A 144,179-nucleotide genomic window follows, 5' to 3' on the forward strand; every position below is an offset into this window, starting at 1 on the left:
AAGCTAAGAGGCTTATGTTCATATATTTTATATCCTTGTAGCTTTTTTTCAACAGTCATTTCATATCAGCATTATGCCAATGTTCCTTTTGCTCATATAGAGCTATCACTCTCCACTTAAAAGACTTTACCGTTCCTTTTAGGTCATGTTGAATCTCAGCTTCTCTGAAGAACTTTTCCTAGTTTCCATAATCTTGCCCCCCTGATGTGTTTATCGTTATGTAATTTAGCAAATATTGAAGTCTAGTGCTTTTTCACCTTATTGTATGCGTTTAAGTGCTACCTTCCATCTAGTCTGCACCTGACAAATTAAACTAAAATCTGAGTGTGTAACCCAAGTATCAGTATTATTTAGAGCACTCCAGTTGATACCAATATGCAGGGAAGTGTTAGAACCAAAGTTGTCCTAAAGCAGTGGTTCTCAGATTTTAGCATATGAAAGAATCATGGGGGGTGGGGTGAGGTTGATAAAACAGATTCTAGGTTCAACCTCTAACATTTCAGATTTGGTAGAAATCTAGATGTGTGAAACTCAACAACTTGAATTAAATAGTTGCATAATTGCTAGTTCCCCAGTCCACAAATCACTATGTAAATAACAGATGCACACATATTCAGTGAGCAATCATGTCACTCCTATGAAGGCCTGTCAGTGATTGGTAACAGTACATCTATTATCCAGTTCTCTCAGGCGTAGCAAAGCTGTAGTTGTACTGCCTTCTCATCTCTGAGTAATAAATCCACATGAAATTTTACAAAAATGGATGACGGAAAGACAAAATTGGCCAAGAAAGATGAAAGTGCAGCAAAGAAATAAAAAGTAGTGATGCTGAAATTGAAATTCAAATCTAATGTCAATGAAGTTATAGAAGAAATAGCTGACTGTAGGAAAGTTCACACTGACAGCATTATATATGCGGTGAGAGGAACTTAGTAAAGGGGAACTTATCAATAGAAATAAGGAATATAATAGTGATGAAAATAATGGCAATATCCCAGAGAAGACAACACTGGCAAAAAAACTTCATCTTATAGGAAATCAAGATCTTTCATGGCACTGGATATGCAAAAGATGAAATGTTGGGAGCTAATTCAAACTTAGAAGGCATTATGACAATTTACAAAGGCATAGAAGAGATGCTTACCTCAAATCATAAGTTATCTGATGAGAAGAAGGGAAGCAGTACTTAAATTACTTTTGATACTTTTTACAAAGAAATAAAACATTAATTCTCAATGTTTTTAATATTTTAAAATATAGTGTACTAAAACATAATTTTGTTTTAAAATTTTCTATATATTTATAATCTACAGTAAGAGAGTTTTAAATGTTTTGACAAAATATAATTCTCCCATTGGTCATTAAGACTGTTTTACATGGTTTCAGTTTGCATGGTTATTTTTATGGTCCCTCACTACTGTATAAGGTGAGAATTGCCTAGCATTAAATAACTGCTATCAAAGAAAATCTTTATCCTTTGTAAAGGGAGTTGACTGTATTCATGACCGTCATTAATCTCTACCAGTAGGAAGAGGATAGAAGGGGTTTACTTTCTTATCAGAGCCATCCTATTTTCATTTTATGAGTAATGTTTTGAATTCCTGACATAATTCCATCAGCAAAGAAGTAACCACAACTTTGCCATTTATTAGTGGAAACGATTATTTAGGTGAAATACTTCAAGCCCAAAGAAACTAGAAAACAATATAACAAATATCCATTTTAAATACTAACATTGTGCCATATATGTTTTATATAATTACACTTTAAGAAATGAAACATTACAGATAGATTGTAGTTGAAGCTTCATCTCTCCTTCTATCTTCTTAGCCAGAGGTAATCATGACCCTGAATTTGGTGTGCATCAGGATAGGAGAAATGTTTATGATAATAGGATATTTTGAAAGAAGCGTTAGTTCCAGAATGAGACAGGTTGTGTTTATTTCCAGGACCAACCACTGGAGATGAGCCATTTAACTTCTCTGAGCCTCAGTTTTCTCATGGATAAAAAGGGAATAATCCTACTTGTCTCACAAAGTTGAGTAAAGATGAAAAATAATTGATACAAAGCTTTTCACACTTAGGAAGCTCTCAGTATGTAGTAGATACCAGTTTTACTATTGTTGTTATTTTGTCTGCTGTCCGCTCAGGAGAGTTCAATATGGAGAGACAGCTACAATGTTTTCTGACATTGGATTGTCCTTTCTCTTGAGCTAATCCACAGCTCTTCCTTTGAACAAGTGGTCATTCCTCACTTTTACCTCATCTTTCGGTTTTTGAAAGCAACTGTGGTTAAGTGGCTCATTGCAGTCTCAAAAGCAGTCCTGCCTGAAGCTGACAGTAGCCCTACAGCAAATAATAATATATAGTGAAGTTCCGGGGTGGGAGTGCATTAAAGACAAAATGATTCTGTATATTCATTGGAGGTTGGAACCCTTGTCGTGTTGTATACGTGTCAAGCAATTTACCATCTGCGGCATCACGCCCCCTGCCTTCAAAGTTGTGGGATATTTTGCCAAGTGCGTTTGTGTGGCATCAAATATTATTTGTTCTCTTTTTGTCACAACCTATAGAATGGTTTAAACAAAACTGAAAAGGGCATCCCAAAGCACGGCTGGCACTGGACAATTTTTTCAGCACCAACACAGCTAGAGGAGCATTTCAAAAATTTCCCTTTTGGGCTTCCCTGGTGGCACAGTGGTTGAGAGTCCGCCTGCCGATGCAGGGGACACAGGTTCGTGTCCCGGTCCGGGAAGATCTCACATGCCGTGGAGCGGCTGGGCCCGTGAGCCATGGCCGCTAAGCCTGCGCGTCCGGAGCCTGTGCTCCGCAACGGGAGAGATCACATCAGTGAGGCTCACGTACTGCAAAAAAAAAAAAAAAAAAAAAAAAAAAAATCCCTCTTGCGAAAGCAGGCCTCCTTGGTTTCCTCCTACAGACTTCATTGGCAGTCTGGACCCATTCCAACTAATCAATAAATAAAGCCCAGTTAAGTCACATTTATTTCTAGAAGGAAATAGCAATCAGTGCATTACCGTGGAAGCTCAGCCCTGTCCATCAGCTGAATCAGTAAACAACGAAGGCTGGGGCTTTGAGACTCCATTCTGAAGGGAAAGTGCTGCCTCAAAGGCAGGGAAATAAACCAGATCACTCAGATTTATATGTTACACTACTCTATTATCTGGAAAATAAGATCAACCCTGCATTTCACTTAAAATGTATAGGCACCTCCTTCTTTGATGTACTGTCTTTTACCGAGACTTTGTTGTTGTTGTTTTTCATCTTCTAATGATTTTTATAGCAATTAGTAACTTGAAAGGAAAACATTTGATAATTGCCTACTATTTCAGGGACTTGTATATATTTTATCTCAATAAATTCTCATACCCCCACTGAATAAAAAAGAATCCAAGTTTACAGTGGTAATAAGCTGTGTGTTTATTATTCAATTCCCAGTTTGCTAAAATGGTTTGTTTACTTGATTTATCCTTTCAAATACATTATAATCTCCTTAAAGGCATAGAACAGGTCTCATTCAACTTGTAGCCTTCACAGAACCTTGTTTGGTAGGTGCTCAGTAAATACATATTGATTAAATGAATGGACTAAAGAGTGTAGACATCCCCAGAAGTAGGTGTCTTATTTCCACACTCTTGCCCTGTAAAAGTAATATCACATGATTTTCATTTTGATATAATGGAATCAAGAGACTCTGCTACAGGACAGCTGAGTGACCTTGGGCAAGCCGTTGCACTTCTTTGGGATTCACTTACTTCATGAAAGGGGGAAAAGATGCTTTGTGAATGTCCCTTCTACTTCCAAACTTCTGTTTAATTTCACTGGGAAAGAATTAGAATGGGTCTTGCTTTTTTTCATAATTTTACTCTTAAGTATCTTTTTTGTTATAGTGGTACCATGAGACATATCACTGCAGATGTAGAAACATAGCAGTTATAGTAAGTCTGGGAGAAGGGGTGATTATATCTTCTTTCTGTGAAAGTCCAGAATCCTTTGGCCCCATGTAGCCATCTTCAACAATATGGTGATGGTCATGTGAAGCTTTCTTCTGCCGCATTTTCTTTAGAAGAGTGGATAGCTGAGAATCACAATTTAAATAATGGTCCTTCCATGCAGTTGTAATTTAATAAATCATATGTATAACTATTTGCATATAATTAACCTCCAACCCCAGATTTTTGGAACATTTAATGCATTTATTGTGTGTGATTGTATATATATATATATGTAATAGGAATAAGCACTCAAGCTCTAACATAAGTGTTTATTTACTTTTTTAAATAAAAGATATTTTCAGACCCATTCAAATCTTTTAACTTTTATTTTACAGACCCACAACAGGGCTGGCTAAAATCATAAACCTGCTGCTTCAGACCCTAGAGCTGTGTATCCACAAGCCAATGTGCAGCATCAGTTCAGCAGCACATCAAAGCTCCAGTCTGTTGTGGAAAAGGACTGCTTATTTCTTTGAGGTACCCTCAGGGGCCTCCCAACAGTGAGTTTTGTATATCACATGGAGTCTATTTTTCAAGTTAGAGCATCAATTTCTTTTTTTTTTGAAAATTGGGTGAAAATCTGTCTAGCCATTTTTTTTCACTTGAACAAAAAGTACATGGATAAAATTTTCCTATCTTTTACTGTATCAAAGGAGAATGACAGTGAAGTGGAAGCATGGGATTTGCATTTTTAAAACTCTTTGGCTTCAATAGGAGAATATTTTGGCAAGGGGCAAGCCAAAAATGTTGGAGGGCCCAGAGAGGAGATAAAGGCAGTAAGTGGTTCACTCAAGAGCTGACTGTGGTGTGGGCAACGGCAACACATTATTGTGAAATGGAGAGAAACAGGTATATCTGAGAAATGCTTAAACTGTAGAACTCACTGTACTTGGTTGAGAGGATGTGGAATATAAGTGAAATTTCAACGTATAGGCCTTGAGGCTTATAAGGGAAAATTAAATTTAATTGGATGTAAAGTTTGATGAATTATTTATTAATTTAAACTTATTAGCCTTAATATTCAAATTCTTCATCTTATTTAATTTTTGTCTACTTCTTAGGGCAAAGAAAATCAAAGATTTGTATAAAGTCTCTGTCTTTTTCATCTTTGTTATATGGGGAGCAATAAGTCATTGTTATATTTTTTACTTTTATTTATTACAAATAATCTTTTTGGTATTTAGTGAATTTTCTAGCTGGTTAAAAATTAATGTCGACCTTTTTTCTGCTTATTTCTATTTTTCTGAAAAAATATGGGCTGGGTATTCCTTTGATGTATTTCATTTTTAATCATTTAGTATGAGAATCCTTGTTGCTCAACAGAACCATTTTTTTTTTTTTGGCCGGGCCATGGGGCATGTGGGGTCTTAGTTCCATGACCAAGGATTAAACTCATGCCCCCTGCATTGGGAGCATGGAGTCTTAACCACTGGACCACCAGGGAAGTCCCAAAAACATTTTATAAGAATATTTTTTGTTTCAACTGATATATTTGATTTTAGTTTAGTTATTTATGCTTTTTCCTTTTGTATTTTTCTACTTATTTTCTATTAAAAGTATGTTTTCTTTGTTTTGTTCAGTGATTTTTAAATGTATCAGGAATTACTTTTAAGTTTTTCCAAGATGTTGAATCAAAACAAAATAAAATAATGAAATGTACATTTTTATTCTCCTTCAAAGATGAGGAATTAATACACTCTAGTGTTTGTAAATCTAGGCTGATTAGTAGAACCACCTCAAACACTTTTAAAAGTTCCAATGCCCAGGCATAATATAAGATACACTAATTAAACCAGAAATTTGAGGGTGGAACCCAAGTATCCACATTAAAAAACAACAACGGCTATCGAGTGACCCCAACATTCTCCTGCTAAGGTTGAAAATGAGTACTCTGTTCCTCTTCTTTCTACTCTCTTCTCTTTTCTCTTCCTTTTATTCATCACACAAATCCAATCCAAGCCTTTTGTTTCAGTTACCCATTGAAATAGGCTACATCAAAACTTAGTATCGTAAAGTAGTAGTCATTTTTTCTATCTCAGGATGCTATAGGTTAGGAATTTGGCAAGGTTCAACAGGGAAAACTTTCATTGCACATAACATTGCAGAGGTGACTTGGGGTAATTCTACTGGCAGATGGGCTGGTCTGGAGGATCCATATGGTTTTACTCACATGCCAGGCACCTTGGCAGTGATGACTGGAAGATTGGGCTCAGCAGGAATTATCTAATGTAACAATTAATTGTGGCCTCTCCAGCATGTTTTATGTGCCAGTGTGTGTATGTGTATGTGTGTGTGTGTGTGTGTGTGTGTGTGTGTGTGTGTGTTTTGAATAACAACAGTAGAATATTCTTTACTAGAGGAATTCAAATATTTTGCTACAACTTTTAAAAACAAGAGCATAATTTTTTTTGTTTTGCATAGAATACTTCCATCGAAATGGAATAGCTTCCATTTTTATACTCAGATTTTTTTTTGTTTTTATTTTCTTTCTAATTCTAGAAATTTTCTTAGAATATGTCTTCATTACTGTCCTGCACTAAATATTCTGATTTCTTTCTCATGAAGTCTTTTTATAATGTACACATATAATTAAAATATACCATACATAGGGTAGCACAAATTATAAGTGCACTGCACGTTGGATTTTCAAAATATGAATTACCCAAAAGAAAAGAAAATATGCATCCATGAAAAGATGCGTACACAAATGTTCACAGGAGCTTTATTTGCATTAGCCAACTGGGAACTATTTAGAAGTCTATCAACAGGTGACAGTATAAACAAATGGTGATATATTCATACGAGAGAATACTATTCATAAAAAAAAATGATGAGTTATTCATGTGTGCAACAATATGGATGAATCTAAAAATAATTATACTGAGTATAAGAAGCCAGACAAAAAAAAGACAGAATACCAAAAAATTATATTTATATAAAACTCTAGAAAATGCAAATTAATTTCTTTAGTGACAGAAACTGTATCAGTAGATCTGATCTGGTGAGTAGAAGGGAAGAACACGAGGGGGGAGTATGTTCTCTAAGTTGATTGTGGTGATGGTTTCATTGGTTTATACATGTGTCAAAATGTATCCAATTTTACAATTTAAATATTTGCATTTATCATATGACAGTTATACTTCAATAAAGTTATGTTGTTTTAAAATGTATAAGATCTGTGTAATGCACATCCAGATGAAGAAACAGAATATTACCTGGACCAGAGAATCCTCCCTCATGCCACCTCTCAGCCACTATCTTCCCCCATGTCATCAAGAGTAACTATATCTGGATTTTTAACTCCATAGATCAGTTATATCTATTTTTGAGCTTTATATAAATGGAATTATACAATAAGTGCATTTTTGTCTGTTTTATTTTGCTCAACATTATGGTTGAAATATTCATCTATGTGTTGCATTTGTTAATTCTCATGGATGTAATTTGTTTTTTTTTTTTTTTTTTGCAGTACGCGGGCCTCTCACTGATGTGGCCTCTCCCGTTGCGGAGCACAGGCTCCAGGCATGCAGGCTCAGCGGCCATGGCTCACGGGCCTAGCCGCTCCATGGCATGTGGGATCTTCCTGGACCGGGGCATGAACCCGTGTCCCCTGCATCGGCAGGCAGACTCAACCACTGCGCCACCAGGGAAGCCCTCATGGATGTATTTTATTTGATTACATTGATAAAGAAAATTTTCATATCCATTATCCTGTTGGACATTTGAGTTGTTTCTATTTCTTGGCTTCTTTGAGTCTTGCTGCTATGAACATTACTATTTGTGCCCTTTGTACTTTCCTTTTTTACTGTATACGTATCCAGAAGTGGCATTGGTAAGTGACAGTATGTGTATCCTATGGTATGTGTAAGTTTTGATTTTAAGAAACTGCTGTTTTCCAAAGTATTTGTATCATTTTTATTTCAGCCCATAGTGTTTGAGACTTTGAAGTCTACTCTATCTCCAACACTTGGTCCAGCCAGTCTTTTTAACTCTAGGTATTCTGATAAGTTTGTAGTATTCTCTTCTTGTGTTTTAATTTTAATTTCCGTAATGATTAAAGATGTTGAGGATATTTTCATGTGTATATGGGCCATTTGTATATCTTCTTTAGTAAAGTGTCTCTTCAAATCTTCTACCCAAATTTTATAGGGATGTTTATTTCCTTATTCATAAGTTTCAATGGTTCTATAAATATTCATGATGTAGGAATTTTATCAAATATGAAGTTTGCAATATTTGTTTCTCTGTTTGTAGTTTGTCTTTTTATTCTCTTAATAGTGTCTGCTGAAGAACAGAATTTCCTGATTTTTATGAAGTTTGATTTATAATTTTTTTCTTGTATGGATCAGGCTTTTAATTCCTTACCTAAGAAATCTTTGCCTAACTCATGATCACAAAGTTTTTCTCTTGTGTTTTAATTCAGAAGATTTTTAGCTTTAAGATTTCCATATAGGTCTTTAATCCACTTTCATTTTGAGTTAATTTTGCATACCATATGAGGTATGAATTTAAGTTCCTTTTTTGTACATTGGTATCCAATAATGCTGACACCATTTGTTTAAACGACTATTTTCCACTGAATTAGTTTTGCACCTTTGCAATTAAGTGTGTGTGTGTGTGTGTGTGTGTGTGTGTGTGTATGTGTGTGCACTTCTATTCTGTTCCATTGATCTATTTTTTATCTACATGCCAATACCACACTGATTGGAATTTGGTATCTCTTGATAAGTCTTGTAGTTGGGTTGTGAAATCTCCCAGCGTTATTTATCTTTTACAGAATTGTTTTGGTCCTTTCCATTTCCATATGAATTTTGGAATCAGCTTTTCAGTGTCTACAAAAAATTTCTGTCACAAATTTGACTGGGAAACCATTACCTTTATAGATTAATTTGGGAAGAATTAACACCTTAATATCTTAACAATAGTAAGTCTTTCAGTCCATGAATTCTATAGCTCTCTCCACTTATTTATATATACTTCAATTTCTCTCAGCAATGTTTTGTAGTTTACAGTGTATTAGTATGCACACCTTGTGTCACATTTATCCCTAAACATTGGATATTGATGATGCTATTGTAAATGATATTTTTAAATGTCAGATTTTGATTGTTCTTGCCAGTAATAGAAATACAGTTTACTTTTACAGATTGATCTCATATCTTGTAATCTTGATAAACTCACTTATTAAGTCTCCTGGCTTATTTATGGATTTCATAGCATTTTCTACATAGAAAACAAAAACTGCAGATGAGATTGACTTCTTCCTTTACAATCAATCTGTTTTTATTTCTTTTTTGTGCATTATTGCCTTACTTGTAAACTAAGTTGAATAGAAAGTGAGAGCAGTCACACTTGCTTTGTTCCTCATGTGTAGGGGGAAGGCATTCCATATTTCACCTGTAAGTATGCTATTACTTGTATGATTTTCATAGATGCCCTTAATTAGATAGAGGAAATTCTAGTTATCTAGTCCTGTATAACAAATTACAACAGACTTCATGGCTTAAAACAATAAATATTTATAATCTCACAGTTTCTGTAGGTTAGGAATCTGGAAACAGCTTAACTGGGTGATTCCTGGTCAAAGTTTTGCATGAGGTTGCAGTCAAGCTATTTGCCTGGGCTGCACTGATCTTTTAAATTTATATTATTTTATATAGTTAAGTATTTTATATTATTTACTATATCTATATAGTTATATATCATACATTATTCACATACACACTGACAAATTCAAATATATACATATATGAACATATATACATTATATGTAAATATTTAGATTCACACTATATATAATATGTAGTATTAAATATATATGTCACATATAAATTTAGATTCACTGAATTCATTGAGAGAGGACCAGAAATATTAAGTGTGTAAACATATAAGATTATGTTTTTCTTCTTATAATTTTCCAGGAAAGACAACATACAGTTTAAAACAGAAGGGAGTGGCACGATATATTTAAAGTGATGAAAGGGAAAAACTTACAACCAAGAATACTCCACCCAGCCAAACCTCTCATTCAGACTTGATGGAGAGCTCAAAAGCTTAACAGACAAGAAAAGCCAAAAGAGCTCAGCACCACCAAACCAGCTTTACAACAAATGTTAAAGAATCTGATCCAGGTGAAAAAGAAAAGGCCACAACTAGAAACAAGAGAGTTAAGGAACGTAAAAGCTCACAGATAAAGGCAAACATACAATAAAGGTAGGAAATTATCCACACACAAAGCTAGTAGGGAGGTTAAAAGACAAAAGTAGTAAAATCATCTATATCCACAATAAGCAGTTAAGGGATACAGAAAACAATTAGAAGTAAAATCAAAAGCAGTAATCATGAGGGGAGGAGAGTAAAAATGCAGGGTTTTTAAAATGCATATGACATTAATAGATTGGCAACTTAAAACAATCATGTGTATATATAGACTGCTATATGAAAACCTCATGGTAACTGCAAACCAAAATTCTCCCTATATATATTTGACTCAGTTAGTGATTACATTTTATATATGGGAATATCTTCCTCTCTTTATGTGGAAAAATTTGAGGTTGACATCAAGAGTGAAAGAAGAGGCATGTCAAACCTTATAAGTTCTTCAAAATTCTTAAAACTGTATAAATTCAGTGTGAGACTGTTAAATACTTGTTTTAATTTAGATCTTATCACAGTAACAAAGCAACATAGTAAGGCGTATTTGTACTGTTTTCAGCTAGAAAATCAAGTAAATATCTTCCAAACTCTATTGCAATATTAAAATTAAATAATAGTTTTCTTTACTTTGTTTAACTCACATCTACCAATTATTTTAACCTAGGGATTAGGAAAGTAACAGAATTTTGTATAGCATATGGTTTTGGACATGGTGAAATGTCCAAAACCCAAAATGTTTAAAAAGAAGTACATTTAAGTATAACTAAAAACAATTAGCTTGGCAAATTATACTCTTAACTTTTGCTTAGGAACAAAACTTTTCTTTCTCATTGAAAGCATCATGGGGTTCTGTCTGGCGTCATGTATAGTAAAACTCAGATGAAGAAGACAATATAATGTAATAGAAAAACCTATTGATATAGGAGTAATAAAAACTAGATTACCAAAAGACACCACTTGCTTTGTGACAAGGTTTGCAAATTAGGTAGAGAAAAAGAGTGAAATGAGCCAGATGAAAATAAAACAATAATGCAAACCCATGATGGGTAGAACTCACACTCAATCTCTATACAGGAGAACATAGGTAGTATTTGGAGTTGTAATAAGCTGCAGGGATCATGCCTTCCTAAAGAGAGGACACTGATACTTTTGCCTAGCTAGTGATTGCTATAAACATTTTTTTTTCCCTAGAGTTTTAAAAAGAAGGCAGAAATCCAGATTTTTATTTTAAAACTCCCAATTTGAAAATATTTGCAAGTTAATTATTTAAAAATCCTATGTTGAATTTCCATTTCAGCTCTGACTGAGTTAATGGTACCAGACTATGTCCCCTGCTATAAGAAACAATAAGACTTGCCAAAATACAGGAGACAAGTATTTTCAGGCATAGGACAACAGGCAGCATAAAACCTCAATTCCTTAGAAAAGGAAACTTGTAAGGTATGATCTCAAATCATGCTGACTCTCTGATTTTGTACAAAACTATTCCAACTATGGAACAGTGATCTGAAATCCAAGCAAAGCATGGTGATCCCATTGAGCTGAGGTGGCAGGGGTCAGTTTGTGGTAGCTGAAATAGCTGGAATCTGCAGGGCAGAGGGGGTTGGGGATTTTCCCCAATTTCTTGGCAGACAGCTGGACTACACATGCCTAGGTAGAGACTGTATTAGGTTTACCAGAGAGTGGATTATGCAGGGTTGAAAAAGAAACAGAAATATTCATGTCAAACAAAGTTAGAGATATTGTTTTCCTGGCTTAGCCAGGCTGAAGAGACTTGATCACACATGGCACCTAGCTGAGAAATCAGAAAGACCATGCCTTAGGAATAAAGACTATGTCTTAAAGAAGGGCTTATTCTATGCTTATCCTAACAGTGCCTCAAAATAAACCCTAAGAGATAAACAAGGAGGCAAATTTTGCAGGTTAAGTCACCTAAATTTAAAGAAACTTGAGAAACTCTTTGGTCTTTCAACAAATTCACCCTAACAGGCCATGAGACTAAGCCTAAATTCAAAATAGAGAGCCAATAATTATACTATTTACTAGAACAAAAATATATACTCTTCAGGGGGAATTTACAGAGCTCAAAGTCTATAAATGTCTTACCAACAATGTACAGAACACAATAAAAAATTACTAGTCATGTAAATAAAAAGGAAAATAGAACTCATTGTAAAAAAAAGAAAAAAAACATAGATATTTATCCTGAGAGGACTCAACTCCACCAAAAGAGGTTAGATTAATTAAATATAGACTTTAAAACAGCTGATAGAATGATGTGCAAAGAGACAAATGAATATATGTTAAAAAAATGAATAGAAATTTGATCTAAATAAGTGAAGTTAGGAATCTTGAGTAGAGAGAACTATTAAAAAAATTAAATGGATATTCTAGAACTAAAGATTACAGTGAGTTAAATTTCTAAAAAATAGACAAGATTAACAGCAGGTTAAAAATGGTAGGAAAAAAATGGATCAGTAAATTTTATGGTAGATCAATAGAAATTACCTAACAATTGGAGTTTCAGGGACCTGTGAGGCAATATCAAATGTTATAACCTGTGTATAATAAAAGTTTAAAAAAGAGAAGAAAGTGTTAAGTGGAGAGAATCAAATTTTGAGCAATAATGTCCCCAATTTTTTCAAGTTTAATAAAAAATTTTGACATACATATTCCCAGGCTCTGAACAAAACATAATCCAGATACATAAAAAGAAAATCACACACTTGCACATCAAAATTAAACTACTAAAGATCAAAATAAAATCCTTATCATATACATTACCTGCACATTAAATACAGAAAACAATAATAAACAAATATGGCTGACTTCTTATCAGAAATATTGGGAACCCAAAGGCAGAAGAACAGTTGTAGTGTTGAAAGAAATAATAATCTATTAACATAAAGATATACCTATCCAATGAATTCTTCACCAGCATTCCTAAACTACAAGAATGCTAAAATCTATTTTTCATGATAAAGGGAAATTTTATTAGAAGAAAACTTGGATATACACTAAGGAGAGAGGGGCACCAGAAATATTAATTAGGTGGGTAAACATAAAATATTATGCTTTTCTTCTAATAATTTTCCTAGAAAGATAGCACATTGTTTAAAACAAAAACAATAATATTGTAAAATGCTGCTTTAACATATGCATAAGTTAAAATAAGACAATAATAGAACAAAAGGAAATGATGGTTAGAGTTTACTCATGTAAGTTTATTATACTTGTGAAGTGGGAAGTTGGAATTAAGAACTCTAAAATATCAGGTATGAATTGAGAGGTAAGAAGTAGAAAGAAAGTACAAAGAGTAAAGGATGAGACAGGAGGTGAGAAAAGTGAAGTGGTAAAGTACTGATTTCAAATAAATGTTAATTAGGTTTAGGATGAACACTCTAGACCCTACAGGAACTGCTAAAAATAACTTTTAAACAACAAAATAGAAAACAACTAATATTTGTTAGATTTAAATCCAACCATATCAATCATTACAATAACTATAAAACATTCCTAATTTAAGGGCACATATTGTCAGATAAAAAGAAAGGCCACTATATATGCTATAATAGGAAGCGCTTTAAATTTAAAGATACACATCATAAGTGATGATTTCTAATCTATACTAATATAATAATCCACAGATTTAAATTAGTAGTAATAGAGTTTAGGTTTTCAAAGAAGACAATTTAAACAACTATTCTTAGAAAAGGAAAAAAATAGGGAAATAACTGTAAGCTGAGATTGAGTAAATCAAAATATATTCTAAATGGAAAGATTTTATTATTCCAGAAAGTCATAAATGAAAACTGTATAAAGCAAGGTCTTGTGTTATGCAGTTGAGATAATACCTTCCAGTGCCTGGCAGTGTGGACTCTGAAGTCATGGTTTTTAGGGTTGAATCCTACCTCTACCAGTTACTAATTATGTGGCCTTGGTTAAGTTAGAAAACTTCTCTGTGCTAGGAAGACATACGCTCTCTGTTCTTCAATGTTCTCACCTGTAAAATGAGGTTAATACATGATAAATGCTTAGAATAATATTTGGGACATAGCAAGTGTTCAAAAATATTAGCTAGATATCTTTTGGTTTCTTAAACTTTGAGACTAATTAATGTAAGATCTGTCTTAGAGAGTTGTAGAGGGAGTAAGATTTATTTTTAAAATATTGTTTTAACAATAGAAAGAAGGGATTCCCGGTGGATTTCCTTTAATTCTATATACTTTCAGGAGGGAAAATGAAAAAAAGAACTAGAAAATGCTAAACCCTTGTGTGAAATTAAAGCCCTATACTCTGAAAGAATAAGGTACTTCCAACTTTAATTTTTATACTGCTCTGTTAAAAAGTGTTCAGGTGGCTTAAAAATAAAAACATATTTAAAATAAAATGAATAAGAAAAGTGCAAAAGGAAAATACATGCAGAAAGAGATGGCTATCAACTTGTACCAGGTAGGAAACGAATGTGGCTCTAAACTTGATGGGAGTTGATGTGAATAGGCAAATAGGCTTATGTATAAGGTTCCCCGTGTTCATAAACTAAAAATAAAATATTGGCTTAGGAAATGCACAATTAATCATATTACTAAGCTTAAGGAGAAATTTCTCTCCTTTGTCCTCATAAGGACACTATACAAAATAATAAGCAATATACTAATACCTTACAGTAAACATGATGACATGTTTGCTATAAGGATATTTCTTATCATCTCCATCAAACAGGCAAATGGCATTGTGCTTAAATATAATTTCATAGGAACAATCTCAAGAGAACAATTATAATGTAGTACAGATGCATGGTTTTGATCATGTGGCATAGTTTAAGACAGCTCATCTGAGAAGCTAAAGGAATAGATGGAATAAGCATTGCGTCAGTCAGAGTCTGATTAGGGAAGCAGAACTGCTATGAGTAATATAGACTAAGAGGTTTTCTATAGGGGTTAGACTTCATAAGTTTGCGGGCATTGGTGGTGCTGTCTATGCAAGCTGTTGACCCTACATCTAGTATTAATCTTGAAGTCAGTCTGTGAAGATTGTTGCTTCTTAAGCCTGAAGTCAGTGTAGATCAGGTGACTGGCAGTCAGGCAGTAAAGCATCTGAGAGCAAGGACAAATTGAAACCTGAAAAAATAGACTGTATTCTCCCTGTCCCTCGTGATGTCTAATCTCAATGCTGTGGTCGACTTGTAGGGAAAACTGGTGACCTTCGCCGTGGACCTGTACACCCCCTAGGATCAGGACTTGGAGAAATTTAAGGAGAGGATATGGGAGGATCTATAGGAACCACATGTCCAGGTTCTGAACCACACCTGTCAGGTGACATAGCAGAGTAGTGTGAGAGCTGCTTTAACGCTTGGCGTCCTTCAACCACCTGCAGAAAGAGGTACTCTTGCCATGACTGTCTTCTACTTCTTCCTTCATGGAGCAAAATAAAAGCTCTACTGGGTGACTTCCATGACAATTAAAACCCTAATGGCAAAACAGTGTTGGAGTCTGCCACCAGCTTTCATGAGACGTACCATTCACTAAAATAAAACCCCATGATATAGTTCAGGATAAACTATTTTATAGATTTTAATCAAGAATAAATTCTTTCTACTAATAATTCTATTGGGTCTGAGAATCTTAGATTAGTTTAATTTCTTTATCTGCAAATATTGCTATTGTATATCTTCTAAGCATGATAGCTAGTAATAACAACTCTTTGGCCTTTTGAGCAACTTTAATTACTTACTAGTAAAATGACTGATCTGAAATATAGTTAATCCCAGTAACTGTTAGAGGTTCTCTTCTTCTATATAATTAGTAAGTTGTATTTCTACTTCTCATTTCTCTCCTTGAGCCTCACTTCTAGACAGAATAGCTTAGACTGTGAGTCAGACCTGGGTATGGATCCTATTTTTACAACCTGAGTAGTTATTTAACTTTTATAAACCTTAATGCTTCATCTGTAAAATGAATATCCTGATTGTACCTGGATGTAATAACGATTGAAAAGACACTAAATTAAAGCACTCAGAACAGAGGTGCATAGTAATAACTCGAAAAAAAATGTTTGTGATTAACATTCTAAGCAGAATTAGAAATGAATTGGACATAAAGAATGTTTTTGAGAGTTTGGTCCTCTAACCAATGTGAGGAATGCCTAAAATAGAAGTAACTAATATTGGCTTTTTTCTAAATCTTGAAGTGTCTAAATCTTGCAAGGTACTATTTGAAGATTAGAATGCTCATGGTCCAGAAATCCAATATACATAAGCAAAAATTTATGACATATTATTTGTGGCGTTTAACATATTTGGGATTTAGATAAACCTGTAAGACTTTCATTATCTGCTTGTGTAGTCAGATTATTTTAAATAACAACAATGTAGGAAACTGAGCATGGACTTTCCTTTTGATATTTAATAAGGAAAAATATTTATTCTTATATGGAAAACAATTTCCTGGAATCATAGAAAAACATATCAATGTAGCAGAAGCTGCTCTCAGTTTCCCAGCATGCTCATAGATCCACACTGAAACTTTTAAAACAAGTGTTTTAATAGAACACATAAAATTGTTGTAAAGTCGAGTGGCACAGTTGTTCATTACAAGCAGTGTTTCTTTTGAAACAGTCATTTTAAGAGGTATTTTTTGAGTGAGTTCATTCTTGCTTCACTCTGCAGTCATTTGAAAGTCATTTTCCTACTTTCTGGCAAGGATTGAAATGTGTGGAGGGCCCTTGAGTCTCATGAATTATCATAGTGAATCAACAGAAATCTCTCTTTTATTTGGCCCAGGTGTTTCCATAATTGTGAACCATGGCGGACATAACTATTGTGTTCGATTGCCTTCACAGTCTCTTTCTACCGAAGTAGAGCTAAGGTTGTATACATAGTTGCCAATAACAGTTAAAATTTACCAAAGGGTGACTTGGATTTTATTTATAGGACGTAAAGATAAGCCGCAAATTTGCATTTTATAGCTATTCAACACACTGAAGATAACACTCCCAATGATCAAATTCCTAAATAATTTGCAAAACAGATAATTTTGCTATAAAGTATATGGCGATTAAAGCTATCCATAAACCATGAAGAACATAAAAGGACAAAGGGCTGATTGCTTTTCAAATTGCTTTCACAAATCTCATGTAAGATTCACAATGGTGTTGTGAATTAGGCCAGTACTTTAATTTACAGAAGAAGAAATCCATTCAGAAAAGTAAAATGACTTCCTTAAGGTCACTTGACTAATAAGTATCAAGGCAGAGGCTCAAACCTGGATCACTTAATTTCAACGCTACTGCCTTTTCTCCTACCACATAAATTTTGGCCACATATTGCTGGAGGACATCTTTATTGAGACATCAGCGTTCTGGCTCTGCAGGTTACTCTACAGGTACTGATGTTCATGAAAACATGAACACAATTTAGAATGCCAGCTACAGTGGAATGAGATAAAAACCAATGAAAATGACATTTTTACAACTGTTTGAAATAGATTTAATCTTATTTTACCTTAGAATTATGGTTTTCAAGAACTGCAAATAAATTACATTTTTGTATATCAAATTCTGCTTTGAATGCTTCTGGAGGTCATAAAACTATTTTTGAGGAAACCTTTCTTAAAATGGTTTTGTAAAGCAAATATTCTTTCTCCACATTTTAAACTAAGTACTAAAAATATATCTTTCCAATAGTTTATCAAGTGTAGTAATCTAGAAATCAGTTTTGTTTGGGTATTTCCTCAAATAAATCTAATAACTAGAATTGGCATCCTGGATCTCAATCTGTGGATCAACATTCCCTGCAAGAGTTCTGACAAAAGTTCAAATTGAGTTTTTTTTTCCCTGATAGTTTTAGAGAAACCACCACAGTATAGAAAGGTTTATCCAATTTTGGTCATCCTTGAGAGCTTAAAACAAGGAGGCATCTTTCCAGAATACTTAGACAATCTAAGGTTCTTCTGTTACATTCTTTTGAATCATTCTCCTTTGCTCCCTTGTCACACTTATAAATGGAACAATGCACTGCTCGTGTGATTTTATTTTATTTTTTACTATTAACTTTTACTGAAAAGCTGTATGACTGCAGTCTCTGTCAACTCCACCACTATTCCTAACACTTACCTCAATGTCTGAAACAGATTAGGAGGAAAATCAATGTTTGTTCAATAAAGAATAAAGGTTTAAAAGTGTACAGTATTATATTGTATTTCTAAACTAAATTGGTCTATGATTAATCTATATCTTTAGAAAAATATGTACCAGCATTTTTAGAGAGACTATCTCTGGGTTTTGTAAAGTTACTGGTAATTTGATTTTGTTCCTAATGGCACTTGCTAATAATTTTATGATTAATGTATGTGATATTATTATTAAGGGAAAATAGTTATAAAAATAAACTTCTACATTATGAAAGTAGTATCATCATAAAAAAAGAGGGTAGAAAAAGGAGCATTCAGTCAATAATGAGAGGAACAATTTGTTGGCTAAAGGGAAAATTTATTAGATCTTCATATTAAACAATATACAAAAAATTGCCTTGTTAAGATAATTGTAAATGTAGAAATTTAAATGTAACAACCAGTTGAAGGCACAGTTGAAAGACTTGTGGATGTAACGGCACATTAAAATCATAAATCAATTGATGGAAAGTCCTCAAAATATTTTGAGATTGGGTGAAATAACCGTATGTTAAGAAACAGCATAAAATTAATTAAAAGTAAACTCCAGAAAATGTTTTAAATTTAAAGAATTATTATAAAAGAAAAAGGAAAACATAAGACCCTACATATATAAATAAGCAAGAAGGTCTTATTTGCCTATAGAAACTCTGCAAAAGAGAAAACTGAAATGGCTAATAAGCGTATCTAATGTTGATACTCACTAGGAATCAAATTAAAATTAAAACAACAATGAGATACCATTTTTATATCATCAAGCTGGCAAAGGTTTTAAAAATACACTTAATGTTGGCAAGGTAGTAGTGAGACAGGAACTTCTGTTTGTATCATAAATTAGGTCAACTTTTATGAAAAGCAACACAGTAAGTATAAGGAGATCAAACTCAATAATGCTCCTTTTAGCAATTTATCCAAAGGGGAATAATATGAGATATAGACAAAGATGTGCATGCAAGAAGTATCATGAAGATTTATTCATAATAGTGAACAATTGGACAACTTAAATGTTCAAAAATTAAGTAATGCTTACCCAATTTATTGGGCATATAGATGATCAATCATTACATAGGTATGAAAATGATTTTTATGAAATAATGATATAGGTCTATGAGTCTGTTTCTGTTTTGTAGATAGGTTCATTTATGCCATATTTTGGATTCCACATATAAGTGATATCATGTGGTATTTGTCTTTCTCTTTCTGACTTACTTCACTTAGTATGATAACCTCTAGTTGCATATGTCGTGTTGCAAATGACATTATTTTGTTCTTTCTTCTGGCTGAGTAGTATTCTGTTGTATATATGTACCACATCTTTTTTTTAAAAAAAATTATTATTTATTTATTTTTTAAAACATCTTTATTGGAATATAATTGTTTTAAAATGGTGTGTTACTTTCTGCTGTATGACAAAGTGAATCAGCTATACGTATACATATATCCCCATATCTCCTCCCTCTTGCATCTCCCTCCCACCCTCCCTATCCCACCCCTCTAGGTGGTCACAAAGCACCCAGCTGATCTCTCTGTGCTATGTGGCTGCTTCCCACTAGCTAGCTGTTTTACATTTGGTAGTGTATATATGTCCATGCCACTCTCTCACTTCGTCCCAACTTACTCTTCCCCTCCCCGTGTCTTCAAGTCCATTCTCTACATCTGCATCTTTAGTCCTGTCCTGCCCTTAGATTCTTCAGAACCATTTTTTTTTTTAGATTCCATATATATGTGTTAGCATATGGTATTTGGTTTTCTTTTTCTGACTTACTTCACTCTGTATGACAGTCTCTAAGTCCATCCACCTCACTACAAATAACTCAATTTTGTTTCTTTATATGGCTGAGTAATATTCCATTGTATACATGTGCCACATCTTCTTTATCCATTCATCTGTTGATGGACATTTAGGTTGTTTTCAGGTTTTGGCTATTGTAAACAGTGCTGCTATGAACATAGGGGTACATGTATCTTTTTGAATTATAGTTTTGTCCAGGTTCATTCCTAAGAGTGGGATTGCTGGATCATATGGTAATTCTATTTTTAGTTTTCTGTGGAACCTCCATACTGTTTTCCATAGTGGCTGTATCAGCTTACATTTGCATAGACATAGAAAACAGACTTGTTCTTTCCCAAGGGGTAGGGAGGGGAGGGAGTGGTATGAACTGGGAGTTTGGGGTTGGTAGATGCAAAGTATTATGTTTAGAATGGATAAACAACAAGGTCCTACTATCACAGGGAACTATATTCAATATCCTGTGATAAACCATAATGGAAAAGAATATAAAAAAAATAATGTGTATGACTGAGCCACTTTGCTGTATAGCAGAGATTGGCACAACATTGTAAATCAACTATATTTCAATTAAAAAATGATATAAAAATCCATATTGTAAAGAAACAACAGTAAATTCAAAAATAAGTCATACAGAATAATCCATATTGTGTTAAAACATATTAAATATGATGGAAATATAATTGAAAAACAACTTTAAAAGCTAATACTTTATTGCACTTTGTTGAGGTCATATCTGATGGTACTGAGGCAGGGATAACCACTAACACGTACTGAACTCTTACAGACGTGCACTGTCCTAAGCACATTGTAAGCGCCATCTCCTCTAATTCTCTTAACAATCCTATTAAGCCAGTACTATTATTTTCTCCATTTATACATGAGACTTAACCTAATCATTATGTCAGTTTGTTTTTGACAAACATTTAAAACAAGTATTTAGTAAATTATATAAGGAAAATGTGGCTATCATTATGAAAACTATTATATCTAATTAAAATCTGATATTATGCTTTTCAATATATTCTAAGTATATTATAGATTTAAGCATTTTTAAAAGCAATGAGAAAAAGAACAAAACTGGGTCCCTATCTTACACAACACAAAAAAGTCAACTTAAAATATATTAAAGACTTGGATGTAAGAATGGAAACCATAAAATTCCCAGAAGAAAACATAGAGGGTAAGATTTTTGACATTTGTATTGGCAAAGATTTTTTGGATTTGACACCGAAAGCAAAGGAAACAAAGCAAAAAATAAATAAGTGGGACTACATCAAACTAAAATGCTTCTGCAACAGCAAAGGAACTGTCAAAAAAATTAAAAGGTAACCTACAGAATGGGAGAAAAGTTTTGCAAATCATCTATCTGATAAGGGGTTAATATCCAAAATTTGTAAAGAACTCATGCAACTCAATAGCAAAACAAACAAACAAACAAAACCCCCAAACAACCTGATTAAAAATGGGTAGAAAAATAGAATAGACATTTTTCCAAAGAAGATATACAAATGGCCAATGGGTACATGAAAAGGTGCTCAACATTACTAATCATCAGAGAAATGCAAATCAAAACCACAATAAAATATCACCTCACATCTAGTAGAATGGCTACTAACAAGAAGACAAGAGAAAGCAAGTGTTATCTCCTGATAACAAGAGACGCAATGCAATTTTATTTAGCCGTGAGAAGGAAGGAAGTCCTTACATTTGCAACAACATGGATGGAACCTGAAGACATTATGCTAAGTGAAATAAGCCAGACAGAAAAAGGTAAATACTGCATGGTGTCATGTGCATGTGGAATTGAAAAAAAAAAAAAAGTCAAACTCATAGAAATAGTGAGTAGAAAAGTGGTTGTCAAGATCTGGGATGTGGGGGAAATAGGGAGTGGTTGGTGAAAGTGTATAAACTTTCAGCTGTAAGATGAATAAGTTCTCGGGATCTAATGTAAAACATGATGACTAGTGTTAATCACATTGTATTGTATAATTGATATTTGCTAAGAGAGTAGAGCTTAAATGTTCTCAACCACACAAATAAAAAAACAAATATGTGAGGTGATGGATGTGTTAATTAAGTAGATGGGGGAATCTTTTCAAAATGTATACATATATCAAATAATCATGCTGTAGGGAACTCCCTGGCAGTTCAGAGGTTAGGACTTGACGCTTTCACTGCTGAGAGTGTGGGCTCAATCCCTGTTTGGGGAAACTAAGATCCCGGCAGCCATGTGGCATGGCCAAAAAAAAGCATTATGCTGTACACTTTAAATATCTTACAATTTTATATATCAATTTTACCTCAGTAGAGCTGAAATTTTTAAAAAGCAGTTAATAATAAAATAGAATTTTATACATATCCCAGCTGTACTAAGAAGACATTTTATGCTTCAAGACTGAGGAAGAAATAGTCATTGATCATTCACATAATAAAATGTATGTACCTCTGATTATGTGTAAAAGTTAAGTAAACTTAACATAATGAGAAAAAAGGTAACGGGATACATTTTTCTCAGAAATATAACAAACATATGTTTGATCTCTAAAGTATGTGAGGGTTGTATTTGGATCTAAAGTGTAAAACGCAAACATAGTGGATAAATGGTTAAAGAATTATTCATTCATTTATTTAATCATTCAATGAAAACTTATCACCTTTTATATGCCAGGCACTGTGAACAGACAAAGAGTCATGAACACTAAACAAGTACCTTTTAAAAGTCCAGATAACTAATAAATTAGGAAAATGCTAAAGAACACAGGATATATTACATCATTCTGGTATACAAGAAAAATCTTTTTAATTGACAGAAACTTAACATCTACAGGCTGAGTGGGAGGAAATAGATTCCTACATGACTGGTGGCACCATAAATTGGTGCAATATTTTGGATGAGCAAGTTGACAACTCATTACAGAAATAATAAAAATCATGATTTTTTTTTTACCTAGTAATACCATTTTTTAAAGCCTATCCCACGGGAATAATGCAAGAAGGAAGAAAAGCCTCTATGTTAAAAATGCTTATAACTGCATTATATAACTGAAAAATTAAAAGAAAAAGTCCAAATGACCAATTGTGAGAAGAATGCTAAGCAGATAGTGCTATATTAAATTAAAGAAATATTATTGTTATTAGAATGACAAATGTAAGATCTATGCACAAACTGAGAATGAATGATACAAATGTAAGATCTATGCACAAACTGAGAATGAATGATACCATATCATAGAACTTGAAAGGCAGTATACATGACAATTATAACTATAGGAATTAGTCCACACGATCATAATAATAGGCACGGTATACACTATGGAGTTTGTATATAGACATAGAAACTTGGGCTTTACATCATTTTTTTTATTTTTCTGATATGATAGATCTAGAGACAGTATAACACGGTAGAAGATGATAACAAATTAGTAAAAATGCAGATTTAGAGTCAAACAGACTTTTTTGTTCAGATATAAACTGCCACTACATTGGATATGTTTATAGAAAGGCTCATCACCTTCTTATTAAGAGGCTGTCAGGCACATTCATCACTGTATTGAGGATGAACAGTGGGTTCACCAATGGGAGGAAATGCAATAATTGTTCTAAAATTTAAGTCAAAATCTTTTTGATGGCATAGGTAGCAATGCTATTTAAGCACATGGTCCAGTTTTATTCCATAAAATGATAAAGGGACCATATGAATTCAATGAAATGAATTATAGTAGTAGGATTAATCATGAGTGAAAATGAGTACATCAAAAATAAGAGAGAAAAGGGAAGGGAAATGTAAATTATATCTCCCTCTGTTCAGCTTCTTGGAATTTAGTCATTTCCACTCTCAGCCTCTAAATGAATAGAGCTCTCTGGAGAATATTTTGGATAATCTAATAGTCAAAACTCTTTAAATATATTGCCCGGTTTCTGTATAGTTCCCGCTGAAATTTTTTTCTCATTCTCTCAGGCTCAGCTTTATTTTGTCCTTCTCATACTCACTTCCACAAGGAAGAACTCAAAAGCAGATGAAGTGAAGCACTATTGATTTTAAAACACACTCTTACAGTCTTATGTTAGCTTGTTTCCTTACACGACAATTAACTCTATGAGTCCAGGAGGATGCTCACTGACCTTCAGTATCCCTAGAATCTAATGCAGTGGCTCACATAGAGTGCACTTGATAAAGCTTTATTGAGCCACCTGAGAAGTCTGGAAGTCACATAGAAATTTACTTGGTTCTCATTATCCAAGAAGGGCATATTCCTGTTCCTCGGATGAAGCAAAATTTGTCTTGCACTTGCCTAGCATGAACATAGACTGTTCAGGCTCTTCTCAACAGGCCCTTATTAGAGAGGTTTGCATCCTTCAGATGGCAACAGTCTTAAATATCCAGAAAAAGCTGCCTAAGAAAATTAAATAGAAAAGTTTCAATTAAAGAGACAATGATACAATATCTACTACTAGCAAGGCCTAGTGCTAGTCCTGGCTAGTTTATTTAGACTGGGAGAAGTCTATCCATTTCCTTATCCCACAATTCTATTTGTTCTCCTCAAATATATTCAAAAAAAGTATCTGAAAGAATGAGCCACATTCTATGTGATCCATCATATTGAAAAGAGCAAAGTAAAAATAGGAAATTCTTGTAATAATATACATATATAAATACTAAACTGAAATTTCCTCTGTTAATCTCATCATTTTTAGTGATTTTCTTATTCAGTTACAGTTAGGTCAAAAATTAATTTCAGTCTCTATTATACAGAGTCTGATTTTGATATTTTTCCCTATTATAGACACCAAATATACTTTATCGTATGAAAATTACATTTATTAGTTTTTGATTCTTTTCAAGTAATTTGACATTTACTTTACAGTAAACAGTAAAAATAATGAAAAACCAAAATATTTTCAGGAGAGGTCTCCTGATACATAACTATGGAAAGATCTCTTTTGGAGACTGATACACTGATATTAAAATTATTTTATGTGTCTTTAAGCATAATATCTTATGTCATAAAACTTGATACATCTCACACACTAAATTCTATGAAGTTCTTTTTTAGAAGACTGTTCTCTATAGAATACAAGAGGTGTTCTTCCTAGTTACAATAGTTCATGCAGCTTGAACTTGGCTAATGATATTACACATTATTTTCCTGTATTTTTTTTTCTGAGATGGGCAGATTACTTTTGCCTATGAAGAACCACTTACCATTTAAATAATCCAGACTTTTTATGAGTCATTAAGAGATAAATTAAGCAGCTTTAAATATTATCAGCAAATACATTTGCATTACTTTTGGTAAAAAATGTGAGTGACAAACAAAATGTTAATTAATTTAAATAAAATTAATTTAATTTTAAATTAAAAATATAAATTTGTGGTACATATATAAAAGCTATATATATATAACTTTTGTTGACCATTAGACCATAGAAAATCATCATCATCAAAGAAAGATGGCCTAAGTATATAAAAGTTGTGAAGAATAATCAGATATAATTTCAAGGAATTTGCAATCTAGTTAGCAATACAAGGTGATATATCAACAGATGTATATGTATCTATACCTCTGCTTCTGTGTCTATATGTATATCTATATGTCTACTTCTATATCTACTGCCCTATATCTGAGGTAATAATACTCAATACCAAGTAAACTCTATGGATTCATTGTAAGTTCTGTGTTATTTTAAGTTCTTCAGGGATCCACTGGAGGGAATGATCATTGTAGATAGATGTTTTTGGAGAGGTCAGAAACAAGATTAAACTGAAGGAGCTGAGCTCAATTTGAATAACAGGAGAAAGAGCACTTCAGGCATGATGCCATAAACAAAAATACAGGAATGAGAATGTGTAGGAAAAGTAGCGTGGCTCTATAGAAATGGAGTTCTTTAAGAAGGTATCAGGAGGGCTTCCCTGGTGGCGCAGTGGTTGAGAGTCCGCCTGCCGATGCAGGGGACGTGGGTTCGTGCCCCGGTCCGGGAAGATCCCACATGCAGCGGAGCGGCTGGGCACGTGAGCCATGGCCTCTGAGCCTGCGTGTCTGGAGCCTGTGCTCCGCAATGGGAGAAGAAGGTATCAGGAGGTAATATTGTAGAATTTGTTGCAACTGAGTTTTGAGTAGAAATCGTAGACCATAATGTAGATCAATAATATAATCTGATAGATTGATGCTGCACAAATATACACACATAACTCAATTGCCACAGGTTCTGCAAAGACTTTTATCATACATTTCTAAGCTTAAAATTTAGATGAAATAATACAACAAGGAAGAGAAGATGTACAGACCCAACCACCAAATGGGAGTTCATGCCTTTTGTATTAATATGAAGACAGTCCCCTCTACCTTTAAACACGTGATATCAGGGTTTCCCTGGTGGCACAGTGGTTGAGAGTCCATCTGCCGATGTGGGAGACACGGGTTCGCGCCCCGGTCCGGGAAGATCCCACATGCCACAGAGCGGCTAGGCCCGTGAGCCATGGCCGCTGAGCCTGCGCGTCCGGAGCCTGTGCTCCGCAGCGGGAGAGGCCACAACAGTGAGAAGCCCTTGTACCGCAAAAACGTGTGATATCATTTTCCTGGCCTTTTCTAGTTGACTACAACTGATTTTTGATATCTCACTCTAGATGTTAGCCTAATTTAGTTTACCCTGTGCTCCAGTAGCACTCTCTGCTGATTCATTACAGCAGGTATTCTGTATTATGATTACTTAATCATAATACAGATTAACTGATTTATCCTTAGGTCTAAAGTTCCTAAAGGCAAGTTGTCTTCTCACATCACCATTTCAGGTACTCATAGCACATAGTAAAGTACCTATCCCATATGTATTAATTTGCCAGGGCTGCCATAACAAAGTACCACAAACTGGCTGGCTTAAACAACAAAAATGTATTGTCTCAATTTTGGAGGCTAGAAATCTGAGGTCAAGGACTTGGCAGATTTGGTTCTTTCTGAGGACTTTGAGGGAAGTTGGCTTGTAAATAGCCATCTTCATTATCACATGGTGTTCTTCCTGTATCTGCACATCATTGTCCTCTGTACATATCTCTGTGACCAAACATCTTTTCATAAAGACATCAATCATGTTGGATTAGGGTCAACCCTTATGACCTCACTTTAACTTGATTATCTCCATAAAGACCTTCTCTCCAAATAAGGTCACATTCTGAAATACTGGGGATTTAGGATTTTAACATATGAAATTTGGTGGGGTACAATTAAACACATGACACCATAATAGATGTTTGTCAAATCAGTGATTGCATGAATTGATACCATTTATATAACTTACAAATTTGTTTTAATTATCCAACTTGTGTGTTTCGCCAAGACTGTGAGCTCCTTTAGAGCAAAGTCATATCTCATTTATGCTTGAATCTATAGTGCTGAAAACAAAGACCAACACAGGGTTGGTGCTCAAAATGCTTGTTAAATGAGTGATAATTAGCAAATAACGTAAATGTATTTTCTGTAAAAATACCTCTAGAAGAATGCTTCATATGGGTCTTGGATAATGCTTTGTTTAATGACTTTTCTGCTGATTGCTGCAGATTGTACAGTCCCCAGAGTTTCAATGCCTTAGGCAATTTGAAAAAGATACTGTGTGTTATTCAGAGACTGGAAGTCTAAATATTTCCATGACCTTAATGTCTTGTTGCCTTATTAGAAATCAGCTCTCATCTACGCTTTTGTGTCATTCCCATACTGTTTTTTTTTTCTGATTGATTTTTAAAAATGCTAAAAATAAAATGTAAACTGACTTTCAGTGGAACCTGTCAGAGAGATATGAAAGTGTCTTTACGATGTAAATAGAAAGATAATGAAAAGTGGAGAGACTGAGTGTGGGAATGGGGCCCAGAGGAAGAACTTCAGATGTCAATGTTGTTGTCTAGTTCAGTATGACCACCTGAGTTATCATCAGAATGAGGAAGGTGAGTAGAATGTTGATTTGTTTCACCTTTTCTCTAATTTAGGATGTATAATCAGCACCAGTAGTAGTAAAACAAGTAGAGATAAAGCTACTCTCTGAAGAAATTCATGAACCTAAAGTAATCTAATAAGGCAAACATGGAGGAATTGTATTTATTGGAAAGAAGACAGTAAGTCTGGGTAACAATCAGGGTGACCTTAGGGATGCAGAGGGCCATGCCCCATTTGTATTCAAGCTAATAAATTGCATTCATGCTGCATCCACAAAGCATTTTTCCAGGCACTTCTTAGTTGTACTGGTTAGAACAATCTTACTATTGAGTTATTTTCTGACTAACTCATAGTTTTAAAGATAGATAAAAAAGAACAAAAAGAAATGTTAGGAAGCAGAATCCAAATAAACAGAGCATTTGTGAAGTTTTGGTTGACGAGATTAAAATTAGAAGAGAAAAGTATTTTATATTTACCCAGTAGTTACCATATCTGCCACTCCTGGTTCTCTTTTTGCAGATCCAGATTGCTACCTGGTATGATTTTCCTTCTGCTTGAGGGGCTCCCTTTAATACTGATTATACTGTAAGTCTGCCAGTGATAAATTTTTTCAGCTTTTGTATATATGAAACATTTTTAAGTTTTCTTTTAGTATCTTCCCTGGTTTTAAGTAATTTGGCTTTTGTGCAATTTTCTTCATGTTTTCCTTTGCTTTGGGTTGATTGAACTTCTTATATCTATGAATTTATAATTTTCATCAAATTTGAAAAGTTTCCAGCTATTATTTCTTTTCATATTTTTCTATCCCCTTTTTTCTCGCCTTTCTTTCAGAGACTGTAATTATACATAAAATAAGATGCTTAAAGTTGTCTCACAGCTAACTGATGTTCTATTCATTTCTTTTAATTCTTTTTAAATGTCTGTGTTTCTTTTAAATTTTTCATTGCCATATCTTTTCATTCACTAACATTTGTAACATCTAATCTGCTATTAATCCCATTTAGTGCATTTTTCATCTCAGACATTTTAGTTTGTATTTTCTTGAAGTTCTATTTGGATCTTTTTTTAGTATCTTCCATGTCTCAACCTTTCATCTAGCTCCTTGAGCAAATGGAATAGAGTTATAATAACTATTTTAATGCCTTTTTCTACCTGACATATCATCTGTGTCATTTGTGTATAGGTTTTGATTGATTTTTCTCTTATTTTTGTGTTGTATTTCATGCATCTCTGCATACCTCATAATTTTTATTTGCTAAATATTGTAAATTTTAAATTTCAGGGTGCTATATACCTTTGTATTCTTCTAAATATTCTTGAAAATGTTTTCTGAGATAGAGTTTAGTTACTTAGAGACAGTTTGATCTTCTTTGGTCTTGCTTTTTAGTATCCTAGGGAGAACCAGGGGAACGTTTAGTTAGGGCTAATTTTGTGCCACTACTGAGGCAAAACCTTTCTGAGTACTAAACCCAGTGTCTCATGAATTATATGATTTTCCACTACTGGTGTGATCAGGCACTATTACCAGTCATATGTGAGTGCTGGAAATGGTTTTCTCTAATCTTTCCTAGTGACTCTTTCTTGGGTAGATTCCTCACACGAATGCACTGATTAGTCTTCAGAGGAAGGTTCTGCAGATCTCCAGAGTTCTCGCTCTGTACTCCTGTCTCTTCCCTGTTACTCTTCCCTTTAACTCTTGCCTGTTTGTTCTCCTTGGACTCCTAACTCAGTATCCTAAACTCAGGGAGACTGACTGCTGGGTTCCAGCAGGGTTCCTTACTCATGGCTCCAACTGAGTTCTCCTTCTCCATGCTATTACTTGGAAACTGTCTCTAGGCAATAAGTCAAGGCAATCTAGGACTTACCTTTGCATGTCCTGTCTTTCAGAGATCACTGTCCTTTATTACCTTATATTCAATGTCTTAAAATCTATTGTTTCATAAAATCAGTCTTGTTTTTTATTGATTTTAGGTAGTAAGATTTTTTGTGAAAAGATTTTAAGATGTCATAAATCTGTATAATAAAATATTATTATACAGGGTATGTAGAAAAACTCCTACTTGTTATGAGGCTTATTGTTGTCAAGCTTTATATGTTAAAACTGAGGTCAGCATATCCTAACGTGTAAGTTGTTTCAGTAGCCCCTGGCCTCAAAATAAATTTGAATTTTCCATCACAATTTCTCTTCTTTCCTATTTTCCTTCTAACATAAGAAGAATTTTGTCTTTGCTAGACTGGTTCCTAGGACCTCTGTAATATAAAATTGGAATAATTCATTCATTCATTTGTTCAACAATATTTATGAAGTACCTGTTCTGAACTAGACACTGTTCTGTGTATGTGAAACATATCAAATGAACAAAAGAGAAAACATTCCTGCCCTCATAGAGCTTTATTTATTTATTTATTTATTTATTTGCAGTACACAGGCCTCTCACTGTTGTGGCCTCTCCCGTTGTGGAGCACAGGCTCCGAATGCGCAGGCTCAGTGGCCATGGCTCACAGGCCCAGCGGCTCTGCGGCATGTGGGATCTTCCTGGACCGGGGCACGAACCCATGTCCCCTGCATTGGCAGGTGGACTCTCAACCACTGCGCCACCAGGGAAGCCCCCTCATAGAGCTTTTATTCAGAGAAAAGCTCTGAATAAAATTAATAAATAACATTAATAAATTAATGTTAGAGCAAATAACATTAATTTATTAACATAGAAAATAAGTAAATTGTCAATCATAGTGAAAGGAAATGTGTAGATCAGAGAGAAATAAAGAAAAGCCAGAGATGTCAGATCAACATCCTTAATAAACAGCTGGGAAAGGAGGGATAAAAAGGAAGAATTGCCTGAGAAGATTGGGGATTTATTATGAGAGAGGTTCTTCAGCTACTGAGAGGTGGAAAGAATTTGTGGAAAAGAAAACAGAGACTGTTAGGAAGAGTAGCTGGATATTATGTACTGGAATTGCCTGAAATTCTCTCTGAGAGATTAAATTCAAGATTTCAGTTATTTTATTACCTTTGAAATGTTGGAATAATCTTCCTTGAAAGTTATCTCACATTAAATTACAGGAAAATAGAGGACCCTATTTCATGTACAATCTACTTACACATTGTCATCATTCTTACCTTTTAAGGAATGCATTTTATTTTATAGATGAAGGAACTAAAGTTCAAGAATTTTAAAAAATTGTCCAACTAGCAAGTGATATTCAAAACTAGAATACAACTTGGCCTGTTTCAAAAGTCAATGATTTTGCTTGTACACAGAACTACTCTATAACCTTGTTTATGATGTAACAAAGGTACATTAAAATGGAGGATGTACAATCAAGTGCTCAAATAAAGTTTCCATGACCTTTGGTCTAAGTATATCTCAGAGGATTCTCTAGGCCACTTTCATGGCTAAGCATCTCAAAAAGTTTGTTGATTTTATAGCTTAGAACTTTAGGTGGTAAGTCATTCTTTTTATAAAAGAGACTAAGAAATAGAGCAGAGGTCCACTAACTATAACCAATGGGCCAGAAATCAGCCCATCACATGCTTTTGTAAATACACTGTTATTGGAACACAAGCATGCTTGATTTCTTATTGTCTATGACTGCTTTCAGTAGACAATGGCAGACATGAGTAGCTGTGAAAAAGACCCTATAGCCTGTAAGCCTAAAACTTTTACTCTTTTTATTTTAACCAAAACAGTTGATAATCCCTGAAGAGGATCTTACTTCTGTAAGGTCTTAGTGGTTCTCAAAGGCAAGATGTCAGATCTGTGCTGATCCTCAAGTCTGGAGGATTAATTAAGTAATTTCCATAATGCTACATCTTTTTTTAAAATTTTATTGGAGTATAGTTGATTTACAATATTGTGTTAGTTTCAGGTGTACAGCAAAGTGATTCAGCTATACATATACATATATTCATTCTTTTTTAGATTCTTTTCTCTTACAGGTTATCACAGTATATTCAGTAGAATTCCCTGTGCTATGCAGTATGTCCTTGTAGGTTATCTATCTTATATATAGTAGTGTGTGTATGTTCATCCCAAATTCCTGATGTATCCACCACCCCATGTTTCCCCTTTGGTAACCACAAGTTTGTTTTTGATATCTGCAAGTCTGTTTCTGTTTTGGAAATAAGTTCATTTGTATCATTTTTTAAAAATTAGATTCCACATGTGAGTGATATCATATGGTATTTGTCTTTCTCTGTCTGACTTACTTCACTTAGTATGAAAATGTCTAAGTCCATCCATGTTACTGCAGTAGCATTATTTCATTCTTTTTTATTGCTGAGTAATATTCCATTGTATATATGTACCACATCTTCTTTATCCATTCCTCTGTTGATGGATATTTAGGTTACTTCTATGTCTTGGCTATTGTAAATAGTGCTGCAATGAACATTGGGGTGCATGTATCTTTTCGAATTATGGTTTTCCCCAGGTACATGTTCAGGAGTGGGATTGCTGGATCATATGGTAGTTCTATTTTTAGAATTTTAAGGAACCTCCGTACTGTTCTCCATAGTGGTTTTATCAACTTACATGCCCACCAACAGTGTAGGAGTGTTCCCTTTTCTCTAGACCCTCTCCAGCATTTATTTTTTGTGGACCATTTGATGATGGCCATTCTGACTGGTGTGAGGTGATACCTCATTGAAGTTTTGATTTGCATTTCTCTGATAATTAGTGATGTTAAACATCTTTTCATGTGCTTTTTGGCCATCTGTATGTCTTCTTTGGAGAAGATCTTACTGCTACGTCTTGAGGAATAAAAATTCTTACAGCCCATCCCCAGCAAGACTCACTGTCAGCAGGATATCCCCTCCAGCTTTCTTCCTTGATGAAGTGTTGCTCAACCAACTGGCCAATTACTATACAGTCTCCCCTGTCTTACTGAGAGAAGTTTGAGGAGGCAGTCAGAGGCCTGGGAGTCTTTGTTACTGTTTGTTCCTTAGTTTATAGTATATTCTGTATTGAATGAACCAACTTTAAGAATGACAATTCCATGTTTTTCAACATATTTGGAACTGGATTTTCAATAACGTCTAAAATTAAAACAAAGAATAAAGTCACTAATCATTTTATGTTGCATTGTTGAATAAGATCTCCTCTAAATTACACATTCTGGTAAATAAAACACTTGCATGAAGAATAAAATAGGATTTTGTATTGTGATTTTGGCATTTTAAAAAATAATATAGACTGACTTTAAACAAATTTTGATATGTTGTTGCAGGATTGGGAAATGCCCATTTAAAGAAAGGAGACCATACTCATTTTTTAAAAAATTATTTTTAACCTTCCATTTTGAATGAATTTTAGATTTATACAAAAGTGACAAAATCATACAGAGTTCTTGTATTCCCCCACCCAGTTTTTCCTGATGTGAAGATTTTACATAGCCATCTTACAATTATAAAAGCTAGTAATTATCATCTGTATAATGCTTATTAACTACATAATTTACTCTAATTTCACTAGTTTTGTTTTATTTTAAGCAAAAGTCTCTACTGAGAATTTTTTTTGGTCCCAGAAACACATCTTGCATTTAATCATCTCTAATCTGTATAGCTTTAGATTTTCCATATCTTTCATGATCTTTACAATCTTGAAGAGCACTGGTCAGTTATTTTGACGCAGATGTATTTGCTTTTTTTTGTAAGTGAAATGATGGAAAACTGAAGTTCCTTCCAATGGGCAAACAAATAGATTGCAGGTCTTTGGGGATTTCAGATAGCAAATGACTGAGTTCATAAATCCACTGGCTACTTCTGGAGACTTTTCTCATAAGTGGAGCAAAGTAGGAAGAGATTGGAAAGCTGAAGTTCTTCCTAGTATTTACTCTGGCACATTCTCCAGTATATTAAGATGGCAAATCAGAAACTTAGTTATTTTCTACATATGAGTTCAACAACTCAGTACTTATCTGAATAAAAAGTGGACAGTATACTCCTAAGCTGAAATATAATAATTAATCTGATTAGAGAGCAATGCTTTCATTTGAAAAGAAGCCTGAAAATACATATGAAGATAATCATGTTTGCTTGTTCAGGGAATGACCCATCTTATTATATTCATTATTCCCAAATAAATGGTAAATTTATTTAAACCACTATCCTTTCAAGACTGAGATTTTAAAAATAGCAATAATGATGAAGCACAGAGAGGTTTCCTCAAAGCATTGTAATCATATTACTATTGAGATGGGAAATGTCACCCATTATTAAAAAATAAATGATAGTCATAGAGTTTAAAAACAACAACATGTTAATTAGAGAAAGACTATTTTATAGAAAACAGACTATTAAGAAAGTATTTTCAAGGAACAGTCCCCCTTGATTTAGTAAATTATTATCCCTTTGTTAACTGTCTATTGAAAAAAAAAAAACCCTAAACAACAAGGTTTTCCCTAGCTTAATATAAAATACATTGTTGCCTGAGGAAGCCTGTTTGCCTGGTAACAAACACTTTGCATTTTGTGTAATTAATCTGAATCTGTCAGGTGGCCAAATTCCTTAATCAACCATTTTCCTACTGGGGAGCTGGATTCTCAGGTGACAAGAGAAACAGCAGGATGATGTCACATCTACCTCATTAATTTGCATTCCAGGTTGTTTGAAGAGAGGTGCAATAGAAAGCATAAAATAAGTGTCCTGAAGATAAATTTTGTTATGTTATCCCATCCTTCCCAGTGTTGGTCACAGGCAATAAACACATTTAAAAAAATCTGTTCCCCCAGGCAACTGACAAGTATGGAACTTTCGCTGCTCTTGTGGAAGCTATAGTCAACCAGCAAACACACCCTTTAAATTGGTATGTTAAAATCCACAAAAGAGGGACACAGTATGATAAAGGAATACATGTTGGGGTATGAAGAAAACTAGAGATTTCACCTCCAGATGGAATGAAATAGGGAAAGGAATGGGAATGTGGTCAGGGGACAAGGTGAAAGAAAAGGGTTCTGCCCTGAGCTCATGCATATGTTTGTAGAAGAGCAGAAATTTACTTATGACCCATTTTTAATTCAGAAGTCAAAATATACCAATTCCATGTTGACATGCTTTGAATGAAATGTGATAAAATATTATCTAACATTCTTTATTGATGATAGAACAGAATAAAAGTAGAATGTAAAATTTTAAAATGCCCGAGACTTTATCTAAGTGAGAAATCAAAACGAAGTTTGTTAAAAAGTGAAATATATCTTTAAAACTATGTTAAAATCTAATTTGTCATGAGAGATTTAAGGTGTTAGGGATATTTTTTCAAGGACTTTCTAAAGGATTTTTTTTCATTCGGGAAATACTTTTTAAAATAACCAGGTTTAAAGTTGAAGAAAACACTGACTAGATATATTTGTGTAAAACCAATCCACCTATCACTAATTACCTTAGGAGAAAAATCTAAAGTAGAGGGAAAAATGTGTCTCAAGGTCAAAATGTCATCTTAGTATCTGGAGGCAAAGGATCAAAAGCAAAAATTTTTAAATGTTTTTAATAAATTGACAGACACTTAAATAGGTCCAAGAAAACTTAGCTTCCTAAAGTTGTATGTTCCAGATAGAGGATATTTTAATTTAATAGATTTCCCATGGACATAAGTAATTCCTGACAGATAGGTTAACTGGCCTTAATTTATAACCATTTTGTCTGTCGCTAATATATGTAATTTCTTTCAAAATGGCTGGTGAAGTTTTTTTAGTCTCTTAACCAGAGAGATTCAATTGTCTCTAAGACAGGGATTCATAGCCTTCTGCCTTTAACTAGTTTCTCAGTTTCTCGGGAATTTAAGCTTGTAGCATATCTGTTTGCTAGGTGTTACTAGTAGAAGGAAGATCACAAAACCAACTAGCACAATTACAATTTAGGCAGTGCCATTTATAATCAATACTATCTCATGCCAAAGGCGCCAACTGATAACACAAAATGGCTTCAAGGATAAACAATAGCTTGTTTTCTTTTTGGCTTTTCCAAAACCAAGTTGTGTATAATCAAGAAAGGCCATGTGGCTCATTTCCTGATTAATTATTGGAATTCTCTCTGTCATATAAAATGTAGCCGGACCATCTATGGAGTGTGTAGATACTTTGTATATTCCCTGGCATTGAACTGATTATTTCCAGGGATATTAAACAAGCTCAATGACAACAAAAACATAGCGGCTTCCCTGGTGGTGCAGTGGTTGAGAATCTGCCTGCTAATGCAGGGGACACAGGTTCGAACCCTGGTCTGGGAGGATCCCACATGCCACGGAGTAACTAGGCCCATGAGCCACAGCTACTGAGCCTGCGTGTCTGGAGCCTGTGCTCCGCAACAAGAGAGGCCACGATAGTGAGAGGTCCATGCACTGCCATGAAGAGTGGCCCCCGCTTGCCACAACTAGAGAAAGCCCTCGCACAGAAACGAAGACCCAACACAGCAAAAATAAATAAATAAAATTAATAAAAGGCAGAATAGGTGATAGTGTGCCCCAAGCACATTATTAAAAAAAAAAATCACCTAGTTTTGCTAACTTCCTAACAAGTGTCAGGAGCATACTCAGAACTGGGGATAGAAAGAAACTAATACATTAATCTTGCCTAGCAGATACTCTGTTTACAAATATAAATTTTATATCTGCAACATGGGAGACTAAATGAACTGGTTTGTTAACTCAATGTTATGTAGTGAGGGAGAAGCTATAATGTTAATTTCTTTATTAGAAATAACCACCTATCATACAACTTAAATGTGTAGTATCAGATTTCAATATCATGTGATTATTATCCCATGAAGCATATTGCATGATCTTGATATGCAAAGGTCATGGGTTAAATGAATCTATGTAATTATTATAATTAGCGACACAGTGGGAATATCAGTGTTAGAGAAATGAAAATGAATAGGTAAAACTCTATATTTCTATAATTTCAAGGAGTACTAAGGCTAAGTGCATAAAACTTAGAACAAAGATTTTAGTATTTATAATATGACACATTTCTAAAGTTCAAAGTTTTATCACAAGTTTAGAAGTTTGTCCATATCTTACTTCCATTAACATATTTCACACTTGAAAAAAAATGTCAAATACTACCTAATCTTGCCAGAATTCTGCCTCATGTACTCATTTTCTAAACTTGGGGTTTGCCAGAATAGATCATGTCATTGGCTAGCTTTCACTGAAATTCATCCCACACCATTTCCTTTCTTCATTATTTCATATGTAGATAGTGCCTTTGGCTTTAAGATGTCCTACTACTTTTTGCGAAAATTTGCTATCACTTACAAGAATATTAAACATAGTACATTTAAGTCATTTCAATAAAGCTACTTTAACTAAGGCTAGTCTTAGAAATAACCTTTTGCAGTAATATTATAAGCATTAGGTTTAACATTTCTAAGCCCTCTATAGAGAGGATATATTACAATCATGTAGTAAAAAAATGTATAAAATATCTAATAAAATGGTTCTTTGGGTACCAAACACTATACAGTGTGTGTGTGTGTTTGTGTGTGTGCGCGTATACGAGTTCCTGTAACTTAGGGGAGGTGAATAAGAAGGAGCCTGCACCAGGGGAAAACTCACTCCTCATCTGTTCTATCAACAGATTTTAGGTAACAGAAATAGAGTCAAGAAAAATACAGAAAAAGAGAACACAATCACTAGAATTTTAAAGAAAGATGACTCAAGGCTGCTCTGGCTGCCTCTGGTATGAATAGTATATTCAAGCACTGGTTAGGAGAACAGAACTGTAGGAGACAAAGAAATAGTGGTAGTTAGGGAATTTTTTTCTTATCCTTCTCTTCTCCCTTATATTACTAGATTTTCAAATTACAATGAGAAAAGCACTACATAATGACTGAGAAGTCATTGTACTGTTGTCATGTGATAACCCTGGAGTCAGACAAATCTGAGTTCAACCCGAGCTCTTTGTGCGACTGTGGTTAAATGTCTCATTGGAGATCCCCAATGAACATGCTATTCTGATATTCACATCCTTGTGTAGTCTCTAATTACATTACCTCTGGGCTTGTTCATGTGACTTGCCTTGGCCAATGGAATATTAACAAGTGTGACATGAGAAGGGTTTTCATAAACACTTGAACACTGGGGCTTGTCCCCTCTGAAATACACCTTCCCTGTAAAGAAGCCCAGATCTAGACATATGGGGAAACCATGTGTATGCTCAACCCCAGCCACTATCTGACTACAAACATGATACCCCAAAGGAGAACAGCAGAAGAACTATCCAGGTGAGCCTTTCCCAAAGCACAGAAGCATGAGCATCAGTAAATAATTGTTGGGTAATATGGTAATTCTATTTTTAGTTTTTAAAGGAACCTCCATACTGGACTTGAGGACACAGGGTGGGAGACGGAAGCTGGGGCGAAGTTAGAGTAGCATCGACATATATACACTGCAGAATGTAAAATAGGTAGCTAGTGGGAAGCAGCTGCATAGCACAGGGATATCAGCTTGGTGCTTTGTGACCACCTGGAGGGGCGGGATAGGGAGGGTAAGAGGGAGGCTCAAGAGGGAGGGGATATTGGGACATATGTATGCATATGGCTGATTCACTTTGGTGTACAATGGAAACTAACACAGTATTGTGAAGCAATTATACTCCAATAAAGGTCTATTAAATAAATAAATAAATGTTATTTTAAGCCACAATGTTTGGAGCTAGTTTAACATGCAGCAATATATAACTATAGCTGAAACCTATATCAAATGACTTAACTTCTGTGAGTAAGCCAGGATTATGGCTTTACATTTAACAGATGAAGGAGGAAACAAAGCTGGGTCTGAATTACCTTGTCTTTAAGTTATACCACTGTTTGTCATGCCCATTCTTCTTTAACTGTTTGGAGAAATAGAAATGTGAAAGACACATCTATAAGAACTTAACTTGGGGTCAGTTTTTTTTAATTTTTTTTTTTTTTATTTTTTAATGATGGTTTTCCTGAAACATTTACCTAGGTTTGGAAATCTGAGTTGAAAGCATTATTCAAAAAATGGTTACCAATGCAATATTTGTTGATGAAAGTGTCAGACATAGCTCCTACTCTTACAGGAATTTGTAATCTAACAAAAGAGATGGATATTAGAGAAAAATACTTAGAAATATATGCAACAATTTATTGAATAGACAGATCTTAGCTGGACACAATTAAAGTACAGCTTTATTTTTTTTCCCACTACTGGCATTAAACATATTCTGATGAATCACACTTCCTCAGTCATTGATAAGAACATCTCAGGAAGATCCATACATTTCAGGTCTCTTTAAGCTAGAATAGTCTTATTTCAGACATCAGAAAATCTAGTCCAGTCAAAATCTCAAATCCAGTTCAAACTCTCATATCTAATCTTATATGCAATAAAATATCTCTCCTTTTTTATTCACTTATACATTTTTTTTCAATTTCCTCTTCTGCTTCTGGATTCTCCCAAGTCTGAGCTGTGGAAGCGAGAATTTGAAGGGAAAGATTAATATCTTCAGTGACTAAGACTATTGTAATTGAACCTTTGAGGTCCTCTCTTATGGAGATACTTTTCCCCAAAGAAGATTTTGTTTGCTTCTTCCAGGAAGATACAACCAATACATGACCTCTTGAGCTCCTCTCATGTCAAATATGTCAGGTTTACCTCCTTTGGCTTTCAGAGGTCACAGGTCTTACTGTCCTTATTGTCCAGGACCCAGCATTCTTATGGAAACACATATGGATTTCTAAACACCACCTATAACTCTGATCTTAGCTCACGTTATTTTCTATCTGTTTCATTTGTTTACCATTAGATATATATCTTATTTATAAAAGAAAAGCCATTTTAAAATGGATTTTATTCATGATCCAGTTGTGTTGCAGTACTTGGTGCCTTCAGAGTACCTAATCTCATTAATCTTGGAAGTCATAACATGGTGTTTTTACTCCTCATTTGACTTGGAATTATGGAACAAACTCCACTCCTTTACAAAGAGGAAGGAAATCTCTGCTCAGTGAGTCTTAAAATCTTTTTTTCCCCTTTATTTCTTTTCTTTCTCTTCTTTTAACCCTGAGGGTTTGGTGATAAGGTTTATGGTTGAAGAATTAATATTAATATCTCTTAATAAGTCCTGCAGCTCCTATTAGAATGGGAGGATACAGTTCCCTATGCTCAGATTCAGTCTTCAGCTGAAATTTCATGGTAAGTATCATTCAACATCATTTTATATTATATTTATGTGTCACAAAGGTTCTGTTATATATTATAATGAGAAAGATTTAATTTACATTGTGAGGCCAGCAAAGGTCTTTCTAAAGAAATAACATTTGATTTGAGAGATGAAAGGTGATTTGGAGTTATCTAGGGAAGAATGGGAAGAGAAGATTGACTGCACAGGGGAGTTGTAATGTGGGAGGAAAGACTGATATGAATGGTAATTTGTAAAAATAACTCAGGCTGATAAATGGAAAGGGAATTTAAGCAATATGTCCAAATAGGAGACTTTTCCAATCATCTAGATTAGAAGTATAAACAGTGTAGGTGCAATGGAGGTGAAGACAACCAGTTAGATTCAAGAAATATTTCACATGTAGAATTGAAGAGATATGCAATGGAAAGTATGTCGGATACGGAGAGGGAAGTATATTAAGAATAACACCCAGATTTCACAATTCAGCAATGGATAGATTAAGTTGCCACTTACTGAGATAATCAAAATAGGAGGAAAACAGAAAGGGGAGGTTTTGGTAGATCAAGAATTTTGTTTGAAAGGGCTGTGAATCATACAAATGATGGATTTAGATGTATGGAGGAGAGACAGAGTTGTAGATTGTTACTTATCCCTGATGAGTTCGTAACCTCTCAATGGGTCCTTTACCCAGAGTCACAAATGCCAATCAAAGAAACCACGTTCGGTAGAGTAGAACATGAACTTTATTCGTTGATCAAGGAATGGAGAAGGGAGAGCTTGTGCTCTGAAAACACCTTCTACTCAAAGGAAGGGGAGTAAGGGAGTTTTAAGGGGTAGGAGGCAGACCTGTCACCAGGACTCTAGGAAAGAGGTGGAGATTTCCAAGGGCAGCCTGGGGCAGATAGGGCATGTACAATCTTCCAGGCCTTTGCACATGGCAGAAATTGTGCCCAGCAGAGTACAAATTCAAGATCTTAGCATAGTAATGAAGCAAAGGTAACTTTCAGACACCTTTATCTCTCATCTGTGCAGGCACGTTCTTGTGGTCAACTCAGAGTCATTTCAGGGCCATTAAACACAGCAAATCTCTTAAAGCACAGCTACAAACATTTCTGTCAAATACCAGTGCTTTTGAAACAGAGATAAATCAGGACAAATATCCTTTGGCTCTCAGGAGCTAATATGGGTGACAACATGAAAATTTGAGGCCATGAATACACCTGAGTAATTCTAGTATTTATTATTCGAGTTTAGAAGAGTTGGTAAAGGCAATTGAGAATGAACCATTAGAAGAAATGGAGGAAAACCAGGATATTGGCATGGGGCTAAGATTACAAGACAGGAACAGAACAGTGTTAATTGGACTTGGCAACGTTGAAGTCAAGAGTGGATTTATGGGGATGTCAGTGAAAAATCAATCAGTCAATCTAAGAAAGAAGTGGAAATTTTTATTCGAGCCAAATTGAGGAGTATAATCCAGGAACAGAATCTCAGAAGCTCCAAGAACTGTTTTGCCCTTTCTAATGACAATTCTAATGCCCATTCTAATGTACAGAGGGCTGTACATTAAATGATGTATTATTATTACTATGTTGTTTTTTGTTTTTTTTTTTTTCGTGACAGGAGCAAATTTTATTTAATACTTTTTTTTTTTTTTGCCACTTAGAAATCTTTTTTTTTTTAAACATCTTTATTGGGGTATAATTGCTTTACAATGGTGTGTTAGTTTCTGATTTATAACAAAGTGGATCAGTTATACATATACATATGTTCCCATATGACTTCCCTCTTGCGTCTCCCTCCCTCCCACCCTCCCTATCCCACCCCTCCAGGCTGCCACAAAGCACCTAGCCAATATCCCTGTGCCATGCGGCTGCTTCCCACTAGCTATCTACCTTACGTTTGTTAGTGTGTATATGTCCATGACTCTCTCTCGTGCTGTCACAGATCACCCTTCCCCCTCCCCATATCCTCAAGTCCGTTCTCCAGTAGGTCTGCGTCTTTATTCCTGTCTTAACCCTAGGTTCTTCATAACATTTTTTTCCCTTAAATTCCATATATATGTGTTAGCATACGGTATTTGTCTTTTTCTTTCTGACTTACTTCACTCTGTATGACAAACTCTAGGTCTATCCACCTCATTACATATAGCTCAATTTTGTTTCCTTTTATGGCTGAGTAATATTCCATTGTATATATGTGCCACATCTTCTTTATCCATTCATCCAATGATGGGCACTTAGGTTGTTTCCATCTCCGGGCTATTGTAAATAGAGCTGCAATGAACATTTTGGTACATGACTCTTTTTGAATTTTGGTTTTCTCAGGGTATATGCCCAGTAGTGGGATTGCTGGGTCATATGGTAGTTCTATTTGTAGTTTTTTAAGGAACCTCCATACTGTTCTCCATAGTGGCTGAACCAATTCACATTCCCACCAGCAGTGCAAGAGTGTTCCCTTTTCTCCACAACCTCTCCAGCATTGATTGTTTCTAGATTTTCTGATGATGGTCATTCTGACTGGTGCGAGATGATATCTCATTGTAGTTTTGATTCGCATTTCTCTAATGATTAATGATGTTGAGCATTCTTTCATGTGTTTGTTGGCAGTCTGTATATCTTCTTTGGAGAAATGTCTATTTAGGTCTTCTGCCCATTTTTGGATTGGGTTGTTTGTTTTTTTTTTGTTATTGAGCTGCATGAGCTGCTTGTAAATTTTGGAGATTAATCCTTTGTCAGTTGCTTCATTTGCAAATATTTTCTCCCATTCTGAGGGTTGTTTCTTGGTCTTATTTATGGTTTCCTTTGCTGTGCAAAAGCTTTGAAGTTTCATTAGGTCCCATTTGTTTATTTTTGTTTTTATTTCCATTACTCTAGTAGGTGGGTCAGAAAGGATCTTGCTGTGCTTTATGTCATAGAGTGTTCTACCTATGTTTTCCTCTAAGAGTTTGATAGTTTCTGGCCTTACATTTAGGTCTTTAATCCATTTTGAGCTTATTTTTGTGTATGGTGTTAGGGAGTGATCTAATCTCATACTTTTACATGTACCTGTCCAGTTTTCCCAGCACCACTTATTGAAGAGGCTGTCCTTTCTCCACTGTACATTCCTGCCACCTTTATCAAAGATAAGGTGTCCATATGTGTGGGGGTTTATCTCTGGGCTTTCTATCCTGTTCCATTGATCTATATTTCTGTTTTTGTGCCAGTACCATACTGTCTTGATTACTGTAGCTTTGTAGTAGTGTCTGAAGTCAGGGAGCCTGATTCCTCCAGCTCCTTTTTTCGTTCTCAAGATTGCTTTGGCTATTCGGGGTCTTTTGTGTTTCCATACAAATTGTGAAATTTTTTGTTCTAGTTCTGTGAAAAATGCCAGTGGTAGTTTGATAGGGATTGCATTGAATCTATAGATTGCTTTGGGTAGTAGAGTCATTTTCACAATGTTGATTCTTCCAATCCAAGAACATTGTATATCTCTCCATCTATTTGTATCATCTTTAATTTTTTTCATCAGTGTCTTATAATTTTCTGCATACAGGTTTTTTTGTCTCCTTAGGTAGGTTTATTCCTAGATATTTTATTTTATTTTTTTTGTTGCAATGGTAAATGGAAGAGTTTTCTTGATTTCACTTTCAGATTTTTCATCATTAGTATATAGGAATGCCAGAGACTTTTGTGCATTAATTTTGTATCCTGCTACTTTACCAAATTCATTGATTAGCTCTAGTAGTTTTCTGGTAGCATCTTTAGGATTCTCTATGTATAGGATCATGTCATCTGCAAACAGTGACAGCTTTACTTCTTCTTTTCCGATTTGGAGTCCTTTTATTTCCTTTTCTTCTCTGATTGCTGTGGCTAAAACTTCCAAAACTATGTTGAATAAGAGTGGTGAGAGTGGGCAACCTTGTCTTGCTCCTGATCTTAGTGGAAATGCTTTCAGTTTTTCACCATTGAGGATGATGTTTGCTGTGGGCTTGTCATGTATGGCCTTTATTATGTTGAGGAAATTTCCCTCTATGCCTACTTTCTGCAGAGTTTTTATCATAAATTGGTGTTGGATTTTGTCAAAAGCTTTCTTTGCATCTATTGAGTTGATCATATGGTTTTTCTCCTTCAATTTGTTAATATGGTTTATCACATTGATAGATTTGCATATATTGAAGAATCCTTGCATTACTGGAATAAACCCCACTTGATCATGGTGTATGATCCTTTTAATGTGTTGTTGGATTCTATTTGCTAGTATTTTGTTGAGGAGTTTTGCATCTATGTTCATCAGTGATATTGGCCTGTAGTTTTCTTTCTTTGTGACATCCTTGTCTGGTTTCGGTATCAAGGTGATGGTGGCCTCGTAGAAGGAATTTGGGAGTGTTCCTCTCTCTGCTATATTTTGGAAGAGTTTGAGAAGGATAGGTGTTAGCTCTTCTCTAAATGTTTGATAGAATTTGCCTGTGAAGCCATCTGGTCCTGGGCTTTTGTTTGTTGGAAGATTTTTAATCACAGTTTCAATTTCAGTGCTTGTGATTGGTCTGTTCATATTTTCTATTTCTTCCTGATTCAGTCTTGGCATGTTGTGCATTTCTAAGAATTTGTCCATTTCTTCCAGATTGTCCATTTTATTGGCATAGAGTTGCTTGTAGTAATCTCTCATGATCTTTTGTATTTCTGCAGTGTCAGTTGTTACTTCTCCTTTTTCATTTCTAATTCTATTGATTTGAGTCTTCTTCCTTTTTTTCTTGATGAGTCTGGCTAGTGGTTTATCTATTTTGTTTATCTTCTCAAAGAACCAGCTTTTAGTTTTATTGATCTTTGTTATTGTTTCCTTCATTTCTTTTTCATTTATTTCTGATCTGATTTTTATGATTTCTTTCCTTCTGCTAGCTTTGGGGTTTTTTTTGTTCTTCTTTCTCTAATTGCTTGAGGTGCAAGGTTAGGTTGTTTATTCGAGATGTTTCCTGCTTCTTAAGGTGGGCTTGTATTGCTATAAACTTCCCCCTTAGAACTGCTTTTGCTGCATCCCATAAGTTTTGGGTCCTTGTGTCTACATTGTCATTTGTTTCTAGGTATTTTTTAATTTCCTCTTTGATTTCTTCAGTGATCACTTCATTATTCAGTAGTGTATTGTTTAGCCTACATATGTTTGTATTTTTTACAAATCTTTTCCTGTAATTGATATCTAGTCTCATGGCGCTGTGGTCAGAAAAGATACTTGATAAAATTTCAATTTTCTTAAATCTACCAAGGCTTGATTTGTGACCCAAGATATGATCTATCCTGGAGAATGTTCCATGAGCACTTGAGAAAAATGTGTATTCTGTTGTTTTTGGATGGAGTGTCCTATAAATATCAATTAAGTCCATCTTGTTTAATGTATCATTTAAAGCTTGTGTTTCCTTATTTATTTTCATTTTGGATGATCTGTCCATGGGTGAAAGTGGGGTGTTAAAGTCCCCTACTATGAATGTGTTACTCTCGATTTCCCCTTTTATGGCTGTTAGTATTTGCCTTATGTATTGAGGTGCTCCCATGTTGGGTGCATAAATATTTACAATTGTTATATCTTCTCCTTGGATCGATCCCTTGATCATTATGTAGTGTCCTTCTTTGTCTCTTTTAATAGTCCTTATTTTAAAGTCTGTTTTGTCTGATATGAGAATTGCTACTCCAGCTTTCTTTTGGTTTCCATTTGCATGGAATATCTTTTTCCATCCCCTTACTTTCAGTCTGTATGTGTCTCTAGGTCTGAAGTGGGTCTCTTGTAGACAGCATATATAAAGGTCTTGTTTTTGTATCCATTCAGCCAATCTGTGTCTTTTGGTGGGAGCATTTAGTCCATTTACATTTAAGGTAATTATTGATATGTATGTTCCTATTCCCATTTTCTAAATTGTTTTGGGTTCATTATTATAGGTCTTTTCCTTCTCTTGTGTTTCTTGTCTAGAGAAGTTCCTTTAGCATTTGTTGTAAAGCTGGTTTGGTGGTGCTGAACTCTCTCAGCTTTTGCTTGTCTGTAAATGTTTTAATTTCTCCATCAAATCTGAATGAGATCCTTGCTGGGTAGAGTAGTCTCGGTTGCAGGTTTTTCTCCTTCATCACTTTCAGTATGTCCTGCCTCTCCCTTCTGGCTTGTAGGGTTTCTGCTGAGAGATCAGCTGTTAACCTTATGGGGATTCCCTTGTGTGTTATTTGTTGTTTTTCCCTTGCTGCTTTTAATATGCTTTCTTTGTATTTAATTTTTGACAGTTTGATTAATATGTGTCTTGGCGTATTTCTCCTTGGATTTATCCTGTATGGGACTCTCTGTGCTTCCTGGACTTGATTAACTATTTCCTTTCCCATATTTGGGACGTTTTCAACTATAATCTCTTCAAATATTTTCTCAGTCCCTTTCTTTTTCTCTTCTTCTTCTGGAACCCCTATAATTCGAATGTTGGTGCGTTTAATGTTGTCTCAGAGGTCTCTGAGACTGTCCTCAGTTCTTTTCATTCTTTTTTCTTTATTCTGCTCTGCAGTAGTTATTTCCACTATTTCATCTTCCAGGTCACTTATCCGTCCTTCTGCCTCAGTTATTCTGCTATTGATCCCATCTAGGGTACTTTTAATTTCACTTATTGTGTTGTTCATCGTTGCTTGTTTCATTTTTATTTCTTCTAGGTCCTTGTTAACTGTTTCTTGCATTTTGTCCATTCTATTTCCAAGATTTCGGATCATCCTTACTATCATTATTCTGAATTCTTTTTCAGGTAGACTGCCTATTTCCTCTTCATTTGTTAGGTCTGGTGCATTTTTATCTTGCTCCTTTATCTGCTGTGTGTTTTTCTGTCTTCTCATTTTGCTTATCTTACTGTGTTTGGGGTCTCCTTTTTGCAGGCTGCAGGTTCATAGTTCCCGCTGTTTTTGATGTCTGTCTCCAGTGGCTAAGGTTGGTTCAGTGGGTTGTGTAGGCTTCCTAGTGGAGGGGACTAGTGCCTGTGTTGTGGTGGATGAGGCTGGATCTTGTCCTCTAGTGGGCAGGTTCATGTCTGGTGGTGTGTTTTGGGGTGTCTGTGGACTTATTATGATTTTAGGCAGCCTCTCTGCTAATGGGTGGGGTTGTGTTCCTGTTTTGCTAGTTGTTTGGCATAGGTTGTCCAGTACTGTAGCTTGCTGGTCATTGAGTGAAGCTGGGTGCTGGTGTTAAGTTGGAGGTCTCTGGGAGATTTTCGCCGTTTGATATTATGTGGAGCTGGGAGGTCTCTTGTTGACCAGTGTCCTGAAGTTGGCTCTCCTACCTCAGAGGCAGAGCCCTGACTCCTGGCTGGAGCACTAAGAGCCTCCTCAATTTGGGATCATTCCTTGTCTATTCAGGTATTCCACAGATGCAGGGTACATCAAGTTGATTGTGGAGGTTTAATCCGCTGCTTCTGAGGCTGCTGGGAGAGATTTTCCTTTCTCTTCTTTGTTCTCACAGCTCACAGGGTCTCAGCTTTGGATTTGGCCCTGCCTCTGCGTGTAGGTCGCTGGAGGGCGTCTGTTTTTTGCTCAGACAGGACGGGGTTAAAGGAGCCGCTGATTCGGGGGCTCTGGCGCACTCAGGCCGGGGGAGAGAGAGGGGCACTGCGTGCGGGGCGGGCCTGCGGCGCCAGAGGCCAGCGTGACGTTGCACCAGCCTGAGGCCCGTCGTGCGTTCTTCTGGGGAAGTTGTCCCTGGATCCCGGAAACCTAGCAGTGGCGGGCTGCACAGGCTCCACGGAAGAGGGGTGTGGAGAGTGACCTGTGCTCGCACACAGGCCCCTTGGTGGCGGCAGCAGCAGCCTTAGCGTCTCCCGCCCGTCCCTGGGGTCCGTGCTTTTAGCCGCGGCTCGCGCCCGTCTCTGGAGTTCCTTTAAGCAGCGCTCTTAAACCCCTCTCCTCGCGCACCAGGAAACAAAGAGGGAAGAAAAAGTCTCTTGTCTCTTCGGCAGGTGCAGACTTTTCCCCGGACTCCCTCCCGGCTAGCCGTGGTGCACTAACCCCTTCAGGCTATGTTCAAGCCGCCAACCCCAGTCCTCTCCCTGCGCTCCGTCCGAAACCGAATCCCGAGCCTCAGCTCGCAGCCCCGCCCACCCCGGCGGGTGAGCGGACAAGCCTCCCGGGCTGGTCAGTGCTGGTCGGCACCGATCCTCTGTGCGGGAATCTCCCCGCTTTACCTTCCGCACCCATTGCTGTGCACTCCTCCGCGGCTCCTAAGCTCCCCCCTCCGCCTCCCGCAGTCTCCGCCCGCGAAGGGGCTTCCTAGTGTGTGGAAACTTTTCCTCCTTCACAGCTCCCTCCCACTGGTGCAGGTGCCGTCCCTATTCTTTTGTCTCTGTTTTTTCTTTTTTTCTTTTGCCCTACCCAGGTACGTGGGGAGTTTCTTGCCTTTTGGGAGGTCTGAGGTCTTCTGCCAGCCTTTAGCAGGTGTTCTGTAGGAGTTGTTCCACGTGTAGATGTATTTCTGGTGTATCTGTGGGGAGGAAGGTGATCTCCGCGTCTTACTCTTCCGCCATCTTCAAGGTCCCCCCAATATATTATTATTAACAGTCTACACAATCCAGATCTGCAAGTACAAAGTGGTGGGTCACTGTGACCCTTTACAAGATGAAGAAGGAATGTTACCTTTTAAGGAGTTGTCTTGTTGATGCTAGGAGAATGTTGTTCTTTATGGTTGAGCAGATATTTCTGCCAATGGGGAGGTCTGGTTGATGCATAATACAGGTACACAATGCACAGTAGAGGGGAAAGAGAAGGTCAAAAGGCAGAGAAAATTTTTTATGTTTAAATTTTTCTTGGCATAAAATATGAATTTTATTTCACAGGGGGATGATTGGTTGAGTGGTAGAGAAGGAAACCAGTAGTCTTAAAGACTGAAGTTTTGGAAGCTGCACTGCTAACACCATGGCAACTTCTTTCTGATTCTTTCATTGAGGAAAATTATGAATTAAAAAGGAAACTCAGACACTTCATTAATGTATGGACTGGATTCATTGAGTGGGATAATATATCCTGAAAGATCAAGGACCATCTCCATTTTATATTTTCTCTTCTTTTTTTTAACTTTTAATTTTATATTGAAGTCTAGTTGATTAACAGTGTTGTGTTAGTTTCAGCTATACAGCAAAGTGATTCAGTTATATATGTATATATAAATATATATGTGTGTGTATATATATATTTTTTCTGTACTTTCTTTAAATACAGGTGTATTTGTCAAAACACACGTGCTAATCTTTGTTTCTCTTTGTATATAAGAAATTAGTGGAGGGCTGGAAAGGTAGTACAGCTTGTCAAATGTATACTAAGTCCCAGTAAAAGTAAACTGGATATTTTTTGGGTCTCATATCCGTGTTGTCCCATTTGTCCAGCTATTTCTCAACTGTAGAAAAAAGCATATGCTTCATTTATTCCCTTAATTGTCTCAGAAGGCTGAGTGGGAGCATTAAAGTGCCTACCCTTCTCCAAGTTGATGAAGCACATTATATGACTTCAAGAAAAGCAAGCCACTGCCCTCCTCTCTAAACTAAGCCTTTGGATTATGGTCACCAATTACAACCAGCTGGGTGTCCAAGAATTCAACTGAACTCTGACTCTATCAACCCAGAAGTAGCATCAGATTCCACAGGTAAACGGCTCAGCCCAAGATGGCCCTCCACTTCGGACCCAGTTGCAATCCCAGGTTGTTACCTGTGCTTCTGATTGACTGGCTATACATCAGAGGTTCCCAGGACCCCCCTCTTTGGGTTTGATAAATTTCCTAGAGTGGTTCACAAAACTCAGGAGACCTGTTCACTGACTAGATTACCAGTTTGTTACAAAGGATGTTAAAGGATAGGAATCAACATCCAGATGAAGAATTACATAGGGTGAGTTTAAAATTAAAGGAGTTTCTGTCCTCATGGAAGTTGGGACCCACATGGTGACACATGGAAGTGTTCTGGTTCCCCAGCCTGGAAGCTTTTTAAGCCCCCTCCTTTGGGGTTGTTATGGAGGCTTCATTATATAGACATGATTGATTAAATCATCAACCACTGGTGATTGATTCAACCTCTAGCTTCTCTCCCCTCCCTGCAAACCAGGGGATGGAACTGAATGTTTCAATCCTCTATTCCTGGTTGGTTCCCTGGCAACCAACACCTCTCTTTAGGAGCTTTCCCAAAGTTACCTCATTAACATAAACACAATTGCGGTAAAAAGGGGCTTTTATGAATAACAAAACACAAAATTTACTTTTATGGCTCTGAAGGATTTTCAGGAACTGAAGACAAGAGAACAAATATTATAACAAAAGATGTTTTAGTGCTCTTATTACTCAGGAAATTCCAAGGGTTTTGAGAGATTTGAGGCAGGAACCTGGGATGAAAATCAAATATATGACAAATATAATTTGGTTACCTGAATTACCAAATATGTATTCTTTTTTCAAAATAGATCTTTATTGGAGTATAATTGCTTCACAATACTGTGTTCGTTTCTGTTGTACAACAAAGTAAATCAGCCATATGCATACATATATCCCCATATCCCCTCCGTCTTGAGCCTCACTCCCACCCTCCCTAACCCATGTCTCTAGGTCATCGCAAAGCACAGAGCGGATCTTCCTCTGCTATGATACTGCTTCCCACTAGCTAAATATTTTACATTCAGTAGTGTATACAAGTCAGTTCTACTCTCACTTTGCCCCAGCTTCCCCCTACCCGCACCGAACCCAGATCCTCAAATCCATGCTCTATGTCTACGTCTTTATTCCTGCCCTGCCACTAGGTTCCTCAGTACCATTTTTTTTCTTTTTTTTTAGACTCAGTATATATGTGTTAGCATACAGTATTTGTTTTTCTCTTTCTGACTTACTTCACTCTGAATGACAGACTCTAGGTCCAAACACCTCATGACAAATAACTCAATTTTGTTTCTTTTTATGGCTGAGTAATATTCCACTGTATATATGTGCCACATCTTCTTTATCTATTCACCTGTTGATGGACATTTAGGTTGCTTCCATGTCCTGGCTGTTGTAAATAGTCATGCAATGAACATTGTGGTACATGTCTCTTTTTGAATTTTGGTTTTCTCAGGGTATATGCCCAGTAGTGGGATTGCTGGGTCTTATGGTAGTTCTATTTGTAGTTTTTTAAGGAACCTCCATACTGTTCTCCATAGTGGATGTATTAATTTACATTCCCACCAACAGTGCCAGAAGGTTCCTTTTTCAACACATCCTTTCCAGCATTTATTTTTTCTAGCTTTTTCGATAATTGCCATTCTGACTGGTGTGAGGTGATACCTCATTGTAGTTTTCATTGGCATTTCTCTAATAATTAGTGATGTTGAGCATGTTTTCATATGTTTCTTGGACATCTGTATGTCTTCTTTGGTGAAATGTCTATTTAGATCTTCCACCCATTTTTTAATTGAATTGTTTGTTTTTCTGATATTGAGCTCCATGAGCTGTTTGTATATTTTGGAGATTAATCCTTTGTCTGTTGTTGCGTTTGAAAATATTTTTTCCCATCCTGAGGGTTGTCATTTCATCTTGTGTATAGTTTCCTTTGCTGTGCAAAAGCTTTGAGGTTTAATTAGGTCCCATTTGCTTATTTTTGATTTTACTTCCATTAATCTAGGAGGTGGGTCAAAAAAGATCTTGCTGTGGTTTATGTCAAAGAGTGTTTTTCCACTAAAAGTTTTATAGTGTCTGGTCTTATATTTAGGTCTTTAACCCATTTGGAGTTTATTTTTGTGTATGGTGTTACGGAGTGTTCTAATTTCATTCTTTTACATGTAGTTGTCCAGTTTTCCCAACACTATTTATCAAACAGTCTGTCTTTTCTGCATTGTATATTCTTGCCTCCTTTGTTGTAGATTAGGTGACCATATGTGTGTGGGTTTATCTCTGGGCTTTCTATCCTGTACCATTGATCTATATTTCTGTTTTTGTGCCAGTACCATACTGTCTTGATTACTGTAGCTTTGTAGTACAGTCTGACATCAGGGAGCCTGATTCCTCCAGCTCCTTTTTTCGTTCTCAAGATTGCTTTGGCTATTTGGGGTATTTTGTGTTTCCATATGAATTATGAAATTTTTTGTTCTAGTTCTGTGAAGAATGCCATTGTTAGTCTGATAGGGATTGCACTGAATCTGTAGATTGCTTTATGTAGTATCAACAATGTTGATGTTTTCAATCCAAGAACATTGTATACTTCTCCATCTGTTTATGTCATCTTTGATTTTTTCATCAGTGTTTTATAGTTTTCTGAGTACAAGTCTTTCACCTCCTTAGGTAGATTTATCCTAGGTCTTTTATTATTTTTGTTGCCATGGTAAATGGGATATTTCCTTAATTTCCATTTCTGATTTTTTATTGTTAATGTATAGGAATGCCAGAGACTTCTGTGCATTAATTTTGTATCCTGCAACCTTACCAACTTCATTGCTTAGTTCTAGTAGTTTTCTGGTGGCATCTTTATGATTTTCTATGTATGGTATCATGTCATCTGCAAGCAGTGACAGTTTTACTTCTTCTTTTCCAGTTTGTGTTCCTTTTATTTCTTTTTCCTCTCTGATTGCCATGGCTAGGACTTCCAAAACTATGTTGAATAATAGTGGTGAGAGTGGGCAACCTTGTATTTTTCCCAATCTTAGTGAAAAGTCTTTCAGATTTTCACCATTGAATATGATGTTTGCTGTGTGTTTGTAATATATGGTTTTTATTATGTTTATGTAGGTTCCCTCTATGCCCATTTTTTGGAGAGTTTTTATCATAAATGGGTATTGAATTTTGTCAAAAGCTTTTTCTGCATCTATTGAAATGATCATATGGTTTTTATTCCTTAGTTTGTTGATACGGTGTATCACATTGATTGATTTGCATATACTGAAGAATCCTTGCATCCCTGGGATAAGTCCCATTTGATCATGGTGTATGATCATTTTAATATATTGCTGCACTCTGTTTGCTAGTATTTTGTTCATGGTTTTTGCATCTATGTTCATCAGTGGTATTGGTCTATAATTTTCTTTTTTGTAATATATTTTTCTGGTCTTGGTATCAGGGTGATGGTGACTTCATAGAATGAATTTGGGAGTGTTTCTCCCTCTGCAATTTTTTGGAAAAGTTTGAGAAGGATAGGTGTTAGCCCTTCTCTAAATGTATGATAGAATTTGCCTGTGAAGTCATCTGGTCCTTGACTTTTGTTACATGGAAGATTTTTCATTACAGTTTCAATTTCATTACTTGTGATAAGTCTGTTTATATTTCCTAATTCTTCCTGGTCCAATCTTGGAAAATTGTACCTTTCCATGAATTTTTCCATTTCTTCATGGTTGTCCATTTTATTGGCATATACTTTTATTTAGTAGTCTCTCATAATCCTTTGTATTTCTGTGGTGTCAGTTGTGATTTCTCTTTTTTTATTTCTAATTTTATTGATTTGGGTCCTGTTCCTTTTTTTCTTGGTGATTCTGGCTGTTTATCAATTTTATTTATCTTATGAAAGACTCATCTTTTAGTTTTACTGATCTTTGCTATTATTTTCTTTGTTTCTATTTCATTTATTTCTGCTCTGATTTTTATGATTTCTCTCCTTCTACTGACTTTGGGTATTCTGTGTTCTTCTTTCTCTAGTTGCTTTAGGTGAAGGGTTAGATTTTTTTTTTTGACATCTTTCTTGTTTCTTGAGGTGAGATTGAATTGATATAAACTTCCCTGTTAGAACTGCTTTTCCTACATCCCATAAATTTTGTGTCATTGTGTTTTCATTTTCATTTATTTTTTTGCATTTCAGATAAACAACTAATACTTTATTCTAGTATAAGTATTCCTTTTTTTTAACATCTTTATTACAGTATAATTGCTTTACAATGGTGTATTAGTTTTGGCTTTATAACAAAGTGAATCAGTTATACATATACATATGTTCCCATATCTCTTGCCTCTTGCATCTTCCTCCCTCCCACCTTCCCTATCCTACCCCTCTAGGTAGTCACAAAGCACCAAGATAATCTCCTTGTGCTATGCGGCTGCTTCCCACTAGCTATCTCTTTTATATTTGGTAGGGTATATATGTCGATGTCACTCTCTCACTTTGTGCCAGCTTACCATTACCCCTCCTTGTATCCTCAAGTCCACTCTCTAGTAGGTCTGCATATTTATTCCCATCTTGACCCTATGTTCTTCTGACCATTATTTTTTCTATTTTTTTTTTTTTAGATTCCATATATATGTGTGAGCAGATGGTATTTCTTTTTCTCTTTCTGACTAACTTCACTCTCTATGACAGTCTCTATGTCCATCCACCTCACTACAAATAACTCAGTTACGTTACTTTCTGTGGCTGAGTAATATTCCATTGTATATATGTGCCACATCTTCTTTATCCATTCATCTGTCAGTAGACACTTAGGTTGCTTCCATGTCCTGGCTATTGTAAATAGAGCTGCAATGAACATTTTGGTATATGACTCTCTTTGAACTATGGTTTTCTCAGGGTACATGCCCAGTAGTGGTATTGCTGGGTTGTATGGTAGTTCTAATTATAGTCTTTTAAGGAACTTCCATACTGTTCTCCATAGTGGCTGTATCAATTTACATTCCCACCAACAGTACAAGATGGTTCCCTTTTCTCCACACCCTCTCCAGCATTTATTGTTTGTAGATTTTTCGATGATGGCCATTCTGACCAGTGTGAGAGGATATCTCATTGTAGTTTTGCTTTGCATTTCTCTAATGATTAATGATGTTGAACATTCTTTCATGTGTTTCTTGGAAATCTGTATATCTTCTTTGGAGAAATGTCTATTCAGGTATTCTGACCATTTTTGGATTGGGTTGTTTGTTTTTTTGATATTAAGCTGCATGTGTTGCTTGTATGTTTTGGAGATTAATCCTTTGCCAGTTGCTTCATTTGCAAATATTTTCTCCCATTCGGAGGGCTGTCTTTTCATCGTGGTTATGGTTTCCTTTGCTGTGCAAAAGCTTTTAAATTTCATTAGGTCCCATTTGTTTATTTTTGTTTTAATTTTTATTTCTCTAGGAGGTGGGTCAAAAAGGTTCTTGCTGTGACTTATGTCATAGATTGTTCTGCCTATGTTTTCCTCTAAGAATTTGATGGTGTCTGGCCTTATATTTAGGTTTTTAATCCATTTAGAGTTTATTTTTGTGTATGGTGTTAGGGAATGTTCTAATTTCATTCTTTTACATGTGGTTGTCCAGTTTTCCCAGTGCCAATTATTGAAGAGGCTATCTTTTCTGCACTGTATAGTCTTGCCTCCTTTATCAAAGATACGGTGACCATATGTGCATGGGTTTATCTCTGGGCTTTCTATCCTGTTGCATTGATCTATATTTCTGTTTTTGTGCAGGTACCATACTGTTTTCATTACTGTAGCTTTCTAGTATAGTCTGAAGTCAGAGAGCCTGATTTCTCCAGCTCCGTTTTTCTTTCTCAAGATTGTTTTGGCTATTCAGGGTATTTTCTGTTTCCATACAAATTGTCAAAATTTTTTGTTCTAGTTCTGTGAAAAATGCCAGTGGTAGTTTGATAGGGATTGCATTGAATCTGTAGATTGCTTTGGGTAGTAGAGTCATTTTCACAATGTTGATTCTTCCAATCCAAGAACATGGAATATCTCTCCATCCACTTTTATCATCTTTAAATTCTTTCATCAGTGTCTTATAATTTTCTGCATACAGGTCTTTTTTCTTCTTAGGTAGGTTTATTCCTAGGTATTTTATTTTATTTTTACAGTGGTAAATGGTAGTGTTTTCTTAATTTCACTTTCAGATTTTTTATCATTAGTGTATAGGAATGGAAGAGATTTCTGTGCATTAATTTTGCATCCTGTTACTTTAACAAATTCAGTGATTAGCTCTAGTAGTTTTCTGGTAGCATGTTTATGATTCTGTCTATATAGTATCATGTCATCTGCAAACAGTGACAGCTTTACTTCTTTTCCAATATGGATTCCTTTTATTTCTTTTTCTTCTCTGATTTCTGTGGCTAAAAATTCCAAAACTATGGTGAATAATAGTGGTGAGAGTGGGCAACTTTGTCTTCTTCCTGATCTTATTGCAAATAGTTTCAGTTTTTCACCATTGAGGATGATGTTGGCTGCGGATTTGTCATATATGGTCTTTATTATGTTGAGGAAAGTTCCCTCTATGCCTACTTTCTAGAGGGTTTTTATCATAAATGGGTGTTGAGTTTTGTTGAAAGTTTCTCTGCATCTATTGAGAGGATCATATGGATTTTTCCTTCAATTTGTTAATATGGTGTATCACATTCATTTGTTTGCATATGTTGAAGAATCATTGCATTCCTGGGATAAACCCCACTTGATCATGGTGTATGATCCTTTTAATGTGCTCTTGGATTCTGTTTGCTAGTATATTGCTGAGGAAATTTGCATGTATGTTCATCAGTGGTATTGGCCTGTAGTTTTCTTTCTTTGTGACATCTTTATCTGGTTTTGGTATCAGAGTGATGGTGGCCTCATAGAATGAGTCTGGGAGTGTTCCTCCTTTTGCTATATTTCGGAAGAGTTTGAGAAGGATAGGTGTTAGCTCTTCTCTAAATGTTTGATAGAATTCACCTGTGAAGCCATCTGGTCCTGGGCTTTTACTTGTTGGAAGATTTTTAATCACAGTTTCAATTTCAGTGCTTGTGATTGGTCTGTTCGTGTTATCTATTTCTTCCTCTTTCAGTCTCGGAATGTCCTGCATTTCTAAGAATTTGTCCATATCTTCCAGTTTGTCAATTTTATTGGCATAGAGTTGCTTGTAGTAATCTCTCATGAACCTTTGTACTTCGGCAGTGTCAGTTGTTACTTCTCCATTTTCATTTCTAATTATATTGATTTGAGTGTTCTCCCTTTTTTCTTGATAAGTCTGTCTAATGGTTTATCATTTTTTTTTATCTTCTCAAAGAACCAGCTTTTAGTTTTATTGATATTTGCTATCATTTCCTTCATTTCTTTTTCATTATTTTCTGATTTGATCTTTATGATTTCTTTCCTTCTGCTTACTTTGAGGATTTTTTGTTCTTCTTTCTCTTATTGCTTCAGGAGTAAGTTTAGGTTGTTTATTTGAGATGTTTCTTGTTTCTTAAGTTAGGCTTGGATTGCTATAAACTTCCTTCTTAGAACTGATTTTTGTGCATCCCATAGGTTTTTGGTCGTTGTGTTTTCATTGTCATTTGTTTCTAGGTATTTTTTGATTTCTTCAGTGATCTCTTGGTTATTAAGTAGTGTATTGTTTAGCCTCCATGTGTTTGTACTTTTTTTTTTACTGTAATTGGTATCTAGTTTCATAACTTTGTGGGCCAAAAAGATTCTTGATATGATTTCAGTTTTCTTAAATTTACCAAGGCTTGATTTGTGACCCAAGACATGATCTATCCTGGAGAATGTTCCATGAGCACTGGAGGAGAAAGTGTATTCTGTTGTTTTTGGATTGAATGTCCCATAAATATCAATTAAGTCCACCTTGTTTAATGTATCACTTAAAGCTTTTGTGTCTGTATTTATTTTCATTTTGAATGATCTGTCCATTGGTGAAAGTGGTGTGTTCAAGTCCCCTATTTTGATTGTGTTATTGTCGATTTCCCCTTTTATGGCTGTTAATATTTGCCTTATGTGTTGAGGTGCTCCTATGTTTGGTGCATAAATGTTTACACTTGTTATATCTTCTTCTCGGATTGATCCCTTGATCATTATGTAGTGTCCTTCTTTGTCTCTTGTAATATTCTTCGTTGTAAAGTCTATTTTTTCTGTTATGAGAATTGCTACTCCAGCTTTCTTTTGATTTCCATTTGCACAGAATATCATTTTCCATCTTCTCAGTTTCAGCCCTTATGTGTCCCTAGGTCTGAAGTAGGTCTCCTGTAGACAGCATATATACGGGTCTTGTATTTGTATCTATTCAGCCAGTCTATGTCTTTTGGTGGGAGTATTTAATCCATCTATATTTAATGTAATTATCAATATGTATGTTCCTATTACCATTTTCTTAATTGTTTTGGGTTTATTATTGTAGGTTTTTTCCTTCTCTTGTATTTCCTGCCTAGAGAAGTTCCTTTACCATTTGTTTTAAAGCTGGTTTGGCTGCGCTGAATTCTCTTAGCTTTGGTTTTTCTGTAAAACTTTTAATTTCTCGGTCAAACCTGAATGAGATCCTTTCTGGCTAGAGTAATCTTCGTTTTAGTTTTTGTCCTTCATCACATTAAATATGTCCTGCCACTCCTTTCTGCCTGGCAGAGTTTCTGCTGAAAGATCAGCTGTTAACCTTATGGGGATTCCCTTGTGTGTTATTTGTTGTTTTTCCCTTGCTGCTTTTAATATTTTTTCTTTGTATTTAATTTTTGATAGTTTGGTTGATATGTTTCTTGGCTTGTTTCTCCTTGGATTTTTCCTGTATGGGACTCTCTGTTCTTCCTGGACTTGATTAACTATTTTCTTTCCCATATTAGGGAAGTTTTCAACTATAATCTCTTCAAATATTTTCTCAGTCCATTTCTTTTTCTCTTCTTCTTCTGGGACCCCTATAATTCGAATGTTGGCCCATTTAATGTTGTCCCAGAGGTCTCTGAGAGTGTCCTCAATTCTTTTCATTCTTTTTTCTTTATTCTTCTCTGCAGTAGTTATTTCCATTATATTATCTTCCAGGTCAGTTATCCATTCTTCTTCCTCAGTTATTCTGCTATTGATCCCTTGTAGAGAATTTTAAATTTTATTTATGTGTTGTTCATCACTGTTTCTTTGCTCTTTAGTTCTTCTACGTCCTTGTTAAACATTTCTTGTATTTTCTCCATTCTATCACCAATATTTTGAATCATCTTTAGTATCATTATTCTGAATTCTTTTTCAGGTAGACTGCCTATTGCCTCTTCATTTGTTAGGTCTGGTGGGTTTTTGCTTTGATCCTTTATCTGCTGTGTGTTTCTCTGTCTTCTCATTTTGCTTAACTTACTGTGTTTGGGATCTCCCTTTTGCAGGTTGCAGGTTCGTAGTTTCCATTGTTTTTGGTGTCTGTCCCCAGTGGCTAAGGTTGGTTCAGTGGGTTGTGTAGGCTTCCTGGTAGAGGGGACTACTGTTTGTGTTCTGGTTGATGAGGCTGGATCTTTTCTTTCTGGTGGGCACATCCATGTCTGGTGGTGTGTTTTGAGGTGTCTGTGGACTTATTATGATTTTAGGCAGCCTCCGTGCTAATGGATGGGGTTGTGTTCTTGTTTTGCTAGTTATTTGGCATAGGGTGTCCTGCACTGTTGCTTGCTGGTCATTGAGTGGAGCTGGGTGGTGGTGTTGAGATGGAGATCTCTCAGAGATTTTCACCATTTGATATTATGTGGAGCTAGGAGGTCTCTTGTGGACCAGTGTCCTGAACTTGGCTCTCCCACCTCAGATCCACTGCTCTGATGCCTGGCTGGAGCACCAAGAGCCAGTCCTCCACACAGCTCAGAATAAAAGGGAGGAAAAAAAGAAAGAATAGAGGAAGAAGATAAAATAAAATAAAATTTAAAAGTTATTAAAATAAAAAAGAAAAATTAATTATTAAGAAAACAAATTTAAGTAATAAAAAAAAAAAGGACAGACAGAACCCAGGACAAATGGTAAAACCAAAGTTATGCAGAGAAAATCACACAAAGAAGCATACACATACACACTCACAAAAAGAGCAAAAGTGAAAAAACAATATATAGCATTGCTCTCAAAATCCACCTCCTCAATTTGAGATGATTCATTTTCTATTCAGGTATTCCACAGCAGAAGGGTACATCAAGTTTATTGAGGAGATTTAATCCACTGCTCCTGAGGCTGCTGGGAAAATTTCCCTTTCTCTTCTTTTTTCACACAGCTCCTGGGTTTCAGCTTTGGATTTGGAGCCACCTCTGAGTGTAGATCATCTGAGGTCATCTGTTCTTCACTGATACATTGCAGGGTTAAAGGAGAAGTTGATTCGGGGTCTCTGTCTTGCTCAGGGCGGAGGGAGGGAGGGGCATGGATGCGGGGATAGTCTGCGCTGGCAGAGGCCTGTGTGACGTTGCACCAGCCTGAGGCGTGCCTTGTGTTCTCCTGGGAAAGTCTTCCCTGGATCATGGGACCCTGGCAGTGGCGGGCTGCACAGGCTCCCAGGAGAGGTGTGGAGAGTGACCTGTGCTTGCTCACAGGCTTCTTGTTGGCTGCAGTAGCAGCCTTAGTGTCTCATGCCTGTCTCTGTTGTCCGGCTTAAAGCCTGGGCTCGCACCCATCTCTGGAGCTCCTTAGGCGGCATTCTTAATCCCCTCTCCTTGTGCACCAGGAAACAAAGAGGCAAGAAAAAGTTTCTTGTCTCTTCAGCAGTTCCAGACCTTTTCCCAGACTCCATCCCAGTTAGACATGGCGCACTATCCCCTTTCAGGCTGTGTTCTCGCAGCCAACCCCAGTCCTCTCCCTGGGATCTGACCGAATCCCGAGCCACAGCTTCCAGCTCCCACCCATCCTGGCGGCTGAGCAGAAAAGCCTCTCGGGCTGGTGCATGCTGGTTGGCACTGATTCTCTGTGCGGGAATCTCTCCGCTTTGCCCTCCTCACTCCTGTTGCTGCACTCTCCTCCATGGCTCCGTTGCTTCCCCCCCCTCCACCTGTAGTCTCCATCCACGAAGGGGCTTCCTTGTGTGTGGAAACCTTTCCTCCTTCATAGCACCCTCCCACTGGTTCAGATCCAGTCCCTATTCTTTTGTCTCTGTTTTTTTCTTTTTTTGCCCTACCCTGGTATGTGGGGAGTTTCTTACGTTTTGGGAGGTCTGAGGTCTTCTGCCAGCGTTCAGTAGGTGTTCTGTAGGAGTTGTTGCACATGTAGATGTATTTCTGATGTATTTGTGGGGAGGAAGGTATTCTCCATGTCTTACTCTTCTGTCATCTTGAAGCTACTCCTCATTTGTTTCTTTGTATTTTTTAAATTCTTCTTTGATTTTTTTCAGTGATCTCTTGGTTATTTAGCAGCACACTATTTAGCCTCCATATATTTCTGTTTTTTACATTTTTTTTTCCTGTAATTCAATTCCAATCTCATAGTATTGTGGTCAGAAAAGATGCTTGATATGAATTCAATTTTGTAAAATTTTCTGAGGCTTGATCTGTGATGCAAGACATGATCTATCCTGGAGTATGCTCTGTGTGCACTTGAGAAGAAAGTGTATTCTGCCACTCAGGTGGAATGTTCTATAAATATCAATTAAATCTATCTGGTCTATTGTGTCATTTAAAGCTTCTGTTTCCTATTTATTCTCTCTTTGGATTAGTTGCCCATTGTTGTAAATGAGGAGTTAAAGTCCCCTACAGTTATTGTGTTACTGTCAATTTCCCCTTTCATTGCTCTTAACATTTGCCTTATAAATTTAGGTGCTCCTATGTTGGGTGCATAAACACTTATAATTGTTATATTTTCTTCCTGGACTGATCCCTCGATCATTATATAGTATCCATCCTTAACTCTTGTAACAGAATTTATTTTAAGGTCTATTTTATCTGATACAAGTATTGCTATTCCAGCTTTCTTTTGATTTCCATTTGCATGGAATAACTTTTTCCATCCCTTCACTTTCAGTCTATATGTGTCCCTAGGTCTGAAGTGGGTCTCTTCTAGACAACATATATATAGGTCTTGATTTTTTTTGTTGTTGTACGCGGGCCTCTCACTGTTGTGGCCTCTCCCATTGTGTAACACAGGCTCTGGATGCACAGGCTCAGCGGCCATGGCTCATGGGCCTAGCTGCTCTGCGGCATGTGGGATCTTCCCGGACCGGGGAACGAACCCATGTCCCCTGCATCGGCAGGCGGACTCTCAACCACTGCGCCACCAGGGAAGCCCTGGGTCTTGATTTTGTATCCATTCAGCCAGTCTGTGTCATTTGGTTTGGGCATTTAATCCATTTATATTCAAAGTTATTATTGATATGGATGTTTCTATTACCAGTTTCTTAATTGTTTTGGGTTTGTTTTTGTGGGTCTTTTTCTTCTCTTGTGTTTCCTGCCTAGAGAACTTTCTTTAGCATTTGTTGTAAAGCTAGTTTCTTGGTGCTGAATTCTCTTAGCTTTTGCTTGTCTGAAAAGCTTTTGATTTCTCCATCAAATGTGAATGATATCTTTGCTGGGTAGAGTCATCTTGGCTGTAGATTTTTCTGTTTCATCACTTTAAATATAACCTGTTACTCCCTTATGGCCTGCAGAGTTTCTGCTGAAAAATCAGCTGATAACCTTATGGGAATTCCTTTGTATGTTATTTTTTGTTTTTCCCTTGCTGCTTTTAATAATTTTTCTTTGAATTTAATTTTTATTAGTTTGATTAATATTGTGTCTTGGTTTGTTTCTCCTAAGGTTTATTCTGTATGGGACTCTCTCTGCTTGCTGGAATTGGGTGACTATTTCCATTCCCACACTAGGGAACTTTTCCAGTATAACCTCTTCAAATATTTTCGTAGGCCCTTTCTTTTTCTCTTCTTCTGGGCCCCATCTAATTCAAATGTTAGTATATTTAGTATTGTCCCAGAGGTCTCTGAGATTGTCCTCAATTCTTTTCATTCTTTCTCTTTATTCTGATCCTTGGCAGATGTTTCCAACATTTGGTCTTCCAACTCACTTATTCGTTCTTCTGCCTCAATTATTCTCTTATTGATTGCTTCTAGTGTTTTTCTTTTAACATCTTTATTGGAGTATACTTGCTTTACAATTTTGCATTAGTTTCTGCTTTATAACAAAGTGAATCAGCTATACATATACACGTATTCCCATATCTCCTCCTTCTTGTGTTTCCCTCCCACCCTCCCTATCCCACCACTCTGGGTGGTCAAAAGGCACGGAGCTGATCTCCTGTGCTATGTGTCTGCTTCCCTCTAGCTATCTATTTTATATTTGGTAGTGTATATATGTCCATGCCACTCTCTTTCTTTGTCCCAGTTTAACCTTCTTCCTCCCTGTGTCCTCAAGTCCATTATCTAGGTCTGTGTCATTATTCCTGGTTGCCCCTAGGTTCTTCAGAACCATTTCTTTTCTTTTTATTTATATTCCATATGTATGTGTTAACATACACTATTTGTTTTTCTCTTTCCAACATAGTTCACTCTGTACGACAGACTCTAGGTCCATCCAGCTCACTACAAATAACTCAGTTTCATTTCGTTTTATGGTTGAGTAATATTCCATTGTATACATGTGCCTTATCTTCTTTATCCATTCATATGTCAATGGACACTAGGTTGCTCCGAGTCCTGGCTACTGTAAATAGAACTGCAATGAACATTGTGGTACATGACACTTTTTGACTTATGGGTTTCTCAGGGAATATGCCCAGTAGTGGGGTTGCCGTGCCATATGATAGTTCAATTTTTAGTTTTTTACATAACTTCCATACTGTTCTCCATAGTGGCTGTGTCAATTTAAATTCCCACAGCAGTACAAGAGGGTTCCCTTTCCTCCACATCCTCTCCAGAATTTATTGTTGTAGATTTTTTGATGATGACCATTTTGACTGTTGTGAGGTGATACCTCACTGTAGTTTTGATATACATTTCTCTAATGATTAGTGATGTTGAACCTCCTTTCATGTATTTGTTGACAATCTGTATATCTTCTTTGGAGAAATGTCTATTTAGGTTTTCTGCCCAGTTTTTGGATAGGGTTGTTTGTTTGTTTGATATTGAGTTGCATGAGTTGCTTATAAATTTTGGAGATTAATCCTTTGTCAGTTGCTTCATTTGCAAATATTTTCTCCTGTTCTGAGGGTTGTGTTTTCATCTTCATTATGTTTTCTTTTGCTCCACAAAAGACTTTAAATGTCATTAGGTCACATTTGTTTATTTTTGTTTTTAGTTCCATTTCTCTAGGATGTGGGTCAAAGATGATCTTGCTGTGATTTATGTCATAGAGTGTTCTACCTATGTTTTCCTCTAAGAGTTTTATAAGATCTGGTCTTACATTTAGGTCTTTAATCCATTTTGAGTTTATTTTTGTGTATTGTTTTAGGGAGTGTTCTAATTCCATTCTTTTACATGTAGCTGTCCTGTTTTCCCAGCACCACTTATTGAAGAGACTGTCTTTTCTCCATTGCATATTCTTGCCTCCTTTATCAAAGATAACGTGACCATATGTGTGAGGGTTTAACTCTGGGCTTTCTATCCTGTTCCTTGATCTATATTTCTGTTTTTGTGCTGATACCATACTGTCGTGATTACCGTAGCTTTGTAGTATAGTCTGAAGTTAGGAAGCCTGATTCCTCCAGCTTTGTTTTTCTTTTGTAAGATTGCCTTGGCTTTTCAGGGTCTTTCTTGTTTCCATACAAATTGTGAACTGTTTTGTTCTATTACTGTGAAAAATGTCATTGTTAGTTTGATAAGGATTGTATTGAATCTGTAGATTGCTGTGGATAGTATATTTATTTTCAAAATGTTGATTCTTCCAATCCAAGAGCATGGTATATCTCTGCATCTGTTTATATCATCTTTAATTTCTTTCATCAGTGTCTTGTAGTTTTCTGCATACAGGTCTTTTTTTCCTTAGGTAGGTTTATTCCTAGGTATTTTATTCTTTGTGTTGCAATGGCAAATGGGAGTGTTTCCTTAATTTCTCTTTCAGATATTTCATTATTAGTGTATTGGAATGCAAGAGATTTCTGTGCATTAAGTTTGTATCCTGCTACTTTACCCAATTCACTGATTATCTCTAATAGTTTTCTGGTAGCATCTTTAGGATTCTTTATGTATAGTATCATGTCATCTGCAAACAGTGACAGCTTTACATTTTCTTTTCCGATTTGGATTCCTTTTGTTTCTTTTCCTTGTCTGATTTTTGCAGCTAAAACTTCCAAAACTATGTTGAATAATAGTGATGAGAGTGGGCAACCTTGTCTTGTTCCTGATCTTAGGGGAAATGTTTTCAGTTTTTCACCATTGAGACAATTGTTGGCTGTGGATTTGTCATATATGGCCTTTATTAAGTTCCCTCTATGCCTGCTTTCTGGAGGGTTTTTGTCGTAAATGGGTGTTGAATTTTGTTGAAAGTTTTTTCTATATCTGAGATGATCATATGGTTTTTCTCCTTCAATTTGTTAATATGATTTATCACACTGATTGATTTGCATACACTGAAGAATCCTTGCATTCCTGGGATAAACCCCACTTGATCATGGTGAATGATCTTTTTAATGTGCTGTTGGATTCTGTTTGCTAGCATTTTGTTGAGGATTTTTTGCATCTATGTTCATCAGTGATATTTGCCTGTGGTTTTCTTTCTTTGTGACCTCTTTGTCTGGTTTTGGTATCAGGGTGATGGTGGCCTCGTAGAATAAGTTTGGGAGTGTTCTTCCCTCTGCTATATTTCAGAAGAATTTGAGGATAGGTGTTAGCTCCCCTCTAAATGTTTGATAGAATTTTCCTGTCATTTTTAATCACAGTCTGAGTTCCAGTGCTTTTGATTGGTCTCTTTATATTTTCTATTTCTTCCTGGATCAGTTTCAGAAGGTTGTGCTTTGTAAGAATTTGTCCATTTCTTCCAGGTTGTCCATTTTATTGGCATATAGTTTCTTGTAGTAATCTCTCATGATCCTTTGTATTTCTGCAGTGTCAGTTGTTACTTCCACTTTTTCATTTCCATTTTATTGATTTGAATCTTCTCTCTTTCTTTTCTTGATGAGTCTGGCTTATGCTTTATCAATTTTGTTTATCTTCTCAAAGAACCAGCTTTTAGTTTTATTGATCTTTGCTACTGTTTCCTTCTTTTCTTTTTCATTTGTTTCTGATCTTATCTCTATGATTTCTTTCCTTCTGCTAACTTTGGAGTTTTTTTGTTCTTATTTCTCTAATTGCTTTATGTGAAAGTTTAGGTTGTTTATTTGAGATGTTTTTGTTTCTTGAGGTAGGATTGTTTTGTTAAAACTTCCCTCTTAGAACTGCTTTTGCTGCATCCCATCGGTTTTGGGTTGTCATGTTTTCATTGTTATTTGCTTCTAGGTATTTTTTGATTTCTTTAGTGATCTCTTGGTTATTTCATAGTGTATTGTTTAGCCTCCATGTGCTTGTATTTTGTACAGATTTATTCCTGTAATTGTTATCTAGTCTCATAGCGTTGTGTTTGGAAAAGTTACTTGACACTATTTCAATGTTCTTAAATTTACCAAGGCTTGATTTGTGACCCAAGATATGATCTCTCCTGTAGAATATTCCATGAACACTTGAGAAGAAAGTATATTCTCTTGTTTTTGGATGGAATGTGCTATAAATATCAATTAAGTACATCTTGTTTAATGTATTATTTAAAGCTTGTGTTTCCTTACTTATTTTCATTTTGGTTGATCTGTCCATTGGTGAAAATGGGGTGTTAAAGTCCCCTACTATGATTGTATTACTGTCGATTTCCCCTTTTATGGCTGTTAGCATTTGCCTTATGTACTGTTGTGCTCCTATGTTGGTTGCATAAATATTTATAATTTTTATATCTTCTTCTTGGTTTGATCCCTTGATCATTATGTAGTGTCCTTCTTTGTCTCTTCTAATAGTCTTTATTTTAAAGTCTATTTTGTCTGAATGAGAATTGCTACTCCATCTTTCTTTTGAATTCCATTTGCATGGAATATCTTTTTCTATCCCCTTACTTTCAGTCTGTATGTGTCCCTAGGTCTGATGTGGGTGTCTTGTAGACAGCACATATATGGGTCTTGTTTTTGTATCTTTTCAGCCAGTCTGTGTCTTTTGTTTTGAGACATTTAATGTATTTACATTCAAGATTATTATCAATATGTATGTTCCTATTACCATTTTCTTTAATTGTTTTGGGTTTGTTTTTGTGGGTCTTTATTTTCTCTTGTGTTTTCTGCTTAGAGAAATTTCTTTAACATTTGTTGTAAAGCTGGTTTGTTGGTACTAAGTTCTATTATCTTTTGCTTGTCTGAAAACCTTTTGATTTCTCCATCAAATCTGAATGAGAGTAATCTTGGTTGTAGGTTTATCTCCTTCATCACTTTAAGTATATCCTGCCACTCCTTTCTGGCCTGCAGAATTTCTGCTGAAAAATCAGCTGATAACCTTATGGGAATTCCTTTGTATGTTAGTTTTCGATTTTCCCTTTCTGCTTTTAATATTTTTTCTTTGAATTTAATATTTGTTAGTTTGATTAATATTTTGTCTTGGTGTATTTCTCCTAGGGTTTATCCTGTATGGGACCCTCTGTGCTTCCTGGACTTGGGTGACTATTTCCTTTCCCATGTAGGGAAGTTTTCCAGTATAATCTCTTCAAATATTTTCTGATACCCTTTCTTTTTATCTTCTTCTTTTGGGACCCATATAATTCGAATGTTGGTGCATTTTGTGTTGTCCCAGAGGTCTCTGAGATTGTCTTCAATTCTTTTCATTCTTTTCTTTTCTTTTTGCTCCTTGGCAGATATTTCCAACTTTTAGTCTTCCAGCTCACTTATTCGTTCTTCTGCCTCAGTTGTTCTGTTATTGATTCCTTTAGTGTATTTTCATTTCAGTTATTGTGTTGTTCTTCTCTGTTTGTTTGTTCTTTAGTACTTCTTCATCTTTGTTTAACATTTCTTGTATTTTCTCAATCCATGCTTCCATTATATTTCAAAGATTCTGGATCATTTTTACTATCATTTCTCTGAATTCTTTTTCAGGGAGATTGCTTATTTCCTCTTCCTATTTATTTGGTATTGTCGCTTTTTATCTTGCTCCTTCATCTGTGACATATTTTTTTGGTGTCTCACTTTTTTTTCTTTTTTTTTATGAGTGGGATTGTGTTCCTGTCTTACTGGTTGTTTGGCCTGAGGTTTCCAAAACAAGTTTGTAGGCTGTTGGTTACAGCTGGGTCTTGGTGCTTAGATGAGGACCTCTGGGAGACTTCCCTCTGATGAATATTCCTTGGGGTTTGAGGTTCTGTGTTAGCAAAGTGGTTCAGACTCGGAGCAGGAACTCTGGTACAACCCCCAGCTCTTGAACCAAGATCCTGCAAGCTATGCAGGGCAGGAAGAAAGAAAAAAATAACAAAACAAAAAATAAAATTAAACTAGGAAACCAAGAGCTATGATAGAAAAAATATAAAAATATAGATGAAACAACAACCATAAGGTAAAATAAAACCAAAACAGTCTCAAATATGTATTCTTTACAAATCACAGTACAGGACTAAGAAACAGCTCCTGCATAGTTGTGGTTGAATGGATTGTCATTGCTTTGAAGTATGACAGGGTCACACAAGAAATTAGCTACATAAGATCAAAAAAATAAAATCAAAATAATTCTATAGAAGACTAGTTAATGTACAAAACTGAGTCAGTGATAAAACCATGTTGTCCCAATATCTCTGTTCCAAAACATTGATGAATGATGGTGCTGACTCAGAAATGTGATTGAAGTTGTGAAAAAAACTAGGGTATATTTTATATTTATTGTTCTTTTATGTTTTTACAAGTCTAAACAGGTCTGAAGAAACAGTTTCATGTTTTGTCTTATCCTTTCTTATTTGTCAGACTTACTATGATTGTTCTATGTCCACAAATATTTCTTTTAGTTCCTTTGATGGTGTAGTCATGTAATGTGTCTAGTTTTAAATATAAGTTGCACTAGACAGTTGACAAGATAAACTGTGGAGTTAAATGATTTCCCAGTTATTTTATTTTCTGCAATTATCCTTTGATTTCTTCTTGTTGACTTAGTCTAAGGTACCCTGTTCTCTGCCACTGCTACCTCTTTTTCAAGAAGTCTCATGTGAGAATAAGTCTGTCCAAATGTGCTGATACAGAGGCTTTGGAAGTAGCTAGATCTTGGTCTTCTACTCTACTATCTGAGGGATCTCTGTCAAGTTAATTAATCTGAAATTTTCTTTTTCTTCACCTGTAATGTGGAGATTGTAATAGCCCTAGATATTTCAACAGGTTGTTGTGAAAATTAATGATTTGTAAGAAAACAGTTTATAAAACATAAAGGAATTCGAATATTAGTTATTATTTTTAAAGGAAATAAATTTCACATGGTAAAGTGTATAGCATATGATGAAGGACATGAGACTTTTCATCAGCTTGATCAGTGTTTGAACACAGTCTGCATCAATTACAAGTTTGGTGAACCATTGCAAGTTACTTAATGTCATTGCAACTCCTTCCTATCATGTGAATTTGTATACCAATATCTTCCCTATAAGACTATTAAGATGTTTAAATGAAATTATGCATGAAAAGTGTCTAATTCCATTTACTATGTGCACATATTATATTCTGCATCAAAATAATATATCTTGTCCCCTTTGTGGAGGAAAGGAAGGTAACCCACTATGTCTTCCAGCATATTGAAAAACCCTTCCTTGATTCTAGGGCATGGTTCCATTGGAGACAATTTATCCCTATTGTCCTAAAAGGAAAAAAAAAACATACTTTTGTTCTACTAGTACTGGTTTTACTATTGTTTGCCAAGGGTGCCTTTATTCTAAAGAAGATCTCTTTAAAGAGATATTGTGCCTTAAATAATGTAAAAGAATCACAAACATTCTACAGGAATTTAATCAGTGAGATAAATTTAGAAAGGAAAATTTTGCCATGTCCCTCAAATAACATGTCTGGTACTTCATTTATATAAGGATGATCATCTTAAATGAACAGGTGTGTATGCATTAGAGTATCATTTCACACAACATATTTTTTCCCTCTGCTATACCTGGAAAAGTGACAGGGAGTCAATCTGGCTAAAATCACTGTTAAGGCATGGAAATTATTCCCTCAATCCGTCCACCACCAACATCAACCCTAAAAGCAAAACAAAAGAAAAATAGAGTATTTTTTCCTCCAGGGAATGACTCTGTTAGAGGCAATCCAATCCTCTTCAGCAAGGGATATTAACTTTTTTTATTAAGAGTTACTGGGAGGAGATTAATTAACTTGGAAAACAATCTTCTAAGACTCCCTTGGAGTAGGGTGTGGAACACTCTATTGCTAGGATGCAAATGGAAACACCCCTATTAATTTTCTGGGTCTGAAAAGGAAAGCAGTCAACTCTATCATGGTTGAGTTTTTAGAGCCTGGAGAGGTGGAGAATCATGTAGGTTCTTCAAGGGCAAATGCTCAATCTAATCTAACCCAGTACCTATGAGGAGAATGGCTTTATGTTTAACAAGTGTACACTGAACTTGTTACTGTAAAATGCAGCAGGGATAGGTGGGTGAGCAGACACTCAGGGAGCAGGGTCCCCATATAATAACTGCATATAATGGACATGCCAGTATATCCTGAGAGCCAGGACAGAAAGACTTGGCTGCAACTTTTATCAACCAGCAGGTCAGGTATTGGAGGACACCGTGTGGCTATGGATCTTCTCAATTTGGCAAGTGAGTTCTCTAGACCATTTTAATTTAATTTGACAAAAAAAAGACATTATTAAAAATCTGCACCTGAAAGCTACAAAGCAGTTCTTACCAGTTTCCAAGATATTCAACTATTTAGGACAAGGCCTTAATTGGTTGGGTGTTCTAGCTAACCCATCATAAAATTTTCTCATGCCATGGAACTTCATTATCATCCTAAACAGGTAAAATTAGCTTTCATATTTATGTAACTTTTTTCAAACATGGAATTTGGAATGACTAAACTGTGCTGTTCAGGTGGGCATGATTAATTACCATGTAAATAAGAAGTGATTTTTATTTAACCTCAATGAGCATCTTCTAAAACTGCACAATATATATACAGTTTGATCAATCCCTCAAATGTGGACAAATAAATTCTAGGAAGAACACTAGGCATAACCATATCATATGTCTGAAGAGAGGCAAAAAGATAGGGAAAGCAAGTTTCTTCTTCAGTTGTTTAAATAAACAAAGGGGAAAAGTTCACAGCAAAAAACTTCTGTGTTTTCCTCTCAGCAACTTCAAATTATTGAGGAACTGAACTGGTCTTACAAACCTGTATCAGCTGATGCTACAGCTTACTCTTTAAAGAAAGTGTTGTAGGCTGTTCAGGAAGGGATCTGATGAGAGTCCAGTCACATAGCAAGTCAGGTAGATCTGCCCTTATTCAAAGATAAGTAAACAGGAGAAAAATGAGATTAAATTAAGAAGTTGCTGATATATATATATATATATATATATATATATATATATATATTCAGAGCATGTGAGAGCATATTTTATAGCATTTTACCAGTGAAACAAAAATCAAAATGGAGTTAATATTGCTAAGAATGCTCTCTAAAATGGAGCTAGGACACCATTAAGAAAGTGTGACTTATGCATGTCTCAGCCTGGATGGAATCGGATCTTTTGACCACTTATTGTTCTAATGAAGTCATCCAGAACATCTGTCAGAAACACAAGATACTTATTGGACCTTACCCTAAAATAACTAGTAACATCTTATCTACGTAACAGACACTTACCCTAAAATAACTCGTGATTCCTTAAGGACAAATATTTCCTGACTACAGTCAGAGTCAATCACATTTTTCCCCAGGCAACTTTTAACAAACTCATGGCTTTTTGTCTGTATAACTTCCAACACTTTCTCTTCCCTGGAACACTCTTTCAGTTCTACCTGAATCTGTATTTTCTGAACTGCAATTCTTAAGACCCCAAATAAACTCTTTTCTTATTTGCAGCCTTCTGCATTGTATTTCACCATCACACCAAACAAATATTTGGGAAAGCAATTTTCATTCTCAAGACAATTAATGAAAATAAAACACCCATGTTATAACCATATATCTATCAATGAAGAGATAAGCAAATGTCATATATACATACAATGGTATACTATTTATCTTTCAAAAGGAAGAAAGTTCTGATACATGCTACAACATGGATGAACCTTGAAGAGATTATGTTAAATGAAATCAGCCAGTCACAAAAAGCCAAATACTGTATGATTCCATTTATTTGAGGTACTGTGTGATTCCATTTATTTGAGTAGTCAAATTCATAGAAACAGAAAGCAAAAAAGTGGTAATTAGGGACTGGAGACAGGTGAGAATTGAAAAGTTGTTGTTTAAATGAGCAAGGAGTCTCAGCTTTCCAAGATAAATAAATTCTGGAGATTGATTGTACAAAAATATGAATACACATAACACTACTGAATTGTACCCTTAAAGGTGGTAAATTTTAACATACATTTTTAAACCACAATTAAAAATATATTTTAGGACTTCCCTGGTGGCACAGTGGTTAGGAATCCACCTGCCAATGCAGGGAACACTGGTTCGAGCCCTGGTCTGGGAAGATCCCACATGCCTCAGAGCAACTAAGCCCATGTGCCACAACTACTGAAGCCCACATGCCTAGAGCCCGTGTTCCGCAACAGGAGAAGTCATCACAGAGAGAAGCCCGCGCACTGCAACAAAGAGTAGCCCCCACTCACCGCAACTACAGAAAGCCTGCGCACACCAACGAAGACCCAAGGCAGCAAAAAATAAATAAGTAAATTTATAAAATATATATATATATTTAAAAATAGAATTAATGAAAATAAGAGGAAATGATAACATATTGCAGAAATAACTATCAATATTAAGAAGAAAATTTGAAGAAATGGTGCTACAACAGAATTGATTATTCTGTTGTTTTATTAAGTTATTTTCTCCACTTCAGTTTCTTCTTCCATTGAAGGTGCTTGACAGTTCCTATCCTTTAGAGTTATGATGATGAGAAAATGTACTTGAATCTAGTATAAGATCAGGAAGACATGAAGTGCCAATGAATAGAGCTGTTTTAATCATTTTCATTTTTATTTCAGATATATGACCATCATTATAATATCATACAGAGTATGATATTATACTGTCCTAAAAATCCTCTGTGCTCCATCTATTCATCTTTCCCCCCACCCCCTTAACCCCTGGCAACCACTGATCATTTTACTGTCTCCATAGATTTACCTTTTCCAGAATGTCATACAGTTGGAATCATACAGAATATAGCCTTTTGAGATTGGCTTCTTTCACTTAATGATGTGCATTTAAGTTTCCTCCATGTTTTTCATGGCTTAATAGCTTATTTCTTTTTAGTGCTGGATGATATACCATTGCCTGGGTGTACCACAGTTTATTTATTCATTCACCTACTGAAGGACATCTTGGTTGCTTCCGAGTTTTGGCAATTATGTATAAACATGTGTGGCATGTTTTTGTGTGGACATGTTTCCAATTTTTTGGGGTAAATACCAAGGAGAGGGATTGCTGGACCTCATGGTATAGATGTTTAGTTTTTAAGAAGCTGCCAAACTGTTTTCCAAAAGAACTGTACCATACCATTTTACTTTCCCAGTAGCAACAAGAGAGAGTTCTTGCTGCTCTACATCCTTGCCTGCATTTGGTTTTGTCAGTGTTCTGGAATTTGGCTGTTCTAATAGGTGGGTAGGAGTATCTCATTGTTGTTTTGCTTTTTATTTCCCTGTGGAATATCTTTTCATATGCTCATCTGCCAACTCTAGATCTTCTTTGGTGAGGTGTCAAAGTTTTGGCCCATTTTTTAATCGGATTGTTTGTTTTTGCCAACCTCTTTTTATCTTCTATAATTTTCACAACAAATCTGTCAGTTAGGAATTATAATTATTTTTTCAAAATGTTAAATATTTTTCCTAGAACCACTGGGGCCTGAGTCCTTTTGACCCTTGATGTTTTGAATCTAAACCCGAAGTTCTTTGCCCTATGCCCTGATGACTCTTAGAAGAAATTGACCATCAAAAGTGCCTTGAATAGTACAATGAAGATTGGCCCAACCTTTACAAATTCTTGTTCTGATGTTTCACCCTCCATATGCCATGGAGAAATTCTTGTCTACTAGAAACCATGTGGCTCCCAGTAGAGTTTAATGATCCTTCTGCTCAGACTAGCAAGCACAAACATGCATACTGTGCTCTAAAAAGATGTCACTGGGAGTCAGGCTGGAGTTCAGTGCTTCCAGCAGGGGAAGCAAAACAGCTGTTGCAATGCCTGCAGCTTGGGACAGTGAAACAGAGTTATAAGAGCTGTCATTGAGAGCCCCACGAGCTCTGCTTTCATGGCCTTCTTACCCACACTGTGCCTCCTGATCTCAGAGGCTGTATTATGATGATGACTCTATTTCTAGTGAGCCCAAAGAGCATAAGGGAGATTATTGTATGAAGCACTAAAGGTATATAGGACTTATCCCTATATCCCTTCTACCATTTCAAAAATTTTGAGTTTCAACCATTCTGATGCTTTAAAAATAATCCAGGGATTTAGAAAGTCTGAAAACAGAATTGTGCTCAAGTTAACAGTATGGTACACAAAATACTCAATTTATCACAAAAGACAGCAAGAGATCAGGGCATATTCTCACCTCCGAAGTATACATTTGGATCTATCAAAGATAGTTTATGGTTGGGGTTTTTGAAGTGTCTGGTGTCACAGAATCCTTACATTAAAAAAAAAAAGTAAGAGAGAAAACTTTTAGAAAGAAACTTGATCTTCTATAGGCCAGCGAATGACACTTTAATATTTTGTATAAAATAATATGCAATAAAACAAATTCATAATATTTTGCAATAAAAAATGTGATAGGCAATTCTCTTATTAAGGATAAGAATAATGAGAAAATATCCATGTAGTGAGTTTGAATGAATTGCTGAGGAACGTTAGTCAATGTAAGTTTTATGCAATTAATATTCGTGTTTTTTCTCTTGATAAGGCACTGTTTGAATTGTTGCTTTTATATGTGGCTCTTTATGACATTTCAGATTCAATGTACAAAAATATTGTAGAGAAAAAAGTGTAACTTTTATATAGATGGAAAAAGAAAAAAATAAGAAATATTCTGATTAAAAACTTAGGCATTTATTAAAAATAATTTTATTTTAACAAAAAACATGGATCCTCTTTGCACTAGTAAAATACCACCACGTTTTCAGAAAATACTTCTTAAAAAACTTGGTTATAGGTGAACACAATAAGTATGGAGCAGGTAATAAAAATTAGGAAAATACATATCAAACATGTTAATATTGTATCTATAAGAGGAAAATTTCTCCAATAAATAGACTCCTAGAAAAATTCACACTGAGAGGTATTCACATTGTAGAAGTTACAGGATATTTCTTCAAGAGATCTGGAATCCCCAACAGGAAATATATTTTCATATATCTAACAGATATTAAGAACCTATTTTTGTGTTTTAAAATAATTTTTCAGGTCTGCTGAAATTATAGATTTCAATGTTTTAATTTTGCAACAAAACAAACATTTCAGAAAAAAAGTGATAAAGAAAAAAAAAACATTCAAATTGAAATCTCAACACCTAAAGACCATTAAAGTAAATTTAAAAATCTGTATCATCACTTTAACTGTTGTGTCCATCATATAGAAATCATAATTTATTCAATCACTTTGCTAATATTGAAACTGAGTTTGCTTGTAACATTTTGTTGCATCAACACTATAACAAATATACCTGTATGTATGTATGTATATATATTTGACCTCGTGTTCAAGTATACTTTATTTCTCAACTTTTATTTTGGAAATATTTATATTGAAAACTGTCAAAATTACAAACAATTAAAAGAATAGTCCTATGAATACTAGTATGTTTGTCCTTTACTTTAGTTCACTAATTCTTAATAAATTGCTGTATTTGCTTTATCTCTCTCATTCATTTTATTACTCTCATCTATACATGTTCATACTGTTTTTTTTCTGAACCACATAAGAGCAAGGTGCAGACATCATGACTCCCCACCTCTATTTTAGTGTGTATCTCCTAAGAACAAGAATATTCTCTTATCCTCTTATTGTATTGACAATACAAATATTACATTCACAAAACTAACACAAAAAGTCATATCAAATGTCCAAATAAGGTCCTTAATGACTTTAATAATTTAGATACAATCGAAAACATTAATATCCCTTTAACAGGAATTTTATATAGAGAGATGTTGTGTTCTTTTCAGTGCATCATATCAGAAGACACGTGATTTCAATTTCTCCTATTACTGACAATATTAATTTGATCACTTAAAGTGGTGTCTGATTTATATATATATATATATATATATATATATATATATATATATATGCACATTTTTTTTTCATTTCAAAGATAACTTTTTCCACTGACAGCTTAAAAAGTGAACAAGTGAACTGTGGTACTTTGAGCTATGTGACTATCTTGTTCACTAACAAACCTCCATCCAATGTAAGGGAGCTTGGTTACTGAAGGATAAATACCTATGTATTCTTCATGGATATTGTTAAAATCCCATCAATATTAGTTAATACTATTTTGCACTCCTAGCAACAATTAGGAGCATAGACTTACCACTAGAGTATATCATCAAGCTTTTGCATTTTTGTGAATCTGATTGGAGAAAAATCGTATGTGCAATTTGTTTCCAAGTATCAGCTTTATTGCTTGTAAAATTTGATTGAATTATATAACTCAAATCTACAGCTAGTGCTGTGCTAAAACCACTATACTGGTTTGCAAGAGCCAAGTATGCATCTCTTCCCCACTCCACATTAAGTGACATCATTTTCATAGCTTGAAAAAGGACACAGTGGGACTACTTATCCTGGAGAAATCAGAAAATGTTACAATTCAGAGCTCCCCCCAACCTCATCCTCAAAAATCCAGTTATAAAGCATTCATTTCTTCACTACTCTTTGTGACCAAAATGGTCTTCATACTCCCTAACCTCCACTACCAGCCTAGTACTTGGGACCTGTCTGTGAGGAGAGTTGGGTCAATAGCCAGCTGAGAAGATTGTGACCTGAGGTACATCTAGTGAGAACAGAGAGACCAGAAGAGGAAGGTTCCCCTTTGCAAATGACGTTTAGCATATTACCCTCCCTACAACAGAAAAAATATGGATGGCTGTCAGTCCCTTGACATTTTAACAACTAGATAGATTATTCCTACTTCTGTGGGGAGAAACCAGTAAAATGTGTAGAGAGGGTAGTTAGTGGTTTCTACTGATGATTTTCAAGAGAATAGAAGTTTATGTTTTACTGGGTGGTAAGATCAGAGACAGAGGGAGTGTGTAGGTGTTCGCTCTACTCTCTTATGCTGTCTTTTTTTTTTTTTTAATCACACTGCTCTTTTCCAACTTAACAGGTGAGGAATATGAGGCCCAGAAGAATTAAAGCGCCAGTTTTGAAAACAATACACCAAATTAAGGACCAGTCTAGGGCTGGAATCATGGGCTTCTGTATCCTAGGATGTCAGAGTAGAAGAAAGTGTAGAGCTCATGAGGTCAAACCTCTTATGTAATAAACAGCAAGTACACTACCAATCTGCCATGTTACCTGCCCAAGAAAAGACAGCAAGTAGGTGATAGAGCCAGAATTACAAACACAGGTCTTCTGACTTGCAGTTCAAGGGTATTTCTAGTATCCCATGGGAGTCGCCTTCCTAAACCTGTTATATTTATGCTCTTTAATTCATAGAATGGGATTTGGGGATTCCAATTCAGCATCCATGAAAGAGAATTAAATGATACTAAATCCCCTTTGCATACTTGTGAAAAACAGAAGAGAAGAGAGTTAAAAAAACAAACAAAAAAATGAAAACTACTAATGACTGGAATACACACTCAGACAAATTAAAATGAAATTTCTGTATGAGAGATTCTGTCACTGATCTATTTTTATTGTAATATATATTTAATGAATTATTTTATTTTAAAAGAATAAAATTTATATTTTTTTGTGTGGAGTTTTATGGTTTTGACAAATTCTTCCAATGATGTAACTATTTCCACAAACCCTTGTGATGTCCCTTTGAGTAAACCCATTCCCCAAATCACAGATCTATTTTCTGTTACTACAGATTTGCCTTTTACAGATGTTATATAAGTGGAATCGCACAGCATGTAGCCTTTTGAGTCTGGCTTCCTTTACTTGTGACAATGCATAGATATTTTTGAATGTTTCAGTAAACATTCTGAATTACTGAATGTGTATGACTACTACATTTTGTTTATCCATTCATAGCTGAAGGATATTTGAGTTGTTTCTAGTTTGAGGGATTATGAATAAACCCATGATAAACAATCATGTACAAGTCATTTCTCTTAGGTAAATATGTAGAGTAGAATTGCTGGATCATATAATAAGTAAAGGTTTAACATTATAAGACAATGCCAAATGCTAAATTGTTTTCCAAAATGTCTGGAGCATTTTGTATTTGCACCAATATGATGAGAGATCCTTCCCTAGCATTTTGTACTGTCAAGTTTTTTGTTGTTGTTGTTTAATTTTATCCATTCTAATAAGTTGTAGTAGCATATTTTCATGGATGTAATTTGCTTTTCCTTAATGCCCAGTGATGTTGAGCATCTTTTCATGTGCTGATGTGCCATCTATATATTTTATTTGATGAAGTGTCTGTTCAAATGTTTTGTTGTTTTTTTAATTTTTAAAATTCTCTTACTATTGAATTTTAAGTGTTTTTGTATATTATGGATAAAAGTCCTTATTCAGATATGTGCTTTGCAAATATTTACTTATATTTTGTAGCATTCCCTTTTCATTCCTGTAACTATGTTTTCACAGAGTACTTTTTAATTTTGATGAGGTCCAGTTTATACACTTTTTCTTTTATGAATTATGATTATGGTGTAATATCCAAGAAGCATTTGCCTAATCCAAAGTCACAAATATTTTACCTATATTTTATTCCATACATTTGAGACTTTTAGGTTTTATGCTTAGATCTATAATTGATTTTGAGTTAATTTTGCATAAGGTGAGCAGTATGGATTGACTTTTTCTTCATTCCTTCATCCTTCTTTCTTCTTCTTTTTTTTCTTTTGCATATAGCTGTCAAATTGCTCCAGAGCAATTTGTTGAAGAAATTATTCTTTCTCTATTGAATTGTCTTTACTCCTTTATTAAAAATCAATTAACTATATATCTGTGGATCTATGGCCTGACTCTATTCTGGTCCATTTAAGTATATATCTAGCCTTCTGCAAATATTATGGTGGTTTAATGACTCTATAGCTTTATATTAAACATCTAAATAAAGTAGTTAAGTCTCCAAAAATAATTACTTAAAGTTTCTTTTAAGTAATCAAGGATCTTTGATTTTCCATATATATTTTAAAATCATGTTATGACTTAAAAAGAAATGCTTCCTGGTTAATGATTGGGATTGTAATGAAGCTATAGACCAATTTGGGAGATTTGATACTTAAATATATATGTCACCTTGGCTAGGCCATGGTGCCCAGATATTTTATTAAACATTATTCTGGATATTTCTGTGAGAGTATTTTTGAGTGAGATCAACATTTAAATTGTTTGTGGGATTCATCTAATCAGTTGTAACTCTGAATAGAGCAAAAGAGTAAACTCCCTGAAGTAAGAAAGAATTCTGTCAATAGACAGTCTTTAGACTGGAACTGCAACACTGGATATTCCCTGGATCTTCAGCCTGCAGATTTTGGACTTGTCAGCCTCTATAATTGCATGAGTCAATTCTTTAAAATAAATATATATACACACATTACACACACACACACACACACACACACACACACACATACACACATCTTACTGGTTCTCTGTTCTGTTTCCCTGGAGAATCTTGACTAATACAGGAGATTAACATCTTAAAAATATTGTATCTTCCAAACCATGAATATTATCATTCTCTTAATTTACTTAAGTCTTTGAATTTTTTTATCCTTGCTTTGTAATTGCCAGTATTCATATCTTGCACATAGTTTGTTAGATTTATATCTAAGTATTTCACAACTTTAATGCTATTTTAAACGATATGCTTTCCTTAATTTCAATTTTCATTTATTATTGTTAGTATGTAGAAAAACAATTCATCCATATAGACCTTGAAACTTGCAACCTAGATGTAGTAATTCCATGAGCTTTTTTGTTGTTATTGTAGGTTCCAAGGGATTCTCTGTGTAGATAATCATGTGACGTATGAATAATGATGGTTTTATTCTTTCTTTTCTAACCTGTATGCATTTTAATTATTTTCCTTGTTGTGATCCACTGGTTAAGATTTCTAGTAAGATGTTGAACAGAGGTAATAAAAAAGCATATTCTTGGCTTCCCTGGTGACACAGTGGTTGAGATTTCACCTGCCGATGCAGGGGACACGGGTTTGTACCCTGGTTCGGAAAGATCCCACATGCCACGGAGTGGCTAGGCCCGTGAGCCATGGCCGCTGAGCCTATGCATCCGGAACCTGTGCTCCGCAACAAGAGAAGGCACAACAGTGAGAGGCCCGTGTACTGCAAAAATAAATAATAAATAAATAAATAAATAAAATAAAAAAGGATATCCTTGCCTTGTTCCTCATTTTAGGATTCAGAATTTAACCCTCAGATATCATGTTAGCAATAAGATACTGTGGATGTGTTTTATAAGATTAAGGAAATATCTTCTCTTCTTATTTTACTGAGTATTTTATCATGAATGAATGTTGAATTTTATTGATATTTATGCACAATGAGATGATCATATATATGATATATACATATATATTTATATATTAATCTATTGATACAATGAATTATGTTTATTTTTGAATTTTGAAACAGTCTTGCTTTCTTAGAAAAGCACTGTTTGTTCATTATATTAAACTTATATTTCCTGGATTGGTTTACTAATAATAAGTTGAAAAAATTTGCCTTTATAGTCATGAGAAATTTGAGTCTGTACGTAGTGTTCTTTCCTTGTAATGTCATTGTCTGATTCTGGTATCAGGAAAATGCTGGCCTCATAAAAATAAGTTGGGAAATATTTGATTCCTTTCTGTTTGATGGAAGACTTTTGGCATAATTGGTAATATTTCTTTATTAAATGTTTGGCAGAATTTATGAGTAAAATCATCTGGGTCTGGAGGTTTATTCATTGAAATATTTTAAAGTATGAATTCAATTTATTTAATGAATATGATATTATCTAAATTATCAATCTTTTCTTAAGTTTTTTTTTAGCTTGTGTCCTTCAAGAAATTTGCTAAGTTTATTTACGTATATTTATGTTCATACAATATTCTTAGTATTCCCTTATCACCTTTGTAATATCTTTAGGATATGTATTGACTTCCCCTCTTTCATTCCTAAAATTGATAATTTGCATCATTTTTCTTTGTCAGTCTGACTAGAGGTTTATTAATTTTATCAATCTTTTCAAAAACTGCTTCGTTTTATTGACTTTTTGTTGTTTTTAAGTTTTTAATTATATTACTTTAATTACTTTCTGGTCTTTATTTCCTTCCTTCTGCTTGCTTTGCATTTAATTTGCCTTCTGCTGATTTCTTTTTTTTAATTTACATGTAGTTGATTTACAGTATTAAATTAGTTTCAGGTGTATGCCATAGTGATTCAATGTTTTTACAGATTATACCTTATTTTAAGACATTACAAAATAATGGATATATTTTCCTGTGCTATACAACATATCTTTATTGCTTATTTATTTTATACATAGTAATTTTTATCTCTTAATCTCCTACATGTATCTTGCCCCTCCTTTTCTCCCAGCTGGTAATCACTAGTTTGTTCTCTAAATCTGTGTCTATTTCTGTTTTGTAATATTCATTCAATTGTTTTATTTTTTATATTCCACATACGTGATACCATACAGTATTTGTCTTTCTCTGTCTGACTTATTTCACTAGCATAATACCCTCTATGTCCAGCCAGATTGTTGCCAATGGCAGAATTTCATGGCTGAGCAATATTACATTGTATATATATATATACCACATTTCTTTATGTATTTATTTGTTTTAGGACACTTAGCTTGCTATCATATCTTGGCTATTGTAATTAATCCTGCTATGAACATTGGGGTGCATGTATCTTTTCAAATTAATGTTTTCATTTCCTTTGGATATATTCCCAGGAGTGGAATTGCTGGATTATATGGTAGCTCTATTTTTAGTTTTCTGATGAACCCCCATACCATTTTCTATAGTAGCTATACCAATTTACATTCCCACTGACAGTGTACTCAGGTTCCTTTTTCTCCACATTCTTGCCAAAATTTGTTCTTTGCAGACATTTTGATGATAGCCATTCTGACAGGTGTGAGGTAATATCTCATTGTGGTTTTGATTTGCATTTCTCTGATTATTAGCAATGTTGAGCATCTTCTCATGTTCCTGTTGTCCATCTATATCTTTTTTGGCAAAATGTGTATTCAGGTCTTCTGCTCATTTTTTAAAAAAAATATTTATTTATATATTTATTTATTTTTGTCTGCATTTGGTCTTTGTTGCTGTGCATGGGCTTTCTCTAGTTGTGGTGAGTGGGGGCTACACTTCATTGAGGTTCACAGGTTTCTTATTGCAGTGGCTTCTCTTGTTGTGGAGCATGGGCTCTAGGCACACAGGCTTCAGTAGTTGTGGCATGCAGGCTCAGTAGTAATGGCTTGTGGGCTCTAGGGCACAGGCTCAGTAGTTGTGGCGCATGGCTTAATTTCTCCATGGCATGTGGGATCTTCTCGGACCAGGGCTTGAAACTGTGTCCCCTGAATTGACAGGCAGATTCTTAACCACTGCACCACTGGGGAAGTCCCTGCCCATTTTTAAATTGGGTTATTTGTTTTAATAATATTGAGTTGAATGAGCTATTTGTATATTTTGGATATTAATCCCTTATCAGTCATATCATTTGCAAATTTTTTCTTCCATTCAGTAGATTGTCTTTTTGTTTTGTTGATGGTTTCCCTTGCTCTGCAAATTTTTTAAGTTTAATTAGATTTAAATGTTTATTTTTTGCTTTTGTTTCTTTTGCCTTAGGAAAAAGATCCAAAATAATATTACTGAGATTTATGTCAGAGAGTGTTTTGCCTATGTTCTCTTCTAGAAATGTTATGGTTTTAGTTCTTACATTTAGGTCTTTAATCCATTTTAAGTTTATTTTTTTATGTGGTGTGAGAAAATATTCTAATTTCATCCATGTTTTCCAACACCACTTATTGAAAAAATTGTCTTTTATCCATTGTTATATACTTGCCTCTTTTGTCATAGACTAATTGACTCTATGTGTGGGGTTCATTTCTGGGATCTCTATTCTGTTTCATTCATCTATGTGTCTGTTTTTGTGACAGTATCATGCAGTTTTGAATACTGTAGCTTTGTAGTATTGTCTGAAGGCAGGGAATGTGATATCTCCAGCTTCATTCTTTTTTTTTCCATACTGTTTTGTCAGTTCAGGGTCTTTTGTGGTTCTTTATAAATTTAAAGATATTTGTTCTAGTTCTTTGTAAAATGTCATGAATATTTTGATAAGGATTGCATTAAATCTATAGATTACTTTGGGTAGTATGGACATTTCAACAATATTAATTTTTCTAACTCATAAACATGGAACATCTTTCAGCTTCTTTGTATCATTTTCAGTTTCCTTTATCAGATTTTATAGTTTTCAGAGTTTAAGTTTTTCACCTCCTTGATTAAGTTTATTCCTAGGTATTTTATTCTTTTTCACCTTTCACTGTTGAGTATGATGTTAGCTGTGTATTTGTCACAAATGGCCTTATTTATGTTGCAATATATTTCCTCTATACCAACTTTGATGACAGCTTTTATCATGAATGGTTGTTGATTTTTGTCAGATGCTTTTTCTGCATCTATTGAGATGATCATGTGATTTTTATCCTTCTTTTTATTAATATGGGGTATCACCTTGATTGAGTTGCAGATATTGAACCATCCTTGAATACCTGGAATAAATCCCACTTGATTGTGTGTATGACCCTTTTGAAAACTGTTGAATTTAGTGTGCTGATATTTTGTTGAGGATTTTTGCATCTATATGCATCAGAGATATTGGTCTGTAATTTTATTTGTGTGTGTGTGTGTGTGTGTGTGTGTGTGTGTGTGTGTTTCTGCTTTTGGTATCAGGGTAATGGTGGCCTCATAGAATGAATTAGGGAGTAGTCCCTCTTCTTCAACTTTTTATTTTTTGTAATAATATGAAAGGATAGGTATTAACTTGCTCTTCTGCTAATTTTGTAAGCTTAGATTATTGATTTAAAATTTTTCTTCTTTTCAAAGTGCTCAGTGCTATAAATATCACTTTAAACACTGCTTTGGCTGCATCCAACAAATTTTAATATGTTGTATTTTCATTTGTGTTCAGTTCAAAATATTTTCTAATTTTCCTTTGAGACTTCTTATTCAACAGATGTGTTACTCATGAGTGTTTTTAAATTTCCAAATACTTGAGAAATTTTCAGGTATTTTTTCCTGTTATCAATTTCTAGTTAAATAATCTTATGGTCAGAAAATGTATTTTGCATAAAGTCAATTCTTTGGAATTTGTTCATGTTTTCAATATAGCCAAGAATATTGTCCATTTTGGTAAATATTCCAAGGGCACTTGAAAATAAAATTTATTCTGTAGATGAGTTTTTCAAGAAATATTAATGAGGTCAAGATGGTTGATAAGGCTGTTCATGTGTTCTCATTCTTGCTGATGTCCTGTCTACTTATTCTATCTATTACTGAGAGAGGAGTGTTAAAATTTCAACTATATTTGTGAATTTCTCTATTTCTCCCTTGAGTTCTTTTGGCTTCATATATTTTGAAGCTCTGTTGTTAGGTCACATACCTTTAGGATTGCTATGTCTTCTTATTGTATGGAACCTTTTATCATTGTGCAATGTACCTGGTTATTTCCTTGTTCTAAGGTTTACTTAATATGATATTAATTTAGCCACTCCAACTTTCTTTGATTATTGTTTTCATGATATGTTCACTTTGCTACTTAAATTTTAATCTATTTAAAGTATGTATATATATATATATATATATATATATATATATATATATATATATATATATATATATATATATATACACATATATAGGTTTTAATCTAGCCTGAAAATCTCTATTTTAATTGTGTCTAGAATGTTTGCATTTAATTTAATTATTGATGTGGTTTAAAATTGTAACTTTTTTTTCCTCTTTTCTCTGATTTTAGTTGTTCTATATTCCCTTTCCTCATTTGTTTTTGATAATTTGAGTACTCTAGTATTACATTTTAATTTATCTATTGTTTTTTGGCTACATTTATTTCTTTTTTCTTGTCATTAAGGAATTACAATATACATATTAAATGTCTACAGTCTATTCAGAGTTAAAATTTCATCAATTTTATCAATAAAATGTAGATGTATTTTAATCCTTAGGTCTATATAACCCCTCCCCTTTAAGTTTTATCACATGTATTCCATCTGCATACCTTGGAAATGTTACCAGAAAGGGTTATAATTTATACGTTCTGAGCTTGTATATATTGTAACAGACTTAAGAAAAAAATAAACTTTTATATTTTTTTCAGATATGTAGCATTTCTATTGCTCTTCTCTCCTTCTCAGTATTCAAAGGTCCCCTCCTGTATTATCTAGCTTTAGCCTGAAGAGCTTCCTTTAGTATTTATTTTAGAGCTGGACAGCTGGCTAATAATTGTCCTAATTTTCTTTTATCTAAGGATGTCTTTGTTTGTTCCTTCATTTCCAAAAGATATTGGGTTGGTCAAAAATTTCATTCATTTTTTTCTGTAAGATAGCTCTAGTAGTGTTTAGTTGTCTTTAACTTAATTCAAAACAATTTTGTTAGATTGTATTGTGACAGCTGTCATATCAGCATGCATTTGAAAAACAAAAACTTATCAAAATTGATGAAGTTTTGTGTAGCCATTTTAATACTGAAGGTGTAAGAAAAAAAAGCAATATTTTGGCATATTATGCTTTATTATTTCAAGAAAGGTAAAAACACAACTGAAATGCAAAAACAAAACAAAACAAAAAAAGATTTGTTCAGTGTATAGAGAAGGTGCTGTGACTGACCAAATGTGTCAAAAGTGGTTTGCAATGTTTCATGCTGGAGATTCCTCACTGGACGATGCTCCACGGTCGGGTAGACCAATTGAAGTTGATAGTAATCAAATCGAGACATTAATTGAGGACAATCAACATTATACCACATAGGAGATAGCCGACATACTCAAAATATTCAAATTAAGTGCTGAAAATCATTTGTACTACCTTGTTTTTGTTAATCACTTTAAAGTTTGGATTCCATAAAGTTAAGCGGAAAAATCCTTGACCATATTTCCGCATGTGATTCTCTACTTAAACGTAACAAAAATATTCCGTTTTTTAAACAAATTGTGTTGGACTATGAAAAGAGGATACTGTCCAATAATGTGGAATGGAAGAGATCATGGTGCAAGTGAAATGAACCACCACCAACCACACTAAATTGTGGTCTTCATCCAAAGAAGGTAATGTGTATACAGTGTGATTGGGAGTCCTCTATTATGAGCTCCTTCCTGAAAACCAAACAATTAATTCCAACAAGTACTGCTACCAATTAGACCAACTGAAAGCAACACTCAATGAAAAGCGTCCAGAATTAGTCAACAGAAAACACATAATCTTCCATCAGGATAACGTAAGACCACATGTTTCTTTGATGACCAGGCAAAAACTGTTACAGCTTGGCTGGGAAGTTCTGATTCATCTGCTGTATTCACCAGATATTGCACCTTCAGATTTCCATTTATTTTGGTCTTTACAAAATCTTCTTAATGGAAAAAAATTTCATTTCCCTGGAAGACTGTAAAAGACACCTGGAATAGATTTTTGCTCAAAAAGATAAAAAGGTTTTGGTAAGAAGGAATTATGAAGTTTCTTGAAACATGGCAGAAGGTACTGGGACAAAAGGGTAAATATGTTGTTCAATAAAGTTCTTGGTGAAAATGAAAAATATGTCTTTTATTTTTACTTAAAAAACAAAGACACTTTTTGGCCAACCCAATATTTTTTATGGGTATATAGTTCTGGGTTGAGAAGTCTGTTTTTCAACACTTATAAAGATAATATTCCACTTCTAGGTTGTTGATGAAAAATCCATAGTATTCAAATTTTTCCCCTGTATGTAATGTCACTTTATTCTGAGTGTTTTTAATATTTTTTCTTTCTCTTTTTTTTTTTTTTTGGCATTTGAATTTAGAGTGTCTGAGCAAATTTTACTTTGATTTTATCCTATTTTGTGTGCGTCAAACTTCTTGAATCTTTAAATTTTGATTTTTCACCAAGTTTGAGATGCTTTTCAAACATTTTTTCTTCAAACATTTCTTTGTACACCAATTTGTTTCTCTTTTTATTCTGAGACATTCATGACACAAATGTCATCCTTTCTTAGGTTTATTTATTTTTCAATCTTTTTTTCTCTATTCTTCTTCTTCTTCTTTTTTTTTTTTTAATGGTATGCGGGCCTCTCACTGTTGTGACCTCTCCTGTTGCAGAGTTCAGGCTCCGGACGTGCAGGCTCAACAGCCACTCATGGGCCCAGCCGCTCCGCAGCATGTGGGATCTTCCCGGACCGGAGCACGAACCCGTGTCCCCTGCACTGGCAGACGGACTCCCAACCACTGCATCACCAGGGAAGCCTTCTATTCTTCTTATTGGATAATTTCTATTGACTTACCTTCAATGTCAAAGACTATTTCTTCTGCCATTCCCATTCTGTTACTTAAATCTTTTCTGTTATTTTTATTGTTTTGATTTTAGATATTGTGCTTTTCAGTTCCCAAAGTCCATTTGGTTCTGTTTAAAATAATTTTTATTTCTCTGTTACGTGCTTTTATTTTTCCAATTATGTCAAAATGTTTACCTTTACTTCATGCAGCATAGCTTTTAAAAAAGCTTTACAATTTTTGTCTAATTGTTGAGGACTGAATTGTGTTCTCCCAAAATTCATAAGTTGAAGCCTTAATCCCAATGTGACTTTATTTGGAGATAGGGCTTTTAGGAAGATAATTAAAGTTAAATGAGGTCATAAGTGTGGGGACCTTATCTAATAGGACAGGTGTCCTGATAATAAGAGGAGGAAACACCGGAGATCTCTATCTCCCTTCATGAACAAAGAAGAAAGGCCATGTGAGGACAGAGTGGAATGGTGGCTGTCTACCAGCCAGGAAGAGAGACCTAGCAACCAACCTAGATGCAAACTTAGACTTGTAGCCTATAAACTTAGGTTATTTAAACCACCTGATCTGTAGTATTTTGTTATGGCAACCCCATAAGACTGATAATTCTCCATTTGCATTATCTCAAGGTTAGAGTCTGTTGATTGACTTTTTTCTTGAGAATGTATCAGATGTTCTAGTTCTTTGTGTGTCAAATTTTTTTGTAATATATTTTGGATATTTTGAACATTATGTTGTGTATACACTGAATTCTTTCAAAATTCTCCAAAGAGTTTCATCATTCAATACCCTCTAAAGGATTTCAATGTTGAGTATACTGAGGTTTTGATTATTATGTTGGAAAGAGGCACCTAAGGAACTTGTCTTGATATTAAGTTCACATAATAGGAACAATACTTTAACCTATATTGTATAATTTTACTTGATGTGGTTTAGTGGAGTAGATGGATATTTAATGAAACAAAGACTCTTCCTGTATCCAATTCCACCCTTGCTTCTGTTACTGGCTTCTAGTAAATTGGAACCAAAAGACGTTTTGGTGATTTGAGATCTATCCAATCCACAATTACTTTTAAATATCAGTTGTTTTTACTAATTATTTAATGCTTTTTATACACATTCTCTAAGGCGTAAGTAGAATTATATATTTATATACAATTTAGGACTAACTTCTTTTCTGGGTAAATAACACAAATTTTCTTCTAAAAATATGTTTTATTCTATCATTTGTAGCAGCACAATATTTATGATATGTAATATAATATTATTTGATATATAACAGAAAATATTTTAAAATTCTATCGACTGAAAAGTCATTTCTACTATCAGCATAGCTGGTAAGTACAATATTTGAAAACTGATGGTTATTTTACTTGCTGTTAAAATATGTAGAAAATCAGTTCATTTATGTTAATAAAGTAAGTTTTGGTTATTGCAAATAATAACAACCCGCATTAACATAATTTTCCATGAATCTAGATTTTTCTGCTGTGAACCAAAAATTTAGCTATTTATGTAGTCTGTATCACTTAATATGTGCATATCAAAATCTCAGCATTAGCCACAGAGTTATGAGGAATAAAATCCAGTAAGCTGTAGCAAATTCCTTTGCTTGTAGCTAATATAAATTAATAATGAATATTACAAGAACAAGTATTTTAAAAGTTACACAAATTCACTAGCATGCCAAGTTACACTGCATTAACAAAACATAAAATTGCAAATGCCAATTTACAATGGTTTAAATGCCAAATTTCCTGTAGTCTGCAGAACTTATGTAATTGAAGACCCAAGCAGAGGATAGCCTATTTGTGCATTTAATAAAGTGGCCTAGGAATATTGGGGTGTATGTGTGTGTGTGTCTGTGTGTGTGTGTGTGTGTATGTGTGTAGAGCAAAATAGGCAATCTAATTCCATAGAATTCAATGAGCTTTTGGAATGCAAATTTCAACTGTCAAATCTTAATTAAAAAGTACCAGTCAGCACTATTTAAAAATTGGAAGAGAACTAAGTGGTGGGTTGTTGGAAAATGTGCAACTTGCCTTCTAAATAGAGTAGGTAGGCTGACAGGTATATAATTATCATCACATCAGGTGAAGGACAGGAAGCCAACTGTAGTTCCTTGAAGGGAGGAGCTTCAACAATTTTCAAGGCAGGGAAGAGTTTCTTCAATCTGAGTTAATTTATAATTCCTTTTATTTCTAAAGAGAATCTACTTGTTTTGTATTGAACTTCTCTGAACCTTAGAAAGAAGTGACATTTTCAGAGTTGAGGTTTTATTCTAAGAGGTTAATATTAACATAAATGTTTAGGCACCTTGTGTCAATTAGAACACTTTCCCAGTTTTATTGGACTTCTGGTATCTTTGGGTCACTGTTCTTTTCAATTCAACTTTTATTTTTTTTGCTATATTGTTTCACTCATGTATAAGAAGGTAAATTAGGCAACTGTCATTTGGAAGAAAGAGAGATTTCAAACCTTAATGTTCTTTCCCATAGAAATATCTTTGAGCCCTCAAAATTCACAAGAGCTAGAATACATTTTGGACAGTGATATGATTAAGAGGATAGTGTGACTCTTCTAGGCTCAAACTGGTTTGCTGAGGATGGTAGAAAATTGCCTAGTTCATGGTTTTCCTTAAAACTGTGCACTAGTGTGAAATTTTCTTTGAGAATATTCATGAGAAATATCTCCTTGGATAGAGATCAATGGTTAACCCACCACAAGAAGAAAAGGTTAAAATTACCACTGAAAGAAGTTGTGCAACAATTATCTCATGGTTAGAGACTGGCAAAGGACTGGGAAAATTGGTTCATTTAGGATTCTAGGTATGGAATCTTCATGAGGAGTGAGACTTGGAATACATAGGAATTGTGCAGACACAAAGGCAGGAGATGGGTATATATTGTTTTATAATATCAAGCACTTTGGACACACTGGAAATTCAGGGGTCCTGTAGGGTAAAAAAATTCATAAACATCTGTTTCAGGATAGTGCTTTTGCTTTCTGACTTGATTTTGCCTCTATTTCCAGCATATACACAGAATTTTGACAGCTGGCAACTGCGATACAGAAAGTTTCAGTTTCTGATTGCAAATTCAAGGCAAACCTTCTCTCAGTTTCCTATGGTATACATTATGTCAATACAGCACACTCTGGTGTTGGCACCTATTAAGGTACCCACCAATGTGAAACTCCTCATAACTTGTGGAACAATGTGGAACTTGCAATAATGCTTACTGTTATTGAACTAGAGATTCGAAAAGAAAAACCAAATATACACAAGAAACTCACCACTAGGCCATCTTAATTTCCTATTTCTCTTGCATTTTTAAAAATTAAAACTGTGAAGTAGAGTAAATAATGAACGACTTGCTTATTTTAAACACCTACTGTGGACAATGATTGAGGAAAACAACAGTGTGTTACCTCCAGCTGCTAATTCCTACACACTTCATTAATTACTCAGAATTCAGAGAAGTGAGGTATTTAATTACCTCAATTATCTCAAATTTCTCAAATGCAAAAAGACAACAGTCAGCCACCATGTAAATGTACATCATAGATGTAGCATGAGCATTTTTGACAGGAATCCTGTAGGCAGTAAAATGTCAAGTAAAGAAAACCTTTACCAAATAAAACCAGTGTGTGTAACTGCCCGCTGTAACCTAAAATTACAGAATTCATCTATAACAAAGGGCCATGTCTAGTAAAATGTGATTTGATTTGGGGAATCCATTTGGATTTGCTCATGCCAAGAGTCCGAGAGTAGCAACATGGCTCATTTGTACCTGGATGTCCATCAGTACTATCTTTGCAATCACCATACAGTCCCTGTTTTCCTTCTATAGCACAGATGTTCAATGGAAGGTGGATTAGATTGCTTTTTTGAGCACATTTTTCAAAATTTTCATGCCCTCTAACTCCCAGGAAATTAATTATACTCTAGAGGGAAGAGACTGTGGTGGAGAAGGAATGTACCCAAGCTTTTGTATTGAGAAAATGTTCTTGAGTAAGTTTGATACATGCTACCCCTTCAACTGTGAACAGTTCTCCAGGGCATCTTGTGGTGGGCATGGAAATACGGTTTAGTTCATTCAGTCATTCAGTTATATCATTCAGCAAATGTTTACTAAATGCTCATGTGTGTTTATGCTTGGTTCCAGTGAAAATAATGAAAGAGAAAAGATGATCTTTGTCCTTGGAGATCTAGAATTCTTGAGAGGATGGAGAAATTGAGGTATCATAGATAGATTTCCAGGCATTACAATGCAGTGTGATAAATGGTCTGAAGTGAGGAGACAGTGAGTATAGGGTATTCTGAGTACAAGAGAAGATACCTAACCCAGATTTGGTGTGTGTGTGCGTGTGTGTGTGTGTACGTGGGTGTGCACGCACACGCAGTATGAGGGTAGGTGGTGCTAGGGAGGGCTTTCAAAGATTAAGTTAGGGCCTGAGGAAAAAGTGAGAAGTAACCATTTTGATGGAGGAGGGAGAATAGTGGTCCAGGTAGGTCAAATAGCATTTTTAATGGCTTGAATGTGAAAGAAAATATAACATGTTTTATACCAGTTTACAGTCAGTATAGTCAAATTTGCCCGATAATTAAATACATCCTGAATTTAACTGAGACAACTTAACATGTAAAATGATAACAAAAGCAGCCCAGTGTCATTCAAAAACATATTGAAAATGTTGACATCTTTATATCTTCTATGGCCACTGAGGTAGGCATATATAAACTATGTCATGCATCTAAACTTACTATAAGTCCTCTTGACCTATTTCTTTGCTCCTAATCCATCTTCCTTTTCTTTCCTCTAAAAACTTTCACCTGTTTCTCCTGCCCACTCCTATAAATAACTTTAGCCTTTCTGAACTTCTATGAATTTCTCATACCTAGTTCAGTGAGCTAGTAGCCCAAGTATGAAATTCTGAAAAATTGTGAAAGAAAAAATAGGAATACATACAAGTAAGATACTCTAAACTGACTTATTCTGTTATCAAAATTTGACCATCTAGGGAATATTGTGACTTATGACCATGGCATATTGAATGTTGATTTGCATGCCTACCAAGAGTTGATTGTATTTACTCCCTAAACTGTTTATTCTAACTGTATTGTAATTACATAATTTAATTGATAAGAGAATTTTTTGTCCCTGGCATGTAAATAAGGACTGACAAGTGATCATGGGATCAACTAATAGAGTGTTTCATTTGAGTGAGGGAAGTAAAAAACAAACTGTAATAAAGTACATGAACAAATATCAGACAAGGAAGTGAAGACTGTGAGAATAAACAACTCTTTCAACAAACTTGGCTGTGAAAAGACAGAAGTGGAATAGTGGGTACAGGTGACATGGGGTCAAAGGAGCATTTTTGTCATTAAATGAGAGATTTAAGTAAGCATGTTAAATGTAGATAAAAAAGATCCTCAAGGGACATGCTGAAGACATGGGAAGGAAGTGACAATCATGAGAATATCCACGTGGAAAGGTGTGGCTAAAAAATCATGGGCTTTGTAATCATATACACCTAAGTTTAGTTTAAAGCACTGTAACTCATACTCATCAATAAATTATTTAATCTCTCAGTTTTTCACTTAACAGTGGGGGTAAATAATGTCTTTAGTGAATATTATTAAAGTTAAATAAAACATGCAATTAATTATTTGTGTATGCCTATTCTTTGTTAATGATTTAAGTCCAAGATGGATGAAATTTTTTGGGTAACTGTTATATCCCCAAAGACAAGAGTAGTAGCTTGCATTAATAAATATTTTCTAAGTAAATAATGAACAAATAAATTAATGAATACACACTAATCTCTTAACTAATCACAAAACAAGCAAAAAAAAGAAAGAAATTTAAAACTTAGTTAACTTTACCGCTCTATAACAAAAGTAGAAAAAAAATCTGCTAATGGGTTTCTTTCCAAAGTGTTACATTTTTGAAATCCAATATTTTGAATTTTAGTATTTAGCTTACATTTTGGTGACCTGTTAAGAGATATCACTTAAAGATATGGTTCTTTTACATTTAGTTTAATAATTAGATCACGTTTTTAATCAGGGTTAAGCAAGAAGATTATTTGCATTCATGATGAAAGTAGGATCTCTGAGCGGGGAGATGATGGTACAAAAGTGATAAACTAGATGCTCAAGATAATTTCTTCCTACAGATCACACAGTAAAGATATCTATATCTTCCTCTTAAGTCCTGAAGACACTTAAATAGGAAGTCAAGCCTAGAGGAAAAAATATGAGGAAAAGTACAAAATAGCTTATATTGCTTTTGTCTAAATTTTAAGAAATTTAAAAGACAAATTCTAATTTTCCCTCAGTATTTAATTCCTACTGGTTTCAAAAATTGCTAACAAATCTACTCAAATGCCAAAGCTGGGCATATATGAACTCAAACCTCTCTGAAGCAGGCATAGTTATTCTTATTTTAAATATTGTATAAATAGGATTATGAAAGATAAGATGCCATGACTGAAGTCACCCATGTAGGTAGTCAAGGGTCCAGTATTCAAACTCAGGCATTCCCCAATGGTATGATCTTATTTCTTTCTCTCTCACAAGTTTGTTTTCTATATCTGAGTGTCGCCACAATGTTCATAGCAGTATTATTGACAATAGCCAAAACATAAAAGCAACCTAAATGTCCATTGACAGATGAATGGATAAAGAAGATATGATATATATATATTTATATATATACACACATATATATATATACCTATATATATATACACATATATATATACCTATATATATACATATATAAAATGAGATATTATTCATAAAAAAGAATGAAATAATGCCATTTGCAGTAACATGGATGAACCTAGAGATTATCATACTAAGTGAAGTAAGAAAGAGAAAAACATGATACCACTTATACATGGAATCTAAAATGTGATACAAATGAACTTATTTACAAAACAGAAACAGACTCACAGACATAGAAAACAAATTTATGGTTACCAAAGGGGAAAGGGGGTAGGGGAGGAATAAATTAAGAGTTTGGTATTAGCAGATACAAACTACTATGTATAAAATAGATAAACAGGGACCTCCCTGGTGGTCCAGTGCTTAAGACTCTGTGCTACCACAGCAGGGGGCATGGGTGCGATCCCTGGTCATGGAACTAAGATCCTGCATGCCAAGTAGTGGGACCAAAGAAAAAAAGACAAAAAAATAAATAAAATAGACAAACAACAAGGTTCTACTCTATAGCATAGGGAACTTAATAGTATCCTATAATAAACCATAATGGAAAAGAATATGAAAAAATAATATATGTGTATCTGAATCAATTTGCTCACCAGAAACTAACACAACACTGTAAATCAACTATGCTTCAATAAAAATTTTTTTTAACTAATAAAAAATAGAATTTTTTCTGTTTTGTGAGAGAGAAAAGGAATAAAAAAGGTAGTTGCTATTGGTGATACCAAAGATATGATCTGACATAGTACCCAGCTTCAAGAAAATGAGGGTGTCTTAAGACTCAAAATATTACTTTCAAGAAAAATCTTTGTAAACTTTGACAATGATTATGTAAGAGTAGCTGGTTGATTTATTTCTGAACTTTGGAATTAAGGTTGAAAATAGAGAAGTTAAGATTACATAGAGATTTTATAAGCCATTGGGGAAAATGAAATGCTTTTTAAAAAGGAGTTTTCCTGTTTAGTCAGTTTGAGCCTTTTTTTTTCCTTAGAGAAATTCACATAAAACAAAAACACAGTTCTCATGGATTTAGAGAGAATGTGTGTGTGTGTGTGTGTGTGTGTGTGAGATAAACAATTTTTAAAATCCATATTGTATCTAGAAGAATAAAATATGCCTTTATTCCTTAATACTCAGTAATATTTTGATTAATTCATAAATGGTAAAATATCTATTAAATTGCCCTACCTCACACAAAACAGACAAAAGTGACAATAAAGTTATCAAATCACTAAAATATAAGAAAAGCAATGAAAATAGTGTAATTTTAGCATATTTGACTTTTCCAGCAGTTTAGAAAATTAGAGTTTTGAAAATTAATAAAACTTACTTTCAATGAAAATTGTTTAATTGTGTAAATAAGAAACAATGGAAGATTTTTTTTTTAACTTTCTTAAGCTCTCAGGGAGCAGGGAACATGCTGGCCTGGGGTGGGGGAAAAAAATAATGGAGGCAAACTCTACGAGTAAATTCAAATGAAGTATTCAAAGACACATAGATCAGTTAAGCACAAAAGTCTCTGAGGGAATTAGAGAGTCCTTGGTCTCAGATATGCTAAGTTGCCTCTCAGGGGTAAGAAATTTAATGTATTTACAGAGTCAGTATATTTTCATATTCAACCATTAAAGCAGTGATTTTCTTATGATAAGCTATACTTATGAGAAATAAGAAAATCAGGTAATCATGTGGATATGATTTTTAAATGAGTGCTCTCTCATTTTTGTCTTCTGGATCATTTGCTACCCTCTCCAATCTGGCTTTCACTAGAGCCTCTTGAAATAGACCCTAATCATCATGTCCCATGGTGATGGGCTGCCAGCATCTAGCATGGTGTTTGTCAAATAGACAATTATAGACGTTTGGCCATTCCAGTCACCTTTTTAGTTCCTAAAATCAAAACCTGGACTTCAATGATGGCGCTTTATCTTGGTTCTTCTTCCACCTTTTGTTTTCAAGAGTGTCTCCTTTGATTGTTCCCCAAAGTAATATTCAATTCTAATGCACTCCTTTGGAGATTTCAGCCATTCTGTGGTATCACCAGAGATGGATTCATAGTGATGTTTAAGCTTCTGTGCCTCTCACTTTCATGGGTCATTTCCAAAATCCCAACAGAATTTTGTATTTGCAATATTCCTTTATTTTTCTGAAAGGTGCCCTCCTTCCAAATTGATAAATTTCAGGTCCACAACACCTGTATCTGTCCATAATTTTATGTGTATATGTAGCTTTTTGTTCCAACATCTTTTCTGAGTTCTATGCCCTGTTAGAGTTCACTAACTTCTATTTAGTATGATTAAAACCAGCTGTTCTTTCTTCAAGCTAGCCCCCTCTTCTGACTTACATGTTTCTGTTAAGGTCAATGCAGTGCTCTCAGTCATCCTAAGTAAAAAACTGAACATATTGATTAAATATTCCCTCATCTGCATCCCATATTTACAGTTAATAAGCTGTATCCAGCTTCATTTATTTCAAACCCTTTCCTTTCTATTAATGCCATCCCAATTCAGGTCCTTGTTACCACTTGTCATCTCATCCACTGTTAAAACTCTGGTTCAAGTCACCTCTGTATTTTTAACCTTCTGTTATTTCAGTGAGTCTCCTGGTTTCTATTTATGCCCTGCTCCTGTCTGACAGTCTATTTTCAACATATCAGTTATAGTTATTTCTTTAAAACATAATTATTTATTTAAAATATTTATTTACTTAAACCATAAGATCATGTCATTCTTTCAAACCTTCTAGTAGCTTCCCACTTCCCTCAGAGCAAAGGCTATCTTTAGAGCGTCCTATGAAACCCTATTCAGTGTTCTTAGTTCTCCTCCCAAGTCTCTCTTTCTACTCTTCTCACCTTACTCCAGCTGCACTGACTTCCTGATTCTCCCTTGAATATTCTAATACATTTCTGCATTAAGGCCTTTCCCCTGGCACTTGCTTCCGCCTGATACATGTTTCTCCCAGCTATCAAATACCTACTCAATCAAGTTTTCCCTAAATGTCCCTTCTCAGTGAAGCATATTGTAACTTATTTAAAATTATAACTCCCCCATTTCCCATCTCATACTCCTGAGTTCCTTTCCCTCTTGATTTGCTCCCAAATCACTTGACGTCTTCTCACACAATTATTTACTTATTTATTACTGTTTTGTTTATTGTCTGGCTCTTGCTGCTGGAGTGTAAGCTCCATGAGGTCAGGGATTTTGTTTTGTTTTGTTTACATCTCTATTCTGATCATGTTGAAGAGTGCCTGACAGATAGTAGAAGTTCAGTGAATATTTGTTGAGTATATTAATTACTCTGGACTGGCCTTTTGCAGTATTTATAAAACTAATTCCCTGCCTTATATCTCTTCCTTTTCTCAGCCAGCCTCCATTCTGTGGCAGATTAATTGTTCTGTAGCTCAAGTTTATTTATATAATTTTGGTTAAATCCTTTAACAGCTTCAAATTTCCTATCACAAGAAGTTCAATTTCTTGGCATGCTACTCAGCACTCTTCACACTTGGTTTCCAAGCTTTCTTTACAGTCTCAGTTACTGTGATTCACCTACAATAACCTCTGCCTGACCCTCCATCTCTAAATATTCCTATTTCCTGGCATTTTGCTTTGCTATTTTCATTTCTCATTGCAGGTCTTTAAGCTAAACCTGATCATGGAAATGTTACATGTACTTTGATGAGACCTAAGCAAGATGCCATTGCCTAAAAAAACAAAAAAAAAAACAAAAATAGAAACTTTCATACCAGCTCAACCATCAGTGTTCTTTCAAGTATGAAAGTATATTTATTGCAAGCTAATTTTATAAATAATCAATTATTTAGTAAATTTTTTCATGTCATGGTGGTTTTCATTTCCCCTTGTAATTTTGTAACTCTTGGGAAATGAATGATGAAAATCAGATAAACACCGTTATTTCCATCATTATACTAGCAGTTCAGTCTATGATAAAATTGAAATATTAAAACACATATATTAAACTTTGTGATACATAATGAATATTTCAATTACTAGTCTGTTAACTATAATGACACTTCTTCAAAAAGTCTCAAGGACTTAGAGCAACCAGTTACATCAGAAAAGCTGAGGATGTTCAGTATGTATGCATTAATAGTGTAATAAGATGTTCTCTAGTGCTGTTGGTGAATATAAAGTATTCACTCTGATATTCTTTAATTTATTTAAAAGTTCACAGTTGGTTTTCAGAGATGATGTAAGGTTCAATTTCTTTCAGTCTTTATCAAGATTATTAAATATATGCTAACAATAAGAGTTTGTAAAAGCTATTTACCAATTACTATGTTTTCCTTTAAGCAGATATTTTAGAGAGTTCTATAAAATAATTCTGAAGGAATGATTATTTTTAAAAATAAAAAATAGGAATTGAAGAAATTAGTTTGTTTTAGCATTTACATAAAATTAATAAGGTTTTCAAACATTTTTTAAGACCAGTTTGGGTCTCAGACAGACATTTTTTGAACATAGGTAATAGTGAAATTTTACTCTTATGTTGAAATAAGCAAAAACAAGAAAGAAAAAATGAGGCAAAAGATAAAAATCCCAGCTATTGCAGTTAAAGTGTTTTTTATGGTGAACTGATTTTTGAATCAGGTTTGCAGTGTAATAGCTCAAATTAACTTTTGATTTGTGTAAAAAGAATACAGACTATGCTACTTAATTTAAAAAAATAACAAACTTGAAAAGGAAAGATTAATCTAGTATTCTAAGCCTTAATGACCAAATCAGACTAATTTCATAAGTGATTCTATTAATTATGCGAGAATTCCTCAACAAAAGATATTAACCGGGGGTGGGGGGAGAGAAAACAATCAAAAACCAATTGATCCCATGGCTATTTTTAAACTTGAACTCAGAGAATATTAATATCAGAATTGTCTAACTCACAATCACTTAGGGGTAGGAAAAGTGGGCCGACATTTGTTAAACTACTTAGAAGAATATTTGAAACATCGTTAAGAACTGGAATAAATGCCAAGCAATTGAGGAGAAACAGACGGTACAAAACTTCAAACAGAAGACAGTAATCAGTGTGATACGAAATGTGTAATGTCTTTTTTTATATAAGTCCCAGATATTTAAAAGGAATCTATAAACACCCAGAGAACAAATAGACTAAGTAATATGGTTATATGGACTTGTAAAAAATTAATGATGCCAAAAATTGTGTGTGTTTGTGGAAGGACAAACATAGTAGCATTGTGAAATACGATCTGTGTTTTATTGGGGCAATAGTGGAAGCCTTTAATGGAGTGTCCCAGAAAAGTTAGTATTCCAACCTGTTTCAAGTTGGCTTGGATGTGAGCACTGTCACATCATTTGGCATGTTGGCTGAGCCAGTGCAAAGGGAGGTGGTGATAAATGGGAGTGCGTCCAGTTGTGAGGAAGTGGCTAGTAGGGGGGCTGCAGGAGCTTTGGCACGAGGTCAGGTTTTATTTTCCATCTTTATTAATCATCTCCAGGGGGGAATAAATTGCCTGCTAATGAAATTTGCAGATAGCACTAAATTTTGAGGTATTGCCAACACGGTTAACAAAGGAGAAATTAATATAAATGGACGTAAGCATGCTATTTATCATTTATTTGGATTTAATCAAAATTGTTCCCAGGATACATTTATAAGCAATTCCCACAAATTAAATTTTAGAGAAGGAACTCTCCATCACAGAGCAAGACAAATGGGCTGAGGTAGGGTCACACTCTGCATTCTGCCTGGTTAGAAGAAAAAGGATATTCCATAACAAAAATGCACTGGTTAGAACGTCCTCTTTCTACGTCCATTGATTTCCAATTTGGAAAATAGGCAGATTTCCAAAACTTGAAAAATCTCACTTTTAAGAATTCAGCTAAAGCACAGAGATTAAGGATAGCATATATCTTCCTTTCGTCTTCTTATTCTAACTTGGCCACCCCCAGAAAACATTGTTTTCCCTGGAGCTCTCTTAAGGGAGAGGTGTTTTTTTCTTTTTTTCTCCTGAGGTCCCATGCCAGCACAGGGCCTGGAGGTAAGGTGGGTATTCACATTGCTTTTCCTTGCTGTTTCAATTGACCTTCTCTATAAAAGCAAACAAACAAATACAAAGAGATATATACATACATATATACACACATACATACATAAAATACTAGCTCCTTTGAAGTTCATGCTATCAAATATTTTAGTTACCTATGATTCTCATAATTACTTCCTTATTCATGAAAATTTCAATATTTTACTTGATGTTTTCTCTTTATCACTATATCCATTGTGATATCAACATCCATTAATCCAACACTATAGATTCTCAGCTCCTAGACGTCCAATTTCTAATCTCTTTGCTCATTCTACATAGCCTCCACTCTCTGGTTGGTCCCTAATTCTTATCATTAAAAATATCTGTACCATTGCCCCCAAATCTTGATATTCTAGTCTCCCATTCTCTGATCTTTACCTCTTATCTTTACAGTTCTCCAATTCTAATAATTATTTGACTCACAACTTGACTTCCAATCAATTAGTCCCTTTTAGGTTTTTACTCTCTACTTCCTCATGTTCTTCTCATTTTATGTAGCTCAAACTCCATTTGTCTATTACTATATTTACTCCCTGGTATAATCCTCAACTCACTTCTCTCCTTCTTTTGTTCTTCCTTTGTAAAATGCCAACTTGGTTCAATCCAATTATATTACACATCAGTAAAAAGAAGCTGAATATGGATACCTACGGACTTTACCACTTTTACATTTATGACCATAAAAGTGAAGGACGGCCTTGGCACTATTTAATACTATCACATTTCACTAACCACTTTATTATGTTCTTTCTGAGAAAGCTGTTTAAACTTTCTTCCATCTTCTCCAACTTCATTCATTTTTTTTGATTTATTAATTCTCAGCTGGGGATCTAATTTTCTATTTCAGGAAGAAAAATACAAGCAGTGAGAAGATAATCTCCTCATCTTCTCACCATCAAATATTACAACTGTTTCCAAAAACTCTGCTTTCCTTCCTATTAGAAGAGACAAACTCTTCTCTGACAGTTCAAACCTTCCCCTTCTGCATTGAATTTAGTCCTTCTTGCCTTGAGAAGGACTTTATTTCAGTTATCTTCTTCTGTCCGGCATGATTAACGTTATGCTTTCCTCAGTCATTGCCATCACCGTAAAAATTAGTTTAAATAACACCCACGGTAAAAACAAAGCAAGAAAAAAATGTTTCCTTAACACATCACCCCCTGTAACTATGCTTCATTTCTAGTTCTCTTTCAGTGAAATCTCCTCCAAAAATTCTCTCTCTTTCCTGTTTCTACTTCTTCAGTTTCCATGCCTTTTCGCTTGGACCCACACCAGTTAGTCTTTCAACCCCACTACTTCCCTGAAACCTCCTTTGTCAAGGTCTTCAAGGAATGCAATATTGCTATATCCAGTGGTTACTCTCAGTCCTCATTTTACTCAATTTCTCAGTCATGCGTAACATTTTGTATCAGTCCCTTGTCAGGGGGGAAAATTTTTTGCTTGGCTTATAGGATATTATCCTCTCCTGAATTTTCTCCTCTTAACCATCCAATCTCTCTCAGTAGGAGCCATTGTTCTTCCTCCTTTTTCTAACCTTTTTAATGCCATTATTCCCTAAGACTTAGTTCTTAACCACTTTTTATCAGTCTCTATAAACTCTCCTTAAATGGTCTCACTTAGTCCGGTCGTTTTAAGTATCACCTTCTTGCTGAAGATTCCAGTATTTGTTTTTTCCTCCAAACGTTCCTTACCTCCAGTATTTCCAGTCTCAGTAAATGTACTATCATTTATACAAATTTTAGGTCCCTGCTTTTGTCATTTCTTTAATCACACATCTACTGAGAAGAATATGGATTTTACTGTTTGGGGGGGAGTGTTCTGCAGATGTCTGTTAGATCTGCCTGGTTTATACTGTTATCAAGTCCTCTAGAGTATTGCTGATGTTCTGCTTAGTTGTTTTATCTGTTATTGAAAGCGTAATATTAAAATCTTTATTATTGTGAATTTTCTGTTTCTTTTCTCCTTTTGATTTTTACTTCATGCATTCTGGTGCTCTGTTATTAGGTACATACATGTTTATAATTATTATAACATTTATGGGTTCATCTTTTTATCATTATAAAATGCCCATCTTTATTTCTAGTAACATCTTTCTTTTGTTGTAAAGTCTATTTTTATTTTTCTGATATGAGTACTGCCAATCTTATTTCTTATGGTTACTGTTTGCTTAGAGTACATTTATCCCATTTTTTACTTTCAATCTTTTGTATTTTTGAATATACAACTTGTCTCCTATAGAGAGCACAGAGTTGGATATTATTGTTTTTTTGTATCTAGTCTGACAGTCTCCTTTGATTGGATTGTTTAATCCATTCACATAGATAAGGTTGGATTTACTTCTGCTGTTTTATCCTTTTTGCATTAATAAGCAGATACATGTATATTTTCTTATTTAACCTTCTTCTTCATATTAAAGTTAGCATGTTACAGATATGATATTCCAGTTACATTTTTCCACTTAACAATATATATTGTGTATATTTCAAATTTGACTGTTCCTCATGACTTTCATGGCTACATCTCTGATCCAGAGACTATCAGGTCTTAATGATTATTGATGCTTATTTTTTATTTTTTAACAGACACTTTTTTATTGAAGTATAGTTGATTTACAATGTTGTGTTAGTTTCAGGTACTCTGCTGTTTATTGCTCTTAATATAGCAATAGCCTCTTAACTGGCCCACCAAGCAGTCAAAGTGATATATATTTGAAATGCTAATGTCTTCCGACCATGTGCAGAAGAAAATCAAAACACCTTTTCATAATCTTCCTAGCCCCCCATAACTGTGTAGGTCTGCCTTGCATAACTCTAACCTACTGCATGTTACTAACCCTAGCCTTCATTTTTCTTCCTTGAATAGGACAAACACAGTATCTTTGTAATTGCTGTACCATTGCCTGGAATAGTCTTACTTTGGATCTTCTCATGGATTACCTCTTAGCTCATTCAGCTCTAACCTCCTTCAAGAACTCTTCCCTGATCCCATTGTGCCCCCTAAAATCAGATCATTATCAGTTTTAAAAATGCTTTTCTTAATAGCACCCATCACAATTTTACATAATCTTATTGTTATTATCTCTCACTTGAAAGCATGCTCCTGCAGAATAAGGCTTTCTTATATTCAGTGTCATATTTCCTGAACCTAGAAGATAGCTGTCATAAGAGTAGGAAATCAATAATTTTTATTTAATGAATGTGCAAAGTAATTACATATATATTTTAGGCAATCAAAACTGCCTTCACCGGGGTGGTCCATACAGAAGATCAAGAGGATGCTATATTAATAAATAAACACTGATATAACAAGAAGCTGAAAAGAATCACAGCAAGTTGAATAAGCAGTAAATATTTTATCCATAACAAATTATATACTCCTAATTTTTATATTTATGTTGATTTGAAATTAATTATGGGCAAATAAAATAATTTAATTTGATGCTGGGCATAGTTCTTCATCTCTTACTATCATTACTTGTATTGTCATCTTTCTTAATATTTCTATTTTTAAGCAGGAAGGGCTGGAGAAGAATGTCTTGATGGGATACTTTGGTTTGGCTTTGGCTGAAAAGGTATGTACAAAATACATATTGCCAAGATAATTCAGGACTTCTTGTGACTTATGTGATTTTTTGGCAGAGTGCCACAAAAGAAGATTTTAGAAAGATGTATATGACCTAATTTTTTCATTGCACTTATTTGCTACAGCTATTTTTTTGGAAAATATAAAGAACCTGTCTGTCATAAGAACAGCATTTTAATGTAATTCCTATATAGGTGTATAACTGTTGTTCTGTATTAGTTTTTTACCTCACCTCTGTAGCAGACAAGGATGCACCAGATTATAAGGTGATTAACTGTTGACTTGAAAAGTTGATTGGGAGTGATCATTTTACCTTTACAAAATTAATTACAAAAATTGCTCTGATTAACTCATCAGATATTTCCTTTTGTAACTTTTATGACTCTCTCAGCAAGGAATCGTGTTTGAAAGATGAAAGCAACATGACTGGTATTATAAAAGTCGGAATTATTGTCAAAGAAAAGAGATGTAGCACTACAATAAAATAACTATATTCAGTCACGTGTCCTGGTCCATTTTACTTTATCCTTATATCTGAAGTCTAAAGCTTGCTAATTCCTGGTTTTTGGCTTTGGAAGCCAGGTTGGCTGGAGGAATTTCTTCTGATCAAGAGCAAGCTTTCTTCAGAAGTTTCACCAGAAATTGAAAGAGAGGAGGGAGGCATAAATTAAGACGGGAGAGATGGGGAATGGGGAAGAAACATGATGTGGCAAAGTTGGTCACATGCCTTCCCTTATACTTGTAAATATAAATATAACTTCTTTCACTGTTTTTCCTTCTAAAGAATTTTTTACCTTTTCCGAATTCTGAAATGAAAACAAGTATTTTGCCTAAGGAATTATGAAACAAAGTTGTTCTTCACTTATACACTTTAAGTTTTTCTACTGCATTTTCCCCTATTAGGCCTCTCTTGTCTTGAGTGGCCTCTTACTCTCTTTCCCACTTCATTAATCAAAACTTGCTCTCAGGAAAGAAGTTGACAAATACATTCACACTAAGGCAAGAATAATAAATAGTATCCTAAACATTGTTACCCATTTCCCGACATTATCATCAATCTTGATAATCTTTATCACTCATACTGGCTGTGTCCTCAAAAGCCCTTTAACTCACTACATCGGGCAAAATGTATCAATTGCTCCTAGTTGGTGCTGAGGAGAAAACCTATTTTCTAATCATGCACTAAAATACAATTACATTTTTAAAATTATTTTTTAACATCTTTATTGGAGTATAATTGCTTTACAATGTTGTGTTAGTTTCTGCTGTATAACAAAGTGAATCAGCTATACATATACATATATCTCCATATCCCCTCCCTCTTGCGTCCCCCTCCCCCCCTCCCTATCCCACCCTTCTAGATGGCCACAAAGGACAGAGCTGATCTCTCTGTGCTATGCAGCTGCTTCCCATTAGCTATTTATTTTACATTTGGTAGTGTATATATGTCCATGCCACTCTCTCACTTCGATCCAGCTTACCCTTCCCCTCCTATGTCCTCAAATCCATTCTCTATGTCTGTCTTTATTCCTGTCCTGTCCCTAAGTTCTTCAGACCATTTTTTTCTTTCTTTTTAGATGACATATATATATATATATATATATATATATATATATATATATATATATGTGATAGCATATGGTATTTGCTTTTCTCTTTCTGACTTACTTCTCTCCGTATGACAGACTCTAGGTCCATCCACCTCACTACAAGTAACTCAATTTTATTTCTTTTTATGGCTGAGCAATATACCATTGTATATAGGTACCACATCTTCTTTATCCATTCATCTGTTGATGGACACTTAGGTTGCTTCCATGTCCTGGCTATTGTAAATAGAGCTGCAATGAACATTTTGGTACATGACTCTTTTTGAATTATGGTTTTCTCAGGGTATATGCCCAGTAGTGGGATTGCTGGGTCATATGATAGTTCTACTTTTAGTTTTTTTAAGGAAACTCCATACTGTTCTCCATAGTGGCTGTATCAATTTACATTCCCACCAACAGTGCAGGAGGGTTCCCTTTTCTCCACACCCTCAAGCATTTATTGTTTGTAGATTTTTTGATGATGGCTATTCTGACTGGTGTGAGGTGATACCTCATTGTAGTTTTGATTTACATTTTTCTAATGATTAGTGATGTTGAGCATCCCTTCATGTGTTTTTTGGCAATCTGTATATCTTCTTTGGAGAAATGTCTATTTAGGTCTTCTGCCCATTTTTGGATTGGGCTGTTTGTTTTTTTGATATTGAGCTGCATGAGCTGCTTGTAAATTTTGGAGATTAATCCTTTGTCAGTTGCTTCATTTGCAAATATTTTCTCCCATTCTGAGGGTTGTCTTTTCATCTTGTTTATGGTTTCCTTTGCTGTGCAAAAGTTTTTAAGTTTCATTAGGTCCCATTTGTTTATTTTTGTTTTTATTTCCATTTCTCTAGGAGGTGGGTCAAAAAGGATCTTGCTGTGATTTATGTCATAGAGTGTACTGCCTATGTTTTCCACTAAGAGTTTTATAGTGTCTGGCCTTACATTTAGGTCTTTAATCCATGTTGAGTTTATTTTTTGTATGGTTTTAGGGAGTGTTTATTGGAGTACGGTTGCTTTGCAACGTTGTGTTAGTTTCTACTGCACAGCAAATTGAATCAGCCATACATATACATATATCCCCTCCCTTTTGGACTTCCCTCCCATTCAGGTCACCACAGTGCACTAAGCAGAGTTCCCTGTGCTATACAGCAGTGGTCCCCAACCTTTCTGCACCAGGGACAAGTTTCGTGCAAGAAAACTTTTCCATGGGGTGTTCAGGTGTAATGAGAGTGATGGGCACTGGCAGATGAAGCTTCGCTCAGTTGCCGCCACTCACCTCCTGCTGTGCAGCCTGTTTCCTAACAGGCCAGGCACTGGTACCAGTCTGTGGCCCAGGGGTCAGGGACCCCTGCTATACAGTATGCCCTCATTATCTATCCATTTTATACATAGTATCAATAGTGTATATGTGTCAATCCCAATCTCTCAATTCCTCCCACCCACCCCTTCCCCCTTGGTATCCATACATTTGTTCTCTACGTCTGTGTCTCTGTTTCTGCTTTGCAAATAGGATCATCTATATCATTTTCCTAGATTCTACATATATGCGTTAATATACAATATTTGTTTTTCTCTTTCTTACTAGATGACATCTTTTTCCTGAGATCTTTTAAATATTTATTGGGAAAAAACTCTGCATCAGTCATAGATGATTATCATCTGATAAGGAAGTGGTAGTGACATATTTACAAGATATGAAGCTCACCATTCTTCCCGAACGTTGAGTGATGGACACTCTTCCTGTTAATAGATTCAGTAGAATCTATAGTTTATTCCCATAAACTTCTCATGTGTTTCTCTAGTTATTTTATATCTGTAAGAATGGTTTTCTTCTCCATTTTGAAGCTCTTTGAGGCTAGGGGTTATTGTTCCTGATCTCTTTTCCCTCCTTGGCCCTATGTCCTGGGATGAGTTTAATAAATGCATTTTGTCTTTGACAGGATCCTGTATTTACCTAAATTCATGGAAGACAGATACAAGCTGAATAGTTAATCAACATTTTAATGTAGATATGGTCAGAAGAAAAGAGGCAGGAGGTTTATACTTTTTGATGGAAATCCAATTAAACTAATTTAAGCAGAAAAAAAGGTGTTTTTTAACTAGTTCAAAAAGCTGTTCATGTTGCTGTCTGGATTCAGACACGGTTATTCTATAGGTTCAAGAAAGTTATTAGTTTTCTCTCCCTTTCTCTCTATATCTTGACTCTACTGTTTCCTTTCTTTTAAAGACTGTCCCTGATGCAGCATGGCAGCAAAAAAGAATTCTTGGCTGTAGTATTAGTAGAAAATCTGAAGGGATATGGAGTTTTCTTAGTGTAGAATTCAAACCTCCTGGATTACAACTGGCTGGACTTCTCTGAGGTCTAATGCATTAAGATGATTAAAATTTCACCCAGCAGGTGTAAAGGGTAGAACAGGTAGAAGAGTCACAAAATACATGTGGCTATTGAGATATAGAATGCTCTCCTTGATATCACCCTAGCTGTAACCATAATTCATCAGATGGAAGAAGTTCAGCATGTGAGATACACAAACACTAGTGACCTGGATTTAGTAGGTTTGAATCAGGAAACACTCTATGCCAACACCATTTGGGAGTTTTAGAGATTGGTGAGATTATTATTATTTATTTCAAAATCAGAAAAGAGTTAGAAAACATGAGTTCCTAGGAATATAATATAAATAAAACAGATATGGACATTGTTTTTGCAGAGCTTAAATTATGGAGATTCATTCAGACAAATAGGGAGGCAGCTCCAATAAATAGTGTGATAAGCACTACAATGAGAGAAGTATAAGTTATTATGATTGCACTTAGGAAGTAGTGCTAATCTAATTATCCAATGGGCCATCCAGGATATAAGAATAGACAGCATTGGAAAGTTATGGGAATAATGTATGAGTCAGTCAGTTATTTTTCAAAAGAAATACTTTGAAAAATGTTCTTATTTACTTCTCTATTTGCTTTAACTATTTAACTATTAAATAGAGGTGTCAGAATCCTTGAAGAATTACCCTGCTTTCTCAAGATATTTCCCTCCACCAACTGCTACCACTTTACATGTAGCCCACTGATATAACAAGAAGGAAATATTTCCTGCTCTAATTTTTGGATCTCATTCAGTTCTTCATTGAGAACTCAATAATCTCAGTTGTAAGGCTGGAAAGCATCTCTTAAAACAGTGAGAAGCAAGCTGTACCAAGCCTAGCCTGGCATAGTACAAAGAATCCTTGAATAGACTTCTCAGGTTAGGTCCTGGTTGTAAAAGCAAGGAAGTCAAACAGATATGGGGAGGCAGCAAATAAAATAAAAGAGTTCCTTTGCAGCTAGAAAAAACCCAGTGACAAGCCCAAGTTATGCTATGTAAGGAATAGTGTTTTCTCCCAAGACTCAAATAACATTCATCTTGCAGGATTTAGACAACACAGTCCAAGTGCTTGGTACATAGTAGATGCTCAATAAATAGTGGTTTAGTTCTTGATTATTAATAGGTAGTGATGGTTTTTGAGAAATTGGATTAATTATCACTATCTTCTATTTATAGAGATGACAGTTTGCAAAAAATTAAGAAAGAAGTCATTTATTGACTTTTCAGTATAGGTCAGGTGTAGATGTTACTTTGTTCACATTTATTTTCTTACATAGTTTTCAAATACCCACTGGGATATTTGATTTTATCTCTTGATTCAATTCAAACATCACTGAAGAGCATCAAAAAACCAGACTGTACCACAGTGAACTGACAGCTGGCACTCCAACTCATGTTCACACACACACACACACACACACACACACACACACACAGTGTTAGGTCTCAATTATTGGCAGCATCTAATTGTTCTCTGAGTTGGCATCACAGAATTCACATGCAGAGCCTCATATGTACCACAGTCCTAAAAGCATTAATGAATTCTGCCATCTAAGACAGCTTGCTCTCCAGGAAACAAATAACCTAACAATAATATTTATAGCAATAGCTGTAGTTTACTGGGTGATATCTATGCTGCAGCAGTATACAAAATTCTTATGAATTCCACTTTACAGGTAAAGAAATCAAGATTGAGAAAAAAATAAAATAAATTGCTTAGAATTACACAACTGAGTAAATATGATTTCAAATAGACACTCCCTGAATCTAAAGCCTGATATCTTATCCACCTCATTTATAGCAGTAAGAAAGCTGGCCTGTACTTAGGGGACTAAAAGTGATTGGTGGTCAAGAGTTAACTAATTCTTTTCTCTTCTGACTCTCCTCTTCCATTCAGTTAGCCTATTGATTCTCAGAAACATTCGAAGGTTCCCTATTGCCTAGTGAATCAAGTACGAATTCCTTAAAGTTTTCCATAATATGGCCCTAACCTGTGTTTCCAAAAAGCTTTCAGTGCTCCCCTGCACGCAATAGTCAAATTGGATTGTTTATTGTTCTCAGAACCTGCTATGGGCTTTCCCGTATTTCTTTTTTGCTAATGATAGTCCCTCTGCTTGAAAGATACCATTCTATAAGCTAAACTGTTAGCTATTTTTCAAGTATCAGGTTAAATTCTCTCTTGTCTAAGAAGCCTTGCTTGAACCCTAGAATCAGGTGTTATTATCTCACTCATTGTAACACCCAAGGCACTTACCACTACTTTGCTCTATGTTGTGGGCAGAGGTAGTCTAATGTTGGGTGTACTTTGGAGTTCTGCAAATCCTCATTTGATATTTCACTCACCATTTACTTATTAGGCAAACTGTTTTCTTTTTCTGAGCCTCCATATCTTCTTACATGTATAATATTATCAACCATGATAGGGTGATTGTAAAGATGAAACTCATTTTTTTTCAACAGAATCTATTAGCTGTTTCTTGTTTGTTTGTTTTTTTGGGTTCTCAACCAGGTGCAGTACCATCTCTCTAGGGGATAGTTGAAAATGTGTATGGGTCTTTTTGGTTTATCATAATGACAAGGGGGCACTACTGGTACTAGTGACAGGAGGCCAGAGGTGTTGCCATGTGTGTGACAGTCCCATACAAGGAAGGATTGTCCCACCCCAAATACTAAATGCTCCTAGTGTGTGTGTGTGTGTGTGTCTTGTGGTGGAGGTGACACAAGACAAGTTATCTTTGGGTAGCTATTTTCCAGTTAAGGAAGGACCAGAAGAATGGACTTTTTAAATTATGCAAGTCTAAGGTGAAAAAACTCTTTAAAAAAATGCAGCTATATATTTTATGACCTGATAAAATCTTGATCCTCCCCAAATCCATTATTATGCAGAACTGATCCCTCAGGAGTGGGAGGGTGGGCAGGGGGTAACCTTCCTTAGAAGCCAAGTAGTTAGTAGAGCTGTAATTTAGATAGAAACGTATAGGTTACAGTTGAACTAAAACCTAAATCATGAGAAAAAGCCAACCACTTATGGAAACACAGAACACGTCAGACAAATGGAATATCAACTGTGAAAACTAGAAGCAGAAAGGAGCTAGGTATATTCCTGTAACATTAGACCAGTGTGGCTGGAGCATCACAAATGAAGAGGGAGGAGGTATAGCATGACATGGAATCGGAGGAGAGAGTGGACCATGGATTTTCTCCTGAATTCAATAAATGATGATTGAAGGGCATAACAACACAGGAACGGTCTAATCTTATTTTCTGATTTAAATATGTATTCTTGCTCTTTTGTGTAGTTGATTGGAGGAAAGATAAACGGCAGTAAAGCAGTTAGGAAGCCATTATAGTAATTCAGATAAAAGGTGTTGATACTTAGACCCGTATAGTGTCTGTTAATATGAGAAGTGTGAGATTATGGATATACAATATTTTGTAGGTAAGCAAAAAAGGAGATGGCCATGGATGGATAGAACATGTAAAGTATAAGAAAACCAAGAATTAAGAGGAAATTTTAAAGGGTTGTGATATACTGAGAACACATGGCCACCAAAAGTTTTAGTGAGAATGTAAAATGATAGGCTTTGGATACCTTAAGGTTGAAGTCATAATCATAGTAAATTTGAATGTAAATTACATGGCTGCATATCATTTGGGTCTAAGAGGAGTGATCAAGGCTATATATAAAATGTGCAAGCTAACATATGTAAAACCTAGTGAGAGTATAGACAAAAATAAAATATCCCAGATTGAGTCATAAACCATTCAGCATTCAGAGGTGCAGCAGAGAAAAAGAGTCAGCAAAGGATATTTAGAAAGAACAGTCAGAGTGAAGTGAAAGAAAAACAAAGAGAAGGGCTATCACAAAGGCCTGGAAATGAAAGTGTTTCAAGAGAGATGGTGTGGTCGGCTCCGTTGAAAGCTACTCAGCGGGTCAAGTAAGAAATGTGCAGAAAATGACCATTACATCCATCAATATGGTACCCTTAATAAAAAGCATTTTCTGGGGAGTGATTGGGATAATGGCCACATTGGAACTGGTTAAAGGGTGACTGGGACTTACTTGCAGCTCTGAAAAATTGACAGATTAAGGTAATGTGAAAAGCATTTAGAGATGTCTAACTTCCTAAAAGCTATGTTTTAAACTTTAAACGTAAAAGACGGAAACCATATAAATGCCCGTGATGCACTAAGTACTGAATCACAGAATGGTCAGCACAAGAACTGATGCTGTGGTTGCCCGTCGGAAGGTAATAATTGTCAGTAACATAAGAGTTTGAATTGAAAAGACAGGGACAAGGATTGGGTCTCCAAGTTGGTGAGATAATATTGAAACACTTGCAGAAATCTAGTACCCATGAAGGGCTGCAGCTCAGAAAGTGTCGTTTTTGTGTGACAAAAAATAATCCCCCTAGAAAAATCAAAATTAAAAGCAGGTATTTCACATGGGTTTTACACTATCCAAATGACCCAGATTAACATAAATATTAACATAAACACCAGAGATATCCTTATGATGTCTGAAAGGAGCAAACATTAAAAAAAACAAACACCGAAAATTCAGCCTGCTAGAGAATTTGTCCATGGAAGGGAAAGGAGGGAGGGCTGCAAAGATGAGTCCATAATTTTAAAAAGGGTGAGAATGGATGTATTAACTTTCAAGAATACCGTATCATATGATCAATTTAGCAAATGGAGATTGCGAAAAAATATATTTTAAAAGACTGTCCCTTCTATAGAAATATGAAAGATTATATACTCTGAAAACTCCTCAAACTATAGATATTTTTTCATGTTTGAGAAGCTCAAAAGAACTTTTTAAATATATAGCTGTCCTTGGAATAAGAAGAGGGAATTTTAGGGACCGACACAGAAAAAGACAGCTGAAACCAGAGTGGTAAACTACCACTGAAGCTCTATTTAGTGGCAAATTTTAAAATATTTTTTCCCTAATATTTTTATGAAAGGTTCTGAACATATAGAAAAAATGAACAGGAAACATTCATATTTTAACCACCTGGATTCTGCCATTGACATTTACAATATTTGTGTTTTTACATATCCATCCATTTATCCATTCTTCCATCTATCCATCATTCCATCTTATTTTTGATGCATGCCAAAATAAATTGCAGACATCAGTATACTTCACCCTAAATATTTCAGGATACACATCATTAATTAGAATTCAGTTTTTCCAGCATTTTTCTTTTTATGTAAAATTTACATACAATTGAATGCATAAAATTTAAACTGAGTTTTGGCAATTGTGTAGAACTGTGAAATCTAGCACTTATTAGAATACAGAGTACTAGCACATTACCACTATTTCAGAAAGTTATTTCATGATCATTCCCAATAAATCCCCCCGCCACTTCCCCAGGGGAAACAATTTTCTTGATTTTTTTCTCACCATAGAATATTTTATATAAATGGAATCTCATTGTATGTATTCTGTTGTGTAAGAATTCTTTCACTTATTATAAATATATTTGAGATTCATCCATGTTATTCCTTGTATCCATTATTCATTTCTTTTTATTCTGAGTAGTATTTTATTGTATGAGTATACTATAATTTTTTAATTCATTTTCTTTTTAACTAGAGTTTCATAGGCCAGGGCTATCAAAACTTCAAAGAACAAATAATATTCATTTTACATAAACTATTTAAAATATGCTATCACAGCTGCAAAAGAGCAATTTGAGAAAGAAAAATCAGTCTGGCTTATTTTTATTTTTATTGCTTTTGTGGTATGTGGACCTCTCACTGTTGTGGCCTCTCCCGTTGCGGAGCACAGGCTCTGGACACGCAGGCCCAGCAGCCGTGGCTCACGGGCCCAGCCGCTTCGTGGCATGTGGGATCCTCACGGACCAGTGCACGAACCCATGTCCCCTGCATCGGCAGGCGGACCCTCAACCACTGCGCCACCAGGGAAGCCCCAGTCTGGCTTATTAATATTGGTATAAAAATATCTATTAATATATTAGCAAATATAAGCCAATAGACTCTAACAGAAGAAACAAGCTAATAGTACAATCACTCAAACACACATACAAATAAACATCAGTACCAAGTGGAGTTTAACATAAGAATGTGAGGAACATTTAATCTTCAGATGATTAAGCACCGTTTTAGATGGAGAGGAAAAACTACTGTATCATCTTCATGATTATTGACAAAAAAGCATTTGATATAATGTAATATCCATCCATGATAAAGCAAACAAAACCAAAAAATCTCTCAGCAAGCCAGGAATAATTAGGCATAGGTATCTACAGAAGTATCTACAATCATAAAGTTGATGTGTGTCATTCTTAGGTCTGTTTTTATACCTCTACTTTTAATGTGTGTCTATACAGAGGATAGAATATTGTTTTTATGTTAAGTTTTTACATAGAAGGCACTATTTTACTTATTTCTTTGCAGTTTGCTATTTTTCCCCTTTAATATTATGGATTTAACCATGTTGGTATCTGTAGCATAGTTAATTTGTTTTAATTAATATATTATTCCATTATATGAACGAGACATAGAATATTTATGAATTCTATTGAGGGGCAGGTAGGCTTTTTGTTTGTTTGTTTGCTTCTTATAGAGGCAAGTAGTGAGTGTCCTTGGATGTATGCCCTTAATGCACAGTTTTTATCAAAGTAGAATAGCTTAGGTGGAAGGTTTATGGGGATTTTCAACTCTTCATATGCTGCTAATTTGCTCTACAAGTTATAGCAATTGATACTCCTACAACAATAAATAGTATCCCTTTTCCCCATATCCTCACTAAAATCCAGTATTATCAGATTTCTTAAATTCATTTTAAAACATTCACTGGAAATGAGATTGTTTTCTATTAATGTTTAAATTTGCATTATTCTTATGATTGCTAATAATATTTACATTTTATTAACTAGTTGGGTTCTTATCAGAATGTTTATTGGAAATTTTTGTCTATTTTAAAAAACTGAGCTATTTATCTATTTATTATTTATTTAAAGAAAATCTTCATGTAGGTTGTATTTAAATATTTGTTGATTGTGATTTCTCATACCTGCAGCTTAATATTTTATTTCACTTCTAAAGTCTTTTGTCAGATAGAATATTTCATTTTCATATGGCCAGATATACCAATCTTTTTTCTATTATGGTTTTTGACTTTTGTCTTTTTCAGAGAAATATTTTCCTATCCTGAAATCATGAAGATATTTTTATCATAGTTTCTAAAATTTCCATGGTTTCTCTTGTAAAAACTTACATAGTGATATTAAAATAACCCTACGACTTAGGAATTATTTTCCTTAGTGATAAAAATACTGAAGCATCATGAGATAAAGTGACTTGTTTTCCATTTCATAACTAAACAGAGACAGACACGGGACTGAAGTCTATAGCTTCTATTTATAAGCCCAGGTATATTTTAACTGTATAAAACAATTGGAAATTTGAAATATTTTCTTTCTAGAAATACTTGCATCTGAGACTCTTCAAGATTTAGCACCTAATACTAATATAATGCAGCAATAATGGACATCTCAGATATTTTGACAATCTTTCACGGATGCTGCTTTGTGGTAGATGGGAAAGAAATAAGAAGTAGGAATTCAATTTATAGTGTTATTTACACCACAGTCACTATTTTTATCTTATAATGGTAGTTGATTTTATAATACAATTGTGAGGTATTACGTACTATGCACACTTAATTAACTCATTTAAAGTTCATTTAATCCTATGGTAGGTAGTTTCATTAGCCCCAGTGAAGACACAACTGAGAAACAGAAAGATAAAACCACTAGCCCAAGTCACAAAGCAAAGCTGGAATTCAAATTCAGACAGTCTGGCTTCAGAACTTATAACTACTGTATTGTACTAACTCTTTGTATCTTAGATTCTGCTTACTTACAAGACTTTTCTTTAAAATAAATCAATACTTTAAACTACCCTAAATTTACACCAGTAATATATGTTTATTATATAAAAATTAGAAAATACAGGTACAAATAAATAAACTCCCTACTATTCCAGTTCCTCAGGGATATTTATGTTAATATGCTTCGTACATCCAGTGTGAATTTCCTCTAACAATATATCACAAAAATAATCTGTACCAACAAAAATTATTTTTCTGATTTTTAAATTAAGAATGAAAGATAGTTGGAAATTTAAAAGGGTGGATATCAGACATTTCATGGTGATGGAAACAAACTGATGGGGAATATTTAGCATGTATATTACAAATGTCCAATGACTGGAACTTGTGTATAGGTATTTTCAGCTCTACCTGGGTTAATGCAAAATGTATCAGTTGTGATCAGATTTGGTTATGTATATGAGAAAACATGAAATTTCAGAGGTTTAAGAGTTATAGCATTTATTAATATTCTCTGTCTCATATTATTGTTGCAAAGATTAAATAGATAGTTTTCATACCAGACAGCACAGTCGTTGGCATATAGCATGCTATGACTATTATTGTCAATATAATTATCATTACTCTAAAATTATCTAATATTATTACTAGATTAGATGGATTATTTTTTGAGTTATCAATCTTTGTTTCTAAGTGTCTTTCTGAACGCCACAATCCAATATTAAATTCAAAGGGAACCAGGATCTTTTCTTAAGAAAAACCAAATGCTTCTCTTGAAATTACAGAGAAATGGAAAGAGAAAAAATATTAACTTGGTAAAGGCATGTAAGAGAATCTTCACTCTTCTTTTCACTTTGGCTTTTCTGAGGTTTGCCTGAGGTTCACATATACACTCCGAATGTAAACTGCTGTTCCTGTAACATTCAGCAGGATTCAAAATGAGCAATAAATAAGATTGGGTAGATTCTTTTAGAAGAAGACAGAGGTATCTTACCCCTGGCCTTCCCTCCGTCACTCCCCCTTCCCCAAAAAAACTAAAGAAAGACTGGGGTGAATAAAGATGTGAATTTTGATTAAAATATTAAGCTTGAAAGACTGTCAGATTTTCTTAAGTGCAATTAAGTAGGATGAGATACTAGAATGGATGATGGCATAAGCTATTCAAAGGAAAATTATTATATGTTTAAAGACTCTCTTCATAGTGACTTCATCAGGAATAAAAACAGACCAAGCTGGATGAAAGAAAATATTCAGAAAATTATCAAAGAAGAGAAATCAGTTCCTTGGATGTCTGAGATTTCAGAATAAGAATACTCTGGAGATGTATAACAGTCATCTGAGAACAAGACTTTATGAAAAGAGGAACTACCCTGAATAATGATAATATAGTACTTTTCACTTCAGAGCATTTGGTAAATAGATATGAAAACTGTTTTGATCACATCATTCTAGCAGCAGAATTCATTAGGTGTTTAACCATTTAAAGTTACTATGCATAGGAGGAAATGTTGAAACAATAAAGTACAATTAAATAGCCTTTTTTATTAATAAACAGAATTAACTACATAATCTCAGAGGTGTTTTCTGTTTCTTAAATTCTTGATTTGGACAGTGCATTTTGTGGAAACTTCACTGGTTACAACATTTTCTTGATTATATGACTTTTGGTAAGCTTTTCTGTGCCTTGGTTTCCTCATCCCGAATAAAGCAATATATCTAAAGAAAATTTTTTAACAGTAAGGTAAACTTTTTTAACAGTAAATGTAAGTTTTGGTTGTGTCCAAGCCTGATCTGGGCTCCTTGATTTTATAGAGAGGCTAAATAATACTTATACATATTGTACACCTAAGAACTTGTGAAAACAATGTGTTAACATATCTGAGTGGCATAAAGAAACAGCCTATAACTTGTTTATTGTATTACTCTAGCACTGAATACATTGTATTCTAATTATTATTGAGTGTCACTGTCCCTTCTAGGACAAAACTAAAGTCTCTTGTGTCCCAAGAACTCTGAATTTAGTAAACTCTTCTTACAGGTAAGTTGATGCCTGGTTGGTGTAAACCCTTCTGGAGGAAGGTGAAGATTAGGGTCCAGGGCAAGATGTATATTATATGATCAGATACAACCCACTTAACTAAGAATTAACCTCATAACTCACACTCTGAGAGAGACCTGCATCTATAAATATTGACTAAATTAATACTTCTTAATGAGTCTTTTTCTTTTTTAAAAGAGATATAATTGACATATAAAATCATGTAAGTTTAAGGTGTACAGTGTATTGATTTGATACATGTATATATTATGATACAATCATCACAGAAGTGTGCATGATTATAGTCAACGATGCTGTATTATATAGTTGAAAGCTGCTAAGAGACTAGATCTTAAATGTTCCCACCACAAGCCTTTTGAATATCTCAGGAAAACTGTGGAATCTCTCCCCAGGGCAGGGTAAGGAGTACCAGGGGAGGGACATGAGACACAGAAAACAAAATCCTGCATCTAATTTTAGAGGAGTCTCAAAACTATTGAAAATTATTGATGTACTCCCTAAAAGGTTCATGAACCTCAGATTAAAGACTCCTAACCTAAATTTCTGATGGGAGACAAGGATCAAGGGTATTTTTCTAGACAACTAATTTAATTACATTTCCACATACAACAATTTCATATATTCCTTTTCTATCCTATTTTTCTCTTTAGCTTTTTAAGGTTTATTAAAATTAACTAAAAATTGATTTTTATTGCCATGTAAGTTATCAAAACAGTCTATTCACTAACGTTCTAAGTTCTACTCTATCCGTTACAGTATTTGTAAGGGCTATTTCATCAAATCATGACGGGAAGCCATGTAAATTTGACCCAAGGGAGTAGAAAATCAATAACATAAATATTAGATATGTATATTAGATATATACATGCCTCTATGTGAAGATATGTATATGGAAAAATGTTGCTTATTACCTGTCTCCTTGCTTTGAGAGCAAGAATATTCATCTGTTTTATTCGTTGTTGTATCTCCAACATAGAACATAGTTCATGACACATAGAGGGCAGTCAAAATATATTTATAGAATAAATGATTTAAGTATTAAAAATAAAAGGAAATTTTACCACTGTTTGCTTAAGTACATGGCTTTAAAATTTGTACCTGCTACCTTAGTATCAGTATATAGTTTTCATGTTGCTCATAATAGGTAAAATTGCTTCAGCATAATAACATTCACCTTTATTGAATACTACTTTGTACTAAATATTATTCCAGGTGCTTTATAAAATTACCTCATTAATTCTTACAGCAATCTGCAAAGTGGATATCATAATGCCCATTTTATTAATCAAGACTGAAGGTTCTACCAATATTAAGGAAAAATAAAATCAAGTATTCAGAGGCTTTCAATTTTATCCCCATCAGCCTTCACTTCAACCCTCATCTCTATCCCCATGAAAACCTAAAAAGTGGAAAAACGAATATAGTTCCAAGAAAGTAAACTATAAGGACAAATATAAATTATTATATACAAATCACTTTAAGGAATGTTATATGCAAAGCCAGAGTAACCCTTGGCTATAATCATACTGCAAGTATTAAATGATCTTAAGGAAAAAGGCACATGAGAACATAGTTGGTTAGCAGTCACAAGGCTCACACACAGGGAAGCCACAGAGTCAAAGGCTCACATGACCTCTCCAAGGAGAGGTCCTGGCCTCCAGACAGTTATTTCTCCAAAGTAGATTGGATGTGTGTTTTCTGTATAATACATTTTTTCTCATATTCATCGAATAAATTAAAATTCAGGCTTAAGATTTCATCTCTGGAGACATGGCACAGTCCAGAGGACCAGAGGAGAAAACCAAGCTAGTGACAGAGAAAGGAATGAGGTCTTTAGAGAGGAACTAAGTAATTAGCTACACTCTCTGACAAATTTCATGTGGTCAAATGTAAGCAGTCATTATAATTGGTGACTTGCGATCTTACCTAATAGGTAAGATTTTGGACTTGAGGACAATATAAGGTTTGCATTACCTAATTTGTATGCACAGGCAAATTCCTGCTATTCCTTGTTTGTGATTGGGTTAACAAATTCAACCCAGGGGAAACTATTTTAGTGATGTTAAGTAAAATAGCAAAGTGAAAAGGAAGACAGATTAGATGGGAAAATCAATGCCAGGAACATAGCATATTAATACAGTTCTCATTTGTTTGCATTTTTCAGAGGAAGTTGGGAAGAAGTAGAACTGTCTGTCCTGTGCCATCTAATAAAGTCTTGCTGCATTGCTACTTTTGAATTTGTTTAGCATACAAATTTGCATAATAAATTTAGAATTTAGACGGAAACACAGATTCCAGCTATCTGTACTCTGTTTTGGGAGTTGCAATATAACCAGAACATTTTCTAGAGAAGAAAATCAAGAAGCCAAGCAGCCCATACCAAGCTGGATTTTGTGAGATCAACAGAATGAAAGGTGTATGAAGAGGTCAGGGACAGTATAAATCCTGAGATTAGATTTTAAAGTGAACCCAACAATTCAGCACCTAGACGAGAAAGAGACAGGGGAGTTGGTAGTTGCTGTATATGCTGAATCTTTTGCCAAATGTTTGGAGAATGAAAAAAGAACAGGGGAATGCAATCCTGTTATGTCTATCCTGAGAGCTTAAGAATGTAAATAATTTGAAAGTTATTCTGGTGAAATAAAATATAAAGCTCTAGTCACCTGAAATCCCTGTCACTAGGTTCAAGGGGAAGCTTAGCCATCAGTATCTCCAAAGACCTCGTTCTAATTGTTTAGATGATTTCTTTACAAAGACCAGAAACTAAGGTAAGGGATAGAGATAGACAGAGATTTGTATTAGATTTTACTCTCTGAGAAATAGCATTCATATGGCCAAGAAATCTTGGTTAGTTCAGCAAAATATTTAACACATAATTTTCTACCTGATATTGTACTAGACACTAGACATACTGTGGTAAATTTTTTTTAAATGCAGAAGGAGATCGAATAATTATGGCTGTGATAAGCAACATAAAAATGTTTCCATAAAAAGATTAAACCAATCAACATAATCTAGTTTTGGAAGCTAACGGTATCAACTTAAAGTTTGTCTTGAAGGATGGACAGGGATCAGGTAAATGTATGTGCAGACAGCATTATAGGCGAGGCAACATCATACATACAAGCTTTAAAATAGAAAGTAGTTGGATATACAGAAGAGACTAAAAGTTGCTGTAGTTACCAATACTGAGTGAAGTAGAAGTGATGTAAAATGAGTGAGGCAGAGAAGGGTACCATTTATAAAAAGCTAAAGAGCAGATAAATACTGTTTGTGTGTGTGTGTGTGTGCACGCCTGCATGTTTGTGTTTTAGTAACCTGTGTGTGTTTGAGTATCTAGAGGATACTATATATCTATAACATAAGTATAATATATGTTGTATTTATGTATATATAAGTGTGTGTGTGTATCAAATATTTATTATTATAAACAGGTTTATCATTATAACCTTGGATGCTGGCCTTCTTGACTTCTGCACAGCTTAAAATAGTGTTGAAACTGGGCATGCCTTTGTGATGTTCATTAGGGCTATTCACAAACACTAGTTTCCTTCCAGTCCTATGTAAGATTGCGCTTCCCTGAACCTTAGGTGAGGCCTTTGGCCTATGCAATGTGAGCAGGACTGTGGGCATCACTTATGCAGATGCATGAAGAGTCAGAGTACAATCTGCCATGTCCTCTTCCCCTGCTGCAGCAATTACGAAAGCCTGTGTAGTAATGGGTCTTCTATCAGCCTGTGCCCATGAATAATAAGGTGAGCAGAATCCCCTGTTTGAGCTGCAGCAAAGGTTTACTCTTATTATATCAAGGAGGGTTTTGATCATCAAATGCTGGTTAAAATTGATTATCACTGCATCCCCTATAATATAACATCTACAGCATTCTTACCACTGGAAAATTGACTTTCGAAACATCACTTAAATGGAAGGAATGCTAAGAGTGGAAAAGCATGGCCTTCTAGATGCCAAGAATTAATTCCTCCTCCTCATTCAGCAGACAGAAACACTTGTGTCCTGCCTGTAGTTATACTCTAAAACCAAGGTTTTCAAAACGGGAGTGGTGTGGCATTGGTACATTGCAATTATTTGCAAGGTAAATCATAAATAATGTATTGTGAATAGTACAGTACTGAAGTTTGCAATTTATTGACTTAATTAAAATAGATTCAACATCATTCTCTTTAACTTGCATTTTTTTATTACTATTTTATACAGCAGGTTCTTATTAGTTATCCATTTATACATATTACTGTACATGTATCAATCTCAATTTCCCAATTCATCACACTCCCCCCCCACTGCTTTCCCCCCTTGGTGTCCATACATTTGATCTCTACATCTGTGTCTCAATTTCTGCCCTGCAAACGAGTTCATCTGTACCATTTTTCTAGGTTCCACATATACACATTAATATACGATAATTGTTTTTCTCTTTCTGACTTACTTCACTCTGTATAACAGTCTCTAGATCCATCCACATCTCTACAAATGACCCAATTTCGTTCCTGTTTATGGCTGAGTAACATTCCATTGTAAATATGTACGACATCTTCTTTATCCATTCATCTGTCGATGGGCATTTAGGTTGCTTCCATGACCTGGCTATTGTAAACAGTGCTGCAGAGAACATTGGGGTGCATGTGTCATTTTGAATTATGGTTTCTCTGGGTATATGCCCAGCAGTGGGGTTGCTGGGTCATATGGTAATTCTATTTTTAGTTTTTTAAGGAACCTCCATACTGTTCTCCATAGTGGTGGTGTCAATTTACATTCCCACCAACAGTGCAAGAGAGTTCCCTTTTCTCCATACTCTCTCCAGAATTTGATGTTTGTAGATTTTCTGATGATGCCCATTCAAACAGGTGTGAGGTGATACCTCATTGTAGTTTTGATTGACATTTCTCTAATGATTAGAGATGTTGAGCAGCTTTTCATGTGCTTCTTGGTCATCTGTATGTCTTCTTTGGAGAAATGTCTATTTAGGTCTTCTGCCCATTTTTGGATTGGGTTGTTTGTTTTTTTTAATATTGAGCTGCATGAGCTGTTTATACATTTTGGAGATTAATCGTTTGTCTATTAATTCATTTGAAAATATTTTCTCCCATCCTGAGGGGTGTCTTTTTGTCTTATTTGTAGTTTCCTTTGTTTTGCAAAAAAATTCAGTTTCATTAGGCCCCATTTGTTTATTTTTGTTTTTATTTCCATTACTCTAGGAGGTGGATCAAAAAAGATCTTGCTGTGATTTATGTCAGAGTGTTCTTTCTATGTTTTCCTCTAAGAGTTTTATAGTGTCTGGTCTTAGATTTAGGTTTCTTATCCATTTTGAGTTTATTTTTTTGTATGGTGTTAGGGAGTGTTCTAATTTCATTCTTTTACATGTAGCTGTCCAGTTTTCCCAGCACCACTTATTGAAGAGACTCTCTTTTCTCCATTTTATATACTTGCCTCCTTTGTCATAGATTAGTTGACCACAGGTGCTTGGGTTTATCTGTGCACTTTCTATCCTTTTCCATTGATCTATATTTCTGTTTTTGTGACAGTACCATACTGTCTTGATTACTGTAGCTTTGTAGTATAGTCTGAAGTCAGGGAGTCTGATTCCTCCAGCTCCTCTGTTTTCTCTCAAGACTGCTTTGGCTATTCGGGGTCTTTTGTGTTTCCATAAAAATTTAAAAATTTTTGTTCTAGTTCTGTAAAAAATGCCATTGGTAATTTGATAGGGATTGCACTGAATCTGTAGATTGCTTTGGGTAATATCGTCATTTTCACAACATTGATTCTTCCAATCAAAGAACATGGTATATTTCTCCATCTGTTTGTATCATATTTAATGTCTTTCATCAGGGTCTTATAGCTTTCTGCATACAGGTTTTTTGTCTCCCTAGGTAGGTTTATTCTTAGGTATTATATTCTTTTGTTTGCAGTGGTAAATGGGAGTGTTTCCTTAATTTCTCTTTCATATTTTTCATCATTAGTGTATAGGAATGCAAGAGATTTCTGTGCATTAATTTTGCATCATGAAACTTTACCAAGTTTATTGATTGGCTCCAGTAGTTTTCTGGTGGCATCTTTAGGATTCTCTATGTATAGTGTCATGTCATCTGCAAACAGTGACAGTTTTACTTCTTCTTTTCCAATTTGGATTCCTTTTATTTCTTTTTCTTCTCTGCCGTGGTTAGGACTTCCAAAACTATGTTGAATAATAGTGGTGAGAGTAGACATCCTTGTCTTGTTCCTGATCTTAGAGGAAATGATTTCAGTTTTTCACCATTGAGAATGATGTTTGTTGTGGGTTTGCCATATGGCCTTTATTATTTTGAGGTAGGTTCCCTCTATGCCCACTTTCTGGAGAGTTTTTATCATAAATGCTGTTGAATTTTGTCAAAAGCTTTTCTGCATCTATTGAGATGATCTTACAATTTTTACTCTTCAATTTGTTAATATGGTGTATCCCATTGATTGATTTGTGTATATTGAAGAATCCTTGCATCCCTGGGATAAATCCCACTTGATCATGGTGTATGATCCTTTTAATGTGTTGTTGGATTCTGTTTGCTAGTATTTTTTGAGGATTTTTGCATCTATATTCATCAGTGATATTGGTCTGTAATTTTCTCTTTTGTAGTATCTTTGTCTGATTTTGGTATCATTGTCTGGTTTTGGTATCAGGGTGATGGTGGCCTCATAGAATGAGTTTGGGAGTGTTCCTTCTTCTGAAGTTTTCTGGAGCAGTTTGAGAAGGATGGGTGTTAGCTCTTCTTTAAATATTTGATAGAATTCACCTGTGAAGCCATCTTGTCCTGTACTTTTGTTTGTTGGAAAATTTTTAAGCACAGTTTCAATTTCATTACTTGTGATTGGTCTGTTCATATTTTCTATTTCTTCCTGGTTCATTCTTGGAAGGTTATACCTTTCTAAGGATTTGTCCATTTCGTCCAGATTGTTCATTTTATTGGCATAGAGTTGCTTGTAGTAGTCTCTTAGGATGCTTTGTATTTCCACGGTGTCTGTTGTAACTTCTTTTTCATTTCTAATTTTATTGATTTGAGTCTTCTCCCTCTTTTTCTTGATCAGTCTGGCTAATTGTTTTTCAATTTTGTTTATCTTGTCAAAGAGCCAGATTTTAGTTTTATTGATTATTGTTTTTGTTTGTTTGTTTGTTTCTATTTCCTTTATTTCTGCTCTGATCTTTATGATATCTTTCCTTCTGCTAACTTTGGGTTTTGTTTGTTCTTCTTTCTCTAGTTCCTTTAGGTGTATGGTTAGATTGTTTATTTGAGATTTTTCTTGTTTCTTGAGGTAAGCTTGTATTTCTCTAAACTTCCCTCTTAGAAGTGCTTTTGCTACATCCCATAGATTTTGAATCATCCTGTTTTCGTAGTCATTTGTCTCTAGGTATATTTTGATTTCCTATTTGATTTCTTCAGTGATCTCTTGGGTATTTAGTAATGTATTGTTTTGCTTCCATGTGTTTGTATTTTTTACATTTTTTCCCTTTAATTGATTTCTAATCTCATAGCATTGTGGTCAGAAAAGATGCTTGCTATGATTTCAATTTTCTTAAATTTACTGAGGCTTGATTTGTCACCCAAGATGTGATCTATCCTGGATTTAACTTGCATTCTGTCATTCTTCTTTGAATGTGAATGAAGAGTACATGGGAATGTAGTATATCTGAAGCCATGTCTATGACCAAGTTCCCAGGAGAACAACTGGAATTCTAGTTAGATATATAACCATGGACAGGTTGCTTATTCCCTCTGTGTCTGTGTCCTCATTTACTAAATGTGATAACCCTACCAGCCTACTTTCCAACAGGGGGAGTTCAGTGTATCATACAGATTAATAGACACAGTTGTTCCTTATGAATAGTAACGTTCTATACTTATGGAAGTTATTCTTTCTAATAAGTAAATAACTATCACTTGGTTTAAGTACAATCAGGAGATTGAAAGCAAAGTGAAAATGTGCTTTCAAATTTTTATTGTTGTGAACATAAGTTACTCATGTTAAGAGATGGCTAATAAACATGCTGCTAGATTGTAAATGAGAATGTACTTACTGCAGAATTCCAAGACAGGGGTGATGATTGTGGATTTAAGAACCAGGAAAAGTTTCACCAAGGAGTAAAGGTTGGAACTGGGCCTTGTTTGCAAGGAAGGATTAAGAAACTTGAACAGGAGGAAGCTTGACATTATGAAAGGTCTGGAATTGCATCCTCATTCTGGTCTGTACTGACCCAGGTGATATCCAGCTTCACACATCTTGCAGAAAGATGCTTTTAAATTCATGGTGCAGTTGTTGCAGTCCTAATGCCAAAATTAGAAACAGAAATTGTGGTTTTAAGGAATATTTGTTGATCATCTACCAGAAGTAAAGCAGAAAATATGCAAATTATAAGGGGCAAGGCAAAATAGAAGTGATATTTACTGAGTGACAATCAGGGTTAAACACTGGTAGACATTTTGCATAGATATCATCTAATTATCAGAAAATCTTGCAAAGTGGATATTATTTTCTCAGTATAGAAGTGAAGAAACTGGGGCTCAGAAAGCTCAAGACAAATTTTCAAGATTTTATAGCATAGAAGTTATAGAGACAGGATGTTTACCCAAACCTATCCAAATTCAAAGATTTTACAAGCTGGTGGTGGTGGGAGGGAGGATGGGGAAGTAGAAATTATCCACAAATTACAAAATACAAGACAGCATGTAATGAGTACACATTGCCAATAGTTAAATTAGGATAGACACTCTTGCTGAAACGGACTTAAAGTATAAGGAGATGTCCTATCTTTGGTAGGATTAGATCCAGGACAGGTATAGAAAGCAGCTTATTTATGTGATGAAAGACACTGTTTGTCTTCATCTCTGCCCAGTCATTCTCAGTGTTGCCTTTGATCTCAGGCTAAGAGCAAGACGGCACCAAGGGTCATAGCCAGACCCAGCAATATACAGTGGAAAAAAGAGATTCTTTCTTCATGTAACTCTGACTTATTAGCAAAGGAGCTTACACTACAGGCTTCCTAGATTTTCCTTCTTGTCTCACTGTCCATAAGTGGATCATGTGCCCACTTCTGAATCATGTATAAGTAGGAGGAACGGATTGCCTTTAATAATACTAGCAACATTGATTGAGCATTTACTAGGTGCAGACAATGTTCTATGTGCTTCACCTGCATTTCATGTTCATAAAAGCTCTGTGATATGGGTATTAGTATTATTATGATTCACCACTTTAAAGTTGTAGAAACTAAGGAAGAAAGAGATTAGGTACTTTTCTCAAAGTCAGGAAGTGAGTATGTGAGTTAGCCAAGTCAAGCCATTGAACATGCACTCAATCTACATACTGTATTGCTTCATGTCATGCTACTCTTAAACCAGACAGACCAGTTCTGGAGCTGGGAGTGAAGTATGTGTCCCTGAGGTTCATGGGAGGTAAACAAAACTGAGGTATTAACTGAAAGAAGGAAAGAGATATACACTGAGATATACCTGCAGATAAAAGAGAGATTACTTCATTCCTGAGATAGTCAGTGAAGACGTTGTGGAGGAAGAGGCATGGCACAGCTTTTTGATGGATACACAGATTTTCTTCTCTTTTATTAGATCAGTATGGGATGATTTTTTAAAAGCTAGTTGTATTGAATAATTATATACCAAACTATGTGCTTAACTATTTCATAGGCAATTTTAATTTAATTTTTACAACACCTTATAGAGTTATCTCTGCTTTTACCATGCTCATTTTGTAAATGAGGAAATGTCAGCTTCGAGAAGTTAAGGTCCAAAACCCACCACTAGAAAATGGTAGAAGTAGGATTCAAACCCAGTTCTGACTCTAAAGTCTAGCTCTTATAAAGTACATTAGATTTCATGTAAAAAGTACATATTTGGAACCTGAGAAAGGAAATCCCCATAATTCAGTGCAAGCGGGAGCCCTGCATCAATTCATGATTGTGAACTCAATTGACCATCTAGGCAGACATCCATGTAAATCCATTTCAAACCTCCTGACCTACCCACAATCAATAAAAGTAAATTTGAATATCTGTATTTCTCATCCTGCTCTGTGATCCAAATTAAATAATTTGCCTGTCTGTCTCCAGCTAAACTTGTAGAGAAGAGCAGAAACCAGGACTTTGATGGGACTCTGGGTGTCTTTCCCTTCTCCATGCCTTAAGTGTTGCCAGAGGTAAGAGTTCAGTCTTCCTGGGGATCCTGACCCCTTCTATAAATCCAATTTGGTTGTATTCACAAAGAATGAGGTTGCCTTGAAAGGCTTGAAGCATGGGTCATGCTAGTTCACAGGTTGCTTGCCAACAGATTTTAGGTAATAATAGCAGGTAAGCTGTTTGGCTCCATTACAGACTTAATAGTGGGCAAATAAATATTTTAATAGCTTTACTACTACTTTTGATGTTGAAAACAAAATCCATAAAAATCTTTGTACCATATGCTAAGTGATGTCAAAGAGAAGAAAAATTGGCAGTCTGCAATTCCAACTGTCACTTGCACAGTTGCCTGTAAAGTGGGGTCAGAATTTAACTTTAGTGGACATTCCTCTAATTTTAAATGGCTAATGAATACAAATGACAGTAACGACATGGCCATTAGCACTGATCTCCAGATTAATGAATCTGTTTCATATCTGTTAGAATTTTTTTGAATGCTCAACTTGAACCCTTTTAATGGTTACTTAATTAAAGGGAATTAGAACTTTAACAGTGTGACAATCTAATTTTAAAAAATGAGAGAGAAATGTCACAGCTACATCTTACATTCATTTTAATTTGAGAAAATGTATTATCTTCTCAGAGAATATAAAATAAGAGCTGAAAAGAATTTTTTCCCCAAAAAAAGTGGGCTATAATAACATGAATCACAAAGTTGCCTCATATTCAGTTGTCATTTAGTCAATGTTTTTAACTTGGTTTTATAATAGCTTAAGGGGATAGATTCTCTTAGAGTAATTCTATCAGTAAGAGCAAGTTCCTTAACCCCTGTTATAGCAAATCTCTTCTATTGATTTATAGGGCATGTGACAAATGAGGAGAAATGCAAAGCAATCATAACGTTATATGGAATATCAGACCTTAAAAGCAGTTGGACTTGAGAGCTGGGAGCTCATCTTTGTATTTCATTGCTACACAAATTTTCTAGTCTATCCATTTTAAGAGTTATTAGGGTATTTCAGATACAACTTCTAAATGCCACACACAATTTTAATTCCAATATGTTTTCATTTCTTGGAGAATACAATATATACAGCTATGAGTCCGATTTCCCACCTGCACTGACATAGATGACAACAGTCCTCCGAATGGTGTACATTTGGGAAGATGCACTGAGTGAAGAGCTCAAAACGTTTGATACTGTCTTCATTTAAAAGATGTTTGGACCTTCAAGATGGTGGAGGAGTAAGACGAGGAGTTCACCTTCCTCCCCACAAATACATCAGAAATACATCTACATGTGGAACAACTCCTACAGAACACCTACTGAACTCTGGCAGAAGACCTCAGACTTCCCAAAAGGCAAGAAAATCCCCACGTACCTGGGTAGGGCAAAAGAAAAAAGAAAAAACAAAGACAAAGGAATAGGGATGGGACATGAACCTCTGGGAGGGAGCTGTGAAGGAGGAAAAGTTTCCACACTCTAGAAAGCCCCTTCACTGGTGGAGACAGGGAGTGGGTGGGAGGGAATCTTCGGAGCTACAGAGGAGAGCACAACAACAGGGGTGCAGAGGGCAGAGCAAAGAGATTCCGGCACAGAGGATCAGTGCTGACCAGCACTCACCAGCCTGAGAGGCTTGTATGCTCACCCACCAGGATGAGTGGGAGCTGGGAGCTGAGGCTTGGGATTCAAAGGTCAGGTCCCAGGGAGAGAATTGGGGTTGACTGCATGAACACAGCCTGAAGGGGGCCAGTGTGCCACAGCTAGCCAGGAGGGAGTCTGGGAAAAGACTCTGAACCTTGCTAAGAGGCAAGAGACCATTGTTCCAGGGTGTGAGAGGAGAGGGGATTCCTTCCCTGTCTGCCCACAGAAGGCAGAGCACCTCCTAAACGAGCTCCAGAGACTGGCACGAGCAGTGGCTATAAGCTTGGACACCAGAGACAGGCATGAAATGCTAATGCTGCTGCTGCAACCACCAAGAATCCTATGTGCAAGCACAGGTAGTGACTTGGGTTCCCGTGATCCAGGGACAAATTCCCTGGGAGAACACACGGCAGGCCTCAAGTTGTTGCAGTGTCACTCCAGCATCTGCTGTTGCAGGTTCGCCCTGCATTCCAAATATAAATAACATACCCCTCCCTCCCCCCAGCATGAGTGAGCAAGAGCCCCCTAATCAGCCACTGCTTTAACTCCATCCTGTCTGGGTGGGAACATAAGCCTGAGGACAACCTACACAAAAGGTGGGACCTAAACCAAAGCTGAACCCCAGGAGCTGTATGAACAAATAAGACAAAGGGAAATTTCTCCATGCAGCCTCAGGAACAGCAGATTACACCCCCACAATTAACTTGAGATATGCTGCATTTGTAGAATACCTTAATAGACAACGAATCAACCCACAATTGAGGTGGTAGACTTTGGAAGCAACTGTAGACTTGAGGTTTGCTGTCAGCAATGGACTTGTTTCTGATTTTTATGTTTATCTTAGTATAGTTATTAGCACTTGTTATCATTGGTGGATTTATTTATTGGTTTGGTTACTCTCTTCTTTTTTTAATTACTTTTTAATTTTAATAATTTTTAAATTTTAATTATTTTATTTTATCAATTTAAAAATTTTTGTTCTTTTTTTCCTCCCTTTTCTTCTGAGCCGTGTGGCTGACAGTTTCTTGGTACTCCAGCCTGGTGTCAGGCCTGAGCCACTGAGGTGGGAGAGCCAAGTTCAAGACATTGGACCACCAGAGACCTCTCCACCCCAAGTAGTATCAATAGTGAGAGCTCTCCCAGAGACCTCCATCTCAGTGCTAGGACCCAGATCTACCCAATGGCCAGCAAGCTGCAGTGCTGGATGCCCCATGCAAAACAACTAGTAAGACAGGAACACAACCTCACACATTAGCAGAAAGGGTGCCTAAAATCATACTAATTTCACAGACACACCAAAACACACTACCAGACGCAGCACTGCCCACCAGAAAGACAAGATCAAGACCCACCCACCAGAACAGAGTACCCTCCACCAGTACCCTCCCAGTACCCTCCACCAGGAAGCCTACACAACCCACTGAAGAAACCTCAACCACTGGAGGCAGACACCAAAAACAATGGGAACAACGAACCTGCAGCCTCTGAAAAAGAGACCCCAAACACAGTAAATTAAGCAAAATGAGAAGACAGAAAAATATGCAGCAGATGAAGGAGCAAGGTGGAAAGCCACCAGACCAAACAAATGAAGAGGAATTAAGCAGTCCACCTGAAAAAGAATTCAGAGTAATGATAGTAAAGATGATCCAAAATCTTAGAAAAAGATTGGAGAAAATACAAGAAACATTTAACAAAGAGCTAGAAGAACTAAAGCAAACAAACAATGATGAACAACACAATAAATGAAATTATAAATTCTCTAGAAGGAATCAGTAGCAGAATAACTGAGGCAGAAGAATGGAAAAGTGACCTGGAGGATAAAATAATGGAAATAACTACCACATAGCAGAATAAAGAAAAAAGAATGAAAAGAATTGAGGACAGTCTCAGAGACCTCTGGGACAACATTAAATGCACCAACAGTCAAATTATATGGGTCGCAGAAGAAAAGAAAAAAGAAGGGTCCGAGAAAATATTTGAAGAGATTATACTGGAAAAATTCCCTAACATGGGAAAGGAAACAGTCAATCAAGTCCAGAAAGCTTAGAGTCCCATACAGGAAAAATCCATGGTGAAACATGCCAAGACACATATTAAGAAAACTATCAAAAATTAAATACAAAGAAAAAATTTAAAAGCAGCAAGGGAAAAGCTACAAATAACATGCAAGGGAATCCTGATAAGATTAACAGCTGAACTTTCTGAAGAAACTTGGCCAGGCAAAAGGCAGTGGCAGGACATATCTAAAGTGATGAAAGGGAAAAATCTACAACCAAGATTACTCTACTCAGCAAGAGTCTCATTCAGATTCAATAGAGAAATTAAAACCTTTACAGACAAGCAAAAGCTAAGAGAATTCTGCACCACAAAACCAGCTTTACAACAAATCCTTAAGGAACTTCTCTAGGCAGAAAACACAAGAGAAGGAAAAGACCAACAATAACAAACTCAAAACAATTAAGAAAATGGTAATAAGTACAGACATATTGATAATTACCTTATATGTAAATTGATTAAATGCTCCAAACAAAAGACAGACTGGCTGAATGGATACAAAAACAAGACCTGTAGATATAGGCTGTTTACAAGAAACCCACTTCAGACCAAGGTACACATACAGAATAACAGTGAGGGGATGGAAAAAGATGTTCCATGTAAATGGAAATGAAAAGAAAGCTGGAGTAGCACGTCTCATATCAGACAAAACGCACTTTAAATAAAGACTATTACAAGAGGCAAAGAAGGACTCTACATAATGATCAAGGGATCAATCTAAGAAGATATAACAATTGTAAATATTTATGCATGCAAAATAGGAGTACCTCAATACATAAGGCAAAGCCATAAAAGGGGAAATCGACAGTAACACAATCATAGTAGGGAACCTTAACACCCCACTTTCACCAATGGACAGATCACCCAAAATGAAAATAAATAAGGAAACACAAGCTTTAAATGACACATTAAACAAAATGGACTTAATTGATATTTATAGAACATTCCATCCAGAAACATCAGAATGCTGTTTCTTCTCAAGTGCTCATGGAACATTCTCCAGGATAGATCATATCTTGGATCACAAATCAAGCCTTGGTAAATTTAAGAAAATTGAAGTCATATCAAGTATCTTTTCTGACCACAATTCTAGGAGACAAGATATCAGTTACAGGAAAATAAACTGTAAGAAATAGAAACACATGGAGTCCAAACAGTATGCTACTAAATAACCAAGGGATCACTGAAGAATTCAAGACAAAACAAAACAAAACAGAACCTAGAAACAAATGACAATGAAAACACGGCTACCAACAACCAATGGGATGCAGCAAAATCAGTTCTAAGAGGGAAGTTTATAGCAGTGCAATCCTACCTCAAGAAACAAGAAAAGTCTCAAATAAACATCCTAACCTTCACCTAAAGCAATTAGAGAAAGAAGAGCAAAAAAAAAAAAAAAAAGTTATCAGAAGAAAAGAAATCATAAAGTTCAGATCAGAAATAAATGAAAAAATAATGAAGGTAATGATACAAACAATCAATAAAAATAAAAGCTGGTTCTTTGAGAAGATAAACAAAATTGATAAACCATTAGCCAGGCTCATCAAGAAAAAAAGGGAGAAGACTCAAATCAATAGAATTAGAAATGAAAAAGGAGAAGTAACAACTGACACTGAAGAAATACAAAGGGTCAGATGAGATTACTACAAGCAACTATATGTCAATAAAATGGACAACCTGGAAGAAATGCACAAATTCTTAGAAAAGCACAACCTTCTGAGACTGAGCCAGGAAGAAATAGAAAATATAAACAGACCAATCATAACCACTGAAATTAAAAGTGTGATTAAAAACCTTCCATCAAACAAAAGCCCAGGACCAGATGGTTTCATAGGCGAATTCTAACAAACATTTAGAGAAGAGCTAACACCTATCCTTCTCAAGCTGTTCCAAAATATAGCCGAGAGAAAAACACTCCCAAACTCATTCTACTGGCACCCTGACACAAAACCAGACAAAATTGAAAGAAAAAAAGATAACTACAGAACAATATCACAGATGAACATAGATGAAAAAATCCTCAACAAAATAGTAGCAAATAGAATCCAACAGCACATTAAAAGGATCATACAACATGATCAAGTGGGGTTTATGCCAGGAATGCAAGGATTCTTCAATATAAGCAAATTAATCAATGTGATACACCACATTAACAACCTGAAAAATAAAAAAAAATATGATGATCTCAATAGATGCAGAAAAAGCTTTTGACAAAATTCAACACCAATTTATGATAAAAACAGTCCAGAAAGTAGGCATAGAGGGAACTTACCTAAGCATAATAAAGGACATATATGACAACCTACAGTCAACATTATCCTTAATGATGAAAAACAGAAACCATTTCCTCTAAAATCAGGAACAAGAGAAGCATGCCCACTCTCACCACTATTATTCAACATAGTTTTGGAAGTTTTAGCCACAGCAATCAGTGAAGAAAAAGAAATGAAAGGAATCCAAATCATAAAAGAGGAAGTAAAGCTGTCACTGTTTGCAGATTACATGATACTATACATAGAAAATCCTAAAGATGCTACCAGAAAACTACTAGAGCTAATCAATGAATTTGGCAAAGTAGCAGGATATAAAATTAATGCACAGAAATCCCTTACATTCCTATACACTAATGATGAAAAATCTGAAAGTGAAATTAAGGAAACACACCCATTTACCATTGCAACAAAAAGAATAAAATACCCAGGAATAAACCTACCTAAGGTGACAAAAGACCTGTATGCAGAAAACTATAAGACACTGATGAAAGAAATTAAAGATGACACAAGCAGATGGAGAGATATACCATGAGCTTGGATTGGAAGAATCAACATTGTGAAAATGACTCTACTACCCACAGCAATCTACAGATTCAATGTAATCCCTTTCAAACTACCACTGGCATTTTTCACACAACTAGAACAAAAAAATTCACAATTTGTATGGAAACAAAAAAGACCCTGAATAGCCAAAGCAATCTTGAGAAAGAAAAACTGAGCTGCAGGAATCAGGCTCCCTGACTTCAGACTATACTACAAAGCTACAGTAATGAAGACTGTATGGTACTGTCACCAAAACAGAAATATAGATCAATGGAACAAGATAGAAAGTAGAGATAAACTCAGGCACATATGGTCACCTTATTTTTGATAAAGGAGGCAAGAATATACAATGGAGAAAAGACAGCTTCTTCAATAAGTATTGCTAGGAAAACTGACAGCTACATGTAAAAGAATGGAATTATAACACTCCCTGACACCATAAACAAAAATAAACTCAAAATGGATTAAAGATCTCAATGTAAGACCAGACATTATAAAACTCTTAGAGGAAAACATAGGCAGAACACTCTATGACATAAATCACAGAAAGATTCTTTTTGACCCACCTCCTAGAGAAATAGAAATAAAGCCAATAATAAACAAATGGGACGCACATGCAGCCCAATATTAAATAAAAAAGACACCCAATTTATAAATGGGAAGAAGACCTAAATAAACATTTCTCCAAAGAAGATATACAGATTGCTAGCAAACACATGAAAGGATGCTCAACATCACTAATTATTAGAGAAATTAAAATCAAAATTACAATGAGGTATCACACTGGTCAGAATGACCATCATCAAAAACTCTACAACAATAAATGCTGGAGAGGTTGTGGAGAAAAGGGAACCCTCCTGCACTATTGGTGGGAATATAAATTGATACAGCCACTATGGAGAACAGTATGGAGGTTCTTTAAACAGCTAAAAATAAAACTGCCATATGACCCAGCAATACCACTACTGGGCATATACCCTGAGAAAACCATAATTCAAAAGTATCATGTACCACAATTTTCATCACAGCTCTATTTACAACAGCCAGGACATGGAAGCAACCTAAGTGTTCATCGACAGATGAATGGATAAAGAAGATGTGGCATATATATACAATAGTATATTGCTCAGCTATAAAAAGAAATGAAATTGAATTATTTGTAATGAGGTGTATGCTCCTAGTGTCTGTCATACAGGGTGAAGTTAAGTCAGGAAGAGAAAAACAAATACCATATGCTAACACATATATATGGAATCAAAAAAAAAAAAAGCTCTTGAGAACCTAGGATCAGGACAGGAATAAGGCTGCAGACGTAGAGAATGGATTTGAGAACACAGGGAACGGGAAGTGTAAGGTGGGATGAAGTGAGAGAGTAGCACTGACATATATACTCTACCAAATATAAAATAGATAGCTAGTGGGAAGCAGCTGCATCACACAGGGGGACCAGCTCTGTCCTTTGTGGCCACCTAGAGGGGTGGGATAGGGAGGTGGGAGGGGGACACAAGAGGGAGGGGATATATGTATGCGTATAGCTGATTCATTTTGTTATACAGCAGAAACTAACAAAATATTGTAAAGCAATTATACTCCAATAAGTATGTTAAAAAAAGATGTTCAAAAGTGTATCATACTTTTTTATTAGAATGCCAAAAAGCCAAGAATAGGCAATGTCCATTTTTCAAGATGTTAACCTAGTTCAATTGGATGAGAGTTATTTTTATGTCACTGGCAAATATACCTTTTTTCTTCCTAACTATGTTTGTGATTTTTTTTTTAGAAAATAATTTGATTAGTGATTCAGTGCTTTTAAAGAGAAGTAGAGGCATCACCTCTTGGAGCTGAGAGACAACAAAGGACAGAAAGAAATAAGGATTGCAAAAGCCTTGGGAATTAGGGACAATGAAGGATAGAAAGAAATAAATAAGAAACAAAGTGAATCTGAGTCTTCTGGGAATCTCCTTTTAAATCCTTTGTACCTTATTAGTTAAAACAAAATCTGCTACCAATTTCACTTGTTTATTTAAATGTTTGTCATTCAACTTCTTCTCTAGTGTACTACATATACTAGGGGAAGAACATTTAAGAAAGAAAAGTGTGAAAAAGACTATAGATGGATCAACACTAAGCTGTGTTTGATGACAAACAAGGAGACTAGAGTGCCTGGAGCAGGGGATAGAGTAAAGGAGAGTGGGAGATGTCCTTGGGAATAAAGCCAGGGTCCAGGTCATACAAGGTCAAGTAAGAACTTGAGATTCTTTTTTTATCTTAACAGGAAGTCATTGGGGGGTTTTGAGCAAGTGGAGATATGATCAAATATTTAATAATCTATATATTTATTACATATTTTATTGTATTTTTGTTATATATTTTATGTGAAAACATTCAAACACACACAAAAGTGGAGAGAATAGTGTATTGAATACATATAGCCATCACTTACAGTCAATAATTATTAAGAAACTGCCATGCTCACAATTTTACCTATCCAGCTAATTTTTGGTGCTATTTTATTTAAGCATTTATTTTTTGCTGAGATAAATTCAAATCCCAGATCTCATATTATATCACTTCTAATTCCTGAATGTGTATCTCTAAAAGTTATTATTCCACTCAGGAAAATTAGTATTTCCTTGTAAATGTACTATTCAGTCCTTACTTAAATTTCTTCTTTAAACATGGCCACCTACAGCTACCATATTGGACTAAGACCTCAAACTGATTACACACATTGTATTTGATTACTATTTCTCTTAAATCTCCTTTAATTGGAAGCAGTGCTTCTCTTTCCCACCACGACCATATTTTCACCATGCCCATTGATTTTTTGAATACATGTGGTCACTTTTACTGTAGATTGTTTCATAGGAAGAATTTTTCTGTTTGCTTTGTTGTGGTGTCACATGTTTCTCCTTTTTCTCTATCTTTTTAAATTTTAAAAAATAATTTAAAAAAATTTTATACACTGGAGGTTAGCTGAGAATTCTTGATTGAATTTTTTTCCCAAAGAATGAGACTGTGTACTTCAGATTGCGCCACAGCATGAGGCACAGTGTCAGGCTGCCCCACTATTAGTTAGGCTACGATTAATCTGTGTTTTGAGTTCATTACTGCCTTATCTTTTCATTGTAAAATTTTCCATCAACATTTTACCTTATCAACGATTGATGATTTTTGCCTGAATCAACTATTTCATTAGGGTTTACTAAATGACAATTTTCTAATTCTGTCAGTCTTCTCATATTTATCAGCTGGAATTATGTATAAAAGAATTTTCTCTAAATACCAAGTGCTATTGTTCTCTTTAAATACAGTTTGCACAGGAAAGGTGATATATATGTTGAAGTCTTTTATTTGAATGGTCATTTTCAGAGAAAGGACTTTGTTTCCTACTTACCAGCAATGTCTATTACCTCTCTATCTGTATCTTTCTCTCTTTGGAATATCAATATGAATTCATTTTATATACTCAGTATGCTTCAATCTATTATAATAATTATTGTTTTTGATGCTCAAATTCTATGTTTTGTCCAATAAGAAACACTTTAGTTAGAATCTATACTCTTGTCCTTTTGACACAACCTCATTCTTTTTTGAAAGTTTGTTTTGTGGCACAGTAAAATGCACTTTCTCATCTATTTTTCCTGTCTCATCCTGGAATTAGCCAATCCTACCAAAAAAACTGACTTTCTTTTAGTGAGGAATAATGGAGACCACTATCAGAACAGTAGATGTATTCATTGCTCTGGTTTCATTATTGTTTCTTGGTATTTTCAATGGCTAGAACTAGGAAAAAGTATTTTAGGGAAAATATCAGAATTCATACTTGTATATCTAAATGAAATGTAAAATAGTTAAAATTTATTTATTCTATACTTATAACTCTTTTCTCTTAACAGGGAAATACTGGTTTCAAATGACATTAAATAATGATCTTTTTTTAATTCTATAATGTATGAAATAGTTTCAAAACAGAAATGCTAACATTACTACTCAAAATAAGACTACTGAGTGAAGCTTAAGATTTCTTCCCAGCTCTATTTGTCCTTTGAATATATTCAATTTTTCCTACGTAGTCAAAATATTGTGTTTTGAAGTCACTAGAAAAAGTACTTTTTAGGTAGTTATGTCACCAACTTGATATACAGTTAGGCTCATTCATTTATTTGCTCTCACTTTTAGGGATTGCTTTATTATTTCTCAGTTTAATTTTATTTTTGAAATCATGATACTGTTAGATTTGTCTGAAATCAAAACTATATATATACTATAGGTATATATAGTATATATATAGTATATATACTATATATATATACTGTAGGTATACTGAGAGGAATTTTTTTCCATTGCTGATCCCTCCTATTGCTTTGGATAACATTTTCTTTGCTTGTTTATACTCTCAGGGTTTACTTTTGCTGATATAAGGAAACACATATACATATTCATGGCACCTTTTTTTAATACTATATTATATTCTGTAATTTGCCTTTCTCAATTAACAGTATATCTTAGAGATTACTTCCTTTCAATGTATATGAAATTATTTTTACTCTCTTTTACTGCTTCATGTTATTCCATTAGTATGGATTTAGTGGTGGTGTTAGTTTCTAATTTGATAGGATCAGTTTCTAATTTGATAGGATAATATATTGTAAGGTAGGGGTCAAGGGCAGAAGGGGTCAAGGGCAGTTAGAAGACTGTCACAGTAGGTCATGTGAAAAATAGCTTGGAGTAGGGTAGCAATGGTGGAGGTGATGAGAAGTAGCAAATTAGGAAAAATTTTGAATATGCAGACATTTGGGAATACTGATAACTTGGTTATGGACTGAGAGAGGAAAATAACAAATGCACATTTTGTACCTGAATATGGTGGGAGTGGAATGCCATACACCGAAGGGAGAGTTGGTATGGATGTGTGGAATAGCAAATGTTGATTTTGAGACATACTACTTTGAGATGCTTTTTATATATGCAAGTGGAAATGATGTATGGCTAATTATGTGAATCTGAAATTCAAGGGAGGAGCTCTTAATGGGATGGAGCTCTAAATTTGGGCATTGATAATTTAATTCTATTATTTCATTTCCCATCTAGCATTGTGATAAAAATTTGTTTCTTTCCTGTCAGATTTTTGGTTTGGGTTTTGACTCTGGCACTTGCTATGTGATCTTGGACAAGCCACTAGACTATAAAACTGATTTTTAGTCTATAAAATGATGAAAATAATAGTACCTACCTCAAAAAATTAATGATTGGAGATAATATATGTAAAGTACTTAACATAATAGCTAGCATTTTGTATACTCTTAATTAATGTTAGATAATATTATTTTTATGAGTCATTCCTCAGGGCAATCTCAAGATGTATGTAATTAATTCAACAGATGTTATTTTACCTCTTTATGTGACACCTATGTTCATCTATCTGTTAGTTTTGGTAGCATAAATATATGACATAGCCCTTGCCTTGAAGACCTCATGGTATCATTATTCCCATACTATAACTGGAAAATTTGGTTTAAGGGAAGACTTGCATTTGTTTAAATAATTAATTAGTGGAGTATTACTTTTACAGTCAGGCATGCTTTGAGCAAATTTGACCAAGCAACAATTGATGAAGTCTGGGAGCAAATTCAAATAAAAACCACATCTGACCATATTTTTATTTTGTCCTGTAAAAACCAAGTATAGTCTTTTTATCTGGGATACTGAACTAGCATATTGATTTATAGAACCCAACAAATGTGTACAGAGTCCTTGCCCTGCTGGTTATATCTCAATTTAATTGTAACATATGTGCTAAATCGATTGTTAGTTCAAATGGACAGCTGAATCAAGCATAAATAGTAAGCCGGTGAAGCTTGAAGATGGTGGGCCAAACAAGCCTTTACTTGGAGTGTATCTAAATGTATTAAGCAAGGCTGGGCGAAGAACTAAAGAAGGTTTGATTCCTGCAACCACACAATAGGGAAAATGAAATGAAGCGGTGAAAAGATAGCCAGAGAATATTTGCAGATAGAAAGGATTTCTTTGCATTTTACTTTTACATACATGCATTCTCTCATAATAATAATAATATTGATGACAATTCTATTGGGATTGCCTCTTCATAGATGAGAAACTGAGGATTTAGAGAGGATGAATAACTTGCCCAGAGTCACTCAGCAAACAAATGAGAGCCCAGATTTCCAGTCTTATAGTCACTACCAAATTCTTGCTCTGCGCATCTCACTGCAATACGAGTCCATTGAAGACTCAGAGTGAATGATTTCTTACTTCTGGTGTCTTTCCTTTTATTTCAGAGAAGTTGTTCACTGAATTTGTTGCCAGGAAAAAACTCTAACTTTGAATGAATATCACTATACATTGAAAATTTAGTATATATTTCCTGATTAATCCTCAAATTAACTCAATAAAGTAGAAATGATTATTACCCTTTTTAAAATGAGGAAATCATGCCTTAGAGAGTAAGTAATGTGTCAAAATTCTCACAGGTCACACAGAAATTAATGGAGCTGAGATTCTATCTCAGGTTTACTGAACCCAAAATTAGTCCTTTCCTCATCCAAAAGAGCTCTTGTGTCATAGGCCAAATGAATTTGTCAGCTTTTTATGACTTACTTTCTGACTCACTTTCTGCTTCTTATTTATCTTTCATGATGATACTAAAGCATCATTTCTATGAAGTCTCTTATAAATGATTGAGCTGAGTTATTCATTTCCCCGATGTGCTCCTATGGCAAATTGCCTATGATACATATTTTCTTTTCTCCCCATATTCTGCTGTAGTGACTAGTCTTCCACACCAGACATTGAGTTCCTTTAAGCCAAGAGGTTGCTTAACATACCTTTGAAACTGGAATGCACTAAGTGAATTTCTCTCTAGAATCAAAATGTCATTGTTGTTTAGACAGTTGTATTTTTCCCTATTTTGCAGTTTAAAAAAGAAATAACAAACCTCTGTTGGGTATGATGAGTGAAGAAGAGGATAATAGGATGTATTTAGGGTAAAGGTATTATATAAAGCAACTTAAAATATCTTGGCAATGATGGAAACCCATGGCCAAAAAGGAAAAAAAAAGTTAAAAATAGAGCCTCATATTTCCTCATATTTTGCAAACTAGTGATTTATGTGGGCTCAAGTGAATATTGATGGTTTTACTTCAAGGATTAACTACTGGAATGTAGAAATAACTGAGATGATTAGGTAACTCAAGGTGCTGAGTTTTTTTTTTAATTAAAAGTAACGAGTTGGTTAAAGATAAGAAGAGAAGAAAGAAACTGGTATAAATGATTATTTTATAGTGTGTGGGGAATAGTTGAATGGATCCTCAAAGCTTGCCCTGAGGATCTGATTCTACAGATCAAAAGAGACAAGAGGTTTACTAGTGGAAACACAGATGTGTGAGACTAACTTCAGAGACCTCAAAAGGGGTGATTAGAAAGAAGGGAGCACCAAGGAGCCCAGAAAAATTAATCTCTTCTGAGAGAACGGTGAGTTGGAATGACTTAAAATCTTAGTAAGGTGTTCCTATGGGGTCCATGCTGCCAAAGGGAGCATGCAAGAAACTAGGGTAAATGCAACACAGTAACATTTTACTTGAGGGACAGCTTTATTTGTAGAGAGAATATAGACTCAGGAATCACCTTGACCTGAATGAAATCCCTATTCTAACTCTTACTACTTTTTAACTTCTGTGAAACTTACTTTCTGGGAGTGGGGAGTGGGGCAAGTAGAGGAAAGAGACATGTATCCAGTGGTTCTTTGGAAGTATGGATGTCACAGTGCATGTAAAGAGCATAACTTAGTATCTGGCACATTATAGGTTATTAATTTATCTTCCCCGCACAGTCTGCACTTCTGTTTCCTTGTGTTTTATTAAAGCCCTTTCCTTCTTATCCTCTTATGAGTTTAGAAATAGGAACAGATATTGGAATCTATTAGGGTAATATAAGAAAGATGAGATAAACAAAAAAGGAAATGACGTAATAAAATGTCAGTAGAAAAATATAGAGACAGTTTAAAAGAAAGCAGACAGTTTTTAGAATTATTTTATTGGCAAGGGAACAAAACTGGTATTTCGATTCTAACAGTGGGACTATGGGACACAAATGACTAAACCTTTCTGTTCTTGAGTCTTCTGTTTTTATATCTGTAGAGTAAGTACCATAGCACCTGGACAGCCATATAAAAACTTGGGGGGAAGGTAGAATGTATAAGTCCATTAAAGAAGTTTAAACCTACACCCATCAAATTGATTGACCTTCATCAAGTTATAATGGAACTGGCTATAGGCCTATAGGCCTATTCTAATAGGCCTATTAGAACTCTCTGATGTTGAGTTTGTATTCTCAAAATTCAGATTGCTACAGACTTACAGGTCAGTTAATTTACTAGGTGGATAAATAAAACATTTAAATCATTCTCTTATTATTTCTTTCTTTCTTTTTTTTTTTTTTTTGCATTACGCGGGCCTCTCACTGTTGTGGCCTCTCCCGTTGCAGAGCACAGGCTCCGGACGCGCAGGCTCAGCGGCCATGGCTCACGGGCCCAGCCGCTCCGCAGCATGTGGGATCTTCCCAGACTGGGGCACAAACCCGTGTTTCCTGCATTGGCAGGCGGACTCACAACCACTGCACCACCAGGGAAGCCCCATTCTCTTATTATTAATGGGTAAGGAGCTGGAGATAATACCTGAATACAACTAATTTAGATGTATCCAAACAAAACAAACTGTGCATTAAAACATCAGGGCTGTTATTAATCACACATTGCCATAGAAATTTATTTTAAATGATACTTAAATTAATAATAAAAATAGCATCCATAAATTCATAGATTCTATGAATGAACACAAACTTATATAATATTATTATTGTGGTCATTATTAATTACAATGCTAATATTAAGTCCTTTACTTTTGAGCATCATATCTGATATTCTCAACAATCCTGAAAATCGGTACTGTTATCTCACTATTAACATTTTTTTTTCACTATTAACATTTAATCGGTGAAAAAGAAATGATGCTCAGAATAGATTATTGGCTCTCAAAAATCATGAAGTGAGAAAACAGAACCAGGACTTGAACCAATTCTTCAGATATCAAATCTCTTGTCCTACTAGGCAAACTATGCTTTGAACATTTATATTCAGACAGATCATTTTGGGAGGCTTCTGTGTATCAAAGTGGGAAATGTCACTAATAGGATTTAGGATTTAGCCTTTGATTTTTCTATTATTAGAACCTGTATATCTAAATCTCTTCCAGGCCACTGTTCCTAATTAAGCCCCTGTATTAGCTTGCTAGGGTTGCCATAACAAAGTACCAGGGAGTGGGCAGCTTGAACAACAAAAATTTATTTTCTCACATTTCTGGAGGCTAGAAGTTCAAGATCAATGTGTTGACCAGGTTGGGTTCTACTAAGTCCTCTCTCTGCTTTTAGATCCATTTTCTTCTAATGTCTACACATGGTCTTCCCTCTGTGAGTGTCTGTGTCCTAATCTCCTCTTAAAAGACACCAGTCATATTGGATTAGGGTCCACCCATTAGACCTCATTTTACATTAATTACTTCTTTATAGGCACTATTTCTA

Source organism: Delphinus delphis, chromosome 8 (genome assembly GCF_949987515.2).
Source record: "Delphinus delphis chromosome 8, mDelDel1.2, whole genome shotgun sequence".
In the NCBI taxonomy this organism is placed as follows: Eukaryota; Metazoa; Chordata; class Mammalia; order Artiodactyla; family Delphinidae; genus Delphinus; species Delphinus delphis.